The following is a 144,179-nucleotide window of genomic DNA, read 5'->3' as shown; positions in this document are numbered from 1 at the left end:
TAGGAGTTAATAATGTGGAAATTTCTAACTATGTATGCACAGAGTTTTCAAAAATGTGACAAATTTTCATTCACAGAATCATTAAAATAATTTGGACTGGAATGGAACTTAAAGACTATCTAGATACAAACCCCTTGCCATGGGCAGGGACACCTCTCACTAGAATGGACTGCCCAAGGTCCCATCCAATCTGGCCTTGAACACTCCCAGGGATGGGGCAGCCACAATTCACTGGGCAACCTGTTCCAGTGCCTCACCACCCTCATTGTGAAGAAATTTGTCTTTATGGCTAGTCTAAATCTGCCCCTCTCCAATTTATTCCCATAGTCCTGTCACTACATGCCTTTGTAAAAAGTCCTTCCCCATCTTTCTTGTATGCCCCCTTTAAGTACTGGAACATGGCTATAAAGTGTCCCCAGAGCCTTCTCTTCTCTAGGCTAAACAAGTTCAAATCCCTCAGCCTGTCCTTGTATGGGAGGTGCTCCAGCCCTCTAATCAACTTTGTGGCCCTCCTCTGGACTTACTCCAACAGATCCATGCCCTTCCTATGCTGAGGACCTCAGAACTGAATGCAATCTTCCAGGTGAGATCTCACAAGAGCAGAGTAGAGGGGGAGAATCGCCTCCCTCAACCTGCTGGTCACAGTTCTTTTGATGCAGCCCAGGATACGGTTGGCTTTCTGAGTTGCAGGCACACATTGCTCGCCCGTGTTAAGCTTCTCATCCACCAGCACCTTGAAGTCCTTCTCTTCAAGGGTACTTTCAATTCATTCACCATCCAGCCTGTATTTTGCTTGAGATTGCCCTGACCCAGGTGCAGGACCTTGCACTTATCATTGTTGAACATCATGAGGTTTGCACAGGCCCACTTCTCGAGCCTGTCAAGTTTCCTCTTATTCTTCTGCATGGCATCCCTTCCCTCCAGTGTGTGTACCATGCCGCACAGCTTGGTGTCATAAAAAAACTTGCTAAGGATTCCCTCAATCCCGCTGTCCCTCTCTGCAACAAAGGCAGTAAACACCACCAGTCCTGATACCAACCTCTTCGGAATGCCACTCATCACCAGTCTCCACTTGGACACTGAGAAGTGGACCACAGCTCTTTGAATGTGACTATCCATCCAATTTCTTATCCACCAAGCAGTCCATCTGTCAAATACCTGTCTCTCCAATTCAGAGGCAAGAATGTTGTCTGGGGCAGTGTCAAATGTTTTACACAAGTCTAGGTAAAGTACAGCTTTTTAATGTTTTAACTCCACTGAGATAATTTTATTGCTAGCTTATGTGTCCAGGATGGAACAGCTATGAATCTGCAGGCAGCTGAAAATTATTAATAAAGGAAATCACTTTATTACCTTTAGACTTAAGACTGAAGAATATCTATAAATTTTAAGTACACGAATATTGGAGTGTGGTACTGGTGCAACCAAGTAGTCTTTCTACTAGTTATTAATTTCTGCTAGTTATCAGGAGAAATAATTCATTCTGGTTTGAATTTTATTATGAAATTTGGCTGGAAAGTCGTTCACAGAATGAGAAACAATGCAAATTATTTGAGAGAAAGTAGAATAGAATAAGGTCAGAGGATACTATTCTGATGAGATTAAAAATGAAATATCACATGAGTCTCACCCCTGACAAAATAAAATTTCTCATCATGTTTCTTTCTGAATATACATTGGAGTACTGTTACATTTCTGTTGTGAAAAGAAGCTCTGTTGTGAAAACAGTTAGTTTTGCTCTGCCCCAGTAAACGTTACATCACAAAATCTGCTACAGGATATTTTTAGAGAGGGTCATTTCACACACACTCCTTTGAGGATATTGACATAAGTCTCATACTTCATGTCTTGTTTCCATCAGTAATAAAAGCACTCTGTCCATTCCTTTCTGAGAGCCTCTGAAACTTTTTCACAATACCAGGAAACAGAGCCTACTTTCAGATCTGCAAGACTTATTTGGTGTAGTAAATTGGCAGCAAAAAAGTAACATTGTCTCAATACTCAAGAGTAGGTAATACAAAGAGTAGCAATTGTCACTTTCTGGGGTGCCAAGAATGCAAATTGATCCCTGGGATACAGCCAAGTTTCAGCCCCTTGACCTGACGATCTAACGTCCCCGTTACACTTAACAAAGGTATCTGTGTCTGTGGTTTAAAAGCAACAGGCCACAGCTGCATTTTATGAGCTGCCTATTCTGTTTGGTATCATAAACGCAGGAAAAATAATGTCCAGACAGGGACCCTGAGGGGTGATGCAGAGGAACACTGAGAAACTGTACACTTAGGATTAAATCTTGAGAGCATCAAGTGGCTTTCATTGAGGCAGTTCTGGAGATGCTTACAAGGACTTTAGTATCTGGGGATCACCTTCATCCAGCTGGCTTTGGATTCTCTGGGTTAGGCAGCAATTGAGAAGACACCTTCTGCCAATTCAGGAATAAAGGCATAAATACATCCTTTTCTTGGGAAGGATGTGCCAGTGAAGACAGCTTTGACACTAATATGCCACCAGTCATGCACCAGTTTCCCTACTCAAGGAACTATTTCTCTACACAGACTGACCTCATCGCTTCCCTGAATTAGCCCAGTCAGGGATTCCCAAATCACTAGAGACCTCCCTTTTGAACCAATCCTGATTAGATGGTTAGGACAGGTACACACAAAAACCTCTGCTAGCTGGTAGATATCAGGGGTCAGTGTGAGTCACCAGATGCAGGCCAGGTGGGGCAGCAGATGCCCACAAGCCAGCAGAACCATGCCCTCCTCCCTAATCTCCCATGAGGTGCAAACCAATCATGTCCCAGTAAGCCGGATTTGAGGGGGGCTGGTACCGCAGCTGAGGCTCAAGATTGGTCACAGTCCAGCAATCATCAGGTGAAGCTGCAGCCATGAGAGAGTTCTTGAGGCAGGCTGGGAGATTCAGATGGCAAGACAAGGTCTGGGTCAGGAATGCAAAGGCAGGGCACAGGCATAGCTGCAACAAAACATGGGGAAGGACTGCTGATAGGCAGGAGAGAGAAGATGTTTCTGCTGGCATAGCTGCAACAAGAATTGATCATGTTTGAATCCTAGGTCTTGAACTAACTTTCCCAAGCAGATATAGCCCAAGAGAAACACATATTTTTCTTGTCAGAGCACTCTGATAAGTAAGCAGAAGCCAAAAGTTCTTCTGTGCAGCAGGATCCATTACAGAATCCGTGTCTTTGTTCCTCTCTGGTAAATTTTTCCCCAAACTGAGCTCTTAGTTAGAAAGCAAAGTGAGACACTTACAGTGTTCGCTGTAATAGTGAGGAGTAAAGAATTTAACTTCCACCTTGGCAAGGTATATATAGGAGCATTTTCACATACGGAAAAATTGTTTTCCAAGTGAGAAGAGTTTCAAAGACTAACAGCTGATTTTTGCTGATTACTTGTTCCACTAGGCAAACTCCTGATATCCCATTTAAGAACACATTATCTACTGCTGTATTGTGGACTTCTTACCACACAGTGAATTCTCATCAGCTCACAGAAGCAACATGTTCCTCATCAACTCTGTTCATTTTAGTGATTTTTAATAGGCTTTGCTTCTTTGCCCAAACCTCATCCTCAGTGCCTCCTCAGCAAGCTGTATCAAGGTAAAAAAGAGCTTTCCTTTCAAATTAATTCAATTAGCAGAAGCTCCTGAAAACTGGAAGTACCAAAATCAATTTGTACTCTATACAACATTTACAGTATTAGATACAGCGTGTGCTTTGTCAGCAATGCTCAGACATGTTTATCTATGCCTCTGCACACAGAATGTAATCCCTGTGAAAGTACAGATGAGATCCTGTACTGGAACACTACCATACATATTAGTCTCTGGAAAAGAAGAGAATATGAGACTGTAAAAGTCTAAGTGCTTTTTCCCTTGCAGAAAGCCTTTGCTGAATTAGAACTCATTACAACATGCCTTCAGCCTGTGCTGTTTAGATGAAACCCATTTACTGTTCCTATTCTTCTGTATATTCATTTTAATCTTTCCTCTTGCTTAATTTTCAATAATGATCCACTACTATCCACTTATATGTTGTTCTTGTATTGAAAAACAACTATTAAATTTCATAAGATGTGACTCAGACAAACACTCTGTTATACCTTATGTAACAGCCCAAAGACACAGGCTAACTTAAGCGGATACAAAGTTATATGCTTGTTGGGTGGAAAAAGATCAAAAATCACCCACTGTTCTGTTCCACAAGAGAGGTTGTTGTCAACAAATTTGCTTCATTTTCAGTCTTTTATCTCTTAGTGCTCTGCACTGGCCCCATGGAGGAGCAGGACCTCCCTAAGCCACGGATCCTACCTCACTGATGTCACTGAAATCCTGCCTCATAATTCTACTTGGAAGCAATGACCCTTCCATATGCAAGTGGGGATGAAGCTGTTTCATCTAATATTTTATCACTTCTCATGAGTAACCTTTTTCAAAGTATTTATTTGCTAACTTCTCTTAGTCTCAAACCAAGAATTTTCAACTGGCTTTTGTTTATTTGAATGATTTTTTGCATACAGAGGCCTCACTTATGATGAAGATATACATACTACCAGAAGCAAAAAGTATCTCAGTTAGAGGAAGCAAAATAAAGCATCTCTACTTGACTGACTCCAGCTGTTGTCAGTATAGGATAACTCTTCAGCTCTGAAGTGTAAGATTTGGTAGAAAAGTCTATTTGGTTCACATCTTGTAAACATGAAATAAGAAGCTCAATGCCACAAGTCACTATTAGCTGTAGCTCTTGCCTAGATGTGAACAGAGATTAATCATCCTCTGCATATCCAGATCAAACAGCTCAACACACTGAGTTATCAAGCAAAAGCACCTGATTAATATTCAGGATGCTTCAGGTGGGTGAAGAGACTAGTACAATAACAAGAAAGAAGTAAAAATGTAAACACTTTTGCGCTAGCAACTGCCTCACTGGTTCCAGCACTCAGTAGTACCAGGCTATCTAAAATCCAGGCTATCAAGGACTGCTCATTCAAATGTTTTTTGCCTATGGAAGAACTAGATCTGTAAATATGTATGGGTGCATGGGAAAAGGTAATCCGGAGACCATCTTCTACACTTCTCTGTTAGAAGAATCCTTAACACTCCAGTAGATAAATAGAACATTTGCATCCTGCCAATGTCTGTGTCATCTGCGGAAACAATAAGAGTCAGTACAGTTATGTGTTTGAATTTGACACTAGTTTGCTTTGTTATGTAAGAAAAACAACAATAATTTCTTCCATTATAAAATGAGCACCTAAGTTTTTACAATATTTCTGTTTTCCCTGTTTTGAAGTGGTCAATTTTAAAATGTCATGTTACTAACTTTCAAGTAAAAAAATAGTAGTTCAGTCATTAAAAAAATGAAGAAAAATAATTTCAGTAATTTAACGTTGAGTATCCATGTCAAGACAACTACCTGACATGTGAGATGTCACAAACTTTATCTCCCACTGACATGAGAGACTTTCTGCCTGACAGAAACCTCAGGCATAATGCTAAAGAGGAAATATAGATGAGCAGTCAACCCACATCCAAATCTCAAGGGTTGCACTTTCATCATTTAAACAGAAGTTTTGTGCAAATTTTGACCGAAGGAGTACTAATAATCTATTTTAGTCAATTCCTCAATCTCCTCCCTTCTGTTTCATACCTTCTCTGTCTCTGCAACCTTCTGACTACAGGGGCCACTAGCTGAAACTCCTGCCAAACCCATCTCTTGTACCCAAGCTGACATCCCAGCTATTGGTCACTCAGCTGCTTAGAGTTTTTTACCTGTTATCCATACCCAGTCTCTTCTGAATCTATTCAATCTACTATTTATTAAATTGAGCTTTCATTGTAAATTAGGTATGCCAAACACTGTGCTACATGAAGAGAAAGATGGCTAGCAGACTTAGGAAATCTCTGCTGAGACCTCAGGATACTGCATCCAATCCAATATGGAGAAATGGGAAAAGGTCCTGCAGAGAACAACCGTGATGGACAGAGGCTGTAGCAAGATGTTCTGTAGGGACAGAGGGAGGGAGCAGGACCAGTTAAATTTGTTGAAGGAGACCAAGGGGCATGTAAATCTATTTAAAGAGCTGTACCAAGATTGTGAGGCAAAACACATTCTAATACAACACGTACTCTGGATTATTTGATGTAAACCAAGTATTACATTTCAGTCCTCTCCCCTAAATTCTTCAGCCTTTAGCTAGATTTCAGCCCTGACATACAGTCTTAACCTTCATCTCACTGCAGCTGGAGAGAGTTCAGTCATCAGGCAGAAACTGAGTACAGTAGAGGAGAATACAAGAAGTTAAATCAACACTGAAACAGTAAATAGAATTAAAACATCTTTAACACATTCTGTAGGTTACTATACACAGTAAATCACAAACAGAATGTCATTGCACTCTCCTAACAACGGGACTGTATTAAAAGAACATTCTAAAGGGGTAAATTGTTTCCGGCAACTAAGAGTAATTTTCAAGCCCATGACTAAGTGCTCAGAGAAAGGATTTTATTTTGAGAAATTAGCAGTGTTCTGGCCTACCAGCTAAGAGAGCAGTGCTGAAGAAGAGATGCTAACACCTTCTGAAGATATGTGAATATGAGTAAATCTTCTAAATCATATTTTTCAGCAACATTTTTACACAGTATTAAATGTGTCTTCATGATTTTTAGAGTTACTTTAGAAGCAGTGGGATTATCTTGAAGAACCTAGAAGCCTAATTCTTACTGTGTTTTTGAAAAAAAAAATGCCAAATGTACTTCTGCACCTTTAGCTATATAATACTGCAGTCATTTTCAGTTTAAATTTTAACTCAAGTACTAGGTCCCCAGAACATTAAGACACTACTGAAATATAAAATTCCAAGTTGAAAGCCAAATGAAATAATGAAGAAATAGAATCAAATGACAAATACACCTTTTCCTCCTCTTTCATTCGGATGTTGACCACCTGCCCCTACCCAGAGTACTTGCCAATTATATCAGCAATTCATATTGTTTTTTTCTATATGACTTGGAATTGCACTGTTCTGCTATAGCAGTTCTTCCTGTATGGCTTGAATGTGAGCCTTTACCTGGGATACTTTTTATAGAATGAGCTCAATTCTATAGACAACTGGTGGATTATTGCCACTTTATTCTGCTGTTGGGGCTAATCATGAAATGGTTATTGGTCCAGATTTACAGTCTTGCAAAGAGTTTTATATAAGAAGGTGGTTAGCATTGTGTAGGTTATTTCCAGCTGTATTAATTGCCTCCCTGTAGCTGAGTTTTCCCTCTCAAGTGTGCTTCCATGGTAACATACGCACAGCTACTGCAATGGTAAAGTTAATCTCAGAAGTTAAGCTTTCCAGTTGCTAATGTTCTGCATTAAATCTTAGTTGAGATCCTAGTAGAAGATAACAGAAATAATATTTGCTAATCTTCCTGTTACTTCTGCTTTCTGCTCTACTTCCTATTATCTTCCATTTCCAGTAGTACTTTTTGCAAATTTCATCTGTACAACAGAGATTAGTATTAAAAAAACATAGATTATTAATTAATATAAATTTCAAGGTTAATAATATATGGAAAATTAGAATAAACCATACTTTATAGCTAATGCACCACAGAGATTTAATAAATATTCCAGGGGAGGGACAGCATTTGAGTTACAGTAGATGGATAGTATCTTGAAAAAATAAACTCTTGGTATCCTCAGTGCTGTACGCAATCAGATGTGAAAGCATGTTCTGCTACCAGCATTTTTGAAAAATATCAGCCAACATCTTGTTGCTCTCATCAGGGTCTTTCTTTTTTAATAGGATAACTTCCACAAATTCTTTGTTGAATAGGTTTGAGAATAAGTAAGCTTAATGATTTTACTGCTGATAATTGAATATTCTGTGAGGTTCTGTTTTGAGCATCCATCAGTGTTGATTGAAGTAGAATATCCAGAAATCACTGGATAGAATGATACTTACTAAAAGCAATATAGATGTTTTATAACTGTCAGTGAAAAATTGAATTTGTTAGACTATCTGCACATTTTACATATTTAACAGACCTTGTAGATGGAGTCTATGATGGATTGCAACTTTTTTCCAGCTAAGGGACTATACTCTCAGTACTAGTATGAACATTTGTATTATGCAAAATGTAGTTTGGGTTTGCTCAAAAGCTTCCTAATTCTGGAGAATCTCAGGTTAGCATAATGTAGTTCGATCAATTTAGGCATGAAGAATAAAGAGAACGTGCTATTACTGAATATTCATGAAAATCTGATTCTTGAGGAAATTTCCCAACACCTTATAGGACCTCTGCTGTAGAATGAGAATCTCTAGAGAAGCAGTTAGCAGCCGCTTTAACCAAAAAAAAGGCTTTTTCCTTCTTGCCTTACTGTAGATGGATTCCAATATAAGCATCAAACAGGAATTGCAACCAACAGAATCTTTTTTCACTGCAACTCTGTTTTTCATGTTCTAAACAAATGCACAATGAGCCTGTGGTCCTGATGAAAGTAGGATATGACCAGTTTATGTTAAAAACTATAAATGGATGGATTTAAAAGACAATAATTTTTCTCTTACATTGAACTTATAAGTGCATGATATTATATAGACATTGTCACTTCTTAACATGCAAGTATGAGAGAGAAAACCACTTGCCTGTTTTGTTTGCAAGACAACCTCCAAAACATGAACAGCAGCTACTTTCTCTAAGCCTGAAAATATCAGCTTTGGGCTGCACAAATGTTTTCTGTGAACATCAGTGTATCATTAACCTTCAATAAAATCATAACTGTTGGTCACATTTGCAACCAGATGAGACATACGCTTAATGACCACTTCTGTTTGCAGGAAATCTGAGTGTAAACCAGACAGTTGCATGCGTGGCAAACCAAATGAGCAAATGCTAGAAAATTTCCAGCGTATTTTCCCTCCCCAGAGATTCTGAACTTCCCATTGACAGCGACTGGAATCAACTGTGAATCAGGCTATTGCCATTCATACTGCTGTTCATGTCCTTTGTTCTCTGCAAATGCTTGGAGGGACTTAAGGGAGTAAGATGCTCTGCTCCCATGGTTGGGAAAATGGAATTGTAGAGCTCTTTGAGACTCTGTTTACAGTAAAATGTTCATATATTTAGCCTGATCATCCTTCACATGTAGCTATACAAACCACCATTAAAGGTTGAAGCCCATTTATTTAAAGAATCTGTCTCTTGCCATCTCCTTACTTCCATTCACCTTATGTTGCCTTCTTGGATAATCTGAGATTGAGCATTATGATTACAAATGCAACTAATCTGAACCATATTTGACAGCTAAACAGAAAAACCTTTTTTTAGGCTCTTGGTATATTATATTACTGATGGATTTTCACAATCTTAGGTAGAAGTAATTGAATTTCCCAGTACAATTTTGAATTATAATAACCAAATCAAAGAATAACTATCTAAAAATGAACAAAAATGCATCACACACACACACTTTTCATTTTCACAGCTTTGATTAAGCCTTCTCCCTGCCTCTCCATTTATTTGGTCACTTAAAATTGTATGCTTATGTAAAAAAAAGGACGTACCCATTTACTGTAGTTTAATCTGTGTCAAATGTATAAAAGTGCATAGTAAAGGAAAGCAAAATAATCCTTGTGAAATCATTATTAATTCCAGCAAGGAAAGAAATATATTTAATTTCTCCCCTTTTGCTTCTTTCTTTCCTCCTTCTCAACCTTTCCTCCAGCAGCATCACTCCAAAATACATTTCAGGCTCAAGAGAAGACATGGTAGTTTCTAGAACCATTTGATATAATAAGCAAAAATGGAAGGAATAAGAAGAGAAGTGTGCAATTTGATACAGCTCTGCCCAGCAAAGTGCCATAGCAGAAACTTTGAGGCTTATCAGTAATAGCAATTGGAAGTTCTAGAATCAACTCATAGACAATGCCCTTGTAATAGTGCAGTTATCCTAATTATGTCTATGGTTTTAAAAGAAAAAGGAACATATCAACAAATGACAAAAATAACATTAGAGTGCACTTTTGATCAGTTTGCAGTGGTTCATTTTGTTCAGCCAGACTGAAGTATTACAATCACTGATAATGCTACTTATAAAGTCAACTTTCAATATGCAATACTCAAAGGAACAGCTCCAACAGATCTGTCTCTTCAAGTGGCTCTTTTACAATTTTTTTTAGGAGACTTGAAAAAGAAACCATAAGGTTTTACAAAGAAAACTTACCGGAACATCAGAGATATGATCCATCAGTTTTCCACTTGCTTGCTGTGTGAAATGATGCTTTACTATCTAATCACTAGGCTTGAAAAATCAGTCTGTTGAGAGTCTCAAAACTTATAGGAAGAAATAAGAAAGTCAGGCAGGCATCTTTTTCTCATTATGCAACATAAAATTGATAGAATCTCATCTCAGAGAGCTTCTCAATATTACCCTGTAAAGTAATAGTGGTTTAATAGCCAACCTTTGGTTGTTTTCTTATTTGAGTTACTTGATGATGCTAAATACCAGCAGCAAATATAGGCTTTAGTAGAGTACATTCGTACATGGACAGTTCAGCAGTGATACAGTTTGAAAGCACAACAGTTACTTTCCAGCAATTCAGAGACTCTGAAATGCAGACTTAAAGTGTCAAAGGGGCAATTGTATCTGGAACTTTGACTCTGAAACTTTAGGAAGAGCTGTGAAGTTGTAACTTGCATTGGCAGCATTTAATTTAGAAAGTGTAATTACCAACCTTTTTCATCCACTGCAAGGAAACTGTTCATCTTGCATCAGCAATCATCAGCCACAGTACTTCCATACTCCTTTGGCCAGTAGTTAAAAAACAATTATCTTTTGTCTACTTGTATGTGTTTAGTGACCACAATTGTCTTGAAAAGGTAACTCTCATGTACAGGCAATAGTCATGTATTGAAGTTATTGGGAAGGAAACACAACAGGAACCACTTTTCCTATCCAGATTTTAAAATTAGAACCATAAACTTATGTGTCAGATACCTTTTCTAGATCAAGCAGCTCATGTGTTTCCCACACAGGAACTCAGAGCACCAGCCCAGACATGCTGAAGTGTCCCTGCTGCTCCCCCTTTGCTGGCAGAGAAAGAAGTTAGGATGGCTTTTCCCCCCTGATTCTGGATGGTTTCTCTCACATTTAAGGAGAAAGCAACTTCATTCCCATTCTAAGAAAGTGGGGAAATGAAGCAGCTGAGTGCAGCCATCGGTGTTTAAGTGTTTTCCACTGGTACATCAGTGTATCATGGTCCTTGTGAGTATTACTCAGGCAGAAGAGAAAAGATGGTGATGTAGGACAGCTAGCTTGTTGCAGTGTTCTTAGAAAGATTTACCATACTCCGTTCTGCTAAGAGCAGCAGGTACCAAATAAAAGGAGAGCTTCTGTCTCCTTATAATCCTGTCTAGTGGGATGCAGTTCCTCACATCTTCTTCCACAACTCTTACATTGGCCTTTACTATAGGATAGACCTGGGGAGCCATAGGCTTCTGCCTTCCAGGCAAGGTAACAGCATAGTGGGTTCTGGGGCAGGCTGGGTGGGTGGGAAGGCTGGTTGCTGGGACAGGACCAAGAATGGTGCTCTTAGGAAGCTCCCAAGGATGATCTGAGATCCTCATTGTCACCTCTGTGCTGCTGCTGGTCCTCCCTTGGTGAATTCCTGTAGGACTTCTCAGTGCATAACTCAGCTAGGGAAAAGAAATGTGATGGTACTGTGTAATTCATAGCACCATGCCTTATGTCCTGATAGAGCTAGAGCATTAAACAATTGCTCTGAGGAACTGAGACAAAGAAGGAATAGTTTTATATTTAATTGAGAACCTAAAGAAAACAGGCTAGAAAAAGCTGTTTAGCAGTTGTCATGAAGCATTGCGGTTTGTGGCGTGTTAGCTAGACCAGTATTTGCCATCCTGTAAGAGGCACAAGAAAAGGGTGCACATCCAGAACAAAGCCAGATGGAGACAAATTTGCCTGCTACAGACATTCTGCCAGCCCCTGGAATGTGCTCTATGTCTGCAGTGCTGGGGTGGAGCAGGCAGAAAGTAAAATACCAGGATGCTTTAGCTATGCCATCACATTTCACAGTTGGGGGTGTGACAAGCAGTGCAACTGTGATCCTGTGGACATAAAACACAGGATTTGGATTCCTTTCAAAAACATGGCCTGTTAATTGAAGTTGTTGCAATAAACAACCAAACCTCAAAAACCAAAACTCCAAAATATATATAGCTGGATAAAGAAGTTATCGTCAATAGACTCTAGGAGTCTCCTTGACTACCTACAGCTTGCTGTGCTACTTTTCCAGCATATGTCAGGGTGGTTAAAATCCATCAGTATGATGAGAGCTGGAGAGTGTGAAGCTTCCTGTAGCTGGAGGAAGAAGGCTTCATCGGTAGGCTCTGCTTGATCAGGTGGTGTGTAGGATATATCAACCACAAAGTTCCTTTTACTGCCTTGGTCTTTTATTCTATCCCACAAGCTTTCAACTTGTTCATGGCTACTCTTCAATGACAGCTCTTCACATTCTATCCTTTTCTTGAGACAGAGGGCAACACTTTCACCCCTCCTTCCCACTCTGTCCCTTCTGAACAGCCTGTAGCCATTGACAGTCACACTCCAGTCATGGGATTTATCCCACCAAGTTTCAGTGATGGCAACCAGACCATAGCTTTCTAGTAGCATGGTAGCTTCCAGCTCCTCCTGTTTGTTGCCCAAGCTTCATGCGTTTGTATAGAGACACTTCAGCTGGGCTGTTGGCTGCATCACCTTCTTAGTGGAAGACCCTTTATTTCCCTTAAGGTGTTCTGCAGAAGTTTCTTTTCTGGCACCTACTACCTCAGGAGCCACTTGCTCACCTCCACAGGACTTCAACTGTGCCACAGCATCCCCAGCATGCCTCTGGAGAAGCAGGTGGGCAGCCCATACCAGCACCCTACCCCTCCAACCATTGTGTGTCCTCCCATAGCTTGTCATAGTTGGTATTAGTTAGAGTCACCTATGCTGCAGTGCAATGTAGTTGCACAAGTAACAAAGCTGATAACATTCACAGTTGATAAAAGCAGCTTTTGCTCCTAGATCTTCATGTTTACTAACAAGTCTTTACAACACACCCAAGAGGTAACAAACCTTTTGCAGAGACTGAAAGATGAATTGCAGAGACTGAAAGATGAACTGCAGGCTGTGTCACTGGTTCTCTATTTAGATTAATCCCTAACACAATTTTAATGAGGGTCACCTGGCAAATCTGTTCAAGGTAAATACACAGCATTAACTTGGAGAACTAATGCCATTTCTTACCTTTGATCACCTAGATTTTAAAGTTATGTCCATCTTATTGCATTTCACTTCTTTCCCCACAACACAGTTTTATACCTTCCCAAACACAGCTGCCATCTCCAGAACTGCTCTGTGACTATCCAGTTTAATTCTTATTCATCATGAGAAAAGCTTTGTGTTTGTCTGATATGCAAAATCTGCTTCACAGGCTGGAAACATTCCTAAACATATCCCTTATCCGTTCTGTGAGGGGTGAGATACTTCGTATCTCAGCTCAGCAGGTTTAAGCCATAGCTACGCAATTCTTTTGAAACTTGTTAATTCGCTGGCCCAAATTCTGTAGGCGTTTGAAGAAAATTCTCATAGTTTAGCATTTAGAGTGATTTTTGAAGTTTGAGTTGAAAGTACTTTCCTCTCTTCTGTGCTACCTACAAATGAGAACATACAGGAAAGAGTAATAATTGAAACTCTGTTTCTTGAAATTTTGATACGAAGCTTTCCTTGAACAATGTAAGGTCTGTTAAAAAGAGAAAAAAACTAACATTCCTAGGTGTGTTAGGCAGTTATAAGCTGCATTTATTTACATGTACATAATCTTTAACTCTATAAAACAAAAACAGATAATAGGCTGAGATTAAACATTTGTATGAACAGTTGTTAGACCTTGCCAAAAGCTGAGGTTTACATGGGGCATGGACATATATGGAAGCCAGAGTAAGTTTACAGAGTTTTGAAGTGATACAGTAGCCCAAATGTTATACCTGTTAGCTATGACTATGTGATTTAGAGTGCCAAAGGATTATGGTTTGGACACTGTAAGTGATATTAGTTCAAATCAGTTTCAGCAATCAAACAACTATGTTCCCATAGAATACTTTTCTGATCCACACACCTGGAGCCTAAGCAGGTAAACAGCTAGAAGCTGATAATGACAAGGAAGACCATAATTTTCTGATTTATCAGTGTCTATGGGTTTATGATACAAATTACCTGGATTAATATGAGAGATGTACATCCAGTGGAAGAACTCAGAGAAAAGTATGCATGCAGTAGGTGTTGAGACATGCACAGCCAATAGCAGAGTCCTGAAAGTCATTGGATCCCCTCTTACCATGTGACTCAGTGTCTCTATGATTGAGAAATAATATTTAATGAACCATAAAACTTCAATATATTTTAATCTAGTTTGCACTCTACATCATTGCTCATCTTCCTTTGCCAACTCATCTTCTGTGTTATTGCCACCACTTGAGTATTTAACTAAAGTGATATTTAATATTAAACTAGAGGGCTTGTCACTTTCCTTTTTATCATATCCTTCAGCACTCAAAAATATTTTTTCATTAGAATTAACAGTAAGAATTCCTTTAATTCATGTTCAGTTTGCTAGGTCACTAATCTCATGATCTTTGCATTGTTTTCTCAGTATGAATTAGCTTCATGTGTTAATACAAACTTTTTTTTAACTGAAGACATGGTGGTTCACAATTACAGTACATTAACTGTGTAGCATTTGCTGATTTGTTTGGATAATTATACACTCATCTTTTGTCAGTGAAGTAATTTTTTAAGAACTTTTTAAAATCTACCTGTCATACACGTATAAAGGCAAATCTCTAAGCAAAAATGAAACAAGATTACCTAATTTTAATTCTACTAAAACCAAGAAAATAGGTTCTTCCAGCTGTATTCAAATGTATCACTATACAGAGGTAGATGAATTTGAACACATTGCATAAATGTGATTAAGAAATATTGTAGCCTATAGCAGAGATGGGTATTAACAATGAAGATAAATCTTAGCAGAAGCTATTTCTTGTGGTAAACTGAAAGATCTATATCCACAGAATCATAGAATCGCTAGGTTGGAAAAGACATTTGAGATCATCAAGTCCAACTGGCACTTCATCTTTTTTTTTTTTTTTTTTTTAAATACCTCCAGGGATGATGACTCAATCACCTCCCTGGGCAGCCTGTTCCAATGCTTGATAACCATTTCAGTGAAGAAGATTTTCCTAATGTCTAATCTGAACCTCCCCTGGTGCACCTTAAGGCCATTTCCTCTCATTCTGTTGCCTAGCACCTGGGAGCAGAGACCAGCACCCATGTCTCTGCAACCTCCTTTTAGATAGTTGTAGGCTGTGATAAGGTCTCCTCTCAGCCTCCTCTTCTCAAGGCTAAACAACCCCAGTTCCCTCAGTAGCTTCTTTTAAGACTTGTTCTCCAGCCCCTTCACCAGCTTTGTTGTCCTTCTCTGCACACACTCCAGGTCCTCAACATCTTTCTTGTAGTGAGGGGCCCAAAACTGAACACAGTATTCAAGGTGTGGCCTCACCAGTACCAGGTACAAGGGCACAATCTCTTCCCTGGTCCTGCCAGCCACACTGTTTCTGATGTAAGCCAAGATGCTATTGGGCTTCTTGGACACCTGGGCACTGCTGACTCATATTCAGCCAGATGTAAACCAACACTCCCAGGTCCCTCTCTTCCAGGCAGCTTTTCAGCCACTTTTCCCCAAGCCTGTAGCACTGCACAAGATTGTTGTGTCCCAAGTGCAGGACTCTGCACTTGGCCTTGTTAAACCTCATCCCATTGGCATCAGCCCATCAATCCAGCCTGTTCAGGTCCTTCTGTAGAGCCTCCCTACCCTCAAGCAGATTGATGCTTACTCCCAGCTTAGTGTCATCCACAAATTTACTAAGGGTAGGCTCAATCCCCTCATCTATATCATTGGTAAAGATATTGAACAGAACTGGACTCAGCATCGAGTCCTGGGGAAACACCGTTTGTTACCAGCCTCCAATTGGATTTAACTCCATTTATCCTGACTCTTTGGGCTGATACAGGGCTAGGTAGACTAACAATTGATGACATTTAGGTCTATCAGGATAATAATTGTTTAGCTTTAAGTTTTTAGCAATTATTCAGCTCGAGATAAACACAAGTGAAAGAAGGGACTAACATTTAAGGGGTTAAAAGAATAGCAATAATTTAGCAGAAGCAACTGACACTTAAAGAACAGCAGGATAGAAGCTGCTCACACTTAAAGAATACACAGGATGACAGTTGTTTAGCTAAAGCAACATATTTCTATAAGTCTTTATGTAGGAAGGGGGTCTGCTGCTAGATGGTTTCTGATAAGCAAGACAAGTTATCTGGAACTCTGATAAGAGTGGAAACTAACACTAACAAGAATGCCAAGAATCCGGAGAGCATGTGCACAGATTGAAGTTAAGACAATTGATTTCATCCCTGAGACTGACCACCAGAAGACACTGCACAGGCACAAACAGGAAGAGACTCTTCTCGAACTCATTGTAATAAGAAGCGGGGAAAGGTTATGAATATGTATAGGTGGGTTTTTGAATTTTATGAATATGTAACACTTTGCCGTATAAATGTGAGACAAGTTGCCACGGTGGGCATGCACATTTTTGGTGAGACAATTCCCCTTGTATCTGCTCACAAATAAAAGCATATCTACTTTACGACTTTTGAGTTGTAGAATTAGTTTCCACAAGTCGGAGCTGTGCCATCCACCCAGCAGAGGGTGCGTCTGTCCAGGCCAGTGGCAGCCAGCTTCTCAAGTAGAATCCCATGAGAAACAGTGTCAAAGGTTTTACTAAAGTCCAGCTACGCTATATCCACAGCCTTTCCCTTGTCTACTACACAGGTCACCTTGTCATAGAAGGTGATCATGTTAGTTTGGCAAGATCTACCTTTCATAAACCCATGTTGACTGGGCCTGATCACATGGTTGTCTTATGTGTGCTGTGTGATACCACTCAAGGTGACCTGCTCCATGAACTTCCCCAGCACCAAGGTCAGACTGACAGGCCTGTAGTTCCTTGGATCCTCCCTCTGACCCTTCTTGTAAATGGGCACAACATTTACCAACTGAGGTCAAGTGGAACTTCCCCAGTCAGCCAGGACTCCTGGTAGATTATAGAAAGGGGTTTGGTGAGCACTTCCACCAGCTTCCTTAATACCCTTCAGCTTCAATGGGCTTCTATCTTCCTGTTACAAAGGTGTGGCATTTAAACACTACTTAAGAGCTTGTTACATTTCACCAAGGATCTCTGAACCATCAAGAAAGACCTGCATTTGCAGACTAGAGGTGACAAAAATCTCCTGGCTCGTGGAATTTGCAGTAGCACAATGCCTCACTATGAAGCACAGTCAATTGATCCTTAAGTGGCTATTATTTGTGAAGTAGACAGTCTGTTCATTAGTGGAACTGATGAAGAATGAGATGTTAACAGAGAGTATTTTACTGCCAGCTTTCAGAGCTGCAAGGGGAATATGCAGAGAGAAAGTGAGCCTTCAGAGCCTCCATTCCTCATCAATACAGCTACATCCTTAGAAATGCAAAGAAAGCAGAGGAACAGCTTTGATGGCTTGCCAAAGGCTGCCTTTCACAGCAATTCATGCCTCTGATAGCTTAATCATATTGTGGTGCCTTTGTTCAGATATTAGTTTGAGAGAAATCTAGTCAGTAGGCTCTTATTCCCCTATTTAGCCTTGATTTACCAGAAGTTTGTGATTCTTTCTCGTACAGAAAAAATCCCAGTCTTTTCAGAAGTGCAGGACCACAAACACATGCAACACAGCTGTCTTCTAGTGGTGGAAGGTATGTGTCCTTCTTTCACAGCCCTGCACAAAAGTGGACTTAATACTACTTATTTACAGTTGTCAGGATAGATGAGAAGCAACTGTCTTCTTTCTGCCCCTCAGGGGTTTCCTCTTGTAGTGCAGAGATATAACCTCCTCCCTCACAGAAAATCTGCATTCCAATCAGTTTTTGACCCCGAAACTTTAAAGGTATGGTATGGAAAACTATAGTTTAAGAGCAAGACTATTTAACAAAGGTGGTAAACGGATGATTCACTTTTAAAATGTCAAGAATTAGCCTTTAAGACTTTATTTTGAATCTGTTATTGAGAAAAAACCCAGCCACATATGGCTTCATTTCTATTACCTCTGCTTAGAAACTGGTGAATATAAAGGACAGGACAATGAACCTTTCCATATTTAATGGATGATAGAGTGATTTCTCAGCTATATTCTTGTTCTCCAGCCTTGGAAGTGAGTTTCAGCTCAGGCAGAAGTATCGCTAGAACTCAGTGTTTATCCAGGAGATATTACAACAGGATTTTTCTCTGGTCCACGAGGCTCTAGAAATTCCTGGTGGGCTTGGATGTTACAATGACAACAGGAGACAAGCTGCAACATTTGTTTAGGCATTTGACAGATTGCTGCATATATCAGGAATACAGACAGGAAATTATGAACAACAGTTAAGATTCCCTATCTCAGCAGATTTGAGATACTCGAGGAACTGATCTTTCAGGGTTTTCTTTCATACTTTGCTGACCAGAGCTTGCCATGTGAATACAATTAGAAATGTTAGGTAACTGAGCTGTTAAGCTCTCAGTCCAAATAAACCTTACCTTTTCAAGCCTGATGTGCCTCCACTTACAGGCAATAAATTTTAACTCCTTTAAGACATTTTGACAATCACAATAATTTCTTCTGGTTACATCTTCCTCTTAACATGCCATGGGATTTGGAGAATTAATACCACTAACACAGGACCAGTAGCACTCTTATTTTTCATTTATGTTCCAGATTCTCAGAGACCGATGAGGGATACTATTAGGTCCAAGCATTGTACAACATTGAAAAAGAAACTACCATATCTAAATATTACCTCCGACAATCTACATATTTGATATCAGTTGTAATTTCTGCCATGATTTGCAACTGTTCATAGATTTGACGTGTATCTGTTATCTGCTGCAGTTTTCTTTGGTTTTTGTGCCGACCAATATATTTCTGAATATATTTGCAGTTTATTATTTATTTAAGGAAACTAGGTAAGATGAGAATATTTTTATCAGTTCAACCGCATATAACAAGCCTTCCTTCTGTTCTTGGAACAGATAGTTTGAAATATCAAAATTTGGTTAGAACTGAATAGTTTCTTCCATTTTCTCTTAATGACAGTTTCCAGTATATACCCAGAGGTAGCTGTAAAAATACGCTACAAGTGGAATCAAGTTTGTTCGGAATAATTTGTTTTGCTGAAATCGAACACACTTGATGCACTGTAGTAGCATGACTTCCTTTTTGATGTAGATTGTGTACAATGATGAAATATATTTTGCTATTGACGATCCTTAAACACTGGAATAATTGTCATACCATTGAGAAATCACCACATAGCAGAATATTAAATGCAGCTGCTGGGAGCACATATTTTCCTGACGAAATAATAAATAGTTTCTTTCAGTAGGAAGTCAGCTCATCTATTGCCCAAATATATTGACACACAGTAATTACCTCTCCATTAAAAAAAAAAAGTGACTTAACCTGTCTCACTCTCTTCACACTGGAGTACTACACTGTAGAGTCTTCTGAATGAATCAATGTAGGTGAGAATCTCTTGCCTTAGATTTGTGACATTCAACCCAGTAAAGACAATAGAAATCTTTCTATCAAGGACAATGAGTAAAAAACTGGGTTTCATCATGCGTGAGTAGCTCAAACAACTTATTATTTTCTATAACCAGGCTCTTGAATTATGCCACCATCTTCTCACAAAAAAGGTACGAGTAGGTACTCAGCTGCCTTTGAGGATTATTGTTAATTTTGTTTCTGATGGGCATACATCATTCTCCTATAAATCAAGTGACAGTACTGCATTAGAGGATGACCTGCACATTTAAAAGGAATTCACTGGCTACTAAAGCATTACATAGCACGGTAATGTTAAAGAGAATGCATCCCTTACAAGGCAGATCCCCTGTAACTTTAGAGTCTTGTTTAATGAAATTAGATAGCTGATCTGCATTTAAATGTGTGCTGAAAAACCCATACTCCAACACATCAAAATCATATCCATGTTTATCTTTCAAAGAGCTCCCTGTTAAGGGCAGATTAATGCAGTCACGGGAAAGGGTTATGCAGTCTCTTCACTGTACATCCCAGCTTGATTAGAAAATTTATAAAATTATCAGGCCAATGGATGGATACATGGTGTTACTGTGCTGTTGACAGAAACAGCATGAATTATCCTTTCAGTGAATATGTTCCTGTGACTTTCACTGGAAGAGGTGGTGCTGCTGCAGGAGGACAGCGTTTTACAGCCTTCTCTTTTGAGGCTGCGTTTTTAAGATAATAGACAACCCCAGTCACTTCTATGTTATCACTGACTTCCCACAAATCTCACAGATCACCTCTGTGCTGTCCCTTGCACATATTGCTACTAACAGTCTTTCTTTGAACACAAAAGCACATGTTGCGTCAATGCTGCTCTCTCCAGCTTTCATCCTCTGACTCCTCTCCCTCAGTGCCACCAGCTTACGTATCTTGAAACCTTCCTTACTTCCTCCAAAGGCCTCATCTCTGTCCCCAGCCTCTCTCTCAAGGACCTCTGGAAGAGATTTTGTAAACTTGACATACTTGTGCACTTATTACTCAACACCTCACAATACAGTCGCTTCCCTGAATGCCTTTTCCTTTCTCCAGTCCTGGAGTTCCCTTGTATTCCTGATGGAGCAGCCCATACATTCTCAGCAATCACAGTCACTCTGCTAAAGGAGCAACAAGGAAGTGGCATCACTTGCTTGCCCTTAAAGCCGCAAGTTGTTCTCGCAATAGCTTAACATCCTACTTTCTCCATCAGTGCACAGAAGACTACTTTCCTTCCTTGGCTATGATAATTTTGGAACCAATGGCAGACCTTGACCTAGGAGATCTCAGTTATAGGATCAACAGTCCTGCAGCAATCCTGGACTTATTTGGCTTGTCTCAAAAGAAGAGCACTGCCACTCCTCCTTAATGTACACCATGACTAATACTTTTCTTTCCCTTAAAAGAACATGTAGGCATGAATCAAGATATAGAACTCTAAAGATTTAGATGTTTTCTCAGCTGCTGTAAGCACAGAAGTTGAACTAGAACATTAATATCTAGACAAAGTCATGCATTTTAAATGCTCTTTGTGATCTAGTGAATCCCTTGATGATACTGAGAAATTCTGGTCTGTAAATTCTAGTCATGAAACAGAATTTACAATACTATACTTTTAAATTGAGACAAACGAGTTTTGACAACTGGTCATTGCTTTAGTTATACTACTACCGTTTAGGCAGAGTCAAAATTGTGAAATCACTTTCAATCACAGGTACCTGTCCTGGGAAAGAGATCTTTTGACATTTTGCAGGTGTTTTTATTTTATGAGATCAACAGAAGCAAAGACACCTTTTAGAGTTATATCTGAAATACACTGACTTTTTTTTTTCCCTTGCCCCTTTCAGCTTAATACGAATTGCAGCATTCCATAGGTAGGTACTCTATTGCAAAATCCATACTAATGGATTCTGTGGAGCATAAATAACCTTTTTCAAACTGTGGTGTTTGTCTCTGACATGAGGCCTGTCACCCACCATAAACAATAATCTGCTTTTCATGTCTGCTGTATAGCTCTGTCAGGGCTTTCAGCATGGTTTTGTTCAGTCTTTGAGGAATCTTCTGTAACAGGTGATCAATTTTTCCCCCTGATTCACATGTTACCATTTAAAATGTATTGTGGCAAACTTTAAAAACAAGACAATAACAAATAAAACTAGAGGAATAATTAGGCATTTATAATATTAACATCTGGAGGACTATAACAAATATTTTTCCAGCTAAAAAGCTCTGGCTCATTAGATGTGAAGGGAAATTCATTCCAGATCTTCAAATGCATCATGCTACTCAACAGTCAATTAACTTTTGAGGCCTGTCTTGTTCTGAGTATTAATAGAACTCTTTTAATTGAACATTATATCTAAGAACAAACAATCATTCTCATACCTAGTAGATGTTTAAATAAGCCTAATTACATGGTGCCTTTAATGCCACATGTATTACATTCCTAAGTAAAGCACATATACTGTCCGCTTTACTGACTACAAGATTTACGTTCTGTGCAGTAACTGAAACAATGCCACAGTAGTAGGAGCGATGGTTAAACTATAGTCTAGATTACATTTCCTTTCACTTTCATGTAAGCAATTTTACTTTTCACTTTGGCTTCTAAAGGTACATCAATCAAAAGAGGAAGTTTAAAGAGAATGTACCCCCACTGATGGTTGGAAATGGTGACAAGGAGAAGGGTGAGGTACTTAACCTTTTTTCCTCAGTCTTAACTGATAACTGCTCTTCTCACCCCTCTTGGGTCATGGGACAGCAAGATGGTGACCAGGGGTGTAAATCCCCTCCCCACTGTAGAGGAGGATCAGGTTCGTGACCACCGGAGGCACGCGAACATTTACAAGTCTATGGGACCTGATGAGATGCATCCCAGAGTCCTGAGGGAACTGGCTGACGTCATTGCCAAACCACTCTCCATGACATTTGAAAAGTCATGGCAATCAGGAGAAATCCCTGGAAGAAGGGTAACATTGTGCCCATTTTAAAAAATGGTAGAAAAGCTGACCCTGGGAACTACTGACCTGTCAGCCTCACCTCTGTGCCTGGGAAGATCATGGAACAGATCCTCCTAGAAGCTATGACAAAGCACAGGGAGGACATAGAGGTGATAAATGGCAGCCAGCCTGGCTTCACCAAGGCCAAATCCTGTATGACCAACTTAGTAGCTTTCTATGATGGGGTAACTGCAGCAGTGGACACAGGTAAACTGACGGATGTGATCTATCTAGACTTCTGTAAAGCCTTTGACATGGCCCCCCACAACATCCTTCTCTCTAAATTGGAGAGATATATATTTGATGGGTAGACAGTACAGTGGGTAAGAAACTAGCTGGAGGGTCATATTCAAAGAGTAGTGGCCAATGGCTCGATGTCCAGATGGAGATCCATGACAAGTGGTGTCCCTCAGGGGTCCGTACTAGGCCCGGTGCTCTTTAGTATCTTCATCAATGATATCAACAGTGAGATTGAGTGCACCCTCAGGAAGTTTGCAAATGACACCAAGCTGAATGGTGTAGTTCCCACACTGGAAGGACAGGATGTCATCCAGAGGGACCTGGACAGGCTGGAGAAGTGGGTCTGTGAGAACCTCACGAGGTTCAACAAGGCCAAGTGGAAGGTCCTACACCTGGGTCAGGGCGATCTCCAATTTCAGTACAGGATAGGGAATGATGTAATTGAGAGCTGCCCTGCAGAGAAGGACTTGGGGGTGCTGGTTGATGAGAAGCTTGACATGAGCAGAAAATGCTGCTTGCAGCCCAGAAGGCCAACTGTATCCTGGGCTGCATCAAAAGAAATGTGGCCAGAAGGTTGAGGGAGGTGATTCTGCCCCTCCATTCCTCTCTTGTGAGTCCTCATCTGGAGTGTTGTTTCCGGTTCTGGAATCTTCAGTGTGAGAAGGATATGGAGCTGTTGGAATGGGTCCAGAGGAGGTCCTACAAAAACGATCAGAGGGCTGGAGCACCTCACATATGAGGACAGGCTGAGAGAGTTGGGCTTGTTCAGCCTGGAGAAGAGAAGGCTCCAAGGAGATCTTATAGCGACCTTCCAGTACCTGAAAGGGGCATACAGGAAAGCTGGAGAGGAACTATTCATAAAGGCTTGTGGTGTTTGGATGAGGGGGAACAGGTATAACCTGGAGTGGGGCAGATTTAGGTTTGTTATAAAGAGGAATTTCTTCACCATGAGAGTGGTGAGACACTGGAACAGGTTGCCCAGGGAAGCTGTGAATGCCCCATCCCTGGAGGTGTTTGAGACCAGGTTGGATGGGGCCTTGGGTAGCCTGATCTAGTGGGATGTCCCTGCCCATGGCAGGGAGGGTGGAACTAGATGATCTTTAAGGTCGCTTCCAACCCCAACTATTCTATGATTCGCTACTTTTATCCACTGCTTACACTTTTCAATCTTGCATATTGTAGTCGCTATACATATGGCTGCTGTCTTGATTTTTCATGTTCTTAAGAACATCTTAACATGCACAGAGTTTACAATTAAAAAAAAAAAAAAGCACTTTGGGGAAAAGAAGTGCTGCTGCTTGAAGTACAGAATGTTTTTTACTTTGCCAAACCAGATACTTCACTGTAAGAAGCAGCATTAGAGACAGAGCAGAAAAATTTCTAAAAATTACTCAGAAAAAAAAAAATTCCCAGAAGTAGGAGTAGGTAGATGATCATTTTCAAAGAAGCTTTTAAGCAGAAAGCTACCATTCAAGCTCTGATAAACCATTGCAGAGCAGAGAGTAGCTCCTTGTTGATACAGGTTAAAATTATACGAAAGGACGTGACACTGTATCTAAAGGTATGCTAGATGTCTACACAGCTAAGCTCAGGGGCTGAGTTTGTAGACACAGAATTTTCTGCATTCCATCATTCCTCCTTACTTATAAAAGAAGGAATATTGACTTTAATTATCAAGATATACTGAAGAGGAAAACTCCACAGGTTTGAAGGAGGAAGCTATTTGCACTAAGGAAAGAGCAAGCCCAGAAATGTTCAGCTTCCACATATATAATATATTATGTTATCTTCAAGAGTAACAGCTACTACTTAGTTTTTAAACTAAGACAAAGTTTATCACAAGTGTTTTATGGATATGCACAGAGACAGATATATTTTGAAGAAAAACTTCTTAAGCAGATAGTAATGATGAAAGTCCTGTTCACCAAAGACAATCACAGCCAGTTATAAACCTCCCAAGAGATGAGAGGGTGGCAGAGGTGAGCCTCAACATGGATTCAGTTAGATGACTTTCTGCAGGCACAGGGAGACTGAGCCAACTTCAACAGATCTTGTTTTCATTCTCTCTGGTTTCAAATTTTCTCTTCTTAGAGAAGTTTTACTAGTGTGTCACAGACTCCTGGAGAATGACAGTTTCATGAAACAAGAAGCCTCAGATCAGAAATCCCTATCTTTGTCCAAGGTGCAAGCGGCCCTTACAAAGATTCAGGCCAGGGCCACCCTGAGGTTTTAATACTCAAGCTTAGGAGATGCATCTAGTCTTGGAAATAGCCTCCAGCTCCAGTATGTTTAGCCTTTTTTGTCTATGAAGCTAGTCGTACCATACCTAGAGTTAATTTTTATCCATGTGATAGTGAATTCTGATTTAGACAACTTTGCTCCTACTCACTGTTTGTCGTGCCCCAAGCCTCAGAAAGCATATCACATCTTGAGGCAGCATTCACAACCACATATAAAAACAACAGAGGCCATGATACTGTTTTGTCCAGACAAGAACCACACTAATTTATGCCTTAGAGAAATCAAAGTTTTCTGTTGAATTTAAAGCAAATGATTTGACACTTCATATACACCACCAGATTTTACAAAAAGACAGGGAAAAAAAAAGAGCAATAGCCCATTTCTTTTGTCTCTACAGGATTCTCCTGTCTCTGTTTCTGTAGAGTAAAAGCACGTCTTCAACATGTTATTCCCTTAAGCATCTCTTTCTGATCTCTATTTTTATTCTAATGTTTAATTGCTATAGCCTTTTGCTGGATGCTGTTGCTTCAAGTAAGCAATATAGGCCTGTATTTCTCTTTCCTTGTGAATGTCTAATCTTGTGAAAGTATAAGGTTTATACTTTACACCAGCAATTTCATATCTTCTCTGTTTCAGAAAATCAGAATGTAAATATCTTCTTAAAATTCCTTTTGATTGAAACTGAGCAAGAATAAGTGAACATTAAAAGCAACTTCATCTTTATCCTGAAGAGTTATTTGTCTTAAAGAAAAGAATAAAATGGTACAGTACCTGTAGCCTTGAGAAATGCTGGTTTTGTTCATCCTGTCACCACAGGAGAGATTCAGTACAGATGGATTTCACAACAGCAGTGAAAATGAAATGAATGCTAAAGACAATTTGGTTCCTATGGGCAATCTTAAGCTACTACACTCTTCACATTCCTATTTGAATGTAATTTGCTGCTATTATTCTAGCATAATTCAATTGTCTTAAGTTCTTAAGAACCAAGATCACAACCTGTTGAGCATCAAATGACAATATAAAGAGTTGTTTAGCCTGAAATGCTAAAATAGTATCTGAAGCCGTTACCTTCTGAGGTGACAACTGCCTCAACAAGTAGGTGTCATGAGATATGTTTCTTAGCAAAATGTTTTTACATAATGACTGTTCTTTCCCAATTCCTGAGCTATTTCAGTTGAACAAAGTCTGACCCAGCGCTTACATGTATTTAAAAAGAAAAAAAAAAAAGAATGCCACCATTTTTCCTGCTGAGTTTCCTTGTCTATTTTGATGGGTAGAAAGCTCTCAAAGTTTCGTCATTTTATACAAGACAGAACAGGATGAATTAGTGCAAGATAAAATTTCTTTAAGACAATTAGGTACTCCTAGGATCTTTTTAAGATCTCTGGTCTACATTGTGAGAACAAATGCTTTCCAAAAACATCTTTAAGTTTCGCTCAGAATAATGTCCCTTGACTGCATTACACTGCTGTTCACATACAGTGGGAAACTTGAGCAACATGATAAACCAGAAGGAATATGCATTGTCTCCAGGGAAGAGTCTTAATGTTCAAGAAATACAAGAAATTTCAAACTCAATAAAAAAATCTAGATTATAAGACAGTAAGTAAAGATTCGACAGAGCAATATTTCTGTGCAAATCTGTACATGTGTCTGCTTTGAAATAGGTATTCTTCATTCCACTCCCACCATGTTACTGGCATTTCCATCCACACCATAGGAGTACCTCCTGGACAGTTGTCAGTAGAGGAAATTAAGGCATATGACTTACCTGGGATACTACCTGAACACTAAATGCATTGTAAATTCTATTGAAGGCTGACATTAGAAAGAGCCTTTAGCAGGTGACTAAGCAGGAATCAGACTTTTCCCCAGAGAAAGCTTTGGTCTTGCTAAGGAAAAAGACCATGTCATTTTACACAGTGTATTAGGCTTTGTACACTCCTTCCAAGTCCCCAGGAAGATGTATTTGATTGGACCAGAGGAAATAGGTGCTACCTGAAACACAGGAAGTTATCTCTGAACATCCACAAACACTTTTTCTACTGTGAGGGTGACCGAGCACTGGCACAGGTCACCCAGAGATGTGGTAGAATCTCCATCCTTGGAGATATTCAAAAGCCATCTGGACATGGTCCTGGACAATCAGCTCTAGATGGCCCTGCTTGAGGAAGAGGGTCAGACCATGTGACAATAAGAGGTTCCTTCCAACCTCAGCCATGCTCTGATTCTGTTCTTACTATCCCTGTGGTAGGTCCTGTGCCAGGAATACACCTAGAAAGAACCTGGCTTGCGCCCCCAGATGCTTAAACTTTTTGCAGAGGATGTAAGCCTCTATGAAGCCTGCAATTTTACAGACTGAGCATTCCCAAAGTCCAGGGTTCAGGGTGCAGAAGAATAAATACTTATTTTCATGTAAAAGACTATCTCAAATCCTAAAGGCTTATTAAGTAGCAATAGAGAAATTTTGACTCACTGTAAAGCCAGACTTTGCTTCTTTCTTTGCCTTAAACATTTTGTCTGGTGGCTGCCCATTTGTGTGTTTGTTTTGTGGTGCCAGCAGCGAATAGTGGAGGTGGTGCAGTAGCAGACATCCCCAAGGATGGAGCTTGGGATATTGCCTGAAGGCCTCATCTGTGGTGCTGAGTTCAGTGGAGAGAAGGTAAAGGGGTAAGCACCGCTCTCCCTTGACTGGCTGAGCTCAAGGTCCAGAGCTGGCTGCTACAGCAGGAGGTGATGCAGCAGCAGGTGCTGTTCTGCCTCTCCCTCCCCTCCCGCCTTCCTCCACCTGCTGGACCCTCCCGAAAGACACATGGAAAGAACACCCTGATACGTACTGGTGAGGGTCAGACTGGCCTTATAAAAGAACTCACGAGGAACCACGCTGAGGCTTCTCTCTCTGTCGCTCTCACTCCCACGCTCTCTCTTGCCCATCACTTCGATCGGACCAGCCTGGACCACACAGCCTGGAAGAAGCTGCTGCTGTGACCATGTATTCCCAAAAAACTACCACTACCCATCGATGTGGTGATTCTTTTCCTTTTCCCTTCTCTCTCTCTTTCTCTCTGTTTCCCTCCCATTACCTTACGATGCAAGTGTAGGATCAGATCTGAGTGACCTTGGATGCATTCAGGGATCAGATTGTGCTCTGAACAGCTTGGGATTTGGTCCTGTAACTTTGGGAACCCCCATGTCTTGACGGTGTACCTGAGTATTTAGCTCTGTTTATATTTGCTGGAGCCAGAATAAATATTGCTTTTGATTTTCACTCTGAAAGACAGCTTGTTGGCCCCTGGATCACCGCTTAGATAAATGAAACCTTTCTTTCCCAGTCAGGCCTGGACACGAGCGTGTGGATCGTGGGTACGGCTGTATAACAGAAAGGCTGTATAACCACATGCCTGCTTACTAACTGTTCCCAAAGGTAGATTAGAGCTGAATCCATCTAGTTTGTTGATGTCCAGAAGACAAATACCACTATAATTTACCGTGTAGGGTTAAGGCATCAGCAGGTAAAGACTAGGTGGCTTTTGCAACCGAAAGAGTCAACATCAACAATCAAGGAGTTAGGCTAGAAGTAAGTTAGTTCCCCAAGAAATGCTGTGTTAAAGGATCTATAGATCTTCCTTAACTCTTTTGGAGGTCAGCTAAACACCTTGATTCTTCCTGCCCAGTGTTTGGGATGTCCTTGTGCCTGAACCCAAGGCTCCTGCAGTAAGAAGCTTCAGTCAGACTGGGCTTCCAGGCTGTATTATCCTAAAGTACATGCTAAAGTATTTCTGCCTGAGAAGACAGCCATCAAGTATATAACCTCATCAGAAAGCAGGAAATTTAACACGCAAAGGCTTTGAATTATTGAAAAGTTTTCTTACTTTAGGAATACTGGTTGGTCCCTTGTGACAGGTGCACTTGACCTCCCTTAATCAAATTAGCAGCAGTTTGGTTCAGTCACCAAATGAGGCATAGACTTGAGCCATGTTGAAGCCAAGGACTCCTCTAGGAAACTCACAAGTAGCAGAGCAACACACTGAACACTGATAACTTGTGGGTATAAGGAGCTTTGTGCATGTTTCTCCTACTGTATGCAGTTTGACTTTGAGCCAACCACTTTTAGCCCATAAATATGACACCCTAAGGAAATCTTCTTTGAGCTCTCCCTGACTGGCAGTGTAGCTGCATGGCTACACTCCCCTTGTGCTGGAGCTCCTCTTAAGGGTACCCCTCGGCACTGGTGAGACCGCTCCTTGAATACTGTGTTCAGCTCTGGGTCTCTCACCATAAGAAGGATGTTGAGACTCTGGAGCGAGTCCTGAGAAGAGCAACAAAGCTGGTGAGGGGGCTGGAGAACAGGCCTTATGAGGAACGGCTGAGAGAGCTGGGGTTGTTTAGCCTGGAGAAGAGGAGCCTGAGAGGAGACCTCATTGCTCTCTACAACTACCTGAAAGGAGGTTGTAGAGAGGAGGGTGCTGGCCTCTTCTCCCAAGTGACAGGGGACAGGACAAGAGGGAATGGCCTCAAGCTCTGCCAGGGGAGATTTAGACTGGACATTAGGAAAAAATTCTTTACAGAAAGGGTCATTGGGCACTGGAACAGGCTGCCCAGGGAGGTGGTTGATTCACCTTCCCTGGAGGTGTTTAAGGCATGGGTGGACGAGGTGCTAAGGGTCATGGCTTAGTGTTTGATAGGAATGGTTGGACTCGATGATCCGGTGGGTCTCTTCCAACCTGGTTATTCTATGATTCAATGATTCTATGATTCTATGATTCTATGATTCAAAGTAATGATATCTTTTACAATGATGGCAGATCATTGGTGAGCCCCATTTGAATCCTTCCTGGACAACAATTGGACTGCATGCCAGGCAGTTCTCCTCTTTATCAGGTATTGGTTGCTTAGCTTAAATAAGTAACATTTCAAATAGAACAAATCGCTTAGAGTTATATACTGTGTGATATAGTATGCAGTTTGCTTAGCTTAGCATGAGTAGCTAAACTTGCTGAAGCATCGGCATTGGATCACAAACTATGAATTTCCACTTAACTTTTTGAATGTGTTCAATCTATTTAGTCAAAATAGGTCCTCCAAAGTTAACACATAGAGACGTTAGTGAGCATATATAATCCTTTAGCTATAAACACATCTAACCCTCACCCTCTGAATTTCTTAGCGATAAACCATTGACAAAGCCTGGGACTAGGATTGGAACCAGCCATACCTCTCTAGGAAGGAGTTTAGAAAGCAAAGGGATCCAATTATGAACCTCATGATTCAATGAGAGGATCTCCCTTGCCTTTTTATATCTCCAGTCTCCACGTAAATAATTCCAAATTGATTCTAACCAGATTTTCCCTGCATATGTTTCCTCCAAGGATTAAGTAATAGTGTGACCTCGCCATCAAACTCTTCAAATTCACATTTTTATCTAAATACAGGCTTTAGCTAAAAAACTTATTTGTGACAAATTGACATAGTCAACAGGATCTTAAAATACTCATTTGTGACAATCCTAACAGGGAGAAGTAAGAGTGAAGAGTATATGGCATTGACTAAGGACATGAAAAGCAAGCAGAGTGATTTATGACAAAAAAAGCTGAAGTATTATGTAAATAAAACCTAATTTAAATACAGTTAATATTAGGAAGATCTCAATGACAAGGTCTCAATGCACACATTTTGCAATCAATAGCTCAACTTATCAGGAATTCTTTGGTAGATAACAAAGGCTGTTGCTGAGTGCCTTAACTATCAAATACCTGGAAAAGCCTTTGCAGAGCAATCTCATGTTAATTCCACTCTTCATAGAAGAGGCCATAGAATACTCTGGACTGGAAGGGATCTTTAAATTCATCTGATCCAGCCCCCTTCCAATCATCAGGGACATCTTCAATCAGAACAGGTTGCTCAGAGCCCAGTCCAACCTGATCTTGAATGTTTCCAGGGATGGGACATCTACTAGTTCTCTGAGCAATCTGTTACAGTGTTTCACCTCTCTCATTGAAAAAAATTTCTTCTTTATATCTAGTCTAAATCTACCCCTACTTGTAAACATTACCCCTCAAGAGAATGCAACACACTCTGCTAAGAAGTTTTACCTAATCCTTCTTATAAGCCACCATTAAATATTCAAAGGCCTTGATAAAGTCTTCCTGGAGTCTTCTCTTCTCCAGTCTGAACATCTAACTCTCTCAGCCTTTTCTCACAGGAGAGCTGTTCCATTCCTCTGATTACTTTCGTGGCTGTCCTCTCAACCTGCTCCAACAGGTTCATGTCTTTCCTGTGTTGATGGCTCCAGAGTGGGATGCAGTACTTATTGCGACCTACCCTGGATAGTCTTAGGGTAAAACCTGGGGTCATCCCATAAAATGTGTAGGTTTGGTGTCCACTGGGCTAAATGAAGACAAACCAATGCCAAAGGATTGATCTAAAAAGGAATTTATTTGTACAGACAATCTTATGGATAAGATAGGTGTTAGCTTGCTAAATCTGTGGTCAGGGAAAAGAAAGAGAGAAAAGGGAGGAAAGGGAAAGAGAGAAAAGTGCAAGGACATCACCTGGGCTCTGGTGTTATCTTCTCCCAGGATGGTGAGACACTGTCTGACCTTATCTTACAAGTGTTATTTATAGACTGAGGTCCCAAGGGGGAGGGATTCCCAGTGGACTTGCACAGTTCTCCCTCTGGAAGGTTGTGGAACAAAGTTTGGGTGTCTTATGGGGCTTTGAAGTCCAGGTGAGTCTGAGGTATTGTTCTGCCCTTGCTCCCCTAACAGCAGGATTGCAGTATGACTGCTCCTTGCAGCAAGCACAGCTAGGCTGCTTGCAAAGTAAGGTCAGCACCAAAGGACACTGCCTCTTCCCTGAATTCTCAACAGCAGCTAAACAAAGTATTTAAGGCAAATCATTGGAGTAGAAAAAATTAGTCTCCAACACCATTACTGTCCAGGGGACTAACCATTAAAAAAGAGGTCTTGGAAGCAGACTTGGAAGCTTCTGTGACTTGCAGACTACTGTGGTGGTTTTTTAAATGAACTTTTTTTTTTCTCCTACATTAGACAATGTGACATAAAATACAACAAGAACTCCATCTGGAAGCAAAATACAGAAGAAATTAAATACAATAACTCACCAAACCACAACTGTTAAGGTTTAGACAGTCTTTTAGCTTCCTGGTTGGCAATAATTTTCTTTTTTCTTAGCTGTTATTTGTAAATATATATACTTTTTTATACCAGAAAAACATTTTTCTTCTGAAGTAAGGTATTTTTTCTGTTAAAACTTTTAATTCTCCAGACTGAATTGGTTTTATTTCCTTAAACTTACTTTTAAAACTATTTCAATGACTCCACATTGAAGCAAAGACATTAAAAACATAAGCAATTTTGACAACTTGGTATGAAAATTTTTTAAAAACTAGTAAAATTACAGTTAAAGATGCTGAAGCTTTGTTATTTCCAATGAATCAAAAGGGAGGTGGATTTTTCAAAATTACCTAACCAGTATTTATGAACTATAAGTTATAAAATTACACAAAAAAATTAGAAATCAAAACACAAATGGGAGAAATGGAAATTGAGTGAATATCTTTGGCAGGGCAGGAAAGGGCACAAGACTCAAAGGCATGGATAATATAGCACATTTATATTTAGAGATTTATCTTAAAAATATCTTTAAGTGAACAGTCTTTCTTCTGTTTCCAGTCACTTTTTAAAAGGTTATTGTGTCAGGTATTCACTGAGGTTTCCTAAGAAACCTGAAGAATCACAAGGAGCACCAAAAATAAACACACCAGTGGCAAGTCACCCCAAGCAGTGTTTAGTGCTTTAAAAATGTTTCTTCTCTATGGGGCCAGTCCTCCGCATTTTGTTGATTGATCAGTCCTTCTTTCCAGCTGCTGGACCTAACTATGAGGACATTTTGGCAAAGGGCTTAAGCAGCATGTAACTAGCTACCCTCTCTTTAATAATAAGAATATTTTAGTGTTAGTTACTCTGCATTGTGCACAGGGTTGTGACTTACAGTATTATTTTTAATACCCTTGCATTAGAGGTAGCTAGAATGGGATATTTAATACTATGTCATTCAGGGTTTAGAGGTGATTTTGCCTTATGTATTTTTAAGGCTGAATGTTGGACATGGCACCCAGCTCTAGCACACTTATGTTCCCTGCTGTAACACAGAACCCAGGACTAGGAAGGGCAGAAGAAAGAACCTGATAGTCTGAGTCACTAAGAGCAGATTTCCTTTCTCTTCTTGCCTGAATCGAGTGAAAGAAGCTGTGTCATTGATTAATACAAAGGTAAATTAATAAGAAAGGTGTTTTCCATAGTATGCTAGGTGTGAATGACTATTTTCTAGAGTCAGAAAATATCAACTGAATTAAAGGGTTATAAGCAAAGAGGAGAAAACCAAGGGGAAGGAAACTGATTTAAAAAAAGGATGATCAGGTGGGAGTGGAAGGGGCAGAAGTTCTGTTGTTGGGACTACTTGACTCCATGAAGTCTGACAAGTGAAGTAAAAAAATGGAACTGCATCTGTTCTTTCATGCTGGCTAATGAAGTGACTTGTTAGAAAACAACTAACAGCACTCCTAACTTTGGCAAAGGCAGGAATTTTAATCTGTAGTTTTTATTCTGTCAGACCTCCAAGAACAGTATCTCATTCTTAGAGGTTGAAGGACTAAGCAATTTGGTTTTCTTGTTGTTAAGCACCCTATGAAAACTATAGTGCATCACATCATTTTTTTAAAAAAAATTCCATTCTTCTTGCAATTTACAAACAAGGAAGCAAAAAATCCTGTTAGTGAAGTTTTTCTGTCTGACATGATATCATTGCCTCTACTGAAACTTCTGGACTGTCTGGGAAATGGAAGTGACTAATGCATCAGCTTTTGATTTGTACTTCTCAGGAACTTTAATGAGCTAGCTGTGAGCAGTCCCATATTTACTTGAAATAAAATAGCATGGAAACAGAATCCATCCAAAGCTTTGTTTTAATTACAGTTGTCTTTCAGTGTTCAGGGTATGAGGAAGGTCTGAGATTTATCACGAGAGCTGCTTTTGGAAAAGAATTAGCCCTGTGTGCCAGCTGAGGTGGACCTGTCAACTCCCAGTTTAACGACTAGCCTAGAGCCAAGGTAAGGAGGGACTCAGAGGAGCAGTGGGCTGTGTGGAACAAGGGGGCATTTGAGTTCGGGCAATTGGAATTACACAAATGATAGCAGAAATGCAGTGTTAATTGGAATTATGTAGCTGTCAACCTGTATTACCTTTAACTGAAAAAATAAATTAAAGAGAAGAAAGCCCCAAGGCAGGCTTTGATACATTGCAGTCAAGTATTTGAATTAGCTTGGATGTTAGTGTTCAGAGCTGAGCAAAGTCAAGTTGTGGGGAAGGACCACCTTGTGCAGGGCAGAGTGTTCAGGAGGCATTCATACAATGTGGAGTCTTATTAAATTTGTGTTTTCCTAAACATGTCTATGGCAATAACGAGGATGGCTGCAAGAGATGCTGCGTAGCAAACAGAGTACAAAGGACATAAACATTAGAAAAGAACACATTACAGTAAGATTCAGCATATTATTTCAGCATTATATTAATAACACTGCTGTGAGATTTTTCTTGACTGACTAATTCTGTACATTGAATAAATCTAAGATTTAATAATAGGGCAGGTGAGGGACGGACAAGTGTTAGACCTTTTTTTAAGAAGGTCTAGCCCTATGTTGCACATAACTGACCTCTTTCTGTAATGCAGTGAAAGGCAAGCACAAATGTAATATTTTTCTTTATCCGAGGTCCTAGGGTTAAATTATATGTTAATGAATCTGCTGAAGGTAAGCAATCCCATAAGAAATCTCCCTTGCAAACAATGTAGTCCCCTGTGGTATAAGGTGTGCAAAATTTTTATGTCATTTATGGAAACTGCTGACAATATATAACTAGAATCTAGCAAGCAAGAATTGTGTCTCTCCAGTGAGGTGGGTCCTTCCTTGAGAGGGTTAAATATCCCTACTTGAAATTATGCATGCCCAAAGTGAATTGGAATTAAACTGTAAAAAAATCCTAACTACAAAACAGAACCAGACAAAAATCAGAACCAGACAAAAATCAGACCAGAGCCATTTCTTGAATGGTTGGGGATATGGTAAAACAACAGCTTTTCATTGCAGAAGAGAGTTCTCTTATCTGAGAGAAGAGGGAGGTGGGAATCCCTGTAAGGCTGCAGGGAGGTAAGCATCAGCAAAGGGATCTAACACTTTTATGAAATGCACTGGTGACAGAGAAGCCAGGAAGCCAGGAGCCCAGAGACTGAAAGAAACGTAAGGAATTAATCTGTTGTTACGAGGATGTTACAGTACTCCCCTGTGGTCATTGTGGACCTAGCCAGACTGCCTCTCTCCTGAGACAGGTCTGCAGCTGAAGCTGATGAAAATGAGGTAGGAGGCCCATGCCAAGGCAGCAGCTGTAAGTGGGTTTGTGGGTCCCTGTCTTCCAATCTGCACTGGACTGTGGGAACTGCACCTCCACTGCAGGGAGGGAGGCATTCCTCCTGCAAGAGTCCCTGAAAGTTGAATGCAGAAAACTCTCATCCTCCCTCCTGAGTGTGAATGGGACATATAAAGGGTTTATGGCCCTGATGGGACCAGCAGGGGCCATTAGACAGGCCAACAGGGTCCTTTCTAGATGTTGCCCACTGGAGGCATAAGGAGACAGGACCCTTTTCTTGGATCTCTTCCCCCAAGGCTAACCTTTCTGGAGAGTGATTTTCTTCCTCAACAGCAGCAGCAGCAGAAGAAAAATGCTTATGCAGTTGACTGTTTGACACCTACAGTCCAGCTCTTTCCCAGGGTAGGGAGATCAACTCACAGTGCAGGCATCAGGGGAAGGCAAAGGACAGAGCTGCCAGACAGAAAGCCTGCAACAGGGGAAGAAATGGTAACAGAGTGCATGGTAACCTCAGCCATCTGACTCATTTCCTGTCCCATTTTCCCTGAAAAAGCTCATTCCATTTCACAATGACAAGCAGGGAAACTGTAGTGTGGGTAGGGTGGGGAGAGAGTTGCTGCTCAGTAGATCTGGTTTAAGACCCTATTTTGTAAGGCAAATGAATGCATGATAGTTTTACTGTTTGTACCAAAATGCTCAGACTGATAGTCCATCATGGAAAATGAGCCATAATTAGATAGAGCTATCTCTGCATACCTCTGCTGCTGAGGAATATCTGTAAATGCCCTCCAGAGTGGGCATCCTCACTCCTCAGTGGTGCCAAAGGGAACAGAAGGGCTGGCAGGGGTGTCTAGCTACAAGAGACAATGTCAAGCTGCTCTCTTACATCGTACTGCTAGGTTGATACCACCAACTGAGTTTATTTCTATTGGGCTTTCATGTCCCATCCTAACAGCACTGATTAGAGGTGCTATGCATTACAATTTTTTTGTCTTGGACTGCATAATAGTTATTGAAATAAGCTCAGAGCAAATTGAGGCAGACACAGGTAATCAAGGACTTGTATGTGTGGTCAATAAGTAAGCCATATCCAGCAGAACTGAGAAACAAGGATAACTTCTTCTGGTTTTATTTGATTACTTTTTGCCAAAGTAGAAAACAAATTTGCCAATGTCCTTTTAATATAGGAACAAATGTCTTTGTAATTATGCAGGAATGTATTGCATAGTCTGTGTTAGTCACTGACATCAGATGACACCAATTTGACATTCATGAACAAAAACTGCACTGGAAAAGAAGATTTCTTAATTATCTTGGCAAACACATAGACAATTCATGATGTGACTTTAATTTTGCAGAGCCATAGTGAACATGTGTATGTAAGTCAGCAGAGGCAGGGTACAGGAACAACCACCAAACCATCGATGAAATGCTAAGAGTAAATTTATTTTCATTACCTCATCATCTGGGGGATCCCTGAAGCAGCGCCCAGGCAGAGGCACACAAGTGGCAATGCAGGTACTGCTGAGCTTGGTCCATGCAAAAGGATCCCCCAGTTATGAGGTAACAAAACCAAATTTACTCTTCGCATTTTGTCTGTGCTTTTGTGGTTGTTCCTGAACCCTGACTGCACTGACTCAGACGTTTGGCATAGTTGGCAGGATCCAGGGACAGCTACACTGTGGCCAGAAAAGAGGTCAGGGATTGGGGAGGCCACAACAGTGACCCACTATATTCTCAAATGGTCCATCACTGAGTGCTGGACCTCAGTTGCTACGTTGTCTCTGCTAGAAGCATGGGCTGAAATGTATGACTGTGTGGTGATATCCCCAGACAACTGAAATGGATGCATATTGCCATGGAAAGTGGCACTAGAGTCTTCTCGCAAGTTAGTGGGGAGACTGAGGTGGTTATTTGTTACTGGTCTAAGAGTTCCGGATCATGAAGTTGTACATTACAGTGAAATGACAGAGTTGGAAAGGGAAGTTGGGACTTTTTAAGATGCAAAGGCCATTGCACAAGAAGTAATTAGTACTCAAGCAGAGCAATGCCAAGGGCTGCAAAGTACCATAGGGCGGTTGGTAGCAGGCATTGTTAGTAAATAAAAGGACAGATATGGAAAAAGCAAGGTTTTCATTTCCCAAGGTCATGCTATCAGCACAAATCTTCTGTGGAATTCCAGGGAATGGGATAGAAATATCTAGGGTGAATCCTTGGACTCTGAGGTTGAGTTTGAGTCAGATTTAGAAGGCAGGGAGCTGGTGGAAGCATGACTTCATATAAATAAGGATGTCACAGGAACAAGCGGATGATGGAGAGCAGAATGCACATACTTACACCGCAAAAGAGTTAAGTGAATTTTTAGAGATCTAATAGGAAAATAGCTGGGTTGGTGATTCTCTAGAATAGACTGAACTCAGCAGTTCCTGCGTCCTCAGTTTTATGCCTCTGCTCAAGTACTGCTTCAAGGATTCCTCAGTTGATGAGGTAACAAAAAGAAATATACTCTTTGCATTTCACCTGTGGTTTGGTGATTATTCCTGCCTCCTGCCTGTACTGACTCACACAGTGCACAGTTGAGATATACCACCAGTGATTTTAAAAAAGAAACATCCAGACATAACTAAAGACAGACAAATGAGTACGTAAGAAAAAAAAGTGAATTTTACTGAAGACTTCAGTATACTGTAATGGTAGTAATCACAGTCTTAAGTCTTTTCTCCAGCGTAGTAGTGTAGGCCCCATATCTTTGCTGGGAAAATATATACACCATCCTTGAATCAAAACTGTTACTAAAAAATCATATTCATACTATCAGAAGTATTAGGAGGGTTTTTTTCCTTAAAAATCAGGTACCTTTGGATAATTTGACAGTGCATCCTTCCTATGTCCTTATTTTACTTGGAAAGGTCCTATTTCTTTGCAAGTTTCTTTGAGATGCATCAGCTATTAAAATGGTAACATGTAGTACTGTGCTTTCAATATAAAAGAAAATCCTTGACTACCCTGAAGGGAATTATCTCATTGCTTTTTCATGATCAATTTTAGCCAGGGGATGAGCTTGCAAAGGTTCCAGTTTTCTTCCACCTTACCCCCAGCCCGCCAAGCATCTTTCAAATTATGCATTTACTGCTCCACCTAGTGATCATAACAAATATCTCCACTGCTAGGAAAGTTTCCTCTGTTCAGAAAACAATTGTAGCTCACAGGGCTCCAGGAATTGCAGATTCACAAGAAGAGATGGTTAGCTGTTTAGATGCCTGGAGCTGCATAGAACCACAAAGCAAGATGATTTACTCTTCCACTTTCAGATGACAGAAAAAGTATGTGTAGAAAGGATAGTGGTGAGTGTTGAATTTAGTGCTACGCTGTACAAAGTTGAAAAGTCTTTGTTTTATCGCAGTGCAAGTGAGTTTTTAGGATGGAGCGGAATGTCTTCATATGCTGGGGTTTTTTTCCTGTTGTTTGAAAAAAACAGGAAATTTTAAAATTCAGTTTCACTTTAGTGATTCCAGGGGCAGGTGGAATCAGCATCCATAAACACAAGATCTAACATCAAGAAAAACGTTTTTTAAAATGTGTCCTTTTGCACATAAAGATGATAATATGGATAAAGTTGGTGACATTTTTGCTCACGAGATACCACTTGGTTCCCTTACTACTGTTGCACAGGAAGAAATTTGAATTCATGTTGCTTGGTTGGTTTAGTACTAATACCCAGCTACTGTAGTTTAAGCTGATCTGCAGTGTCCTTCTCTTTAGAAAGTCTTCTGCATTCCTTCTAATTTTCTTAATTATGTATAAGATATTTGTGCCAGAAAGAAACAGACAAGCTTCCTAGAGCATTCTTGCTTTTTGTACCCACATAGAGCAAAAGAAAGCACAGGTGTTACCCTTTGCTTCTGAACTTGAACTCTCCATTCAATTCAACTTTAATATTCTGTCAAAGAGAAAGTCAAAGCTCTGTCTTTTCAAGACTTGTTACAAATCTTGTGTGTCTGAGAAATTACTGCTCGTTTCTGGGTGGCTCTGTAGCTTTCCATCCATGGCTAGAACCCTATATAGATTAGGGTCTACCAAGGACCTAAAAAAGATCATGGGCTGCCAAAGACCTGAGAAATACCGGGTTGGCCAAAGGCACTAAGACTGGGGCTTTCTGGCTGTTGAACTTTTTTCAGGTTTCATGGAGGAGTTGGGAGATATTCTTTCATTGCAGAGAACATGAATGTCAGCAATGAATGACTGAAAACCCCCATGCTGCTGGGTGGGGAGGCAGTAGAGAACTGCTGCCAGGCTCACAATCCCAGAAGTTGTGGACCTCTAGTCAGTCAGAATGACCACAGATCACACTCAACTATGGTATAAAACAAGGTCCCACTGGAGAGCCGATTTGAGCCAGTTCTCAGAGCTGTGGGCTGACAGTGAGGGCTCTCCCCTTGGATTAGGAGACCCCCAGGGTAACTTCCCTGGGACTGAGTGCCCTCACCGTCCTTTTGATGAGTGATTATTTCTTCTGGGTACTGTATCCTTAGGAGAGTCATTTCCTTTTGAGAGTGAGGGATTGTGCACATTTTCCGTCATGCTACTAGAGTACTGTTTGCAAAACCTAAGAATTCTTAGGTTAGTTGTGTAGAAATATTCCCATCTGACATACAAACTTGCAGTTTATTTTTGGTTGCCAGGATGCTAAATAAATCCTCATTATTTTCAATGACTATTTTGTGAGTGCCTCTGCAACAGTCACCCAAACCTTCATCTGTGCATAGATCCAGATATAATCAGTGCCTATCTCTAGTTCATTAGGCTGCACCAAATACTACACTTTAAAACACAAAGATCATATTCAAGCAAGGCTAGCTGTTCTGTGTTTCAAAGCAGTAGTGGATAAACGCAGTTTTAAAAGGCTTTCCTTCTTACAACTTGGAAAAAAGAATTTTGTACTGCAAACAGGTTCATCTTAAGTGACTCCTGTGTTAGTATCTCAGAAAAGAGAAAAAAGCATATTTTACTGCAGTGCTGAAAAATGTCAGGTTTATTCCATTTCTTGACATAGAAGAAAACCAGTGCTAATGCATTTAAGAATAAAAATGGAAGTGCAGTGTCCTTTTAAACAGTAATTTAAAATCTAATTTTAAGAAAAACCCCACACCAATCTCAAACTTGCACTTCATTGTAATACATTGCTGCTATTCCAAGCTAATTAATCTATATCCAATTACAACAAATAAAGAATATCACTGAGTGCTCAAAATATCATATATAATTGGTAAGAAAGTCTCAGAGCAAATACTAAGATCTAAGATTATAATTACCAGGGAGACAATCACCTTGACGTGCAGGCACCTTGAGAAGAACTTAATATAAAAACTTCATGGATGTTTTCAGTTCTGTTCATGTAGTATTCCTGGCAACGTCTTGATTTAAGTCAAGTAGATGCAAAAGAGCAATGGTAAAATTTGAAAAAGCAGAAACAGATGAAGGTGCAGAAATCTGTCTTTGTGGGGATGACCAAATTGGGGCTGGGCTATTCCATTCAGTTGGCAAAGACCTTCCACAAAATGCAGAAAAGCAAATGTCAACTTAAAACTCTCATTACTGTAGATGAGGTTTCCCTCTCCTTTATTTCCCTTTTAGATGAATTTCTGCCAGTGAGCACAACTTGTAGTCTTTGCATCCTTAATCTTTGCCACTTCATAGGAGATTTGACCACCAAGGAGTTAATCTTTATGTTTTTGCTGAAGCTGAAATGTTCCCTGACAGAAAAGCAGATTTTCCTGACAAGATAAAAATCTTGATACCTCTAAAATCCAATGTAGCTGATGTTTTCAGCGACCTGAGGGCTAGCCGAGGCAGGGAGGACCTTAGTGCATGGTGGTATCAGCCAGGTTTCCCCCAGCCCTGACATAAGCCCAGGCTTGTTGTGCTTGTCTTCCTGTGACTTTGAATATGCTGAGGCACTAAGGAGAGTCAGCACATGTCCCCGTCATTTCAAGAGGGCTACAGTCTATGGGTCAGTGATTGTGTCAGAGTGGCCGGTCATTGCCCTATTATGCTAAGCCCCAGTCAGGGAGTTTTACACAGAGCAGAGCACGGCAAATTCCATTAATAATTTAATTATTATTGCTTCTTCTGCAGTAAAAGCCGGAGATATCTGAAATTGTTCTGTATGCTGCCCAGAGTTTGCTCTGGCTCTCAGATTTCAGAAGTTGATGGAGTAGTGAATAGCTATATTAGTAACTCTGCTATTATAGATGCTATTTTAAATTAAATCCACTCTTCTCTTATAATTGGCAGCTATTCATTCCTTGCAAAATGAAATGTTCTTGTATTGTTTATTTAAAATGAATTAATTATAAACCTGAGGCCTTCATGGTGATGTTTAAAAGCACTATTCTGATCAAATATCTTGAACAGTATTAGTAAGTTACTTAAGCTTGTTTCTAATAATTTTATTTTTCCAAACACAAGAATATAAAGTACTGTATTATTTCAATGTATTACTTAAGTAAGTAATGTATACTTCCAGTTCATTTAATTGCAACCTTTTACTTTATCCTGAGGAAGTTCTTTACAATGTACCTCATTTTTTCCTTTTCTTTTCTGGATGAAATATGTAACACGTTAAATGCAAAGTTATTCATTGGTATTAGGATAAATAAAAAACTTATCCTAAGTACTGACGTCCTTTTTGCAAGAAATAGAAAATAACATAGCTGGACATAGGCCACTGAAAACATCCGCCATAAGGAAACTGTTATTTTGAGTACACACATTGCATTTGTTCAGACAAAGGTCCTGACTGGTGAAGTGTTTGTATTAATAAGCTCACAGTAAAGTGAGCTGGAATTTCTCACCTATATGTGTTCTTCAAGTGTCAACCTGTGGCAAAACAAGCTACAGGAGTTGGGGAAAAAAAAATAATTGGAAGTACATGCAGGAAAAAGTGGAGTGGGAATTGAAAATATATATTGTAAAGAACAAGTATGATTTTCTACAAGTAGCCAGTAAGTGAAAGCAAGATGAAAATGTTGCATTGTGCCAGGTGAGAAAACCAATGAAGTTAAGTTCCTGTTTTCTGACAGAAGAAGTATTTGGATAGGAATGTCCTATTTTTGTAAAAAACTTAGTCTTGACAAGTAAATTATATGTTGTAAACCCTGCTGGCTGTGTAGTTGTCAGATACCTCATGACAAGCAAACTGAGTCAGGCTCAACAAAAGTCTTCAAAAGTTACTGACACATTATAACAAAAATTGAAATAAAAATCAAACTCAAATTCATTTTTACCTACCCTAGCCTGAATTTGACAGGTGATGAATCACTCAATTTTTCATCAATGCCGTGGACAGACAGGTTCTTGGGAATGCTTTTGTTTGCTTCCCAATGACTTCTTTAAAGATCTGTAAGCTGGCTATTGTGTAATCATATAAGCAAAAATCTGATGTTCTGTTGCAGTCCGCATAAAAGACAAATAGCCACATCGGAAGTGAAGAAAACATTGAATTACATCATATTTGTGAGAACTGGCATAAACAGAGGAGGTATAACCCACTAATACAAGCAACAATGAATGTGAACTGGAGCTTGAGCTAGACTTCAATTTGGCGTAGAGCATCTCTTAGAGGAGCACATGCTGTTTTATAAGTTCAGCCCTTTCCAGATGAATCATAGCAATTATTTTCAGCCAGAAACATAGGCAGAAAGGTGCTCTGCAGCACCTGCTTCTCACCTGTTTGGTCCACTTTGTGGATGATTGCCTTCCTGGATGCCTCCTTCCAGACAGGTCATGAGCTTTAAATTTCCCTTCCCTCTTTCCTCTTCAGGAATAAACGAAGAGTTGATCCTTTATCCCCATATCAGCAGCCTGTCCATTAATTTACCACAGCATCTCCAAAATGAATTATTTGTACACCATTTTCTAATATGAATTTCAGGGTACTCAGAGACTTTGAACTCATACTTTATTAGAGAATAGTAATTTTCATGGGTGTAAGAATTATCTTGTCCTACTGACAGGTGCTTCTGAGAGTGGAAATTAGTGCAGTGCTGATTTCAGAGAGAAATTAATATTCAAGTAGGAAGCTGTTTCTAGAGCAAGGAAAATACTTGATCCCTGAAAAGGCAAGCCTAGCTGTAATTTTTTTTATAACATATCAGCAATGAACATTCATCTGTCTAGTGGCTATGTAGGAAGAAGGACACAAATGGCAGATATTTCAGGTAGAATTCAGCCAAATTCACTTAGCATCCAATCTCAGACAAGAAAGGAATGTAGAAACACTGTTAGCTTTGCCTTGTTGACTCTTTTGTCCTGAAGACAGCAGAAGGGAGGGTTAAAGACTGCACAGTATGCTTAGAAATGCCCCAGAGGTGTACTTTGGTGTTCTGCCTATACTGTAAAACCATCACTGAAGGTACCAGCTATTGCAGAACCCTTCTTGATGTGAGAGCAGGCTCCTCTCTATCAGATCTCCTGAGAAGAAGCCAGCCTGCTCCACTGCCCCTCAACAGGCTGGTGACCAACTAAAAGCTCTTATTTTGGGTAACTTTATGACAAGGTAAACATTAAAGGTCTTTTTTCAATCAGGAAGTAATTTTAATATCTACTAGCTTCATTTTGAAAGCTTTTTTAACTGTCAGGGGACTATTTAGAATGACTCAAGTTTATACATTTTTTAAAAATTCCACAACAGAATAATTCAAAGACACTTGCTTTGCCCTTTCTTGAGCTCCTTCCAGATCTTAACTATAGATTTCCTCTCCTTTTAAGTATTTTTAGTAATGTGTGTGCCTTTTGGCTATGAAAGAAAAGTGAGCTGTGAACTGAAGAGATGACTTTAAAATCTGTGGTGCTGAAGTAAAAGTGGAGTAGCTGATCTTATTGTGCAACACAAGCGTGTAAGCAAAAACAAGTAACGTAACTGCAGCCTCTTTCAGGGATGGCAGGGTGTAGTTCCCGTGATCTCTCTTTCTCCGACTCCCTGATACTCTTCAGCCTACTCACTTCCTCCCAGATCTCTGCCACTAAGCTCAGGACCTCCTCTACCTGGGTGCACTTCCCACAGGTGTACTCACTGCCACCATCCAGTACTGATGTTAAGAGTAGGGCACACTCTGCTGCCTGACACCTGAGTGGCAGCATGTTCCCATCTGAGCTCTGTCTGGGAAGCTGAGTCAGTTGTGGAGAGTTTAGAGAGGAAATGGCCTTGTGCTGGGTAGATACCATTGCTCCCCGATTGAGCCTGCAGAGTTAAAGCACCCTTCCTGCACACCCTTCTGTGCAAACTGCTTCACCGTGCCCCGGCCGCTGCATCACACCTTGGCCACTAGCACTCTCTCTTGGGGCTTCTCTTTTACCTGTGTGTGGGGCTTGGCTGCCATTGCTCCTGGCCCAGGCACTGTAAGCCTCTGTTGCATGACCTGCACACTCCTGGCATGTCTCTCCGCTCCCCTGACGTTTCTCAGGTTCTGGAAATCCGCACCGTGCTAGAGCGCTCTACTGTGGACTGTGCCTGCACTGGAGCTACTCATCTCTGTGACTGAGGCAACTGATGGGGAAATGCACTAAAACTACACTGAACAAAGGAAAAAAGAACCTTCAGAATACATCTGTGTGTCCTAGGAATTAACACTAATACAGAGCTGAAATGCCAGATCTGGCTTCAAGAAATATGGGGCATGGACTGCAGCAAGCTGTCTGGAATATAGAGGGAACCATAAGGACCTCAGCTCACCCCACCACAACTGTGCCATTTCCACGCCAAGGTACCTAGTTCAGGTACCTTGCAAAATCTGGCTGTCACTTGCCTTAAGGAACTGCTGGGCTTCTACAGCCTCTTTGATAAAAGCTGCAATTTCTAACCTGAAGGTTGCTGGAGACTGACAGTGTTATTTTCAGGCCAGCCACATGGGAGAGGCAAGTTTCTGGATGGCCAGGGAAGGGACAACAGCCTGCAAGCCACCCTAATGTCATAGGCCACCTCCACATGGAGAAATAGCTGTATCCTTAGGGTCTGTTTTCAGTGAGAGGGTGGTAAAGAGGTGATTCTAAATGTCAGACTTCATCTGTCAACTTCAGTAGTTTTCAGATATGGCTGTGGAGGGGTGCGCATATTTGGTGGGAGAGGAAAACAGATAGAAGGGTCCACAATGCCAGTGATGCATGCTTTTATCTGTTGAATCCTGTAAGAATTTGAACTGATGTTTTTTTCACAGATCCAGTATTCAGGTTTTGGCCTCTCAGTACAGGAAAGACATTGAGCTGCTAGAGTACATCCAGAGGAGAACAACAAAGCTGGTGAATGGTCTAGAGAACAAGTCTTATGAGTGAGTGGCTGAGGGAACTGGGATTATTTAGCCTGAAGAAGAGGACACTGAGGAGAGACTTTATTGCTCTTTACAACTATCTAAAAGGAGCTTGTAGCGAGGTGGGTGTTGGTCTCTTCTCCCAAGTAACAAGTGATGAGAGCAAACGGCTTCAAGTTGTGACAGGGGAGGTTTAGATTGCATATTAGAAAAAAATTCTTTACTGAAAGAGTGGTCAAGCACTGGAACAGGCTGCCCAGGGAAGTGGTGGAGTCTCCTTCCCTGGAGGTGTTTAAAAAACATGTAGATGTGGCACTTTGTGACATGGTTTAGTAGGCCTGGTGGTATTGGACAGACAGTTTGACTTATGATCTTAGAGGTCGTTTTCAATCTTAATGATTCTATGATTGTTTATGAAGTCCTTTGAATACTCCACAATGCTCACAACATAACAGAATATCTCATTGCAGTGAGCTCTTGAGGACAGTGATAAGGGGTTTCATTAGAACTTAAAACATCAGCTATGCCTTAAAATGACACTTAACTTTCATTACTGTTCCAAAATCTGTCATCACCAATTGCTTGTTCTGCCATGTAACTAAATAAAACTAGCATTTCTTGGTACTGCTGTGGTGCAGGACGTTCTGTTCCCTTGTCTGAGTTTCCTCTGAAAAAGAGGAGTAGCTACTTTTTTAATAAAGCTTTGTATCTCCTATGACAGTTGAGTCCTAACAGCAGTACTACATTGGGTGCAGCCTGAAGATTTCTGTTCACCAACAGCTCAGGCATCCAGGCTTTTGCTGAATTTAAATACATTCTGGTAGATACAGTACTCCAATAAGAACAAAAATTTTAGCTTTAAGATAAGCAGTGATATGTCATAGCAGAATTATCACTTCTTCATAAACATTATATACACCTCGTTTCACTGCTGAAGTAGAGAAATTGCCATTCTAACCACAAGTAAATACAAAAGAAAACATTAAAAAGATCTTATTGCAAAGAACTTCAAAATAGCATCTTGGGCTAGCTGCTATTCCAAGCCTGTGTTGGAAGAGGAAAGAGGCAGTAATCACCTGCTGAAAAGGGGACTGCAGCCTCCTCTAGTCACAGATTGTGTAGTAAGGAAGCCTTGGTTTAATTATGGCACTTCTTTTCCCAGCTTTCAAATTACCTTGGCTGTTTTGCTGCAGCATTTAGTCTCCCTCGTCCTTCAGACCATGGTGAATCAGGCCATCAGACTCACATATAAGGACAATTAAATGAGAAGTGTGCAGAGGCAGCTATCTTAAACAGAGACTAGTGCAAAAATCCATACTACTGGTTGTGGGCAATGGCCAAAGTGGGTATTGCTTCATTTAAAAGCCTTGAAGCTGGCAAAAATCACAACTGTGTAGTCAGGGAGCAGTGAGAGCCACTCTTGGCAGTTGGATGGCACCTGTCTCCATGGGCTCCTCCTCTGGGAAGAGTAAGGGAGAGGGAGGAAGAGGTGGCTGAGCTTTCCACAGAGTGCAGGTAGGCTCCTTGCCACGTGCTGGATGTACCTTCTGACACAGGTAGCCGGGTCCATTAGGCAATGCTCCAGGTCCTGCAGTGAGGTCAGCCCCAGCCATCTCACCTGTGGGGGCCTCCATTGGCCCTAAGCCACACTGGGCCCTAAGGGCTTGCTCTGTCCACCCAGCTTGTGCAGCCAACTTCATGAACTGACAGTGCACGGTTCTGTGGCCAACCTCCACAGTACCCGGGTCAGGGACAGTCACGGGGGCAAGGCTCTACCAGAGTGCAAGGGCTATGCCTGGAGATGGCCAGCTCAGGACCCAAGATGGTCTGAGCTGACTGTCAAGTCTCAGCAATAGTGGCTGCTACCTCCAGGCTGGGAGTTGAAAGCCAAGGGTGGCCCTGGCTGTGAAGAGCAGGGCCAGATGGTGACAGCAGCAAGTCTCAACAGCAGTCCAGTGATCGCTAGGCAAAAGCATGGAAACAAGCCAGGTCAGCAAGGACTATCACTGCCCCAGAGCTCTGACGCTGGGTGAAGGAGGAGACATATTACAGCCTAATGAAAACACCTCTTACCTTCCATAGAGAGCCCTTTACCTGTGCAATGATTAAGAGGTGTACTTGGCTGCTGTTATTAATGATGGGGCAGTGTGATGTGGTCAAATCAAATGGCTGATCCTTCCCCTTTTTCCCAATGCACATCCTACTTGGTGCCTGTGTCAGCTCCAAAGCATGCTATGTAAAGTCCCATCTTCTTTATCTCATTTTGGCAGGGCTGATTATTGTCTTTCTGATTGTAAGCACCTTTTAAAAATTGTGATTACAACGCTGTCTCTTTGTCCAGTAAAAAGTTCAACCTAGTAAACATGTTAGGGAGGCTTTCAGTAATCCTGCTCCTGTCTTACTGGCCAATAAAGCAGATACATGTTTACTTAATAGATCTATTAATGTGTTACAGTCTTTTTCATGTTCCCCTGGAGGGTTCTTCCCCATAAAATATATTTATTCCTAGCCTATGTTACGGTAATATGTGGCAAGCTTAACACCAGAAAAAAAGGACATTTATTCTTTGGCTCAATCTTTACACTATGAAACAGCTGAATACAGACCATAAGATATTTCCTTAAATAAGGGGAGTAACCTTATCAGCTTTGTGTTTGTGAGGGCATTCTCTGAAAAGGTTCCCAGTTTATCATCAGTGTGAAGATGTCAGACCCACGTTTTCTCTGGTGATAATGCTAACTGCATGGTATATCAAACCAAAAATTCCTTTTACTGACATTTTATTTTGAAAAGGTCTGGGGAAGGGAGAAAGAGGAAATATGGAAGCAGGATTTTGTTCTGAAGCACAGATCAAGTGTTGAATTACTGCAATGAAAACGTGGCATAGTGTTGTGCCAGACAGAGGTCAAGCCATCCATCTTCCTTCATTCAGGAGAGCACAGACGATTTAACAGTAAATTTTGCAAGGCATGTGATTTTTCTCTAAGTATCTTTTGTTGGACAAGTAAATTACACTGTGAAAAGCAATGGTACCGCATGCTTGCCAAATCTAACAAAGTAATCAGGGTTGATTTCTCTAAAACTCTTCCCCATCCCTCCCAATTTTTAAGGAAAGTGCCCTAAACAGCTTGGGTAAACAGGAATTTCCTTCATCTACAGGCAGTTTTACCTTCTTAGCTTGTGTTTGGAAGGACACATCTATCAGGCGGTAGTTCTTGAGGGACAGTATTATTTCCACAAGAACTGCTTTGTGGGATAGCAGTCAAGCAGCAGGGCTACAGATCAGGAATCCTGAACAAAGAAACTGATTCTATTCAATGACACAAATAAAGTCTGCATCTATATATCTAAATTTAAATCTAGATAGGATGGTGGGGTAAACCCATCGTGCTCACTGATGAAGAGTTCACTAGAAAACTGACAGGTATCTTTCCTCTTGTAGGCAGAAACAGCGGCTGAACAACCAGCTCAGCAGCTCTAACTTTTCACCTCTGCTCCTTCCCTCCAGCTATCCTGTGGTGGTTGTCTGCCTCACTGCATGGTCCCATATGGCCCAGGTGCTTTCCAATTCCATTCTTACTTCCTTTGGAAACAACTTTAGCGGCAGAAAGTCAGTAGCAGGTCTGCATCCCTAGGATAGGGATGACATGGGAGCGTGGGCACATGGCAGTAGTGAGAAAGGTTGATGTAGGGCAGACCTGAGGGAGGAGAAGTCACCCTGGTCACATCTACAGCTCCAAGGGATTGTGTATTCTGGGCCAGCCCCTTGATATCTGAGCTTCCAGAAAATGTTACGGACAGGTTCAAGGACCACGATGGGACAGGACAGGTAACGGCTCCTCCCTACTGCTCCTCCCTCCTCACACTTCTCCTGAGCAAGTTCCAGTGGGGTACTCCATGGGCTACTGTTTCATCAGGAAATATCCACTTCCTCTGATATGGTCCTTCCCAGGAGCCGCAGAGAAACTACCCACCTCCCTGAGGGAGTCTCTCCAGGGGCTCAGCCGTGCCCTGTGCTGGGGCCGCTGAGGCCGCCAGGACCTGGCCCTGAAGCACCCGCACTCGGCCCAAGCTGATGTGCTGCAGGGGCTTTGTTTTGGGACATGGAAGCAGAGCATCAGTTAGCCAGGCAGAACTGTGCTATCACACTCTATGCTCTTCTTTTTCTGAAGCTAACATAATTCTCCACAGCACAGGAATATTCCAGGGGCCTTTGATCCAATGCTTTTTCTTTTTATACCACTTGATTCAAAGCTTAGCAAAGAGCATCTCTTCCTTTAAAAAACAAAAAACTTTACACAAGCAGTACGTGATCTGACTCCACTGAGTTTCTGTATGCAATGTATGGCTGTTTATGAAAGTATTAAGGATCGTGGATCTCAGGCTAGCCATATCTTTGAGACAGAAGGCATAAGCAAGAAGAAAATGGGTCCATGGTTGTGGAATTTATTGTAACAGAAGAGATATTTTAAATAATTATATATTTACAATCTACAATACAGTCATTCATATCAACAGTACAAGTAGTAAAATGGAGAAGTGCACAAACACTGTTGAGCAAATATTAATGTTAATAAATTAACTATTGCAGAAGAAATTCAAAGCAAATGTTATTCATAATAAAAGACAATGTTCTAGGTGGCATTTTCTCTTTTCCATTTCAGATTAATTCCCAATGAAGTCGTGTAAGTAGCTGTTTTCCTCTTCTGGAAGTGGCAGTTTCCTTCAGAACTAGATTGCTTTCTAAATTAAAAGGTTCTAAAAAAAGCTGTTTTCCAAATAGCAATACTGAAATGAGCAAAAATCTGGTCTGAAGGTTTTGCTGCTGACTTGAGTGATGTTAGATCTGTTTCTGAAGAAATCATCAATTCAACTCCTTACAGGATTCAGCAGCTAAAAGCATGCACATACACACGAAAGTTTTATCCTTAAAAAAATGTAAAAACTAATACACTAAGCCAGTGTTTGTACATTAGGGATATTATGAGTCAGCAATTAAATACTCTGAGGCAAAATAAGACAATATTAATGCAACAGAGTATAAGTATAAATGATATTTTGTGGATTGAGCAAAAACCATGAGCTGCTCTAGAGAAATGAGAAGGGCATGCCTGGTCTCCAGCACAGCAGCTAGCCTTCTATGAAACCTAATGTCTTTCTGTCGTTATTAAGACTTCTTTTTAAGAAAGGTACAGTGCAATTCAGGAACACGTATGTTCAAAAAAAGTTTAATTACCTAAAATAAACCTATTTATTTTAAGAAGTTATAAATATAATTTATTTTTCAGACACTTGAAGAAATCAGGTGAAAAAAACATTTTATGGACAAAACAAACAGTTACTCTTGCACCAATTTTAAGAAGGAAGACAGTAAAATAACAGTCACTGAAATAATCTGAACAGGTAATGGTTCAGGTGCAGCTGATTTGTGGAAAGCAATACAACTCAAAACGAGCTCTTGATCAGCTTGGGTTCTAGTGCCACCTGCTGAAACAACAGTATTCTTCCCCTTGAAACAATAGCTAATATGCAACTTAAATTAATCCACTGCAACAGAGGGCAATATATGCAGAAGTTCACAAAGAAGATGAGGTGCTTGAGTAATCCAAGTGCACATCCAGAGTGCCATACACCGAGCCTAGTAATTTGAGGACCTTCTCTTGAATGGTGTCAACCTGCTCTGAAGGGCAATAGTCATCCAAACTTGATCTGTAACAAGGAATTGAAAAATGCATGAGAGAGTACAGATATCACCACCACTGCATTTTGTATTCTTGCAGTGCTTCATGCCCAGGCTGAAGCTACCTCCAAGTTGCGGCGAGTTCTGCCTCCCAGTATCTCTTCAAAGCCTAGTGCTGTGTTTCTGCTCAGTACTTTCAACAGTAACACTTTACCTGAAGCTGAACAGAAAGTCTGGAGCAGATCAGGAATGTGTGTGAGATTAAGGAAGGTGTAATTTCAGCCCCTCCAGGCTGGTGCAAGCTGGCTTTTCTCTAACTAGCAGAATTTATAGAAGTAGTGTAGATGTATGAACTCCAGTGACAGTTCTCAATCTGAACATGGATAAGACCTCATCACAAGCTTCAAAGAGCCTGTGCTGAAGTTCTTTAAGTCAACATGTTTTCACTGCTTTTGAAATCTGTGCTAGCTACACTACAGTTCAGTAAAACTGGCCATCAGCATAGAAGCTTCCCTTAGCTGTGCAGATACTGTCAGTGCCTTACAATTAACATTTTCAAATGTCAATTTTCAGTGCGCTGTAAGTCTCCTACTTCATGATGGGATTTAAGATGTGTCAACCAGTTCTATATTGACACAATCACTTAGCTTCATAAGCACAGTCTGAGCATTTTAAAGTGAAAGTATCTACATAGCCTTACCGAGCAACTGTCACAAGTGTGGGCTTGGGCATATCTTCTAGTAGAATTTTAGTGGATTGTATGAGGCCTTCGATCTCTTCTTCAGTGCTAACATGGTGGGGGAGCTCCATATAATCACAGGTCAGGCCAGCCTGATGGACCTACATGTAAATTAAACAGAGATTTAATTTCTGTTGATGAATTACTGATACAGATTATCTGTGTACAAAGTCTCTAACATACCATCTCAAGCCCAGTAGGTAACTTACATCTCTTAGAATCATAAAGGTTGGAAAAGACCTCTAAGATCATCCAGTCCCATCAGCCAAATACCACCATGCCTACTAAACCATGTCATGAAGTGCCATGTCTACACATTGAACATTTCCAGGGAAGGAGACTGCACCATTTCCCTGGGCAGCCTCTTCCAATGCTCGACTGCTCTTTTGGTAAAGATTTTTTTTCTAATACTCAATATAAACCTCCTCTGGTGCAACTTGAGGGCATTTCCTCTTATCCTATCACTCTTTGGGAAGAAAGAGCTGGTTTTTTCACCACAACTTGTTCCTCAAACAAAAAGAATAAAATTGTGGAGGTTATATGGATTGTTTCACTATCTCCAGTACATTGCATCTCTCTTATGAATTCAGAATATGCTGCAGCCTTTGAAGATGATAGGTCTGATCTTTTCCAAACAAGAACTTTAAAGTATATCAACAGACCCTGGTGAAACGAAACTTCCTTCACAGGAAGCAGCCCAAGATACCACATTCCTGAAAGATCACATAGATGTTGCCTAAACATAGGCGAGTAGTATTTTAGAAGCTTCAAAGAGAAAAGCTGGCCTGCATACTAAGACAAAAAAAAAAAATAAAACAAAAAAAAACAAAACAGAAAACTGCCAAAATATGACAAAGTCCTGAATCAAGAAGCAAATCTGAAATGAAGCATGATCTTTTGCCTCTCTGTTGAAACTATGCTTTCGAAATTTGACTACTTTCTGCTCTTTTACCTAGTCATACCATTTCGTAGTCTGGGCTTTCCATCCTGGTTTTCAAACTGTGAACTAGTTGAACAAGTGGTTTCATTCTAGAGTAAAAACAAAACCAAAACTTGTTACATAGACAGTTGAAAACACACATATATTTACCTTAAATGGTTAAAAAGAGAAGAAAAAAAGTGAGAGAAAAAAGAATAAAGTAGAAATTGTCACGGTGTAGGATTTTAAACTGAAATTTGCCCCTTTGTGTCATCTTGCACCTGAGAAAAACAGAACTTGCCAGTACTATTGTACTGTCTCTCCAGGTCTTTCTTAGCAAGCCCCTATACTCATACCTGCCTCTGGCAAGACCTCTTTGTACTTCTTTTAGGGCACACCTGGAGGGAAGCTGTAGTAAGTTGATCTCCTATGAACTTGACAGGAAACGCTTGTGATCACTTTTACACAGGTCTGGAAGTAACTGCTGCATTTTATGGGGAAAATGAGCGATATTCCTATCAAGAGAAAGCTTAGATTTTGCTGCTCTTTTTCAGCTGAAAAAAATTTAGTTTAAAAGCATAGCAGATACTGCTGAGGTGTTTTGTGGACCCTGCCACTCTGGTGCAGTCCCTCAATCACTTGCATTTTTCCACAGAATGCAGAACCTTCAGGAGCATCAAAGAAGTCCTTCTCCACATCCTCCATCGTTTGTTGCTTTTTCTAGAACTCTGTTTTACACAGATCACTGAATATTTAGTCACCAAATCCACCTCCCTCCACAGGCAACACAATTTGCATGAAGCTGTACAAGGCTGATCTTGGAAGGGTTACCATGGCACTGAGACAGCAGACTGCCTTTTCTTTTGTTTTGTCTGACTCTTTCTCCTCTAGAACTAAAGGAAAAAAGGCAGTCTTACATAGATCCAGTCCAGCTCCTCTCCTTTTCTGTTAGCAAAGCACTGGGTAATCAGTTCCCAAACTCCTGTTTGCAATTTAAGGCATTTAGAAATCTCCTACCCAGGATACGAAGCCCACTTCTGTAGGGTCTCTTCGTCATCATTGTCACATAAATCTGCAAATGCTGCTTCAAGATCTTCTAGCTGATGAACACGGTTTTCCACACAATCCAGCAAGCCCTCCTTTAAATAAGCACACATTAAAGTATGTGAGGAAGAAAAAAGGTAAAAATGTAATGACTTACCCTATGATTAAAATAACAAAATTACTTATCTACTGGAAGTGGGAAATCAGAAACAACTGATTTATTACTGCAGATTGTCTTTTCAAGAGGATCAGAATGAATGCCTACAGAAGCTGTTACACCTTCAGAATAAATCATCTCTTTGCTGTCTTTACAACAACAAATCAAAAAAGCTGGTAGAATAGACTGGGGAGAACTAAGAAACTGTATATGACTAACTGTTGTGTTTGTTTCTCTAGGACTGAAATTCTCAGATAAGTACAAGCTTTACATTTTTATAATTAAAAGACAATTTAATTCCCTAAGCTTAAAAAAAAATAAATCAAATGCATTTTCAGAAAAACAAAACAAAGTGGTATACTTGATGTTTTGAAGTTGTTTCAACTCTCTGTGCCGACAAAAATATGGAATTAATTTAAAATCTCAGTTATTGCTCTGATCCTGGAAAGTTATATACCCGTTCTTAAGAAGTTCAAAGCACACAAAGAGGCAATCTTCTTGGAGTGATGCTACATACATTAATGCCATTATGCATGCATACATTTCCAGGAAGCAATCCTACATAACCTATAAAATGAGAAGCAACGTTTGGTATATTTGGTATTAAAAATGCTCAGTGCAGTGATGTGTGAAGGAAAATATTAAAAAGCGCATTGAAATAGAAGTGTAATAATTAAAAACATAGCAATTCCCTCTTAGGATTCTGCTGGCTGTATCATAAAACATGCTGCTTCTTTTAGCCTGTGTTGCCAATTTCAAGCTCATTTTTAAGAGCTGAGAGTGCGTGATTCTGTGAGCATCAACAACCAACAGCTTGATGATCCTGTCCTAGGTTATGAATAAGATACTTGTCCAAGCAGCAGAAGTAACTAACCTTAAAGATAGGTCTGATCCTGCTCTACACTACTTTAAAAAAAAAAAACCAAAACCAAACACACTATTATCTTTTTACTATAATAGAAATGTTCACCTAACTGTACTATGGAAGTACAAAACCAGGTTTTACAAGACTAGACATCTAGGATACTTTCTGAAATTCTGATATGCACAAAGTTCACTAGTTTTCTATATTCAAACCCTTTAACTTGACCTTCTCACTGTAAAACCATTCATCAATGTGGTCTTGCCTTATTCAGGTCCTTATCTACCTATTACTGTCTGCTAACCATTTCAGTTGCCTCCTATAAACTTGTTTTAGACTTTTGTAAATAACTTATAGCCTGAAATCATATTGGGAACTTAAATCACAAGTGTTTGGCTTTCTCACATTTAACTACCTTTTAAATAGGTAACTAGTTTTACTGTTGATTGACTAAGAAATATGAAAATAATACTTCCACATACTTTCATTTCTTTATACACATTTTAATTAGGATTCATTAATCTGTGATAATTATATGTGTTGAATCTCTCTGTAATAGTATTCAGATGAGATTACGAAAGCAAAGACAAGATCTTGTTTATGAATTACTTGATGTAATGACCACTAGCATGGCTGCCTCCATGGTCTGGGCTCAGTGCTGAATGACTATTTTGGTAGCTGCAGCATATATTTCCATAATTTAGGACACACAATACATACAACTAAAAGTACACTACAGAAGTATAATACTAGCCTGTCCAGATATAGATTATTAGGTAAAACACCAGGTAAGCATTTAGCATGGCTATGAGTACCACGGAGGAACAACTACAGAAAGGAAGGGGAGAGTTTAGAGGGAAGAAAAAAAATCCACAAAAACTTTCAAAAAAACCAACCCAAAGCTCTGTTTAGCCATAAAAAGAACAAGAGTGCAGATGACTTACTATGTTTTCATTTCTTTCTTGTCAATCGCCATTTGTTAATGGAAATTAATTTTCACACTCATGCGCTATATATTTATGCAGCTTGCACCTTTAACCAAAACTTCTAATAGGAAAGAACTCCTAAGATGCTGCTGATTAGCATTCAGCATGCTGCACAGCTTAACTGGAGACTACTTCATTAAGCATCTTTCATAGGTTCGTTCCTTGTTGTAAATCATTTTTAGTGGGTCAATCAAAAGAATCATTCCCTCATATGTTGCACAAGGAAATATCATACCTCTGTTGCATTTTTATGAGGCTTCTTGAAATTGTACAACTCTTGCAAAAGCTCATATTCTGTCTTCGAAAAAGAAAAAGAGGCCAAAAATTAGGTTCTTCAAATAAAAAACAAAATTCTCAAAGCTCTTCTTCAAAAAAAAAGAATTTGAACCCCAAGATCATTCCACTACTCTAGCACTGCAGACAACTCTCTTTAAATGCAGGTGAGGAAGAGGCTTGAGAAAACAGTACTTCAAGGTCTCAGCCAAACATTTCGCAATTGCTTAACTTTAAATCTGGCTTCAAGAACACAGCTTTAAAAGCTAAGTATTTACAGTCTGAAATGAAACACTAAGTAAAACTAAGAACATTTAGGCAGATAAAATCAACAAGAGAGTATGATTGTAAACAAAAACCAGACAGGTAAAGGCTTCAGGCTGGCAGGCCAAGTTCACAAGTAAACTATTACAGGGACTTGTCATCCCTTCTCCTTGAGAATATTCAGGCTTTATTAACCAAGGATAAACTGATCTCATTATTTATTTAACAGTACTCAAAGGGTCAGTAATCAGGATTTTTTCAGGAATAATGAGAAAAAGAAAGGGTAAATCAGTAAATTATTACAGAAACACAAATCATTTTTAGGGTAATGTTTTTGTTGGGAAGACAATACCCTTCTATATTGGTTAAGCGTATTTTCTTTTTAGCCTTTCCTTGTATTCTTACATTTTCAGCATTCACTTGTAAAAAAATTTTTAGATTGACATATTGTGATTTACAATAGAGGGAACTTAGTTAAGAAATATTAACTGCAAATGAAACCATTACATCAAAAAAGGTACACTGAATGCTGTGGAAGTCCACTTCTGAAAATCGCTCCTAGAAACGAGAACCTATTATAGTACAAAACAAACAAAAAAAAAGCACAAGAAACAAAACAAATCCCTTCCACCACAATACCACTAGCCCCTCCAAAAAAACAACCAACAAAAAACCTCAACAAACTACTCTATTACTTTATTCAGAATGTATTTTATATGAGAGATATTGGATTTTATTCCTATATGGCAAGACCTTTCCCTTTGCTGTACAATTCTCTTTGTGATACAGAACAACTGGCATTGCAGACTGTCTGAAGATACTGTGATCATAAACACTGAATGTCAAAAGCTAACACATACTAGGGACACTATATTCACTTCTTTACAGTGAACAAGGACGTAGCAGTCTAGCTGAAACTCAAAATGCCAGATATTATCCAACCTGGGCTGAAGTTAAAACAGTGTTAAAGAGAGATTAAAATGCTAGAAGTAGTCAGGATATTGCAGAATTTGTAAACCTAAATGCCACATCCAGTTTTCAGGGCACATTAGTTAGTTCCTAAAAATCCTGTTGATGCCAAGAAAAGCTGCTAACTCCTTTGCATCTTTGAGGACCTACATATTTATAACTCCATACAGGTGAACTACCTTTGATGTGCAGGTAAATTATAAATGGAACAGAAAGAAGAGTCAGAGACAAGAGTTGCTTGCTCATCCTTATACTCAGCAGTCCAGACAAAGGAAATCAGTAACAGGCTCTCATCACGACAAGTTACCGCTCTTCGGGGGTAAAAAAAAGATACAATCTGTCATCTTTCCCTGATGAATCTTGCTTCAGGTATTTGGAAGCATACGGTCCCTTTGAATGTCTCTCCTTAAAATATTACCATTATTTATTAATCATGAACAACTGATCTGCTAACTTAGCTTAGATGAATGTTTCTCCATAGACATAAATGCCAGGACTGGTACTCCTGAGAATCGTAAGAGGCTACTCCATTGTCATGCTTACCTGTGTATACATTTCTTTGAATGGATTTTTAACTGAAAAAAAGTCTAAGTCAATGTCTAAAATATATGCATCCCCTTTCTGCAGTACTTGGCAGACATCTTTAACAATTTCCCTTATTGGGCATTCATTGTTTCTGAGAGAGCTTGAAGCTGAGCACTCTGACAATATTTCTGCCTTTTTTGGGGCACTTGCATTTTGTAGTTCTTTTTTTTTCAGACATGAGGTGCTATGATCAAGGTCACCAGAAGCACCTGATGAAGAAGCAGAGGCGGTGCTTGCTGTGTCATCTGTATTTAGCTTCAGTCTCTTAGCAGCTGTTACTTTGCCATTTTCTTCTTGGCTGTTTGATGCTTCAGTAGGATTGATGAGAATGACGTGTAAATTTAAAGGCTTCTGGTTTTCTAGCTGATCAGCAGGGACATAAAGACCATCACTTAAAAAGTAATTATCTGTACCTGTAACCCTACAATTGACAATAACTCACAGTTAATACACATCTTAGCAAAAAACTTAGGAAAAAGCACGTACACTTAAGAAATTCCAAGAAGAATAAACAGATGATTGATGGGTAACAAAAAGCAATAAAACCATGTACACAAAATTACTTATTTTAATCTGCAGATTTTTAAATTGAAGTTTTTTATGCTTCTTTCTTGCTAAATCAATACATTAAAATTCGCTCCATATTTTTTTATGATAGCCCTACAAGGTTTTTAATGGACAAGAAAAAGATTCCACATTATGTGCTACTAAGATCAATTTTCCATTGAATTGCATTTTCAAGACAACATTCAGAATTTAACAAGATATTATCTATGGATATGCTGTCTTGGATTCCCTATTTTTTAAGGAAAATTCCGTTAGTTGTGTTTGAGAATTGCCCTGAAACCCAAAGATACTGATTTAGTACAAAGAAAACATAATGAATTAATAGGTAGCATTTAACTCTTCTTCACCACTGATACAGAATCCCTGTTACAAGTGGCAGAGAACAGGTAGCTGGAGGATAAATAACTACGTATCAGTGGAATCCACTTAATTAAAAAAGAAACAAACTAAAAACAACACAAAAAACCTCTGGTTATGGTGAAAATTTAAATATTATTTAAATTATACACATTATTTACAAGCTGTATGTCAGCATACTAAATCTTAAGCATCATAAATTCAGATTAAAAAAGAAACAAGCCTAAGGAGAAGTGTGAGCTTCTGCTCACTTGTGTTAAAGCTTCATTTGATTACAGGGTATCACCAACCACAAAGATAAACAATTCATGAGCAGCAGAAATCTGAAGCTCAGTTCCCTTGTGTCTTGGGGCCGGACTATCCTACGCTTGCTAAGGTGAGAGCCCAGATCACAACTTCATCTTGTTGATGGGACATTTACAGGGCTGCTTCTCAGAAATTCTCCAGAGTTCAACATAAGTTCATGCTACAGCCTCCTCCTTAGTGGGACGCTAACTAAGGTTATCTATTGCCTACCCAGCCATCTGTTTGCAACAAAACTTTTAGGAAGTTAATATTTCTAAGGACAGTCTCTTCATGATATTTGTAAGCCTAGAACTTGAAGTAAAGATACCAGATTGTCTTCATGAGGCAGCTTGAAACGTTGTTTTCAAGGTTACTAAGGCAACCATGGGATCTGTGGGAGAGCTATTTAGCCATCACGAAGTATGTGTGCCAGTCCTCATGGTTAAATGTAACTGAAAGCACTAGCTTGTGTCTTACTATTTACGTTTACTTTACATCTCAGATTCAGAACTGTAGAGCTTCTGTGCTTTTGGGTAGTAAAACAAAGCATTTCTCTGCTGTCTTCTGTTAAACTTGCTTCAAAAGATTTATTCTGGTATGCTGGCAAGAGACATGATTTGTAAATGTCCATTCAAGCTGTACAACAAAATGCAGTGAGTATAGTGAATGCAAATGTGTCATTGACTGTATCCCACAGGATTATGATGAGCTGTCACTGGAACTTGAATCACAGACTGATTAAAATTAGAAGAGACATCTGTAAGTCTCTTGTCGACCATCTGATTGAAGCAGAACCAACTTCAAAGGTAGATGAGGCTGCAAAAGGCCTCATCCCATTGAGTTTTGACTTTATCAAAGAATGCAGTATTCTGTCTGCCTGTGTACCTGTTTCAGTGATTAAATTAAAAAAGTACATTAAATTAAAAAAGAAAAAGAAGCAAAAGAAGCCACATGAAATAAAACAGAATCATCAAAGGAAAGGAAGAGATTTCTCCTTTTTTTCAACACCAGTGAGGTCACATTTGATATACTCTGCCCAGGTTTGGGCCTCCAGGACAAGAGAGATGACAAGAAATTGAAGAAAGGCTGCTAAGGTGATTAGAGGGCTGGGGCACATGACAAGGAAGCTGAGCAAACTGGGTTTGTTTAGTTCTGATAAGGTAGGGCTGAGAAGGACCTAACTGCTGCCCTCTCTTATTCAAATCCTCTGTTAAAAATTGCTGCTTTCTGAGACTTTGACTTTAAAGAACAAAACTAATTTAAAGCTTGGGTAGCTGAAAGGAAATGTGAACAGCTAGAATTACCTACAAAAAAAAATTTAAGGCACAATTTTAACTGTACCAACTCACATGGATAGCCAGTCACATTAGGTCCTAAGGAATTCACAAATACAAATTAAATTTTCAACTTACCCAAGAATACAAAAAAAAGACACCTACGAAAAGCTACAGAGATAGAATTTATATTACTTGCATGTGACAGCAGACAATTTACCTGATCGTAGTTGTTGATATGTCTTTCCCAATTAAAAAATCGTGTTTTCCTTCTGAGATCTGCTGAGCCCAGGGTGGGTGAAGCCATACTACTTGAGAAATATGGCCAGCATAAACAGCAGGCATGATCCAGTTCTCAATACTTAATTCGCTGTAATGAATGAAGAAAGACTGGAGATAATACTGTTACTTTCTCTGTAAGTAAAACATGGTCAAAACCACAACAAACAACTTCCAAACCCCGCCAAGCAAATAATCTGAAATTAGTACTCTGATATTATTTAAGGTTCCCATCATCAAAGAAACAAAAGAAGCTAAGTCTTCATTTGTAAGACAGACTAAAAATGTCTACAGTAGAATTTTCAAAGGATTGTAGAGAGCAAACAGCTTCACTCTTAGCATGGCACTGTGGTTGTAAATTACTTGGATCTGTTGTGCTTTTCTTCTTGATATATCATGCAGACAAAAGTACAAGGAGCATCATCAACACTATTCTAAATATCTTCAAACTAACCTCAAGGGAATATTTTACTGTAAGCTGCTCTAAGTAGATTTTAAATATAATCTCAGTAACTAAAGTGAGTCAATCAGCACCTACAGAATAGTAACTTCCGTGAATATCGTCACCCCAATTTTCTAGGTGTGTGATACATCACGCAAATCTTGTTATTCATTGAAGAAAGAAAACAAAATATTGACTACAGGTAGTATGATACAACTACTTACATACCAATTACATCATCTTGTCATTGCTGTAAATCACTATAACACTGAAGCAAGTGATACTTATTTTAAAATAGGAGAAGAAAGACAATAGCAAAGATCACTCTGTGGCTTGTAACCTGCTTAAGAAGATGAGGGATAGTATTGGTCTTAATAGAAAAATCTTGTTCAACTTCACATATTCACAATATCAACATGGGAGATGTTATTTCAGTCTCAAAGGCAATTTTACTCAATGAAGAGAGAAAGGCTGTTTTAAAAGCACAGCTCTTCAGACATAGAGCATCCACTCAGAGTGCTGTCCTGTTACTATTTGGCCAAATAACATGATATACTACTGAACAATTAAACAAAGTAAATTTATAAGTCTTAAGTGGCTTTATATACAACTTAAATATTTTATCATATTCAAAAAACACAGACATAACTTTTTCGTCAAAAAGTAAAGTTTTCAGCAAAAGTGAAAAGACAGAAAAAGCAACTTGAGGCTGACTTACATCTCTTTCATTCATACATCCTACACAGCCATACCAATATTCATTTTAAATCAAAGGCAGCAGGATGTAGACTTAAAGTATTCTGATACAGTCCTCAGGACTTACCTAAAAAGAGTTTCTTTGTCAAATACAGTGTCTGCAGGCATATTCACAGGAATAAGGAGGTCCGGATGAGAGTCAAGATGAACAAAGGTGATGTTACTGGCAGGAAGGTGCTTTGAACCAATAGCACGATAGATGAAAGGCAGCACCTAAACCAACACAGATAAAAATATTTCCACGCAAACAGTGAGCTGAAAAATGCAATGGCTTTAACAGCAAAAATACTAGTACTGCTGTTATTCCTTTAGAATTTGAGTTAGAAGGAGGAGGAGATGGAAAATAATACAAAAGAGAAACAACTCCAGTGGCAAGACAGCTCATGAGCTTTAATCATTATAAGCCCAAGAGTTCCACACAGGAGAAGCTGCTGAAGAATCAGAGCTCTAGTCTCTCTTTCCTTTTTTATAGGAAGTCCTGTTTGTACAAGCTCTTCTCACTATTTAAACTCAATTCCTAGTTTTATTCATTTACAACTGAACCCCAGGAACACCTTTCCTATTCTGCAGAACATTGCCTCTGCATTGCCTTCCCTGTGCTATAAAGCTTCCTCATCATACATGCTGTGGAGATAAAAGCATCTCATTATTCGTGTTTTACAAGTTAACCGACAGAGACTGAAAACCAACCCCACCATCACATAAACTGTAGCTGATCTTTTAATCTATCCCCCTTGAAACAGGTGCTTAATTCCTAATCCCTACATGGTTTAGTGACTGTAATAACAAAATTATGTTTCTCAACTGATCAATCTTATTCCTTGATGAAGGTCTTCACTCAAAAGTGGGAAAAATGGGACATAAGGCAATTCATCAATCTATAGCACAGTGAACCACTGAAGTGCAATAATGTAGGGTAGTAAAATCAGAAAACTGATGACTGATTCACGATACCTCTCATACTGAACTGTAAGTGGAGCCCCTCCCACAGTTCTGGGGCAGTAACTGCCTTAGCTGCCAGAACAAATCTAGCAAGGACTGTGAATCACAGCCCTACTACCCAGGGAATGTGAAGACTGTAAAAGGACTGGGCAACAAAAATTACACATGATCTCTACATTACAACAGAAATTGAGCTAATTTGTTTCCATAAATTGAATAAGATGACAAATCTTGCATACTGCATGGGTATAACTATAAAACATGACTTACAGCTGAAATTTGGCCTGTATTCTATCTGTCTAGTAATGAATTCCTCAGTTGACTCACTACACATGCAGTTGTATATATACTACTAAAATAGTACATAAAACAAAATTAAAAACAACATGATCCATGACTTTTACTTCTTTGGAAAAAGGAAATGATCTGGCATAACTAATAACCTACAAACTTTGCACTGAAGTTAAAGTTTCATCTCAGGTAAGTGCTACTACAAATTATAAGACTAGGTGAGTATGAAGACACAAGCAACTAGGATATCTAACCTTCCAAATTCTCCTGCTTTGGATTAAGAACAAAATTCTCTTTACACCGGCTGTTACTATTAATCAAAGTATGACGCATCTAGTGACACTTTGCCCTAGAGGAACATCAGTGACAGCAAAGGACTGTATGAAGTTTCTGTGAAGTTCTTACACTTTAGTATGAAAGGCCAAAGACTTTATGAAGGACAGACCAATGTATATACACACAAATACTGAAAACACAGCATACATATTTAGTATGAATAGACTTTGTTAAGTGAAAACAGAACTATAGAGAGAAAAACAAAGATGAACCATTAATACTCATTATCTCAGTACTCCTACCACAATGACACTCTTAGTCCTTGGATACCACAGCAAAACAGCTCTGACAGCATCATATATTTCAGTGATTCTTAGCAAAAATGACCTGTGTTCAGAACACTAAATAAACTTTATTACGCAAAAATTTCCTATTTGCAAGACACTGCTAGTGCTAATATTTTTTTTTTTAATTTTTATTTCCATTAGGTCTTCATGCCCCTAGTAATACTCACTAAAATCTCCAGGATTCTGCACCACTGGGTAAAGATTCTGCTTACTTACGGCTAACATCTTAGCTTAGGCTACCATACACAAACCATATGGGAAAAAGTTCAAAAGCAATTCCTTCTCCACCCCCTCGTTTAACTACTTAACTAAAAAAGGCTAACATTTCTCTTGAAGTGGCTGCCATTCTACTTCTTAGGATGTGATTTTATTATATTTACCAATTTGCTGTCAACATTATCATATTCTATGTAGAGTTGAGTTTTTAAGTATTGCATCGATGCCTAGCTAACTTAAGAACACTGTAATACAGGTACTTTAATTATAGCAACTACAAGTCAAAGAAAGGAAAAAATAAGGAAGAATTGGCTGAAAAGATGCCAAAATCCAGTCATGGTATTAATTAACATCAATCATTGAATCAGGAAGGAAATTCACATCACTTGAGCACTGAACTTCATTTATATTTCATTAATGAGAAAGAATACAAGTTACAGGTCTGTGCATAGCTGCAGAGATGGGGACTACTCCCAAGGAAGTACACAAAGTGGGGAGACCCAGGTCACATTATGGGCAGGCGAATCTTCCCAGGAGGCCACTGGTAAGAGCATAGAGGATGCACAGAGAGGGCAGGAGGTGCTCCAGGTGCCAGAGCAGCAATTCCTCTGCAGTCCATGGTGAAGCCCATGGTGAGATAGGCTGTCCCCCTGCAGCCCATGGAGGAGCAAGTGGATACCAGAAGGTGGCTGTGTCCCTGTGGGAAACCCTTGCTGGAGCAGGCTCCTTCCTGAACCTGTGGACCTATGGAGAGAGGAGCCCACACTGGAGAAGGTTTGCTGGCAGGATTTGAGATCCTATGGGAAACCCACACTTGAGTATGCTGTTCCTGAAGGACTGCAGCCCATGCAAGGGACCCACACTGGAGTAGTTCATGAGCAACTGTAGCCTATGGGAAGGACTCATGTTGGAAAAATTTATGGAGAACTGTCTCCTGTGGAAGGGACCCCATGCTGAAACAGAAGAGGGTGAAGAGCCCTCCCCCTGAGGAGGAAGGAGCAACAGAGACAATGTGCAATGAAGTGACTGCAACTCCCATTCCCTGTCGCCCTACACCATGCCAGGAGAGGAGGTAGAGAAAATCGGCAATAAAGTTAAGCTTGGGAAGAAGGGAGGCATGGGGGCAGGTGTGACAATGTTTTACGATTTGTGTTTGTTTCTCATTATCATACTCTGTTTTGGTTAGTAACAATTTAAACTAAACTTCATAGAATCATAGAATGGTTTCGGTTAGAAGGCACCTTAAAGACCATCCACTTCCAACTCCCCTGCTATAGGCAGGGACACCTTCCATTGGATCAGGCTGCTCAAGGCCCCATCCAACCCGGCCTTGAACACCTACAGGGAGGGGACATCTTTGACTTCTCTTGGCAACCTGTTCCAGTGCCCCACCACTCTCATGATGAAGAAATTCCTCCTTACCTCTGCTCTAACTCTGCCCCTCTCCAGTTTATACCCATTGCCTTTAATCCTATCACTACAAGCCTATGTAAACAGTCCCTCCCCAGCTTTCTTGTAGGCCCCCTTCAGGTACTGGAAGGTCACTATAAGATCTCCTCAGAGCCTTCTGTTCTCCAGGCTGAAAAATCCCAACTCTCTCAGCCTGTCCTCATAGCAGAGGTGCTCCAGTCCTCTGATCATCTTTGTAACCCTCCTCTGGCCCTGTTCCAACAGTTCCATATCCTTCTTATGTTGAGGATTCCAGAACTGGAAACAGTACTCCAGATGAGGTCTCACAAGAGAGGAATGGAGGGGCAGAATCACCTTCCTCAACCTGCTGGACACGTTTCTTTTGATGCAGCCCAGGATACAGTTGGCCTTCTGGGCTGGGAGTGCATGTTGCCAGCACTCCCAAGTCCTTCTCCGCAGGGCAGCTCTCAATCATGTCATCTGCCATCGTGTACTGTAATCGGTGATTGCCCTGACCCAGGTGCAGGACCTTGCACTTGGTCTTGTTGAACCTCATGCGGTTCTCACAGGGCCCACTTCTCCAGCTTGTCCAGGTTCCTCTGGATGACATCCCATCTTTCCAGTGTGCCATCTGCAGACTTGCTGAGGGTGCACTCAATCTTGCTGTTGATATCATTGATGAAGATATTAAACACCACCAGTCCCAGTACAGACCCCTGAGGGACACCACTTGTCACGGATCTCCATCTGGACTTTGAGTCATTGACCTGAACACGACCATTCAGCCAGTTTCTTATCCACCACACCGTCCACCCATCAAATCCATATCTCTCCAATTTAGAGAGAAGGATGTCATGGGGGATCGTGTCAAAGGCTTTACAGAAGTCTAGATAGATCACATCCGTTGGTTTACCCACATCCACTGCTGTGGTTACCCCATCATAGGAAGTCACAAAGTTGGTCATACAAGATTTGGCCTTGGTGAAGCCGCGCTGCCTGCCATTAATCATCCCCCTGTTCTCCCTGTGCCTTAGCATAGCTTCTAGGAGGATCTATTCCACGACCTTCCCAAGCAATTCTATTTCCTCTCCAGCTGAGGAGAAGCTGGGGAGGGGCTTGGTGCCCCGCCAGGCTCAACCCACCATCACCGCCCGCCCCCGCCACTCACGTCCTGGTGCTCCTCCACCACCCACACGGGCATTGCCGGGTATGCGCGCAGGGCGCCCCCGCAGCAGCGCCGCTCCCCGTCTCCTGCGCCGCTCATGGCCCCGGCTCCCACCGCGCGCGGCCTCCTTCCTTCCGGGTGGGCGGCACTTCCGCTCGCAGCGCCCTCCCACCAGCTTCCTGTTCCGGAGCCGGGGCGCCAGGTGGGCTCGGCGGGCTGGGTACCTGCCGGGGGCGGGGGCTTCGCTGGGGCCGCTGCGTTCGCAGGGCCGCCGTTTCCCCATGCGGTGTCGGGGGGCTCTGCCTGGGCTGCGGCTCCTCGATGGTGGTGGTGGTGCCGGCGGCGGCGGGGACCGGGAGTCCCTGCTGGCAGCGCCTCCTTCCGCAGCGCCCGCCCCGGCCGGGGTTCTCTGCCTTCTGTGTTCGTTGGGATGCGGTGTTAGGATGAGGCCAGGGCTCGGTGCTGTGTTGCACTCAGCTCTGTGTTTGCAGGCAGAAAAAAAAAGAGGTTTTTTCGGTGTTTTATAAGAAATCTGTACCAATTTGGGGTGTGACGCCTCCCACCGATAAATTTCCTCTTTTAGGCAGCAGAAAGAGGAGAATGCGGCCTTTCTAGTGTGTTCGTGCTTATTTAAACCTAAATTGAATGTCACCAAAGTTTGCAGTGGAGGGTGCTTTATAATTACTTTGTCATATTATTAGTCGTTTGTTTTTCAATATTTTGCATTGTTTTGAAATCTGAAAAAATTTCAGAATTAAAAAAAAGCTAAACGTAAGGAGGATATGGAGCTGTTGGGGCGGGTCCAGAGGAGGGCTATAAAGTTGATCAGGGGGCTAGAGCACCTCTGTTATGAGGACAGGCTGAAAGAGTTGGGGTTGTTCAACCCAGAGAAGAGAAGGCTCTGAGGAGACCCAGCCTGATCTAGTGGGACATGTCTCTGCCCATGGCAGAGGGATTGGAACTAGATGATCTTTAAGGTCACTTCCAACCCTAACTATTCTGTGATCCTATGAAAAAAATCAGTGTTTCAATATTTCTCAGTATTTTTTTTTTCAGCTCTGATTCTGTGCATTCTGAAGCAGTGAAATTTCAGTGTTAGAACCAGAGTGGCTCCCTGGTGTTAGGGAAGTCTTGCAGCCGTATTCAAGACAGCATCAATAAAGGCATTTTATTTGAATGCTATGACGTGTGGAAAAGAAACGTGTTTTACGGCAAGGCACCATGATACTGTGGCCTTTGCTTTAATTTGTTTAAGGTAATAAGCGTTTAGCTCAACCTGTTTAAATAAAATGTGTGTGTAACTGTCAACAAAGTTAAAACACAGTTTTCTCATGCAAGCCTGAGCTGTGTGAGTTCATGACTGGGAGACTAAAGCAAAATTGATTCAACAGGTAATGAATTAGAATTAATAATGGCAAAAGGTTGCAATATTACCAAACAAAATAATGGAAAAGGACTTGTTTCCTCCCCCTTCTTGTTTCTTTTTGAGAGCCTTTATGAGGCTGGACGGTACTGAGTTGGGACAGGCTAACTGGAAGGAAGGAATGACTTTACCATAGTGGCCAGTGCCTTCTAGAAATGCCCTAGAAAAAGGACTTCTTTCTTACTTTGGCCTTGGTTGTTTTGCAGAGCGAATGAATGCCACCACTAGCAACTCCAGTGGCTTCCACTAAGTCCCATGTGTTTAAGAGAATTGGTGTCCTCTCGGTTTCTCCTCCTTGATGTCTGTCGTTCCCCCCACCCTTTTTTTTTTTTAACTTTCTCTGGTTCACCAGAAGTTGTCTGCTCTCTCTCAGCATGCTAAATCTTTTGCAGCACTGTTACCAGAATGCAGCTGAAAGCAGCGCTCTCTGAACAATCCAGGTTGTCCTTGTTGCATGATAGCAGGTGGGAGAATATTCTATTTGGGGACTACAGCATTGGCCAAGCCTCAGTAAAAGGGAAGCTTTGTTTTCTTTATCTGCCAATCTTTCCAGTTGTGTCTGTGTGTGTCCCCATTCTTTCTCTCTTCCCCCTTACAGAAAGCACAATTTGACTGCTGCCACTGCTTAACTAATATTTTTTTTTCTCTCCCTCCATTCCAGCTAAGACACCATGAATGTTTTTTTAATTTTAATTGTGGGGTTTGAGTGTTTGTTCTTCCAGTTCTTGAAGCTTAACATTATAATTAAAGAATGAATTTTAACTTTAATCAAGCGCAGTTGGTTTTCATTTATAATGAACACTAATACTATGCATTAAATACATAAATAGTTTTGAGCAAGACTTACGGTTGCTTGAAGCAGTGGCAATTGCTGGAAAGCTAACAGGGCCAAGCAGCAGCTGAGGGATTTTTTGGGAACCGTTGATTTCAGTGAATTGGAGTAGCAGCACAATCTGTGTGATTTTTTTCTGTAACCTGCAAGATTCTCATTCCACAGAAATATACCTGCCTAACTTAAAATACTTTGAAATGCCTGTTGAATTCAGTCATTTATTAAATTGGGATATCAATTGTGAACGTAAATTGCTACTCTCATTTAAAATTTACATAATTTGTTGGACCAAGTAACTTAGATCCACTTGGGCCAAGTGCTGGTAGAGTGTGAAGTTTAGAATCATGTTCTAGAAAGAACTTGTTGTGGGATGTTAGCTAACAATTACAGTTGTTAAATGAGTAATTTCTTTGGTGTGGGGTATCTGAAGGCTTTACAGCAAAGCCTTTGTTGAGTACCACCAGAGATGTTTGTATCCTTGGCTGGTCATTGTATCAATCACCTGTTGAGATTAACTTTGTTTTAAATCAGGTGGCATGATCCAGTTTGGGTTCTGGATTAAAGACAGTAGAGTGCTTTCATTGATTAGAAGCTTAAAGGAATCAAAGGGACATAAACGACCTGTACTAGAGGTCTGAGAAGCACAAAGCTCCTGGTGAAAGTCGGCGGACGTCATTCACTGCTTCTGTTAAAGGAAACTGCAGAAACTAATTTTAGCACTTTGGGATTAGTTCCTACAAATTCATTAAGGACATCCTACAAAAATTGTGTGACATTGGACTTTTATTTTCCTCGTTAAAGGTGAGCCATGTCTTTCCATTCTGGGCGAGGATGTCCCCGTGGTCAGGGGGGACCAGGAGCAAGAACTTCAACACAGACCTACCGCCCTCAGAACCTACGGCAGCTTCACCCACAACAGCCCTCCATACAATACCAGTATGACCAGCAAACTGTCCCTCCAACAACCTATTCAAACCCACCAACCACTGGTTACATACCTCCCAGGCCGGACTTTGTACCCTACCCTCCTCCAGTGCCCCCTTCTACGCAAAATCCTATCAGCCAGTGTCCCATGAGGCCACCATTTCCAAACCACCAGATGAGGCAGACCTTCCCAGTGCCTCCATGCTTCCCTCCCACTCCTCCGCCAGTGCCAAATCCTAGCAGTGCTCCTGTGCCAGGAACTCCTGCTGGGCAAAGCACCTTTCCTTACATGATGCCTCCTCCCACAGTGCCGCATCCTCCCCCACCACCCGTCATACCACAGCAAGTCAGCTACCAGCCTGTGTACTCCACAGGGTATTCCCAGCAGTCGTTCCCACCACCTAACTTCAACAGCTACCAGCACAACTCTGGCTCCTTTCAGAGCGGTGCTACCAATGCCAGTGGTGGCAGCGCGCATTTTCAGCACACGGGTCAGTACCAAGGTGAGAAGTCACAAAGCGATCGACGGTCTCCAGACAGGAGCAAGCACTATGATGAGCACCGGCATCGTGAACATGGTCACATCCATGGTGACAGGCATCGGTCAACTAACCATGGGGATCGTCGGGACCGAGGCCGGAGTCCAGATAGAAGGCGACAGGAAAGCAGTCGGCACCGGGCAGATTATGACCGAGGAAGAATATCGCCTCATCACAGGAGTTATGAGCGTAACAGGTAATGATGCATTTTCTGCTTTCCAAGGAAGAGCTGTTGTCATTGTTCCATAGAATTTGTCTGGATCAATGTACTTCCCTCACTCGTAGACTTGGAAGGTAGCCAGTACTCAGGTCTGATGCAAAGACCTACTGTTTTGACAGCTTTCAGATACAGCGCTTCTTGTCTGACTTTTGTAAGCTGGCAGACTTTTTGCCCTTGTCTGTGGACACAGTGGGAAGCAAAGAAGCTTTCATTTGAAAACTGAGTGGGTTGCTGAGTAGTGCTCTGCTCTCATGGGTGTTTGTCGTAGTAACATGTAGCATGAAAACAGAGTTGGCACAACTTTGTGCAAAAGACTATGTTTAAAGTTGAACCTTACAAACAGTCCCAGCACTTCAAATTTCAAGATGTAGTTTCCAGAATTGGGATTCCAGGTGTTACTTGAATTTGGTCTTTCTTTGAGAAAGCCCTGTATTTGTAAAGAACCATCAGTCATAGGGGGTTGTAGTCTGATAGGTGCATGTATCTAATCCTTGCAGTTTTAATGAAAAGCACGTTGTGCATCCTGCTCTGCCCTCATCCTCATGGGAGACTCCCACAGATGTGTGCAGGCTTCATGGGACTTCCTAGTGTGTGCTTACCTATCTATCTGTTCAAGATACAGGCCTCAGCAAGCCATCCTGTGATCTCAAGAGAGGACTGAGGTGAAAATTAGCCTATGTGAGTTGTAAGAAATAGGCAAGTTGTAGGCTATATTGGCATCTTATAATTCAGATGGATGAGTGTGGACTGCTTCTTTTCAGATGTAGCATGAAGCTTCTGCCCTCTGCTTCACAGACACAAACAGCTTGCAGATTATGAGCTGAGCTGATGCAGTTTGCTGCATGGTCTTTCAGAGCAAATCGTCATCAGTTAAAATATTTCAGATGTGTTAGGTTTGCTCTCTTGGTGGCTCTTTTTGTATCTAATGATTTAAGTCAGAATATTCAAAGAGAGGTACTGGAAAGCTAAGTATCTAAATGTTTATCTGGACATCTGGATCACATGCTCTAATTTTAGAAATTCTGAATTTTCTCATGTCACATGTGAAACATGAATTTACACATAGTGCCTGTGGAAATTAAGCCACTTTGATTTAGATGTGCAGAGATTTAATTGCAGAACCTTAGACAGCTGTATTAAAAACCAACAACAACAGCAACAAACAAACAAAGCAAAAACCCAAAACTAATCCAAACCTCACATTCACTGAGTTTACTTTGATATTCCTAAAACTGAATGCAGCTGGCATTTGTAAGTTGCTCAAATATTTGCCATGTAATTTCCCAATTTGTTGTTTAGCTTTTAAAGTTCAGTTTTAAGTTTTGAAAATGCACGTTTTCAGCAGCTTCTTTCTCAAACATTTGTAGATTACTGCTTGAAGCCAACAGCTTCCAGGTCTGCTTGATGATATATCTGCTTATTTTAATGAGAACTGTTGGGCAGCCTTGGTGTGTTTTTTGCACAGCATTCATCTCTCAGATAAATCAGATGTCATAGGATATGCTCTCTGTGAAGACTGAAATCCATGCTTGAACAAGGCACGGGCAGAGAAGGATGAATGTTGTGGGGAAAAGACATAGGTAATTTATATTAACTTTGTGCTTTGTATGTTAGCATTCTATTTCACGTTATGTATATGGAAATATAATAAACATAAACAGGATGCTGTTGGCCTTAGCCACCTGGCACACTGCTGGCTCATATTCAGCTGACTTATCCATCAACACTCTTGGGTCTTTTTCTGCCAGGCAGTTTTCCAGCCAGGCTTCCTCACACCTTCAGTTAATTTAAAGCTCTTTTGCCCCAGAAAACCGTCTAGGTGGTCAATTTGCTTATGTGTATGTGCAAGTTGACTCTTGTAGATGAGATTAATAGTTTCAGCATGGTGCAGATTTTCTGTGTCTCTCAATTTTTTCCGTGTGCTTGAGGTGGCTGTCAGGGAGAGAGGGCTTGTCTGAAACACTTCAATAACTGCTGTGGAATGTATGAAATGCCAGATTTCTCATTTAACTTATGTTTTGACCTCTCCAAGGGAGCGGGAGAGGCATAGACACCGTGACAACAGAAGATCACCATCGCCAGATAGAGCCTACAAAAAAGATTACAAGAGAGCAGGAAGGTAAGGAAGTTTGTGTTTGGTTTCTTCTGTATTTGGGGCTCTGTGCATCCATGCATGTGATTTTTTGTGTATATATATGGGCAGATGTGCTTGATTTGAAACTCAGAAAATATGAGTGTCATAAGTTTGTAACTATCTGCTTGTCTATGCAAATGTTAGTTATCTCAAGACCTTATTGAGTTAGGAACACTGTTAATCTCTGGAGAGGAGGGCTTCACCACTGTGTCCTAAAGACTTCATCTCATATCTACTTCAAGTCTGTAAAGTGTCAAGTTTATTTACAGTCATTCTGTGTTTAGATCATCTTTTAGGAGCTTTTTTAACATTGATGCTCCTTTTCTTCTGAATCCTAGATAGTGGAAGTTGGTGCAACATGACCGGTTTTATAGGCAGAGGAAGGAAAAAAAAAAAGTTGTTTTCCTACGTTCAGCTTTTGAGAGTATTACTCTTGCAACACGTAGGGAATATCACAGTTTGTGTTGTTCAAAGGAATGACAGTGTTACAGTACACAAGCAGTGTAGTTTCTGTATATTTCTTCTCATCAAACTCTTAATTCTTTTCTCATGCAGATAGTTTGTGGACTGTGTGTTAAAACTTCTTTATATTGTACCTTCTAGTTGTAAGTAATGTGGCTTTCAGTTTTTAGTGACGAGTTTCTAGCTTTGGAACAAAATTAAAAGAAAGTCACCTAGAATGCATGTATGAACTTTAATCTAAAATAGCATATGTTTTTTAATTCTAAATATGGAATAAGATTTAAAATACAAAAGCACTTTCAATTTTAAGTACATTTTTACAGTAAGTCAGAACTGCAAAATATTCTTTATGGAGCAAGTTCAAAGCAGGAGGAAGCAGTTGGATTTTGCAGAAATTCATATGATAGACTAATGTATTGATCTGAAGCAAACTGTGTTTTTCATTGTGAAGCTATCACTGTTAAAATAGTAAAGATAACTGATTTTGTTTGCTTTCTTCCACTAAGCCGGTCTCCCAGCAGAGAGAGAAAGAGACCTCGATGGGAGGAGGACAGGGAAAGGTGGTCTGAGAACCAGAGCTCTAACAAAGAGAAAAATTATACTGCTATCAAAGACAAAGAATCAGAGGAGAACGCATCTGAAAAAAATGAAGAGGAAGATGAGGAATTACTTAAGCCAGTCTGGGTTCGATGTACCCATTCTGAAAGCTATTATTCCAATGACCCTATGGATCAAGTGGTATGTTTGTGAGAAAACTCTGAAATTACTGTACATATTCCTTTATTAATTATTTGTTTACTTGATTAATATGAAGCCTTCAGAAGGATCATGTTTGTGTCATTTAATCATTCTCTCTTCCCAACCATTTCAGTCTTTTAACCCTCTTAAGGGCTTTATATGTTGGCATTCTTCTCCGTTTTCATCAGTTTCTTCCATCTGTTTGCATTCAGATTAATGGTACCCGGAAGAAGGGTGCACTTTTGTCTCCAGGAGGGGAGGGTGGGACTTTTTCCCATATACCTGTGTTTGAGCAAAGATCCCTCAAGCAATATGTATTTCTGCAGCATTGGAGAAGTTTTGTACAGAAGAAGGAAGTCAGGGTTCTTTGTACTTGACCATAACATTTGCTTGTGGAGTCGTGATGGAGAGGGGAGAAGTTTCTGGATTTTTGGGGGGGATTTGTGTTTCTGGTTGGTTGTAGGTTTTTTTTGAGAATGACACAGAGATTGAATTGATCATGATTCAAAACAGGCAAGAAAATAAGCTGGGGTTTGTGTTTCTTGTGTGTGATTAAATTTTTTTAATTGCAAAATACTTTCACAGATTTTCCATTTCTTCTAAACCTGTTAAAAATCAGTGCTGAGCTCTGCTAAATAGGCTTAGCCATGGTTCTGCTTAATTAGGCTGAAGGTCTGATGATAATACACCAGCAAATGAAGTCATTTCTCTGCTAATTCACCTGGTGGAAAAACATAATTGTATGGTAAAGCCTTAACAAGTATTTTCATGTTTCATTGAACTACACAAATCTTTCTGTTCCCCTCTTGCTTTTCGTCGTGAAATGCTGGAGTGTGTTGTGTTCGTATGCTATTTCAACACTGTTTTTCGTTGTTGTTCTGTTTTTTAATTAACAGGGAGACTCTACTGTGGTAGGAACAAGCAAGCTCCGAGATCTTTATGAAAAGTTTGATGAGGAGTTGGGAAAGCGACAGGCAAAGGCCAAAGCGGCCAGGCCTCCATGGGAGCCACCAAAGACCAAGCTTGATGAAGATCTAGGTAGGCTGAAGTAATTAAAAAGCTCTGAAATGGAATAATCTGCAGTTAATCTAGTTTTGGCAGGTTTATTGTATTCAACAATATTGCTAGGTTAATTGCTGGTTTTTAGATTTGTATTATGTGTCCATGGGAGTTTTACCTTTGTTTTTGACTGAAGTCAAGCTAGACTCTTAACCTGAAAAGCCTAAGGGCAAGTGGAGAGTATCCAACACTGCCTTATGCTGAAGTCTCTTCCATGGCATGAAAGCATCCTTAGCATGATCATCTAGGCCAAAGCATCGTGCATAAGAAGCTTTCAGGAGCTCCTAGTCTTATATTTCTGAGAAGGAAGCACGATTAATGGTTATCAGCTTACATGGCTGCTTGATATCGCACCAGGTTTGATTGTGCAACTTTGCTTGCTACGGTCTTATGCAGAAGCATCAGTTTTTAAAATACAGTTTGTCTGCCTTTTTATGCACCACCTATATGTGTATCAGTTAGTGGGGAAATACTAGTTGAATGATAACAATTCGTGTACTTAGAAAGTGAGTGCAGTTAGTGAAAGTTATTTTTCTTACGTTTTGAGACAACTGTTAGCTGTTCTTTCTATGCTTCTAGAATTTCAGTGTTTCATAGTTTGTTTTTCAGCCAGTTGCATTAGTTCAAGAAATTCTTAGGTGTATCACATTAATTTAGATAATTTGTTGGGCTTGCTTTTTAAACTGATGCTTCGTGTTTGCTTGTTAAGCTGCTTCAGATCTCATATTTGAGCTTCTTAACTCTTTAAAAATCACATGTAAAAAATTCTAAAGTTGAAATACAGGTACATAATAACACAGTCAGTTACATGCTGGCAATATAAAAGGATACAATAAAGATGAATGAAAAAGTAAACATGGATTAAATAAAATGGGAATTCCGTTTTGTAAAGGAAGCACCTTTTTATGGTTTTTTTGGAACAGTGGATTTGCCCTTATTTAAATTCACTAAATAATCACTGACAAAGGTAACTGTAAGGTTTTTCAGGAGGTATATTTTCATGTGGATAAAGGAGGAACAAAACTGCTGTATTTAATATACATGTGTATAAAGCTTCACTTCCTCAAATCTCAGCAGAGAGATTTCCCTTGCTGCTCCAGGCTAAAATACAATAGGGCAAAGAGCAACTGCTCTGTGTTTCTTTTTCCACTCTTTCTGGAGGACCTGAGGGCTCTGCATCTTCATTGGTCCCCTGAGCTGACTTGGTGTCTGTACCAGCTTCTCCTGCAGATATACTTGTATAGTGTCTAATAGCTTGTCTTATTTTATACTTAAGTAAATGCTGTCTCTATTCTGCCTGGTGTGAGCAGTAATAGTGAGACAGCAGTGTATCTCAAGAGCACTTTTGGATCATGAAAGCCTGATTTCAATACGTGAAATCTAAAAGATCTGCATTGGCCTTTCAGAACTCCAGCTTACTCTCACAGGTCCTGCACTCATTTTGCACCTAAAATTAGACTTACACAACTAACTAATGTTTATCAGTGAACTTCTAAAACTCAAGTGTGTGAATATATGCATGTACGTTCAGGTAAAACTATATTGCAACTGAGCGTATGTGACCTATGTAAATCATGAAAGACGTATTTTAATAACATTTTATGCTGAATTATGGACTGTATAAAAAAACCTCTTGATTTGAAGAAAAAAAAGGAAGCATATTGTACGAGTAATATTTTCTCATTTTCTCTCTCTTTTTCTTTCAACAAAGGACAGTCTTGTATTCAATAAATATACGTACTTTAAACCATAGTTTCACAGTATTTCAAAGCATTTGCACTGTAGTGATATGTTTTCTTTTAAGTCAAAACTTAGAAATGGGAGAAATGTTGCAGCCCTGCTTCCAAGAATAAGAAACCTTACCTATATCATGCTTTATATCTTGGCCATGAAGGCACTTATTTAATTTGGAGCTGAGGAGATCTGTGGAAATGAGTGATACTACATATATAAGATTCAAAGTCACTCGTTAAGTGCTGCACAAAGTTAGAGATGTGTGAGATTGGGCTCTGGTTTCTTTGTGGTGGGTTTTTTTTTTAATTAAGTCCAGACACTTATTAGCATTACTTTGATGGCACCACAAAGGAGACATTTTAACAAGTCCAGAACCATATTCTATTTTTTTTATTTAGCATTATTCTCCCTGATAAATTAGAATTTTTTTTCAGTTAATATGAAGAAAAATGTCTTAAAAAATAAAGTTATAAGGAAAACCGACAGCACAGGGCTTCCAAAAAAACTTATGGCTGGATCCATTCACCTAGTAGTTCCAGGTTTTCTTCTTGTCTGTGGTTTATAATACATTCTAATGAATTTATTAGAAATAATTGATTTTGAAAAATTAGTCAAACAGTACATGTTCTAGAATGAAATCATTAAGGTTGGGAAACACCTCTAAGGTCATCCAGTCCAAATGTTAGCCCAACACCATCATGCCTGCTAAACTACATGTGAAGTACCACATCTATGTGGTTTTTGAAATATTTTTTTTAACACTCTGTGATAATTCTATCCATATCTGCAGTTTTGAAACTCTTAAATAGACAGTATTTGCTACAGATGGGTGTAGTTTTGGGTGAAATGGGACTAGGTGCAAGCACTTTGCTCATAGCAAGCAGGATTAATTTTCAAACAAAATGTTCTGTTTAGCTCATAATAGTGACCTTGTGTATTCTTTCTCTTTTGTTTTCTTTTTCATTTTTCATTTTTTAACTTTATGGTCATACTTGTGTAGGTTATAGTTCTATACTCATTAATGTCAAGTAGCTGAAATTGCTGTTCTACAACTAATCCATGGTGCCTCTGGACAGCCAAACAGAAATCTGATGTGTGCAAACAGATGCACTTGTTGTATGCATTTAATATCCATAGCATTTGCTGTAATTTTTAATTAAAACTGCAGTTGCTATCCCTCTTATCATTAGTGTGAATGTCATGCACAACTTTAATAATTTTTAGTATGATGCAGTTGTGTTAGAGAATGCATTGCTTCTGGGGGAGAGTGCACGGAGTGTTTTTCAGCTGACTTTTTGCTCTGTGAATCAGAGACCTCCAGTGAGTCAGAGTGTGACTCTGAAGATGACAGCAGCTGCTCTAGCAGTTCAGATTCCGAAGTTTTTGACGTCATTGCGGAAATAAAGCGTAAAAAAGCACACCCAGATCGTCTCCATGAAGAACTGTGGTACAATGATCCAGGACAGGTATGGTGAGAGGAGAAACTACTTCATATCTGAAAGTAATTTTTCCATGTAGACCTACAATTCTGCATTGTTGTCAAACATGTTGACTGACATGTATTTCAGTATGCACTTTTACTCCCTTTTCCTCTCTCATCTTCTTCAAAACACTTCACTTCTGATTTCAAGAGTGTGGTTCCAGCTTATGAATCCTGGGGATTGTTGAGCTGCAATTATGTTTGATAGTGCTAATAAAGCCTGAATTGCTAACACTGTACTAATGCTGTCCTCTTAGACTTGAGGTAAAGGTGCACAGATGACTTCTGGGATGGAGAAAAGGCAGCACGCTTACCTTGTTTACAAATTTTTCACCTAAAAGCTCTCAGCTCATTATGATAAATAATGTTTTAAATATGCAGTTAATGCCCCTAACTTCTTGTCTAATGGTTCTTTTGTAATTGCATGGAGATTATAGTCCTCATTAAATGCAATTGCTGAGCTCATGAAGTGTTGCTCTGAATGTATACATTGCACAGAAGACTAATTTTTGTTTGCACAAATTTGCCATCCTCATCTTTCTCACTTAACTATTTTACAGTCTGTTCTAACTCATTGTCAAATGGCATCTCAGTAAATTTATTTTTTTGGCACTTTGTATGATGCATGACTTTAGCATGCAGCAAATCATAATGCCAAGAGATACTGCAATGCTTATTGCCACTATAGTAATTCAAAAGTCTGTTGAAAATTCTATTACAGACTCGTATATATGCTTCTAGTTAGAAAAAAAATAATAAGGCTTTGAGCATGGCTTGCTGGTTTTATTTATATGCAAAACAAATCTAGCAAACTGTTTAGATATTTAACAGGAAAAAAATGTGTAGCTCTTGGGCACACTACAATGTAATGTTCTAGGCCAGTATATTGGCTAAATAAAAAGAAGTGGAATAACAGTAGGATTAATAGTTTCAGGAATGTGTGGTTTATGAGTTTTCTGCTGAAAAGCTTTCTTTCCCAGAAACTTTCTTAAAACTGAAACTCTTCACCTTTCTTGAGGGGGCTGAAATCAGATCATGGTGAGCTTGTCAGTGCTGTACTACTTCTGAGTAGATTTTATTAGAAAACGTTTGGTGTTTTCCTAGGTATTTATCTTCGTATACCAAAATGCTTTCTAACTACACATTACATAAAACAGGGATTATTACAATGCACAATGGCATGTGCAAGTACACCATCTGACACCTAGTTGGATTATTAGGATGGATTTTGCCAGCCTTTCAGTCTGAGAGGGTTGTTACCTTGGATAATCTTCAGCAGTGCTGGCCATTGCAAGAAAATAAGTTATCAAAGCCAGTACCACCACAAGAAGTGTTATCAGTTTGTTTGTGTTGTCCTATTGGTCAGAGGAAGTTAGAAGCCATTGCCTTAGTTTATGAAAAATTATGATCATCCAGTATCATTTTAGCCTCACTTGATTGCTTTTTGGCCCTTTTTTTTCCATGAGCTGTGTGATTAGGGAGAAGATAGATATGTAGCTAACTTGCTTCTCAAGTCCTAGGTTTTACAGTTATTTCATGTATCTGTCAATCTTGGTCTGCACATTTAATGTAACAGAGGCAGTGTAAGCGCTGAACAGTTCTAAGAGTTAAGGTTTTAAAAAAACCCTGATTTTAATAGACTCTTATTTTTGAGGGAGTGATGAGCAATTTATTATTGACTCCATTTTTTAACTCTTTTCTGTTTTGCGAGTGTCTAAGCCAGTGAAGAAGTATGCTTTTACCTAGAAGCATGATTCCGTTTCATTGAGCCTGTACTTTCCTCAGGGGTCTGGGATTGTGGAAAGAAATGTGTGAACAAAAAGCTGTGATGTTACTCTTGTTTAGATTGCGTGACTAAATTCCCAAAGGAGTAGAGAAGTGCCCTACTTCTTAGGTTCCTTTGCATGTATGCGCTGTGCCAGTCTGAAGAAATTAAAACTGAAGTGAGTGTTCAGGGATTTAATATCAAAACTAAAAAGTTGTGTCCATCTCCCAACTATGTGAAGACTTCATTAACAGCAGTTTGTTGATTCTTGATTCCTGAGGTACTTTCACATTATATGGTATTGTATAACTCCACTGTGGATGCTCTTTATGTTTTCAGACTGCTTATAATGGCATGGAAGGTTCTGCTGGTTCTTGTATTGAATTGCATGATTGTTGTTTCTTTCCTAAGTCTAAAAAATTTAGTTCTTGGATTCAGACTTTGAAAACTCCATTAATTCTTGGTGTTGGGAACTTAATTTGTTTCTTTGGTTTTGTTCTGGTTTTTTATTATTTGTTTGGTTTTTGTTGGATTTCTGCAACATGCATGATGTTAAGAGCAGAAGGCTTTAGGGTATGGCAGTAATTTATAGCCTGCATTGAATTGTGTCGTGAAAGTGAAGAGAAAGGCACTAGCTTTATACCATGTACAATGGCCCTTTTTGGTATAGTTACTTGATGTACCTATACAGAATACTGAAGTGGATATTTTTCCCCTCTTCCTTATTTTTTGTGATCTGTTCACAGGATGGATTTGAAGTGTTCCCATTCTTTCAAGTACCAAGTAAACTCTTTGAATGATCTGCTTTGCATACTTCATGTGATAGCCTTGCCACATGGCAGAGGGGTTAGTCAGGGCCACAGTTTCAGTCAGTGAACTGAGTGGAACTGTTTGAACATGGAGATTTCAGCGTGTAAACATTTGCGTGTGTATGTTTAGAAACTGAATTTCATTTCAGGCAGAAAGTGTGCTGTTTGTATGCATAAGAAATAGAAAAAAATGTATGTGATAGTGGTACAATTCTGCTGAGAGCATTTTATCATCTTGAGCTTCTAAACAGTGATGAAGTTCTAATGCTATTGTGCAGTGTTCTTACATTAGTCTACACTGTTTTCAGTTTTATTGGCTTAAGAACATCCACTTAATCTAAGCATGACAGGCTTTTAGAAGCATCAGCACTCCAGGCATTAAAACCAACATAACTTTTCTAAAACCATTTTTCAATAAAAACAGAACCCTATTTGTTTTAGATGAATGATGGACCTTTATGCAAGTGCAGTGCTAAAGCCCGACGAACAGGAATAAGACATGGCATTTATCCAGGTGAAGAGGTAAGTAACACTAAGAACTGCAATTATGAATATAAACTTGCTGCTGTAAACTCATACTTGGATTGATTTGAGGTTTTTTCCCCTGATTTAATGGCTGAGTAAAAACTCACATGTGACTTTAAATCACTTAGCTGTGTAACCTTTTATTTATGATACAATACTGGTAATGAAATCTACCTGAAAACTGTAGAAAACTTTTGCCTGTATTTGTTTAGTTCAGGCAGGTGGGTTAACCATTAGGAGGGATTATAGTTGCTGGAACATGATTACACTAAGGAAAAAAGAGCATGTGGTCAAAGATCTACCATCTTCAAGTGGATGAATATATTACTTGGGCCCTCTTTGTGAAAGGATTGCCTTAAAAGGAAAAGTAATTTTCTTGCTATCAGGAGCCAGAAGCTTGTCAAGAGACATTCTTGCCTTAGCACTAGAGCATGTCTGTGCTGCAAATTGTGAAGTTCTTTATGCATAGGTGATTAGGCAAGGTGACTCCATCAGCTTCCTGAAACATACTTTAGAATGGTAGTGTCTTTCTTTTCAAGCATGTTATTGTGTTTGGTTATTTTCCTTAGAAATATTAGTTTGTACAGAGCATGCTTCCTGATCAATATTGTTTCTGGAAATAGAAACAGTTCTTGGACCACCTCAAGCTTTTCATTCTAAAAAAACTTTCTTGTGGTGAAAGAATTTGGGAGCATTAATACATAGGTTTTATAATTGCTCCATTTCAGAAAAATGGCTTTGGTATGAGACTTAGTATAAATCACTCCAGTTCAGGATCGCTTTCTCCCTACATTGTCTCTAGTGCTTTCCTTGCAGAGAAGGAGGGAGAAGATTTTAGCAGGAGAAAACTGGTATATAAAATGTGCTGCATGGAGGCAGCTTCTCTGTGAAGCAAGGCCAGCTGGGAATTTAAAATGTTAGAAAATCTCCTAGGATATGCTAGCTTTTACACTGTCCTATAGATAAACCTGCATAGCTCTAAACTAGCTGGTTTGTAACTGTCCTGTTGCCAGAGTAAGAAGCTTAATTTGGGACTGAACAGCCAGAGTAATTACCTTCCCTACTGTATAGGTTTTGCAAAGCTCACAGAGCTGCATAATGGGATAGCTGTCTTGCCATCACAGTCAAGCCAACCTTTCTAATGCTGTTTAGAGCACTACTCTGCTCACTGCAGTGATTTTTTTTTTTATTTATTTATTGTTTTTACATGCAGACAGGTGTATTCTGAGCAGGCTTGGTGGCATCTTCTGAAATGCAGCAAGCTGGTTGTAGGACAGAGAAGAAACTGATTTTGTCTGACTGCTGTGGATTTTTAGGTCTATAAACTAAATTGCTTCAGAATATGCTGGAAGAAAACATGAATCCTAGGTGTTTAGTGTTGCATCAGAGCACATGGAGGGCTGGCTGCCTTCGGAACTCGCCAGCAGACATTACAACCTGGCAGACAGAGCAGGGTTACCAAAGCTGCCTCTGTGGTGATAGACTAATCGCTTCTGTTCAGGCCCCAGATTTGCCCTAAGCAGGTGAGCTGGCACCTGTCTATCTTGATAACATACTTTGAGATCCTCGCATGTGAGGTCCAGGTTCCCTTTTGTAAGCTTTTAAAATCAGTTTCCTGAAACAAATTTATATAAAAGAGGAAACCGGTTTGGCACATAATCAGCTAATTGCTGTGTGTAAGAAAGATGGAAAACAAAAACATTGCACAGTATTTTGTTTTTTTTTCCTTTTGAATAACTTGAAAAATATTTCTGAAAGTGAAAATGTAGATAAGGCTACACTTTCTCTCTTCAAAGAATGCTTAATTATGACTACCTGCTTTCATTTAATTTTAGCTAGTTCATGTTTTATGGCTATTAGAAATACTTTATTCTCTCTTTTAATCTAAATTTGCCTTGACTCTACATAAAATTCTACTTATTTCTTTCTTTAAGCCCATTAAACCATGTCGCCCCATGACCAACAATGCTGGAAGACTATACCACTATCGAATTACTGTGTCACCTCCCACAAACTTCTTAGTAAGTACTTCATAAATAATTATAACCAGGACTCTTATTTTGGTGTCAGTGATGGCAGTAAAACTGCTTCTTACTTACTCCATCATGGTTTTTTTTGTTTTTTTTCTTTTTTTAGACAGACAGACCTACTGTTATTGAGTATGATGACCATGAATATATCTTTGAAGGGTTCTCAATGTTTTCACATGCCCCACTAACAAATGTAAGTATGTTCATTACTCCATACATGGGATTTATTTGGAAGGTAAGCCCATTCTACCTGAAAGTTGAACAAAAGCAATGGTGTATGTATTTTACAAATATCTTGACAGCACTAGGAACAGGGGAAAGACATTTGTGCTAATGAGAATCGATTTTTTCCTTGACTAATTGTGGTAAGCATTATCTTCAAAGTGTGACTGAGACTGTGATGTGCATCCAAATAATATTTTTACGTGTTTCACAGTTTCAGAGTGAGATTAACCATGGAAAAAACCTGCTAACACTGTTAATCGTATTTAAATTAGATGAGGAGGTTTGTTAAGTTGGAAAACATTTAAAAAACAGAAATAACAAGAAAAAAAGTTTTGCCCTTTAAGTGACAATGAACTTTTTTCAGAGGCCCATTCTAAAGGAATTTATCTATTCTAAAAACTTATCTAGGCATATCAACTACTTTTTAACATCTGTTCACCTTCTTCAGGTGCTAGGCAAGTTATGATTTTCATTAAATGTTGTAGAAGTTTAAAGGTGATTAATTGTATGTTTTGAAAGCAAATATAAGAAAAGACCACGGTTGGTACATGACTGCTTTGCTTTTCCTATATAAGCTGAGTTAGCCATATCTGAATTAGCAAATATTTTATATCCGTACACTTTAATGGATATATTTGCTTACATAATATGTATGACAAAACTTTCGGTCAGCAGAGAAAGGGACTCTTGTTGATAACAGAGTTGAATGCAGCCTGTGGCACGGCAGTGTGAAGCACTCATGACCAGTGGTATTAACTCGGCCTCGGGGTTCAAGGCAAATTTGTCCTAAGGCTTTATATTTTCGCTTTGCAAGTGAACATAAACATTTCGTTTTACTCCCATTAAAAGGGTAATTGACCACATTATTTTTAGAAATTTTGTGGAAATCTTTTCTATACAGAGAACAAGGAAAACTCTTCTTATCTGATAAGCGTAGTTAGTGAGGACATTGTGCATACTCTTATTGCAAAGTGCCTGTGTGTTCTCTTATTCAAAATAGAGAAAGTGATCAGCAGTAAACGATTAATTTTTTAGAGTTGAATACAGAGCAACACTGTATTGTCAGTTGCCAGCAGGTATGGAGTCCTTTGGAAGGAATCTCTTGCTATCTTGAAGTGATATTTGACAACATAAAAATTGCTGTTTGAGAGACATTATGGAACATTTTTGATAAAAAGGAGGTGGCAAAGGGTAGCAAAAATATAGACTCAAACACCATCTTCTTTAAATTAATCAAATTTATGTAGTTTGAAGTCACAGCTTTGTGCACTGTGAGAGGTCTTATTACTGTTATTACTACTGCTCAGTAATAATTAAGCAGGTCAGATATTAGGGAAAATGGTTAGTGCAGTTATAAGAGAAATTACAATTTTCATAATATAACTAGCAAAACAATTTTATAGTACCGATTGTGTGTTCCTTTGCTATGTATTTGCTTCTGTATATGGAACATGAGAGATTTGGGTTGTGGTCATTTCTCTAAAGCATTCATTTTCTGTTTGATGCAAAGGAAAATACCCCAGGCTACCAAGTGTCTGAATCAGAATAGCCTCTCCTGGTTGAGCTTGCATGTTAGAAAGTAAGCAAATGCTCCCTGTATTTTTTTTGTTTTCTAAAAAGCCCTGCCAATTTAAATGCAACAAGCTTTCCTCCTCTCAGATTCTAAATGGGACATTTAGCTTCCAAGTTTTTGGTTCTTTTTTATTTTTGTATTCACATTTAATATTGTACCAAATGGTAGGAAATGCAGTTTTTTGTTTGGTTGTTTGGTGTATCTCTGTAGTTCTTCATAAAGATATCAACAGATTTTTGTAGACAAAATAGTCAAATGTTTGACAGCGGGCTGCAAGAAGATGCAAGCAGAATATTGCACCTCTGCAAAGTCCATTGATTTCAGTGTAACTCCAGCTCCATTCAGGTAGATATCAATGCATTTATCAATGCGGAATAGCCTTGGGTTGTCTCAGTTTCACAGACCATTGAATTGTTATAAGATTCTGTTTTGCTTGCAAGGCCAGTGAGTAGTAGAACTTGCTAAGAGCTGTAGATGTGTAGGATAAGACTAGGCATTTCCATAGTCTTTCAGAAATTTAGCTTTTTTGCTTTAAAAAATGCTGTTAAAAATGCCAGACACACACCTTCAGTGGTCCATGGACTTTGCAAACAAAGGAACCTTTTTTCAAAGCTGAAAAAGGAATGACATATTTGTCTAACTAGTAAATTGAGTGAACTTCTGAGAATATTTATTGGATGCAATTAGTATAAATATATAAATGTGTCCTGAAGTTCTTACACTCTGTTACTGTGACTTAGAGCTGTATTTTAAGATAGTATAGGTAACAGAATTGACAGTTGTCTAAAAGCACCGTCAATCTGACATGCGTCACCAACAATAAGTTCACTTCCAAATATACAAATGAGAGAAGGTAAGGATTCACTAAGCTTTGCTTTTTCTTCTAAACAAAATTTCATCTCCAGTAGATGGCATTATTTAATCTTCCTTTACCATCCCTCTTGTTGGTACTGTGTAACTAGAGAGATAGAGGTTAAAACTGTTACTTCTTTTGCACATGCTTGTGTTCCTGTTTTTGCATGATCCCCCAGAACAGCTGTTTTAGTAAAATGCCCTTTTCAGCAGACAGTAATATCTTTGCATGTAAAATAGTATTAACTGTATGTTTGATCCTGTATAGTTTCTAATGCTGAATTTCTATTTTCCTGTCCAGATTCCTCTATGTAAAGTAATCAGATTTAACATTGACTATACAATTCATTTCATTGAGGAGATGATGCCTGAGGTAAGAAGGATAATTAGTCAGAAAGTCAGAGTGTGGGTTATGAGTTATTGATATGCTTAATGGATTATACTCTTCAGAATCTCATCTCATGAAGTCTCTTAAGAGACAGGCTCTGTTTTGAATGAGTGGCTGAAAAGGAAGTTGCACTAACGGGTACTAGCATAAATCCATCTACCTCGGCTATCATATATTAAAATCAAATAATAGGAAGTGCTTATATCCATAGCTTCTTTTCATTTTAAGTTATATACAATATATGTCAGGAACTCTTATCTGTAAGCTGAGTTAGGCATTATCCTTCTTCCACAGATGACAAAAATAAGGGATATGGAGGTACTGGTTTGCCAGGACTACATAACTCAATGGCAGAGCTGAAACTTAATCATGAGTTTGAAGCTCTGAAGATTGCTTATCAGTACTTAATATAAGCTGTTGCCAAGACAAATTTCCAGTGGATACAAATAAAGCACATTCAGTTCATAATCTTTTTTTTGTTATTACAAATTAATCCCTGGTGAAGCCAGTTTGTGAAGTAAATTGCTGCAGTGGAACAGCATGTGTAGGTACAGAGACACCCCTGCATATTAACTACAAAGATAGGATCAGTGTTTAATTTAGTCACATATATTTACATTTTTCTTTCTAGTTATCTCCCTTTTTGTTGCTCAGTGGCATCTAAATATATGCAAGTGCCCTGAAATTCCTCAGCGAGATTAATGTGATCAAAGCATTTCATTTCTTGTTACTGAATCTGCTGTGTTGTCTCCAAATCTTGTTCTAAAACAACAAATGGCCACCAAGCAAAATAGGGAATTTGATATTTAATTTATTTTTCGACTCCTGGTCAATTGGCTGCAGCAGTATTTGCAGACCGTCATTACTAATGCATTCTTGCAAAAGATTTGGAATTTATGGCTGGTATCATACACATACAGTTTATATTAACCTACCCTGATTTTGTTTGTTAAGGAAAGCATTTTAAGTTCCTACATTTCTGAATGAAAGCTCTTTGCTTTATTGGAGCTGCTTCCCTACTTCTTATGAAGAATCACATTCTTTTTTTTTTTTTTCTTTTTTCCTCTCCTTTCCTGTTGGCCCTGGAGGTCAAAATCCTCAATTTGCATTGTACTGATAAGTTGCAGTGAAATTGACCATGATATCGCAGGTGGTGATTTATAAATTTTTAATATGAACATGTAGGAAAAAGTGAATTATAAAAAGATCCTTTTCACAAATGTCATCTGCTTAGCTTACTCAGGTGAAAGGGTTTTAGTGCATGACAAATTAGCAGTTTTATAATGTCTGCCTGTAGTGTTAATTTGGACATTGACTGGAGAGTCTTCATTACAATGCTTTCTTGACAATGCTTTCTGAAGAGATCACTGTTAATGTATATGATTACAGATATATCAATATTGTTTCCAAAGCCCAGTGTCTAGCAATTGGAAAACATGAAGATAGTGTTTTCTTCATTGTTTTATATAAATGTACGAGTGGCATTATTAGTATTATAGTATTGTGTAATTATAATTCTATTGTTGGGTTTTTTTCCGCAGAACTTTTGTGTGAGAGGTCTTGAGCTGTTCTCTTCGTATCTATTCAAAGATATTTTGGAACTCTATGACTGGCAACTTAAAGGTAATTTTATTTAGGGGAAAAAAGCCCATACAAAACCCCAATTAATTGCAGCTTTTGTAAATAGAACTCTGTTTTGTTATGTTCTTTGGTTTAAAAAGAAAGAGTGGGGCAAGGCCTCAAAAGAGTCAAATGTTGGTTTATGCAAAAGGGACTAACTTTGGCTTTGTTCAAGAAGATGGAATATATTAGAGTTCATTAGTATGGGCTGTATCAATTAAAATGCAAAAACTTGGCCTTGTGTTGTCACAGATAAACTTGATTTCTTCCATAATCTAAAACTGTTGGTTTTAATCAAATGGTAAGTATTATTCAATGTTTAATATTACACAGCATCGCATACATGGTATTTTGAAAGCCAAAGTGTCAAATAAACTATTCTGTCTGCTTTTACAAACTAGCAAACAAATTACTCATACAGTATTTCTCTACAGTCAGTTTACAAAGCAGTGTCATAGAGACAACTGTAGAGGGATAACATATCATTATAGCTGAATGGTTTGACTAGACAAGATAAAAATATATGTTTTTATGAAGACTGTGACAAAGGAGAATTTCAGAGATGATCCTTCCCTTGGTCTAAGAAAAGAGCAATTATATCAAAGGAATTTAATTTCAGAATCTGTAGGTGTGTTTTGATGTCTTGACTTTGTCTGTGGACGTGCAGTTTGTGCTTATTGTCATTAAAGAGAGGAGCATACAGGATACCTACAGTTTGCGTAGCCATCTCTAGCTGGATACTGAATGTGTTCCAACATCAATGTTGTCTTTCATATCACTGGTTCTTTCTTTTCTAACATCAGGTACTTACTAGTTTTGTTTTTATTTTCATGCAGAGCTTTGGTTGGTGAAATAAGAAATGAAAAAAATCAAAAAATAGCATTATGGAAATTTCCTTGTTATCTTTGTTATTGTGACTAGATAACATCCCACTAATTGAGAGGGACTAAAAACCTAGTGCTTGTGTCTGTAAGGCTTAAGGGAATTGATTATATAAAGCAATTTTTTCCTGTACCACTGTTTTAAATAGAACTACTTTGTGGTGTTAGATTCTTTTTATTTTAAAATTATTGTAGCTTTCTTTGTAATTGTCCATGTGAAAACTATTTCACTAGAAATTGTTACTCTGTTCCTCTCTCCTGTGTATTGTTTTACTTTTCCAGCTGAAACTTAGAATCTGTCAAATGTAATCACCATTCACTGATTTAATCTGTGGCAATGTTATCTTCTGGTTTTGTTTGTTTTGCAAATAAGTTGTTCATAATTTTCTGGGTTTTTTTTTCATATTTAAGGTCCTTCACTTGAAAATGATGCTATTTCCTGCCCCAGGTTTCACTTCATGCCTCGATTTGTGAGATTTCTTCCAGGTAATATTTGTTTTATGCTACTGTAAGGAAATTGTCTTAAAAATTCAAACCAAACCAAAAAAAAAAAAACAAACAAAAAACAATCCAAACCACTAATTAAAAAAACAAACCCCAAACCTCACACCCTCCTCTCTAAAAAGCCCACAAATTATTGCAACTTATTGCAAGTCAAATGATTCGGTCAGCATAGAGTTCTGGTGCTTGCAGCTGAAGTCCTTAGTGTTCACTGGCAGAGTGGATGATTTACTCAGTACTGGCATCCACATGGGCAAGTGAGGTCTTGCTTCTAGCATTTGTGTTTGTTCTGGTGATTTTAAGCAGTGCCGGGTCATTTTTGTCATGTTCTGTGATGCAGTTGTGGCATTTGAGTGCTATTACCTAACCTCCCCTCTGCTCTTCAGGATACTGTGTGATTATATTAAAATTCTTGATGTCCAGTTTTGAGAGTCAGCATGACTGGCACCCCATAGCACCTGTTGTTCTGATTGTTTCTTTCTTTATCTTAATGCAAGCTTAGACCTTGCAGCAAACAGTAAAAGACAGAAAAACACTATTCCAGTACAGTTTATCCCTAGCCTGCCAGCTAAAGACAAGCTTCAGCATGGAGCATTGCATTCATTTTTAGCAAACAGCTAACACAGGTATTTAACACTTCCTAAGATACCAGGATAGACTTTCAGTTGATAGAAATGTCACAGCTCCATTGAAAATGTATCCTACTGAGATCCTGACAGCGATTGCTCCAAAGAAGTTGTGTGGACAGGAGGACATGTTTTGGCTGCTGGACTGAGGGTGCAGATGAGACAGTGTTCATCAAAAGGGCTATGGCCTTGATGTGCTTTCTATTGTAGGCTTTGAAACTTAGTTGGGGTATTAATTATAGCTGTAGCTAAGAGAGGTTTGTCTCATTACTGTGGAGAGTACTGATGGCTAGATGATTATATTTCTATTGTCATTCCTTCCTGGATTCACAACAATGTTCAATCAGAATCGGAGCTCTGAGGCTTGCTAGTAAACATTGATTTGGTTCTGCTGAAGCAATTTACAAAATAAGCCATCAAGCCACATGTGGCTGATTGGCTCGACCTCATCACAAAATGAGAATAAGTTTGACCTGCTTGGTTTATGTAGCTTGAGGGTGTTTTCCTGTTAGGTTGGGGTTTTTATATTCTGATTTGTTTTATTTTAGCTTAGAAGTCAGCTTTTTCTGCACTGTTTGATTGTTTACTAATAGGGAGAGATAAGTCTCTATATAACGTGTATTCCTGTGTGCATCCTCTTTAAGGTTCCCAGCCTTTTAACTCTTTATAAAAGATGTCTTTTTCCTGATATTTCTGTCTATATGGGTGCCTTCTAGCATCTTTTTGACAGATATTATTTTAATCAAGTTTTTGTATCGAGTTGTTTTGTATTGATTATTTTTTGAGATACCCTTAGAGATTTTTAATTTCATCAGACTGGGAATCTATCCCCTTCAGGTATGTTTGCCAAGCATTATTTATGTATGTCTAATCAAAGAAAATATGTCGATGTAAAAGATCTCCACGTATCCGTCAACCATCTCTTTAGAGCTGGAAATGAAATCGATGATTTCCCATCCCTTCTACTTTTCTTTCTTTCTTATTTTTCTAACAAGGTCTAAAAATACGAGATTTGGGATGTCAGGTTTTCTGTGTGGATTACTTAGAGACAGGCCTTGGGGTAGCTCTAAGCTTTGAGCTAATCATTCTGTGTTTACTGAGTGCCAGATATGCATAGCATGCATACTTTCATACTTTCTGTATTATATTCATCATCATTCATCTTTTTATGAAGATAAATATACTAAGAGAGTAAAAAGACTAGAAAAATACATTTGAGGTCTCAAGTACTGCATGTTCTGACCCAGGAAAGGTCAGGTCTCTTAACTACTGTCTAGCGCAACTGTCCATAGCAACCTGTACCCTTCTGGTACGTGGTCTACAGCGAGTAAGGCTACACTTCCTTTTCAGTGGTTATTGGACACGGGCTACCTTTTGCATAACAGTAAAATCTAGATTTTTTCAAACACAAAAGTCTTGTAAACTGAGTGCTTCTTTAGTCTGAAGGAAAACTGCGTATTTAAAAATCTGTCCCTGAAGCTATTTAGAAGTATTTCTATTTCCAATAAAATTTGGGGTCTATTTTCCCCATTTAAGATTCCCTCTTGGAGTTTGAATGAGATTAATTGTTTGAAGAGGGCCAAGTGTTATCATTCCCTTTCATCTTTTCTGTACTGTAGTGCTGTAATCCCAGCTGAAGTAAGAGAAGCACTTGCTCCCTCGCATGTCTTATAGAGGACATCCTTTTATGCAACAGTTCTGTGAGGCTTTTGCTGTGTGCCTGGAATCACTTTCCTTGTGCTGTGGCATCATCCCCTGTATTGCTCCAAGGTTTTACTTCTGGTTTTTCTCCATTCCTTTTTTGGTTTTTTGGTGTGTAGTGATAGAGACAGTATACTCGGTGGTAGGACCAGATTGCTTCTGCTCCCTGGGGAAGGGAAATTAACATTTGTCCTCAGTGAAGATGAAACCTGAAGATGCCTCCACGCCTTCTGATTAATACTCTGTTGAAAAGAAGGAGTTGGAGAGCTGTGGGTCAAAATTAAAGCGCTGTAGTAACATGTCTATCTTTTTACTTGTATGAGTGAACATACTCATCTTGAATAGTCAGTTTCTTCTGAGTGATGGTCTGTCAGGACTGTCACTCCTCTTTTCTATTTGCATCTTCACATCTGTAACTGGCTACTGGGAGTCAGATGTTTATTGCTCTGTCTTGCTTCATTACAAGCAGCCTTAACTGTGCATATTTCATGGGGTCTCCAAAGTATTTAGCGGTTTTTGTGTGCCTTTGATTCATTTAGTGACAGAAGACAGCATGAGACTCTTTAGTCTTCATTACTGCAGGTACAGCGTGTAAGCACTACAAATGAGTTTTAAAAATGTAAGGATAACTTACTACATTCATCCAGAAGTATCCTGTAAAATTGAGAGTGTTCTTCAAAAAACTGCATAAATTCCTAAAGGCTTTTTAACTTTAACTTCTAAACTTTTTAACTTTAACTTTTTTAACTTTAACTTTTTACTTTTTAACTATAATTTTAGAAAGAATCATAAAAGTGTAAAAAGTAAGACATAACTGGACAATGTAACTGATTGTTCTGCCTACTCATTTTAAAGGGTTTTTTTTAGACAAGTTAGAAACAGTATGATGAAACTGTTCGTCTTGCTGTTATTGTCTCATTACTCATTAATGTTATTGCTTCCAGTTTAGTAAAGTGTTTATGCAGGTGCAGTATTCATCAATAAAATGTTTGCCTTCATATTTGTTAGATCGCTTAAGCATTTTGCATTTTATGTTGCTCGTGCAAAAATTCTGTTTTACATATTTTCACTTTTGCTTATGCTTTAGGAGTGAGTATCTGAAATGTGTTTTATTTATTTATATTTTTAAGATGGAGGAAAAGAAGTACTCTCGATGCATCAGATTCTTCTCTATTTGTTACGATGCAATAAAGCTCTGGTGCCTGAAGAGGAGATTGCCAACATGCTTCAGTGGGAAGAACTGGAATGGCAGAAATATGCTGAAGAATGCAAAGGGATGATAGTTACCAGTCCTGGCATGGTAGAGCAAATAATTCTGGTTTATGAACAACCTAATGACACATACATGTCTTCTTTCAGAGAGTCTGCTACAGGGTGAATTGGAAAGGGAAAAAATGACCAATGACACTTGCAGATTGCTGTATGAATAGTTCATTGGCTTATTCCAGCCCTGGGCAGAATTGCATCCTCTGCTACTCTAGTGAAGGGCAGATTTCCAGGCGAACATTGTTCCAATGTGCGAGTTAAAAGGAATGGCTATATTTTATGCATGTGAAACTGTAGTTTGCTTTTCTGCATTCTCATATTCTTAGTCAGCCTTTACATGTGTGGTCTCATTCTCTTTTCCCTGACACAGCACCAGAGAATTAGTAACTATTTCCATTTTCTTTCACCTTCCTCTTCTGACCCCATAGCTCTATTTAAAGTACTTTACCAAGATTCTGTCTAGAATATGGAAAGGGTTTTTTCTGCCTATGTGGGTTTTTCCACATTGTTTTTGTGTTGCTCTTACACTGAGGAATTATGTGCACATTAATGAATGCATCCATTAATTTTCATTGCCAAGCTTGAAACCCCTATGGCCTTATTATTTTTGGAACAATTAGTATTTCAGAGCATATGTTCTCTGAACACAGCTCATTTCAGCTCCGGTGTTTATGTGAATTTAGCCCATTTTTTTGGCTTTCGCACTTAAGAAATGTGGGTCAAAAGAATAGATGATGTTCACTAGAAGCTGCAGCATCTAGTTCTGTTTCTGTGGTTTGGTCAATATTGCAAAGTGGTATCTCAGCAGTAAAGGCATTTTTTGGATCTAATATTTTAGACTGCTGTGGAGCTTCCTTGGTTGCAATACCTTTCTTAATCTGTCTTCATTTTACTCCTTTGCTTATAGCTCAGCTTTGTAGATTCACCAGAAAAAGTGCGTCTTGGTATGCCTGAGGGGAGATTTAGTTTGCTAACTGAAAAACCTGTCCTCAAACTGCAGCCAAGATGATTTCCTAAATGTATTTTACAGGTTCATATTTTTAAGTATGGCAGCATTACATTTAGTAAACTATTTTATAAGCTAATAATAACTTGGGAGGAATAATTTATTTTTCCCTTGGTTTCATTCTGATTGTTTTCATTCTGGCTAAAACTTTCTAAAGCAAAAGGAAAATAAGATCATTTTTGGGAACATGAATTACAGAATGAATGCTAGCTCTCACTATGGAAAATTCTACCTGACCTGGTGGAATCTAAGTGCTAAACCAGCATCTCATAAAAGAAATTGTTAGACAGCTTTAACTGCTTAACAACGTTGCATGTATTTTCTGTGATGCAAGGTAGATAGTAGTGCACAGGTTGTCAGCATCTGAATGGTAATGTGCTGACATATCTTCAGTGGTTTTGCTGGAGATGTGCTGATTTTCAGTTAGCTGAAAACTTGTGTTTTTGTTTAGCATGAATTAATGTATGTATGCTCCTTCCTTGTGTCACTGGACTGTAAATGTCTTTGCGCAACGCAGTGCAGTTTGTGAGTGGTAGTGTTAATTTTGAGATTTTGTGTGATATTTACTGACAAGCGTTGCTTTCTACAAGACAACGTTTTTAGAGATATATGTGGACATAAAAGTATGTAAGCATAAAAGAAACCTGCAGCCCTTTGAAACGTTGTCATGTTATAATGCCATCATTAGAACATGTTTTTTCTCTCGAGAAGATTGCAATGACTTTCTTCTTAGTTTGTGGATTTTTTTCCTGTTCATTGTGGCATATTCTATTGAGTATGAAAGTAAGCGAGAAATAGAGTACGAAAGTATTTTCTATGCATTTTGCCATGTTAGAAGATGAAACAGTTCTGTTATGGAGACAATGTGAGACTATTTTAGAAAATGACAGCTCTTCAATTCAATTTTATCCACTTGACACAACAAAGTAAAACCACTAAATTTTATTTTGCTGCTTTCCTCTACAACATCACTTCAGAGATAATTCCTCTTCTGAGCAGATCTAGGTTTTATATAGATATTTATTCTTTTAAAAGTGAAGTATATGTATTCATGATGGAGAAAAGAAAAAATTTTGATAAATCTCATTTACTTGAACAACTAACAATAGTACAGCAAAATTTAATATATTCATGGTATTTCATCAGTTTAGTGAAACTTTGTGTTGGAATAGATTTAAAGGTTCACGAATTTTAATCCCTTTAATGCTTCAGTTTTTCTAAAATATTGCTTTTCTCACTAATACAAGTATGTCTGTATTCTAACATACTTTTGTACTACTTCTGCATGAAATCTCATCATGTCTTCTAATGTAAGCAAAGCTGTGGTTGATGAGGTTTGGAGTAGAAAACAAAGATAACAGGCCTGTACTCTGTTAGAATTTTTGGTTTCAATGAGATGTTAAAAGCAAGGTTGCAATTATTAAATGGTCTCTCACAGCACATCTAAAAGAACATGGTGATGAAGACTTGAAAGAATAACATCTAATTTGTTTGCATCCTGTCTGCTGGTGTGCAATTTATTCTCTATGTTCCTTTATGGTGCCGTTTGTTCATTTAACTTTCAGAAATGGCAGCAGAGAGGAAGCGAGCGTTCACTGTGCTGAAGAAAAAAGGCAAAGCCTAGCTACTCCTCTCTTATAACTGTTAGTGAAGGAACAATTGTGATGAAGTTCTTTTGTCCTTGTTGTGGTTAGGCCTATGTGAACAACTGTGTAACTAAGTGACAAATCTCAAAGGCAGTGGCATCTAAATAGAGAGAAAGAGTCTGGTTTTGAGTGATCCCAAGGTCACACGTTTCACACAGACCTTGCTATAAGCACACTGAAAGCTCTTCTCCCGTTCACACTTTTGAGAATCAGATTACTTCTATTTCATTGTCTAAAATGAGAAACATTTAAATAAGAAAATATTCTCTGTAATTTTAAACTATATTGATTATAATTTGCATATTCAATGTTGGCTTTTGTTTCATTTTCTGTTAATCATATTTTGCTGTCTTCATTCTCAGAGGAGTTGTGTAGGCAGGTTGCTTTTTTTGAGGGGGACGGGAATGGGAGAAAGTCCTCATTTGTAATGTCAGAAAAGGGGACAACCATTGAACGACTTTTGTGAAGATAAAAACTTTTCTAATTGGCTTTCTGCAAACCCTGCAAAAAGAGATAAAATTAAATTTTAGAAATTCAAGCTCTGGTTTAGAGAACAACATTTTGCCTGCCACAAATCCTCCCCACGTTTTTCATTAGATTTTTTGTCCTAATCCCTTTTTACTGGAAGTGCTGTGGAGAGAACCTTTTAATTTTTCTTCTCCATTTTTTTTTTAAACCTTCACATCATGAACTGACTTAAGTTTTTTTTTTTTTAATTTTTTTTTTTTGGCTGGGGAGATGTAACTTTATGAACAGTCAAGTGCAAAGGGAAGCTGATAAGCAATTTTCCCTTGGAAAATGTTTCTCCAGCTGAATATCAAAGTTGTAAGTAAGTTTTTGTTTTTCTAGAATAGATTGGAAGTATGGCCACCTGATGAGGCTTTGCTTAGCCTCGCAGAAAATTATTCCTGTGAACAGTCCTACCAAGTTGGTTTGAAGGGTGAAAGCTTTGTTCTTGACACAGGATTTTTTTGTTTTGTGAATAGTGGGAGCTGTTTCTGTAACTCTGAAACTCATCTTTGAGAAACACACAATGCTGAATTAGAAGTTTTGAGATGCAGGTAACTAGAAGTAATGTCCTTTTTCTGAAACCTAAGACAAGCAGAAAAAATTGGCTTCATCCAGCAGTTTGCAGAGTGAGAGTAAGCAGGCACATAACAAAGCAGCTTGCCAGGTAATGGAGAAAATGTTTACTTGGAGACAAACTGTGCACCTTTAGCTGAGTGTTTAAATATGTTAGATAAGTGATCAAGAGCTCTGTAAGCAGCATGTCTTCTATAGTGATGTGCAATTACTCATTTTCTGCATTTTCAAAGGTGAAGCAAATGTCGCCTCCTCCTGCACTGTCCTTTTTAAGTATAAAAAGAACTTCTGTTTTGAAGTGTAAAAAGGACGAAAGTTTCCTCATTATACAAGACTCTACTCATCATTGTACACATCAGGCTAGGCAACTTTTCTAAGAGCAGCATGACATTTTTTTGGTGCTGTGTAGTTGGTATGATGGAATGGGTCTAATAATGGCTTCACTTGCATTGGGAAATTAGAGTGGTAAACTGATTTCAGCAAACTATTCACGCATGTGGGAGCTTGGAAGTCAGAATACTAGTCCTGATTTCATTTCCAGTGTGTTGTTTGACCAAAGAATATTGTTTTAAGTTCTCAGAAATAGTCAAAGCGTACATTACTTTCATTTTGCAAGTAAGGAAAAAAGAATTTCTTTTTTTGTTGGGAGAAATAAGTCAATTAACTTTTTTTCAGTCATTGTCATTGCCAAATATGTATTGTAATATTAGTTATTAATTTTGTGTGCATTTTAATAAGCCTGAAATATTGCTTCTTCGAGGTTCCTGGCTAGTGAAGGCTAGAGGCAATAGATTTTCCATGGAGCTGTTGTCAATTAAGTATATTTTGTTTTCTCTCCTAGAAACCCAGCTCAGTTCGTATTGATCAACTGGATCGTGAACAGTTCAATCCTGATGTGATTACTTTCCCCATTATTGTCCACTTCGGGATCCGACCTGCTCAACTCAGTTATGCTGGAGATCCTCAGTAAGATGCTTTTCCTTCCATGTTTCATTCAGAAGCCCATTACTGTTGTCATTAGTGTCTTAAAAATGATTTGTTTATCTGCTTAATAGAGTCCACTGTAAAGCTTAGTGTTTATGGCGTTGGACACTCTTGTAAAACATGGAATGTAAGTTATAACTTTTTTTTTCTGGCATAAGTGAGGATCTGGTGAAGTAAATGTGCATGTATGTACAGTATGAAATTCTTCCACCTGGGTCAGACCAAAGGTTCTTCAAGCGCCACATTACTTCTCTGAGAGGCCAGTTGCAGTTTTTTAGAGAAAGAATAGTGTAATAGGAAAGCAGAGAGGGAGAAACGCTTGCCCAGGCTTCCAAAGATCTATAGCATATGAACTTCTGAGTTAAAGTATGTATTTAGGTCATTTTCAAAAATCTAAAATCACTTTTTGGATCTTTTTATGCTACTGTCAGGGAGAAGATTCCAGGTAATCACTTCTGCAGTACTATAGTACATCATATGAAAAAAGACAGGTTTTTGCAGAGCTGCTACTTGATCATTTAATTAAATGCTCTTAAGGACTTACATCTAATAATCGAGAATATAGGCATTTTCTGTTTGCTTTCTTCATGACATTTATGTTTCTTGCACCCTACCATATCCTACTTAGTTGTCTCTTTCTGTGTCTTCAAGGATCAAATCTACATACTGTTTCATAGCGTGGAAGCTATTGCATCCATGCTACTTTTCTCTTACTTTTACATCCTTATAGAGATTGGGAGGAATGCAGTGAAAGAGTGGAGAGGGAAGTTCAAGCACAGCAAGAAATACTGTTTCTTGTGAGTCATGTACTGATGTAGAAGTGATTACTGGATTTTGTTCACAATTATTTTCTTAAATTATGACAATTTCAGCGAACTCTTCCAATGATTTGGAGATCTTTTTTCTGAATGATGACAGGCAGTATAGAGCCCATCTCTTGTGTGTGTATAGTTAAAGTTGTCCTTTTCCTCATGCATTTTCCTCCAGTGTCTTTTAAGGACATTGAATTTTGAGGCCAAATCACTCACATGTATGTTTATGGCAGACATATTCTACAACTGCTTGCTGAGAATTTTAGCTTTAACATGTTGGGAGGTGGTAAGAGGGAGTGCTTATCCAGATAAAAGAGTTTACCTTTGGCTTTGAACATGACATTTAATCCTCTTTGTCTTTTAGTTTTCTGATCCATAAAAATAAAATAATTAGACCAAATAATGTAAGAACCACCCCTATTTTGATGCTGGATTTCTTAATGTTTGTAAAGTTTTAGTACATTGCACTGAAAACTGTATAAAGATACAAAAATTATTCTTCCCACACTTTTTAATTTTAATTTTCTTTAAAATTTTCTTGGCTTCTTTTGTTTTTGTTTGCCCAGAGCTGCTTACAGAATTTAGGCGTGCTTCCTCTTTCACAAAAACGGCTTTCTTACTTTGATAAAGAGCTGTGTGGTGCTATTGTAAATCTCAGACTTAACTCTGATGTATATACGAAATAGGTGATACCCAGAAAAGTTTTTCCTCTAGTGTGTCTTTTTCTTTTTATGATGTTCCAATACAGACTTTTGTTATTGTAATCTGCTTATTAATTCTCAAGCTTAATTGCAATAACAGAGCTAATTCCACCCATATTAATATTAGTAGTAAAACATATATTGTGCATTGTAGTTTTAGATTCTTATTTTTGAGGTGGAACCTCCTTGTGTCATTTGTTTGTTTTCTGGTTGGTTGGTTGATTTGTTCATTTGCTCATTTTTCTTCTTTGGATGGGGATTTGTCAGAAATAGATGTGCTATTCTGCAAGCTGCAGAAATGTGGAGAATAGAGCATAAGAAAAATGTATGGATTGACCATTTCAGTTCTGCTTATAAACTCAAAAAATTGTCAGCATCTTTTGAGGCAGAGAGTATACATTCAAGAATGCTGCAGAGAAATAGCTATGGAAAAGATGTCAATAAGGAAATATCTGTTTGTATACCTGGAAATCTGGGATGCTGGGAAGATTATGAAATAGTAAAAGAGCTGCTGTTTCATTTACTGCTTTGCCACTAATGTGGTAACTTCCTACTCTTCTGAGATTGATCATCCTTTATAATGTAAATATAAACCAAACTAAATTACTTGGGTAAACTTATGTCTGTCCTCTATTCCCTGCTTCCTATTAGAAGCCTAGTAGACAGCATTGTTTCTTAAGGACACAATGTCACGATTTTCTTGGTAGCTCCTACCATAGTAACTTTTGAACCTGTTGGTCTGTTGCAGCTGAATATAACGGTTGGCTGTTGTGTACAAGTGGAGTAAGTTCTTAGAAGTTTTGTGAAAATCCATGCTACATTGCAGAGGGACATCCACTGAGGAAAATGTACAGTTATTGATATTCACATGTGATTAGGCACACCCAAAATATGACAGGGCTAGATGGTTGGAATAAAACAGAGACCTTAAATATATGCTAACCACAGAGAAAGCTTGACTTACTGTTCCTAATCAGCACTGACCCACAGGGGATGAAACTTCCATTTCACTGTTCACAGGATTCCTTTCTGTCGCATATGACTTTTAAAGCTTTTCCTCGTGTGCTTCACTGAAATTTTTCAGCCAGTATAAGGACAGACTCTTCTTGGGAAAGGTTACTGCTGTATTTTGGTGAGTGATAGGTAAACCCTGTGGAGAAGAGGGAGTCTTCAGCTGCCTGAAGTGAGATGTCATGCTGTGGTAATGTTTATGTACAACTGGGATAGAGTTAATTTTCATCCCAGCAGCTGCTGTTTTTCACGGTTAGTATGAGAAGAGTGTTGATAATACACTCATGTTTCTAGAGTTGGTACTAGGAAATCAAGGATTTTTCAGTTTCTCATGTTTTGCTGGTGTACAAGTACAGAGCCAGGACAGCTAACTCAAACCGGCCAACAGAATATTCCATATCATAACATCATGCTCAGTATAAAAATGGGAATTTGGCTGAGGGGTGGCAGGAAATACGGATTTCGCATTCGGTGCTCCACTTGCTGTCATCTCTGTGCTTGCTGCTGTCGCTGCGCTCGCTGAAATTGATGCTCGGGATGGGCTAGCAGTTGTGGTTTTATATGTTCTTTCTATTATTATTTTCATCACCATCAATCATCATAATTTCCCTTTTCTAATTCTATTAAAACTGTTTTTATCTCAACCCACAACTTTTCCTTTCCTCTTCCATTCTCTTCCCCATCCCACCAGGTGGGGAGGGTTGAGAGAGTGGCCGTGTACTGTTTAGCTACTAGCTAAGGCCTAAACTGTGAAAGCAAGTCTTTTCAGCATGCCCAGAGCTTTGCTGTTTGCAAATGCCTCCTCTCTGCTCCTGTGCCCACCCTGCTGGAACAACTGCAGAGACACTGTCACCTCTCTTGGAAAATGCTTTCAAATTCTTTTCTGTAGCATAAAAGATGCTTGTAGACAATCTGTATGTATATGGGTGCTTTATTAGTAGTTAGTGTTCATAAGGACACACAGGGAGAAACTCTTGATTTTTTGACCACAATATTTGTTTTCTGGTTTTGTGTTTCAGATACCAAAAGCTGTGGAAGAGTTATGTGAAGCTGCGTCACCTGCTGGCTAATAGTCCCAAAGTCAAACAGGCTGATAAACAGAAATTGTCACAAAGAGAGGTATGCTGGGCCTTTCTATAGCTGATAATTGAGCACGGTAGTTCAGGTTGGAATAAAGCCATATGACAACCAAGTTTATAGAAACAGTGAAATTCGTTCACTAAAGATTTTCTTTTCAGGCTGTTAACAATGATTTTATTTTTATCTTTGCTTGTTAGGGAATGGCGCTTTTTTTCCCAGCTGTCAAACTCCTGCAAGTTTTTTACCCAATTATAGAAATGATCGTTATAGAATCATAACTTCTTTGTAGCCTTTGCCATTAATGGTTTCAAGAATTAGCATAGAGAAGGACTTTTTATTTCAGAGTGCACTTTTAACATTTTAACATTTCTGAGATAAAAACTGCCATACTTGTGCACGATTTTAAACTGTAATTTATTAGGCAGTTTCAGTGACATTCCTTAAGATCTTTGAGTCAAAATAATGTGGTTGATGTTATGTTCAGTAATCTTTAATGGCAAACAAGGTTTTTTGTTGAAGTTTTGTCTTCTCTCTCTTTTTCCGCCCCAAGTGATGAGCAATAAATGTTTCCTAAGTGCAGATGCTTAACCAATTGGGAATTATAATCAGAAAAATAAAGCCACACAAATACAGACTAAAGCAACCTGTGCTCAGGAAAGACCATTGTTTTTTGGATATATTTTTGTCAGGGGCCAATAGATGACTTATTTGTACAACTGTAGTGGGTTGGATGTAGGGAGGTGATTGTGTTTCACTTCAAAAGATAAAATCCTCCTTTAGTATTTATCGCTTACTTTGTGGTGTGCTGATTTTCTGTTTCCAGACTGTATTATCTAGGATAATGGGCTTATCAGGTAGTTGTCTGCCATCTGAGAGGCTTACAGGCCTGAAGCAGAAGCTTTATATGAGGATAATCTATGCGTTTTGCCAATTAATGTGTCAGTAACCTAGAATGAGGTGTAGGGCTACACTGGACTGGTACACGGGCTTTTAAAGGTTATGATTCATATATTATGACTAACAGTGGGGTGCCCCTGAGCCAGTCAAGCTGCAAGTACAGCTGGGTTTAGCTTATGCTGTAGTACCTGTTTCAGAAAACACCAAATGACGCAGCTTCAAAATGCAAATTTTAGACAATGCAAAAGGGATACAGTGCTGTAAGCTTCTCTGTTCCCTTTGCCATCCGTCATTCGCTACTATGAGATCATATGCTGTTACTACTTGTGACAAGGTCGCGCCTGGGGGCTTTATTCCTCTAACCTAACTTTAAGCGTTTACAGCAGGTGCATAAATTGGGACCTGAAGGCTCACTTTGAAGTCAATGGAGAGAGAAATGCATTTTTGAAGCCATTTATCCCATTCATTGAATATAAAAGCAGACACGACTAGGTAGCCTCCTATCCTAGATGACACCTCAGTATTGAGATGTCTGAGGTTTGATGAATCTGCATCTGGGTAGATGCATCTGGATAGATGCAGATTCTTGGAACCACTCCGTGAGTCTCTGCCGAACAGAACACAGAGCCCATTCCTGCCCACAGATGCTTGCTAGCTTCAGACTGGAAGCTGGGAAGAGATGGCTTTGAGCAAGTGCCCTGTGATAAAAAGAGGGAGAGGGTAGAGGGATTGTAGGTTTAAAAAGTTTCTTGCACTGAAGAAGGAAGATCACTGAGAGAGTCTTTACTGTTAGTGCATGCTGTGTGGGGAGCTTGTGTAACCCAGAGGCTTTGTAGTATTAGAACCAGGAGATCCTGATCCAGGAATGATTTCTTTCAGCTGGTATTCTTTCATTCCATTTTTACAGAAAATATTTGCTTTTAATGATTCTGGCAGAACCTTTTAATGATTCTATCATTTTCATATTTTCTAGAGACAAACCGACTGTTTACACAACACCAAACATCCAATGGTCAAGACAAACCAGATTGTTTTTTAAAAAACACTTAATTAAAATAATATTGGTAGTTGTCATCATAATTGGCTCCAAGACTAGTCAATGCTGACCTCTCTCCCCGACCGGGTGTACTGACAGTGTTGAACAGGAACTAGTCTGTTTTAGTAAATGCTTCAAACCAGAAGTACTCCTGGTGACAGACCTGAATTAAGAGCTTGTTTTTGTTTCATTATTAGGATCTTAACTTGCTTGCTTATGAATCATCTTGGATGTGTGAGTTGGACTGGTTTATTCTGTCATTTGCTGTAAAAACTGTAGTCACCTTTCTTCTCATTCTACCAAAGTCCTCTGTTTACACTGTATTGCAGTGCATCCACCACATTCTGCAGCTGGTAGTTACAGGATTTTGACTAGTCTTAGAAACTGCTCACCAAAACCAAACCTTTATCCGGGTATTGTGAATGCAATCAGTGTGTGTCTTGGTACTGCTTTGTTGTAGGAAGTTCTTCACAGGAGTTGTGCTCTCTCTCCCTGTCTAGGAGGCGCTGCAGAAAATTCGTCAGAAGAACACAATGCGACGTGAAGTGACCGTTGAGTTGAGTAGCCAGGGATTCTGGAAAACAGGGATACGCTCTGATGTCTGCCAGGTGACCAAACCTCAGAGATGTCTAATATGTTTTCTTTCTTGATAGCTGCCATGTGCCTCTCGCGAAGTTTACTGTCATTCTAGGCTGAAGCACCAAATGGAAATGAATAAGTTTGCCTCAGTAAGATCTGTTGATTTTGGGAATTATTCAAGTGTCCTGTCCACCCCATACACACACAAAAAAGTTATTTTAAAATTTTAGTTTTCTTGCCACTGGTTAATTGGCACAAGGGAGAGGTGGTAGGAATAGCCAGCTTGAGGCTGGAAGTTAGCAAAATGTTGAGGCTAATGTGATTCTGCAAAGGCTTCTTCATCCATCAGCTGGGCTGATTTTAGACATTTTAATATATTTTTATATTTAGATTTAAAAAAAATAACAATTTTACACTGCAGCATGAAGAAATATCTTTTTACTTGAAAAAAAGAAAAAAAAACCCACCACGATTAACTTTGGAGTTAAAACAGGTGACCCTCAGTAGGGAGATATCTTTCAATCTTCCAGATACTGTTTTGTACGCATGACATCTCCCAGCCACAGATCTCTGCCAGATCCTGTTGTAAAGCAGTTGACAGCCACCAACTTTGTGCTATGATAAGAATAATTGCATTTTTTATATAATATTGTATTAGTAAAATTCAAGTAGTTAAAACAGCCAAATAAATATACTAAAGATATACTAGCATCAATTTTTTTAGCTGTTGCTTTGAAGATGTTATTTAAGAATTAAATGCTTACAATTTAGTATTAACTTAACAGTGTGAAGTATAAACTGTAGTGGTTGCTAGGCAAATGTATAGGTAGAAATCCCATTGTTATCTGAGAAGTCTGGTAAGGCCAGAGGCTTGATTCTAACTGGAGAGAAATGCTAATAAGTAAAATTGCTTTTCTTCTTTCTGAAACATTTCTTGTGATTTTACTATTGCTTCTGAAGTCAAAGAAAGAGAATAGGAGGACAGTATCTTCTCACATATCTGAGGAAAATTACATCCTTTTTCAAATATTTTGTTGCATCTGTTTTTACAGGTTAAGTAAACAGTGTAAGTTTCTAATTTAGGAGCTGTGAAACACTTCAGTGTTATTTGTGATTCTGTGATTCATCTCTTGGTGTCTTCGTGGATATTCCTGTTTTGTTTTGTTTTTGAAGGACAGCAAAACACCAAAGAATGATGAAAGTAAATCTGTTTCATGTTTTTGTGTTTCTGCAGCTGTAACATCTAAATCAGCTGATTCTGGTATGAAGGTTCTTTGATTTGAATTCTTTGAGAGGCCAAGAGTAGGCAAAATGTATGTCTGTAAAATGAAAGATTGCTGCTGTTGCTATGTGCTTTTTCCCAAATTAAAGACGACTAAAACTAAATACTCATAAATCAATTCTGTGGGCAGACCTAAAGTGCAGTGATTTAAAATTATTGCTTTTAAAAGCATTGTAGTTTGCAAGATTGAAAGTCTTTTAAGTCACTCTAATGGCTTAGAGTTGCTCTAAGTTCCATGTAGTAATAATGGCACTGGTCTTTGCAGTCTCAGAAATGTACCACTTGCAGAGGGAGGAAAAAGGGTGAGTGAAATCTTCCAGAAGTGTGAAATGGCTGTGTCTGCCAGGCTCATTTGAAGTTATCCAGTAGGTGAACTGTACTACCTGGTGACTAAGCTGGACAGCACTTACTATGTAGTCTGACAGGATGGGGCCGTGCTGAAAAGATACCATCCCCTCCACTTCACTCCCCCATTACTACCTGCATTGTTGCTGGTGTGTCCTCAACAGCTGTTCAGGTTGAGGAGAGAAATGATGCATTTCAAAATACTTGAGTTCATATGGTAGTTCTGAGTAGCTTTGGGTCAGGACAGTCTGCCAGCATGGAGTATGGTGGCACTGGCTGGAAGCAGCTAAGAGAGCCTGTGCTTTGCCATGCAAGCTGAAGGCAAGATAAGAACATGCAGCACTGTCAAAATCACGTATATTTAAAAACAGGAAAAAAAAGTAACTTGTATGTTTATAACCAGATGTAAGTACTAAGGTTACTTCTGGGTTACTCAAATTACTCCTGTGGCATGTGGTTTCAGAAGCATTTTTTTTTTAATCACTAGACATTCTTTAGGCTAATACAACTTTGAAAATATGTATTTTATTTTCCTATAAAGAGGTAAATACATAAAACATCAGAAACATCAAATAGCTATAATCCAACATGACACACTTTAATTGAATCAATCAAGTATTTAGTACCATGAAAGCTGCACTTTGTCAATATAATTGCAAGAGTCAAATTAAAGGCCTTCTTTGTGCTTCCAGGGAGATATCAATTCCTCATTTACTGTACCACAGCTGATAAAAATCTGAAACTTGGTATTTCAGTCCTTGAATTTATGGCTACATGTATTAGTGTAAAGAGTATTAAAACTTGCTTGAGGAACTCTTTGAGTAGTGCATTGGAACACAGAGGCAGGGGAGCAGGTGGCTGCTGGTGTCTTCCCCCAAGTACAAGTGATAGGACAAGAGGAAATGACCTCAAGCTGCACCAGAGGAGGTTTAGACTTGATATTAGGAAAAATTTCTTCACCACAAAAGGGTTGTCAAGCATTGGAAGAGGTTGCCCCGGGAAGTAGTGGAGTCACCACCCATGAAGGTATTTAAAAGATGTGTAGATGTAGCGCTTATAGACATAGTTTAATGGTGACTTGGCAGTATCAGGTTTACGATTTGACTTGAATGATCTTAAAGGTCTTTTCCAAACTAAATAATTCTAATTCTGATTCTATGATTACCTTCCACCCATTGCTTAGTTCTCATGATCTGCAGTCTTTTACTGAAACTTAGAAAATACTGCTAATAGTTATTCGTAACTCAATCCTGTAACATTCACCAGTTTGTATTTTCTGCTGTTCTTTCTTCAATGACATGCAGAAATCCATAACATTGTTTATTCTGTAAATTATACAGGATCTGCATTTTATAATTGTTTCTTGCATCTTTCTACACTATACACTCATCTTCTCTAATAATATGTATTTCTCCTTCTGAAATTAATAGTGATAGCCCTCAGATTTTGACTCCCTTAAAATGCAGTATTCTTTTGAATACATGCATGTCATGTCACTAATAGGAATGATTAGAAGAACTGAAATTTGATCTCAGTGTAACAAAAATGGTCACATGCATAAAATTCTTTAAATACTGATACTTCTCCTGCAGCTCTTACTTTTCATTCTTAAGCAAGATTTTTAATTTTGATATCATACTTGCTGTACTACTGTACTGTTAAACTGTACTACTTGTTTATTTCAACCCCAATCTATCCAAAGACAATATTCTTGTAAATTCCTACTTTAAAACACTGAAAGAGGGAGACTTTCATTGTCACAAAATAGTTTTGTGGGGTTTTTTTTAATGAAATCTTGCCCCACAGAAAAACGTTATCTGTTTCCAAGACGAACAAACAGCAAACTTTCTGATATTATTTTAGCACATTCTGTCAGGAAATGCCAGACTACAGCATTTCAAAAAGCCTTTAATCCTTCCTTAGAACGAAATGAAGCAAGGCAGTAATAACTGTGCTTGAAAATCGAGTAGCTACTGTTGTTTGGTAAAAACTGGTTCAAGTAATATAGAATGCTTCTTACCTTATTTTGTGAGGTAGAAGGGAAATGATCTTTCTTCATCTTTGGTACAAGACTAAAACTGCACGGTCTTTAATGAGAAGGTACAAACGTATAGTAATGTATTCAGTCACAGCTTGTTGAATTTTGATGTTACTGGTGACCAGACATTTTTGTACCTCATTCAAAATACTTAAGTAGAAGACTGGTTTTATTTATTTATTTAGTCCCAGTGGGGCTGTGTCCCCACTATAATTATGGAGATGGATGAATCTGATTTAATTAAGAGCTCTGATGATGAACTTTGGGAAACCATGATGGTTTTTTTCTCACTTAAACCAAACCAGTAAAAATCAGTGTTGTGACAAATTTAGAATGTTTTATTTATAGCTCAGTCAACTGAGTACTTTGTGCAGTGAAGTTGAATGCGTTTCTTTATTGCAATTGTTTTCTAGCATGCAATGATGCTTCCTGTCCTCACCCACCATGTCCGTTACCATCAGTGTCTGATGCATTTGGACAAATTGATAGGCTACACTTTTCAAGATAGGTGTTTGCTGCAGGTAAGATACGAAAAAAAAGTAAACTACTTATTTGTCTTCCTGATATTATTGAGTTTATCCATAATCCTGCCTGCTGTGCAAATTTGAGAAATGTACTGCATTGCCACAGCTTGAAAGTACTTGATTATTTACACTGCAGATCTTCAAAAGTTTCTGTTTCCCCAAGAGACTTCTAAACAGAAACATATGTTGTGCATGCAGGCATACACCTACCTTTCCTCCAGTGGTAGGTCTGGATTTGCTTGTAGTGCGTAAATAGACAGAACTATGCTTACTGAAAAGACTGTCGGATACAATACTCATTATTTCTATATAAATTCTTTTTTATGGATATTTATGAAGATATTTATGCAGTGTTATTTGGCAGATGAGCATACATGTCTTGCTTCTTTCTTTCTGTTGTTCCAAACAATGATAACTTAAGCATTGCCTTTTAATTTTGCATTTATGGCTAGTGAAAAGGAATTTGCAAACATCTGTTCGGCTCTTTATTTCTACAAGTATACAATGATGTTTTTGCATTTGCAAATAAGAGCAGGAACCAGAGAGGAGAATTTCATATTTTTTAGATGCTTCTATGTTACATGACCAGTCATTTATGTAAGTGTACATTTGGAATTGATCAGCTCCAGAATGCGGAGTCCTGGCATGGTGGCCCCTTAATTTTTTTTCTGAAGCTACTGAAGGGAAATGGAGACTTCTTTTCAGGATTTACCCCTGAAATAAGCATCCTCTCTCTCTCTCTGCTGACTGGAGCTGAGAAAGGTTAATTTTTTTCTAAGTTCAAAACATGCAGTTTCTGTATGTTTAGGGAGGTTTACTCCCAAACTACTTTAAGCAGAGTTTTGCAGAGAAATTTTTTCTCAAAGCATCTCTGTTTTCTAGAAACTGTTTTCCAGGCCTTGTTGTATTGAAAGCTACATTAAATATTGAGCATCTTGTAGGATTTGGTTGTTCACAGGCTAACTTATTTTTAATATGAAAGATCAAAGTGCAGTGATGAAGTCCTCAAAATTTTGAGGCCAAATACACAAACCGAGAAGCAAATTGCTGTCAAAAAATGGAGAAAAGCATAAAATCAAGTGTGTCAGCATTAGTCAGATTAACGTTTAGTTATAATGAAAGTACTTTCTAACACTTGATCACTTGATCACTGTGCAAATTTATTTAAAACCTACAAACTTGTTCTATAGAAGAAAGAGCTTTTTTAAAATGTATATAACATCAGGCACTTATTTAAGCACAGGCACAGTTTTATCATGTCTACTTTTTAAAGTACAGACTAAGCCAGAAAGATTAAACTATGTAGCTATTCAGAGAAGTTGCAGTGTGCCATCCAGTTCAGATAGAGCAGAAGTTGAGAATGCAATTATGACAAATATAATTGAGGAATTAGAAAGGACTAGGAGAAAGTTCTTCTTGTTGATTAAATATAATTTTAACCGTGCCAGAGATAATATACTTGTTAGTTGTTTTTTTGAAGTAGGAAAGTTTCATAGATAGTTAAATGATCTAAATCAAATATGTGAATGGTTGAGAAGCTCTTTCAGTTGTTCATATTTTTAACGTGAATATTTATACGGCAGTGTTAGAGTGAATGAAAGTTTAAATAAGCAAATATATCAAAATGAAGTCAGCCAACCTGGTAAGCAAAATTCTTAGGGCAAATTGTCAGTTCACGCTTTTTATATTCTAAACTCATTTTTTCTTTAAAGGAAAAAAAACTGCTGAAAGTTAATTAGTTAAACTGATGATTTGGCATAAATATTGCGTATTTCTGACATCTGAAACAGTACGTCCTACCTTTAAATTGCTGGAACTAGGCTGCTAATTGACGATGTCACATTGTTATTTTTTAGTTTGAAGAAAGACTACAATTATTAGCTACCAGTCTAAGGGTTCTTTTCTTACATTTGCAAAAAAAATCTAAGCCTTTTTTTTTTTTTTTTCCTGTATATGCTATATTATAGCTTGCCATGACTCATCCAAGCCATCACTTAAACTTTGGAATGAATCCAGATCATGCCAGAAATTCCTTGTCCAACTGTGGGATTCGACAGCCAAAGTATGGAGATAGAAAAGTTCATCATATGCACATGAGAAAAAAAGGTATGCTGTTACACTGTTAACATTTTTTTCACACTTCATTTAGTAAGAAAAGCTTTTATCCGTTATTATTTTGTTGGCCACTGTTCTCCTGAGACATCCATTCAATGGTTATAAAGGCACAACTGAGATCTTTCTACAAGACTGGATTTTGCAAATTAGTCAACAAGTAAAGAGCTGGGACAAAGCAAAGATAATAAATGGGGGGATATATTTTCTTTGGGTTTTGGCAAGTATTTTTGTAATTTGCAGCTCAACATAGTGGGCAATCTGGAGGATATTTTGTAGAAATGTCTTATTAATGTGAAAATATGTGGTCTGTCTGCTGCAGGATATTCTTTACGCCTTAGAAGTATATTTAGATGTAATGAAGTAAATTATTTATTGTTTATGCAATGTTTGGATGTCTTTTTCATGCAAAGGTGATATTTTTATCTGGCGCTCTCAATGCAAAAATACAGTAGTATTGTAATGGAACTGTGGTCAGTTAGGCAGAGAGCATTTGTAGAAATTATGCTTGCTGTAAGTAAGCCCTGCGAATAACAGAATGATCTTGTATACAGCAATTACAAAGTAACATTTTGAGTAATTATTTTTTAAACCTATTCAAATTGAATTACCAGTTGTTTCTTTAATAGTGTATTGTTTTTATTTTTAGGGATAAACACCCTGATAAATATTATGTCCCGTTTGGGACAGGATGATCCAGCTCCTTCCAGGTAATGAAGATAACTTTTCGCAGGTAGTAAAGCTATTGCAGAGGAAGATGTTTAATAGAAACAACCAACTCACTGTCAGCAACAGCTCTGGCAAATAGTTGAAATGAAAAGCCATTTTGAATTGACTTTTATATTATGAAGATGTTCTTAACCTCCATTAGCAGGGACATAGTAAATGTTTGGTCATGCCTGCAGAAGACTCTTGAGGAAGGTTTTAATAGATAATTTTATCATTTTTGTTTACCCTTGAAGTGAGGAGGACTAAAAGGCTCCCTTTTTGCTTTCTTCAGAATAAAAAATAAGAATTGTTGGTGTCATTATCATTGTTGTAAATGTCTGTCAAGTTTTCTCACAGAAGTACCTTCTTGGTATGACATTCTTTTTAACATGAGTGTGGTACTGAACCTGATCTTAATGAATTTACTGATTCAATTTAAAGACATATGCAAAAAGCATAAATGTTGTAATGTAGTAATCCTTAAATGACCACTAACAATTCTGTGCAAATAAATAATCTTTAAGATGTGGTTTACCGTCACAGGCACCATATTTAGCCAAAATGAATAAAGAAAGCTTGTAGGGCTAATGCAAGAAACAGTTGCATGTAAAATCTCCTAAATGTGTGAACTAGAAGGCAGAGTGTGTTTTTATTAACTAGTGCCATAACTGGGTTTTTAAAGAGCTGTAATTTGGGAGGAAGCTCGGGAATGGGAGAAGTGGAATTCTGAACAAATTGTTGTGGTGTTTCCCAGATGCTGTTTCAGCTAGGCTATGTCCTTTTCTTTGAGAGTCAGCCTCGAGCTGTCAGATACTGTCAGATAAGGCTATACTGCATTAATCCTCACAAAATCACACAAATTTAAAATCCCACTTCTGAAAGATATGTACTTTCTGCTTAGTTTTACTTAAATTTTACTGTTTTATGCAGCAGATGTACTTGGATTCTTTCAGTCTGTAATTTAAGGCTTATATTTCAGAAATTAGGTTAAAAATATAATTGTTGGGGGAGTGCAATAAAAGCTGACAAACACTTGAGAAGGATTTTCTGGATTAAAAAAAAAAAAACCCTCTTGTGTCAATGGCCTTGATTCTATTGCAGTCGTGTGAACTCAAAATGATGCTCCTTTTTGCTTTGATGTATAGAGCAGAAATTTGTATGTATTCAAGGACAAAGTCACTCACGTATGTCCTGTTAGTCCTTTGTTATATAAGCAGGCAGAGAGCTTGGAGGAAGCAAAATTTTATGCAAAACAAAGAAAAATCAGGAGAAATTATAGAAAGAAGAAAAGGAAAACACAGGAAATATAAGATTCTACTAGTTTAATGGCAACTTCGAATGCATCTTCTTGTACAGCAGTTTTTTCTTTTAAGCTCAAAGGAAGTTACAGAAAAGAGGGCATTTAAAAGTGCTATGAAAAATTAAAGTACTTACTCCTTTGTAGCTCTGCCATACCAATGAATCTGTTGCAGAGTCATCACACCCTGCGGGTGTTGTTGTTAATTACCTGCACTTCCCTAGTAGCATACACAAGACTGAAGACAGGCTGTTTGTTCCAATCACCTGGTGCTCTCTGACGGACAAGGAAACCCGACCTCAATGCTAATAAATGATACTGTTTGCTTTCTCCATTTGTTAAGTTCCAACAGCAGATCAGAATGGTGCAATGAAAAATTCAGAAGTGGTGGTGCAGTCCTGAGTTTCAAGATCCATGTAGCTTTTACTCTGTTTTGGAAAGGATTGTAACACAGGGAGTGTGGGGGAGGCTGCAAGAATGTCTGTCGTTGTTGATGAGCAATCAACTCTGATTAGTTCTATTTTAATTGAATTGTGGAAATTACCAGCATGTGATACTTAGCTCATAGTAAACCTTAAAATGCCTTTTCCAGGATTAACCACAACGAGCGTTTAGAATTTCTGGGAGATGCTGTGGTGGAATTCTTAACAAGGTAAATGGGGAATTCTTCAACAGTCCTCACCTTTGTACGTTATTATCATAGTGTTGAGCTTATTAAGATTTTGCAGTGTTTCCTCTATGACTGTGTATGTTTGTAGCCCTGCCTAGTATTTAGAGTGGCACATCTGCACACAGCTCTTTTGAAAATTCCTTCAGTGCTGATGAATCAACAAGGAAAATTACAAAATGAAAAGCATGGAGTGCAACTTTAAGTTGATTTGGTCAGACATTATTCAGCTCCAGACAAGTTGAACTTTGTACCCCTTTTTTTAAAGTAAAAACATTTTTCTTTCATTCCATTTTGTTTCCATGGGTGCTCTTTCTCTTGTTGCAAGTGGAAAGCATTTATTGGTAATATTGAATGTGCTGCAGTTCTTTTATTTCCAGTTATTAGGGCTGTAGTTTGCATAATGTCTGTATGTAAATAAAGTAGTTGAGCACAAATGTGATTTGTTTGGTAGTAATAACAAGAAAACGTGATTCATCAAAAATTGCTCCAGTTTTTGTCTGGTTTAAGTATTCTGAAATCAGTGAACAATACAGGGATATTATCAGTTACCTCCACTGGCATCTCTTACCTGGGTACTAGAGGCAGGCAGTTTGCACAAACCAAAGATTAGAATCCATTTTCAGCTACTTTGTTCTACTATTTTAAATAGGGGACTAGTCTTGTTTACTGTAAAGCTTCTCTTTAAGCAGTTCTGTTATATGAATAACAAAATTGCCCTTATATCTTGTCTACTAGCTTTTACCAGACATTAAGCTACGTAGTATTAAAAGCTGTTGTCTGTAAAGGTCTCCACTGCCCTTCAAAGCAATGGCCTTTTCTCTCATACAACAGTGCAGGCTGATAAGGTGGAAGACTTGTTGATTAAAATGTCTTGCATTTTTCATTGTCATTGTTCATCAACCATAAGTTGGTTTTCTGAGCTAACTTTTTTCACAGGTAAAACTTGAGCTAGATTTCTGTTCAGTGGAGCGTATAAGCACGTATTTAAGTCTGAATTTTTTTCTAGCTCTCTTGACTTTAGGTCTCCACTTTTGTGAATTATGATGCTTAATTAGATTGCCTCTAAGTTTTAAAGCAGTTTTGGTCCTTAAATAATCTTGCATCCATCTGCATTTTTCTCCCTGTGTGCCAGGTTAATAAAATACTTTAATAATTAGTGCCATCCACTGCCTTATTTGTGGAATGTTGAAAACCCTCTCTGTATTAACTTCTTTCTGATGAGTTGGGTAGTAATATATATATTTGACTACCGATACTAACCTATTATATTCCATATCATATATGGAAGATATTCAGAATCATTTATCTGTTACTCTGCTCTTGGTTGGATCAATGAATTACTTGTTTTGTTTTGTTTCTGGTTTTGCAATACCATACTTGCATGATGACAAATATCATTAAAGTCAGTTGAAAGCCAGTGACTTTTACTAATTATTTTTTTTCTGTGGTATTAATGGCTTCACACATTAAATAAATACAGGTTGCTGAGTTGTGTCCTTTGGCTTCATTAGCATCTGTTAAAGTAGTACTGTAAGAAACTTGTGAAACATATATCCTGAATGGTGGTCCAGCGTGAATCACCAGTATCATCTTAAAACTCTGTATACCTATGGCATGGAGTTTCTCAAGGCTGATGATTCCCTGGTGCTTTATTCCTCAGCATCCTCTAGGTGTCAAACTTGCTGAACCCACTGCTGCTGATAAGGTAGAAACCTTGGTGTGAGGGAAGTGCATTTCATTGCAGGGATTTGGAGATTATCTGCTGCCTAGTAGAGAAACAGCAGTCTTCCTTCCCTGCTATTCAGTTGAATATTATGGAGCATTGTTTTAATGTTTGTTTCTTTACCTTACTTCAAGCTGAGTTGCCACATTGAGAAGGGAAGGGCGCTGTTCCCTAGAGGCACACAAGGTTCATCTTTAACCAAATGCTGACAGCTTTGATTTGGTTTTTGTTTTGCCAGTGTGCACTTGTACTACCTGTTTCCCACCCTGGAGGAAGGAGGATTAGCTACATACCGCACTGCCATTGTACAGAACCAACACCTGGCCATGCTGGCTAAGGTAAAGTTTTATACATCTCTGTATTTGACACGTGTAGGTAGGATACTATTAGTGAATGGATTGCTTGTTGAGAGATCTGTCTGGTTTGAACATCAGTGCATTTACTGTGTTTTGTGTACAAGCTTTGGCATACAGGAACTCTCTTCACTATTGAAAGCAGATTTTAAAAATTAAAACTTGATGTTTTCTCCAAAGCATGTTTTAGGAGGAGTAATTTTTGCAGGCAGAAAGATAAGTTTTTAAGGTGTTTATGCTGAAGATGTGACTGTATTTGCCTTTAAATTGCACAGGTAATTAAGCTAATAGTAGAAATTTAGTGCAGAAAAAGAAACAAGCTGGTTGCTTATAACAGGACTTCCTTCTGGAATATGTAGAGAGAACACAGCAGCAAGTGTAGAGGAAGTGCTGAAAAAATCGCTTTGTCTGATCACCTAACCTACGCAGTCATTTTTAGATTTTCTGTGAGCTATGAAAGAGATATACGTTAGAAAGGCTTTTGGTGAGAACTTGTATTAACTCATGGGAAAAACTGAGATGTTTCTGAATTTTATTTCATTTAATTCTGTGAATGACAGAGCTTTTTTACATTTCTACATGATACTGGGAGACAGAAGTATGCTACAGAAAGTTGATTAAGTCTCTGTTCGTAGATAATTTGGTATTTCCTTAGTGACATTTGATTTGGTTAGCATGTTTTTTTAAAAAACAGTCTGAGCATTAGTGATGTAGTGTATTAAGCTCTGTATGCACACACATGCTTACACATGTCCAGTGTGTATTGCTGATAGATTTCAAGTACCATTTTAGTCTACTGTGTTCATATTCACGCATTAATTTAAATAAGCTTATCCAATCTGAAGATTTTGGGAAAAACTGCATGATTTCTAACACATCATCTTTTGGTTTAGGTCTCAGAAGAGACAAAGGATAGGGAGTCAACACAATCATTTTCCTCCAAAGCTTTCTCTAGGCTTTCTCTAGTGATCTAGATAAGCATAAATTGATTGAAACGTTTCAAATCAGGGGTTTGTTTACACATATGGTATTGAACTGCCTGACATTTGAATTCATGTTATTACTTTAAAACCTGTGTCAGGAAAGCTCGTTTATTCTTAAAGCTCTGTTCGCGGCCTTTATTGTTGTGCATGGACAACTGTTGAAAATTTTTATTGCAAAATTTTTTAAACTGTATTTATTTTTATTAGATAGAACTGTAAATATTACATATCTATTCATTCCTGATTTCCCAACTTAACCTTTTTTCTTGTTGTGTATCCTGTATGACCTTCCTGGTTTCATTCACTTTAATTATCCCCTGCAGTGTCATGTTGCATTCAGTTTACTTTCTCAGTATAATTCTCAGCTCCTCAGCTTCTCTTATGCATGTGGAATGAAGGCTGTTTTAATTGAGGATCAAATGATAAATTTCTGTAGCGTCTAACGACATTGTAGCAGGAATTTTAAAAATAATCTGAAATGTGTTATGATCAAAACTGAGAGGCAAAACGCATGCAAAATATGCTGAATGCCACCTCTGAAAATGGAGAGAAGCTAGTGGAGGGAGAGGACACACACCAACACTGAAACAACACCAGCTAACATGAACAAATTACAATAACTGTTAAGAAGTTTAAATTTGATATAAACCAACTAATGTTCCACTTCTATGCTGACTTTAACAAATGCTCCCTGGACTTTATAGTGGAATGTTGTAAGTGGCAGTTCCTTGGGTTTTGGAGCAGTGAATAGACTCTCATTTGTTAGAAATGGAAGACTCCTTTTTTCCAATTGAAATGTGTTTAGGCCACACACCCCGAGCAACTTACTCTCCACTTTTACAAATGCTGTTGGAGGATGAAGAAGAGAACCTGGTAACTCTTGCTCTCATTTCTATAGCAGAATTGTCATATATTATATAAGATATCTGACTCACTACCTGAGGTCCTGAGTGGCAAGCAGAACTCTGATTTACACAATAGATGAGCGTTAATGGTACACATTTGAAAGGAAAAAGAGAGGTAGGTGGCACTGCAGATTAAGGTATCAGTCTTCTCCTTGCAGTGCCCAGAGGCTTTTACTACTGCCACCAGTCGACAGTTAAAGGAAAAAGCCAGATATGCACCAGATTGTGTCTACCAGAGTTCCTTTTCCTCACTGTTGAACTTTTATTTTGTTGAAAGCAAAATCTTTTTCCTCAGTGTTAACTCCTCTCTCTTTGAATGTGCACTTTGGCACTTGTGAAGACAAATCACATGAGGGCAAACTACTAGCAAGAAACAGCACATTGCACCATCCAGCCTGTATTAGGCTGTTTTTCCTTTCATGCCCTCAGTCTTTCTCCTGAATTCATTCCTAAATCTCACTAGTAAAATGTTTTTTTGGTCTGGCTCCCTTTAACAATTTGGTTTGATGATTCCTAGCTTTCCCATGCTATCATGCTTTAGTTGCCTGCCTCTGATAAACAAATATTAAATCTTCTCATTTTACCCTATGTCTGAACTGAAACTATGGAGAAAAGCTTTAGATTTCTCTCAAACACCCTTGCTTCAAAATAATAGTGTAATTGAACTCCAGCGAGTATAACTTGTACTCTTGTACTTCTAAAGCCTCTTTCTATGTATTCTGCAGAAGCTGGAACTAGATCGATTCATGCTTTATGCTCATGGTCCAGACCTTTGCAGGGAATCGGATCTCCGCCATGCCATGGCTAACTGCTTTGAAGCCCTAATCGGTAAAGCATATGTATTTGTGTGTGCAGGCAGTTATGTTTTAGTATTGCTACATGCCATGTTGACTGTGATGGAGAAGATGTGGGTTGATGTTGGGTAGTGTTAGTAATAGCAGGCAATAGTAAAGCTTATTAAATCTTCTTTGTCTCTTCTCATCTCCTACATGTGCGCTGCATGTATAACATGATAAACGTGCGGTATCACAGTGAAAATCTCATTTTCTATATCCTGCCTCCCATGCACTGAAGATGCACCCATTTCATACCATTGTGGTGCAGAACTTCTATCCGTCACTGCCAAACTCCACCTCGCGCGCCACCACAGCCTAGCACCTGCAGTTGTTTGGGAAAAGTATCTAAATCACTATGGCCTGACAGGAAAAGAACAGACTCACTGGGGCCAAATTGCATTTCATCTTATCAAGAAATCAAGAGTTTTCTTTTTAACTCTATTTTGCTTTCCATGAGTGCTTTGATCTTTAAATTAAAAAAAAAAAAAAAGAAATGGAAAAACAACACTAGATATGTATCTGTGGCTTTCTTCATATCCTTCAGCTTGTCTAGGATGTAATGGTGAGGACTATTTGTCAAGCACTGAGATTTACTAAGAGAGCAAGCTTGCTGCTTAACCACCAAAGCTGTTCACAAAGTTAATTAAGCAATAAGATTTTTCAGGGCCGTAGCTAAAATATGTGAGCTTGGTAAGGGACTGTAGGTGGGGTTTGAAGCTCCTACTTGAGAACCTTTGTAAAAGTCTGGTGCTTCTTTCCTGTGATGCAAGTAATAACCAAAGGTATAAGCAGGCTGCCTAGGACCTGTTTGAAATTCTGTGCTTTCATAATATGCCTCTGGCAAGATAGTCTTATAAACCCCCAAACTGTTCTCCAAAGTATTCAAAGAAAGTAGTTGACCTCGTGATGAATTAAAAGGAAAGAGAGGAGGGGAAGATACGGCAAGGTGAACCATGTTCTCCCTGTAGGTGGGAACACCGACTCCCTTTCTCTGTGTTCTTCATGTAGCTGTGCATTCCCTTTGCTTTTATACAGCTGTGCTTACAAGAGCTAGTTCAAGGTTTTCAGAAGCCCTGCTGTAAAGAGTATCAAAGGACAAGATGTTGATACTGAATTTCTAAGGTGCCTGTGCAGATACTGAGTGTATATGGTACACACAAAGTATAATGTACTAACACAAATTTTGCAGAGCTTATTACTAATAGGGATGTGAAGGGCTAGTGAGGGCAGCTTAGAAAAAAAAATGAAGAAACTCAGAACTATAATCTCCAGAAACTGAGGGATGCTGATGTTCAGTTTCCAGTTTGGACAGTGTATTATTGTGATACTGCAGAGACACTGAGGTTTTGAATAGTCCTGACACGTCATTTATATTGCAGAACACAGTGTTGTTGAAAGTATGGAGGAAATAAGATTATTTGCTACCTATTGAAATGTGTTTATTGGCTTTCACTATATGCGTATTAGTTATCTGATTACTGGAAACTAGTTTTAGAAATAAATTGATTCTAACCTGTTTGGTTGTTTTAAAATTTGCTCTTTGGATGTATCACTTTCTATTAGTGATTTTACTCTTTTAGGGTTTTCTGTGCACTTTATGACCATTGATTTATATTACTGTTTAACATGCTTTAAATTTTTCAAAAACTTAGATATTGCTACAGAAAGCATGCTTTTAAAAATAAATGTATTGGAGATGAAGAAGGCAAAAATCTTTGACTTTCTTGTGCTTAGTAATATTCTAAGTACTAATGATTTTGTCTTACTGGTCCTCTCATGCAGGAGCTGTTTATCTAGAGGGGAGCCTAGAAGAAGCAAAACAATTATTTGGACGTTTACTCTTCAATGACAAGGTATTTATCTATTGTTGTGATTTGATTTCTGTTTTAAATATAACTGAACACATGCTTTTCTGTCCATTGTTTTACTTGAGAATCACAAATGAACAGGAATATTACCTGTTGTACTTAGTTCCTGAATGTAGGATAGCATGTTTGGGACAGCAAGCTGCACTGGTTCAGGCAAAAAGATTGCGTTGTTTCCTCAGGTGTGCTATTTGTTGATTGGCTTAGGGAAGGGTGAGTAACATGGGAAACCTGCAGATTTCCATTCAAAGTGCTGCTCTAACAATAGAGATGGGTGCTGTGGATGCAGGCAGCATGCTCTGGGGAAATGATGAACATGTAGAGTCACTATACTTATTTCATCAATTAAATCCTCCCACCTCTAAAAGTTTTAAATGTATCTTTGAAAAAAATACAGGGTATTTCATCCAACATTTACTCAATTGCTTAATTAAAATCTGATCTATTCTTCATACTGTATCTTAGATCACTGTTAGCTGGAATTTATCCCATATAATGGCTGAGGAAAGGAACCAATACATGCTGCTGGGATAGTACATGTGGCTATGGTGAGGGGAAGAATTATACAGTCTTCTACTTCTTGAAAGTCTCTGAGTTTGTGAAATGACAAAGCGTATTAGAAATAAAAGCACAAAAGCCTACTGTAAAAAAAAATCGTATATAAATTCAGTTGTACCTCAGTGTTTATTTGCCACTGAGTGCCTGTAGTGAAGGAATCCTATATGGAATAGAAGAATATCAGTGGGTTTTTTTTTCCTTTTTAGTCCTTGCCTTTGGTGAAGTCAAACTTACTACTGAGGAGCACTTGCAAATAAAGTTAGTCCTCAGGCTTAAACAAATCTTTTTCTTCCTTTAACCACTTTTTATTTGGTTCAAGGATTTTTCCACCTCTTTGACACAAGCTAATTGGGAGAACTACAGGCAGTTTGAACAGCAAATACACGATTTTAAAAATTAGTTTGCCAGCACTATTGAATTTGCAATAAGCAGCGTCAGCATCTGAAATAGTTCAGTATTTCAAGTAATGACATTTTATTTAGTACTGTGGAATTTGTTAAATGACTCCCTTGAGCATTAAAGGCATCTCTCAATGTTTGCAGGACCTGCGGGATGTATGGCTTAATTATCCACTACACCCACTCCAAGTAAGTGTGTACCTTTCTATAATAAATTTCGTAGCTGTTTTATTTTCAGGGATGCTTTTCCAGATGTTTCTATTGTAATGACATCGTGGAAATTGTGCTAAAAAGTAGCCAAAGGAGTGTCTATAATTGCCTTTGTGTTTAGTTTTGAGGGTTTTTTTGGTATAAATAGTGAGTTGCTGCCTCTCTGAGGATTAATCATTCACCTTCCCTTGGCTCATGTTTGATATATAACTGTGCTTTGATATTATAAACCTAGTGAGAAGTAACATTTTGGTGGCTTCTTATTCATCTTCTTGAAGCTGGAGGAAAAAGGGTACAAAAACAATCTATTTGTTAGCCTGAAATTAAGACTGAAACCTTAATAGTAGGAAGGCACATTAGTCGAATGGAATTAACGTGATTCTGAATTCTGTTTGTGTATGCATGTACACAATGATAGCACAGTTGTTTCATTGATTTTGGTAGCCTTAGTACTAAGTAAACACTGAAATTATGAAGATGTATGAGGGCTAATTTATCTTCCATGTATTGGAGGATACAAGTTCACAAATTGTTAGTTCGCAAGGATGAAAGTTGGGAGAATGATTTTTTCTAGACCTTGGTTCCTGACTGAGTTCAGGGGGAGACCTAAAAAAAGTCACAGGGCCTCTGCACTGTAGTTCCTTGTCTTCACAGCAAAAGTGGTAGCATTTTCCAAGTGTGCTGGGGTGCTGCAAGAATAACTATTCAAACTGTTATCCACTCAGTTAGTGAGGTGTTCAGCATCATATGAATATCTAAGAGGTTTAATTTGTCCAGCCAGATCTCTGATGTTTTGTGCAGTCTGTTCGACTCATTTGAAACTTTTTATAAGCACAGCCATCCAGCAGAAGGGCATTTTCAGGTCTCCATCTGAAATGTCTCATATATTTGTGTGGAATTTGCAATGGGCACATAGACAAAATCTTCAGCAACAAATCAGGGCATATGAAGCCTTTTTTAAGACCAACTGTCTGTGAATGTAAATAGAAAAGAGTCTTAATGGGAAGATAAAATTTTGAGATTCAGCAGCAGCTATCCTGTGTGGTGGCACAAGCTCCCAATAAAATTATTCTTACTCTAGAATCCTTTATTTTCTCTTATTTTATTTTAACCTCTTTATCTCTGCTTTCACGGAGAAGACTTGGACTCTGCTTAGAGTTTGGAGACAGTTGGTTTATGCAGCTTATAATTTCTTGCTACTACCTTAACTTGTGTGACAAAAATTTATTTTCTTCTGTGTCCCATAAGCCATCCTCATTCTCTGCTTACCAGTGGGAAAAGCACAGGCTGCTCAGGTTGGCCTTTATGCACAGCTGGCATGTAAAATTACATTTTAAAAATTATTAAAAGTTACCATAACAGTATGGCAAATGAGATGCCAATTAAAAATAAGTAAAAGCTCTGGGTAAATTTTACAGAACTGAAGGACTGTAACCCTGTAATTTGGCAGTAGTCAGGTCAGTAAAAGTAGTGATGAAAAAAACAGTGGTCACTTGGATAAATGTGGTCTCTTTAGAGTTAATGTGTAAAGACAATTCCTGCCTCACAAATGAATAGGAAATTTCAGAGGACAAAAAAGCATGTGACAATGCAGTTGATAGTGTCTGCTGAGTATCCTAAGAGGCTGTTGGAAAGACAGTCACGAAATGCATTTTAAAATGTATTTAAAAAAAAAAAAAGAGGAGGAAAAAATCTAACCCCACTGAATACCGTCGATCTTCACAAGATTTGAAGGAATGGGAGAAACATAAGAAATGGAGGACAGGAGTGAAATGACCACATCTTAGAAGGGGTGAAGATCGCTGGCAGATTTCTCTAGGGATCTTTAGTAAAGTACAGGCTTTTCACATTGACAGCCTAGGGAAGAGAATGAGCAGTGAGATGGCATTTTGTTGAGAATTCCAAATTATTCAGCGTAGCAGGGACAACAGCAGAGTGAAGAATTGCCGTCTGAGTGCAAGAATGCAAGACCTACTAACTATGGAATAAAAAAGCAGATGAAATCCTGTGTAGGTAAATACAAAGGACTGCACATGAGAAACCAAAATCCAGTTTCAGCTCCACATGCAGCTGAACTCCATACTGACCGTTATCACACAAGTGTGGTATTTAAGTGCCAGGATACGTAGTTCTATGTCAGCTGTAAGCTCAGTGGTGTTTATTAAAAAGTCAATTTGAACGTAATGAATAGAAAAGGGACAGCCAACAAACCAAAAACGATCTTAATGGCACTTAAAAAAATGGTAGCTATTCTTACTTGTCCTTTATGCGTCCCTATCCTGGATGATTCCTCCTCTGAGGCATTGCTATACAAGAAAGATGTCCAGAGTGACTGGAGGAAATGCCTAAGCCATTTCCCATCTTCAGAAAGCCATGTAACAGTGTACATCAAGGACATCAAACAAGAAGGTGATAAGAAAAGGTAACAATAATTTTAGTTTTCTTGTGTTATTGTGCCCTTTTTGAATGTTCACATACTAAATATTCTTGATTTTTGATACTGAGAGAAAGTGAGAGAAATAGATTTGGGTTTTTTCTCATCTTGACATGATGTCAGCCCTGTTCTAATAATTTTTACATCCGTTGCTCAGTTGCAAGCAATGAGATAATATTAGGAAGCTCAGACATGTACAGTTATCCATGTTTTGTGAAAACAAGTAGCCCATGCTATCCACATGTAGAGTCAAGACCAAATAACCAATGTGTTGCAAGTGCCTCAGCTGTTAAAAAAGCATGCAACAGAGCTCACATCTTTGAGTGGTAATTACCCAGGACAAAAACCCAGAGGAAACTGGGTTTTCTCTATTCAGCTGTCCACAGAATGATTTGTTCACTATTTTCTTTGCCCTTGGTTTACAGAAGGCTTGCTTTTTTTCGGAAGAGTTCTAAAAACATTGCCAGCTTGTCATTATTTGCACTTCATTTTATTTACAGCTGCAGGAGTCCAATACTGACAGGCAACTCATTGAGACCTCTCCAGTACTTCAGAAGCTTACAGAATTTGAGGAGGCAATTGGAGTCATCTTCACTCATGTTCGGCTTCTAGCACGTGCATTCACTTTGAGGACAGTAGGCTTTAACCATCTGACTCTGTGAGTACAAGTTGAGTACAAGTGAGCAAGAGTTGTCATATAGCTCTGTTGGTCTTTCTGTTAGTATCCCAGATTGCTTTATTTGTAAACAAACTCTAGATGTTATACTTGTTCTCCAGAAGAGAATACAGCAGCTATGTTTGCAAACCTACCTGGTTCAGTAACTCGTCTCTTACAGTAGTCAGTAGTGGACACCTTAAGAAACACTACAGAAGATGTTAGAGAGCAACCATGGCGTTAGTTCTTAGCTTCCTGCATCTTTGATATTTGCATATCACTCCTGAGACAGTAGCAAAATATACTTGGAGGTACATTTGGGCAGAGGAAGAAGTAATACCATGCTTTTTGGTCAAAGTGCAGCCCTTGTGTTCTGTGATGTACAGAGCTACCAGGCCCTGTTTTAAAGCAAGCACTAGAGCCACACCAGTGGTTACCTATTCAAGGTATCGCACAGGGTTTGAGCTCTAATCCTTTTGTTTCTTGTGAACAGACAGACCTTTTTCTCTCTTGGAGTTGTTTATTCTTTAGTTTACTTTCTTCTTAGAAGTTGCAGGTAGAGACCCTATTGCTTTACCCATTTGGATATTAACTACTCTGCTCCTTCAGATAGGCGCAAATCTGTGATCGAATGATTGTTTATATATGTAGCTACCCTGATTTGCCTGCTCCCTGAAAGTTGGTGGTTTAAGAGTAAAGAATAGTAAAGAGTATTTTCAGCTCACCTGGTTAACACTGCAAAATTGCTTTAAATGCATTTGGAAATGAGTTGAGGCCCACTTCCAGATCACTCTTTATTTTAATTTGTGTATGCATGCTGATTTTGTTTTTTCCTCTGTGAGTGCTTATTGATTTTTTTCTGCATTGATGTCTCATTTTTCAGAGGCCACAATCAGAGGATGGAATTCCTGGGTGACTCCATAATGCAGTTGGTAGCCACAGAGTATTTATTCATACATTTCCCTGATCATCATGAAGGGCACTTAACGGTGAGACTGCCATCAGTCATGCTTTCTGGAAGAGCAAGAGTGGGATGGTGACTGAAATTACGGGAGTAGCTTGTGAATTATTCTAGATTTGATTAACAGAAGAAGCCTCAGCAACCACTGCTCTTAATAAGGCTTTGTTAATTTTAAGTCATGAGCGCTGTAATGAATAGAAAATGGTGATTTATGAGCCCAGTGCAATAACGTTTATTCTGTCTGTGAAATGGATCAATAATTTTGAGGACCTTACTGAGGAAATTTGGAGATAAAGCTAGTTCTTGTTTAAAGATAGGTGTCTTAAACTGTTTATTTAAATAGGCGCATCACGTGACTTGGAGTATTGTGTCAAGTTCTGGGATCCTTAACATAAGAAGGATACAGAGCTGTTGGAATGGGTGTACAGGAGAGATACAAAGATGAGGACTGGAGCACCTCCCATATGAGGACAGGCTGAGAGTTGCACTTCTTCAGCCTGGAGAAGAGAAGACTCTGAGGAGAACTTGTAGCCGCCTTCCAGTACCTGAAAGGGGGCATACAAGAAAGCTGGGGAGGGACTCTACAAAGGCATGTAGTGATAGCATGGAGGGAAGGTCTATAAATCAGAGAGGGGAAGATTTAGAGTAGTCGTTGGGAGAAAATTCTTCACAATGAGGGCAGTGAGGAACTGGCACAGGTTGCCCAGGGAAGTTGTGGATGCCCCATCCCTGGAACTGTGGGAGGTGTCCCTGCCCATGGCAGGGGGCTTGGAACTAGATGATCTTTAAGGTCGCTTCCAACTCAAACCATTCTATGATTCTGTGATTTTATTTATGACTTCTAGTCTATAGAATCTGTAACCAGGCAGGGTTATGTTGCATGACAAGAAGCATTTACAGTCTGTTTTATCCTGGTTATCCCATTGTCTTCAATCTGGACCTTCAGTGGTAGCTTTTGAATTTAATTTTAATTTGTTGTTGCAGTCATCTGTTGTTGATTACTGTAGCCTTTCAGCCTCTCTTATCTGGGTTCTGAACAACTCCATCTGGGAATCTTGCGGCAATTTACAATACTTTAAACATAGGGTGGTAGGATATGTAGGTATTTTTTCTCTGATTGATTCATTTAGTACTGTAACTAGACAGCTGTGGCTTTATTTACGAGGAAGACATTTTCTTACACTTAGTAAATATTTTTGTATTTTTCAAGTCTTGACTAGAATAAAAAGTGATACATGTATCAGGAATGCTAGTCCAGTCTCCTAGCTGAAATTGGGAAGTAGCAATGTGTGTTTCTTAGCTACTTGAAGCAGTTTTCTCAAATCAAAAAAGGGATGGTGATGCTAAGTCTCTAGCAGGCAGTGTGTTTTCAAGAATATGCTTCTTGGGTTTTTCAGGCTAAAGCTGTTTGCAAGAAAAAAAGTACATGCTCTGACTAAAAGTTTTATTCTTCACCAGTTCTTAAGTTTCGTTTCCATCTGTGTGAATTCTCCTGCATCATGCAGGAGACTGAGTAGATAAAGCCTGAACTTTTGAAGTAAACGTTAAAAGGGGAAGAACCTTGTCATTTTAATTCTTCAGAGAAATAAAAACATAAGGCAGAAATCCAACACTGCTGGGGCTTTTTTGCTTTGTAGGTGACTTTTAAGAATGTGGGCATCTGTGTTGTTACAGTAAGATAAATCTTTCAAGAGCTATTTGGCAGGAAGAATACAAAATGTAGCTATTAATGGGTGTAAATACTTGGAACAATGATCAGAACACCTCCTTGTTCCTTAATTTAATGACTAGTAAGTTGACAAGTAGAATGAGTTGCAGAATCCAGGTTTATAGGGGAAACTACAAAATTTGAGTGGAATGGATGCTGAAAACACATTAGGATTTTGAAAAGTAGGTAATGCCTAGAATAAGATTTCAACTCTGGGGATGTGTGTGCAGTGAAAAAGAAAACTGTCTTAGACTGTTTTTATATTTGAGGACAAATGAAATGAGACATGTGAGAAAGGGGACTGATGATGTAGGATCTGAAGAGAAACAGCATGCACTGTTTCCTGTTACCATTCTCCTATTACCTGGGAACACGCTTGCTTTTGGAGTAATAACAGAATGGTGTCTGTGGTATTGAGAGCAGTTTTGGTCAAGGATGGGAAGATTTCACTTGATTGGCAGTTCAGTTGCTTCTCAGTGTGTAGTTATTATTTGTGGAGAGACATCTGTAAATTAACTATACTTAAGTAAAAGAAGCATAGTCTTGCATACGTATTTTGAGATAGCTGAGTGATCTGCCAAAAAGAGGGTGAAATTTCGTTGGCTGTTAGAAGACTGGGCTTCTCCAGTACTGGCATATTCTACAGTCATAGGTAGTAGTATGAAAAAAAGTTCTTTGTAATTATAGTTAAGCTCCAGTTGAGCATCCATGAATGCAATGATGCAGGTTGTGTGTTGTCAGAGTGGAGATTATTCTAAAAAAGTTACTGGGAAAGCACAGGTACCATGTCTTTCCTGTAGTATTAAGGGAAATTGAGTTTCTTGCTAGATTACACTTGTAGAGGAGGCAAATTCTAATATGGAGCAAGTTGATAGCCACAGTGCTAGAAGGATAACTTTGTTTTCCCATCTCTAATTCACTGTAGCATATATGTTGCTGTTTGTTTTATGGTAGCACTAGTCATGGTTACAGATTTCATCAATATAAATATTCTGCAAACACAGCAAAAGAGATCCTTTTCCCATTACTAGAAACAGATTTTTGTCACATGATACTGCACTTCTGTCTCATAGGTGGTGTATCATACTTAGGATTTTGTTGGGGAATGTATTGTTTATTTATCTCAAGGACATGAAAAGGAAGATTTTTGTAAAGGAACAAGTAGAAAATGAGTTTAAGCAGAGGTTAGGGAGGCAGCTAATAATCCTATCTGCAGTCTGCCTAGTTTATGAAGATCAAGTTGTGAGTATCTGCTTCATACATCATTGCCAAACAAATTATGAACATACTGTTCTTTATTTATCTGTTGTCAGAGATAAAGTAGCAAGTGCAACAAATAAATCTTGATTTTCATAAGCTCAGTTGACATGCTGGAGCCAGGTAGCATATAGCTTGGATCTAATAAGCTGAGGAAATGTGACATGGAAGGCAAAGAGATAAAAAAATGTGTATACAGCTTCTGAAGTCTAGGTTACATATAAACAGTGGAAAAGAGAGACATTCCTTTGCTCCCACCCCGCCTCCCATAAAATTCTTAACTTCTTAAATTAATACTGTTTCATTTAAAGCAGAAAAGCAAACAACCAGGAGAAAAAGCTCACCTTAACAAGGGATTCAGAAAACTATATGAAACCCTAAAATTCCAAAATACTCCTTTAAGCTGTCTAGGATTGTATCTTTGGCAGGGCTTTATGTTTATTTAAGCAATCTGCCTAGACCCTGGGTTAAGCACTTCAAGGAACTGTGCTGGAGAACCAGGTGTCCTGGTCATGGTTGAACATTGAAAATGTTCCAGCTGGATCTTTATCAGAGATACATTGGCTCAGCTATACTGCCTTCAGTAAAGCAAACAGTACATACAGGCTATGCTTTTTCTTCTCTGGCCAAATGCATGGAGCAGCTTCCTCATCTGCTTGTTCTGAAGCACTGGACTCTTTTGCTTTAAAATACACTTGTTTAATTACTACCTCTTTATTTCTTATTTGGTAGACATTAAGGACTGCCTCTATAAACTCTGGAATATTGTATGTTTATACTTTATGAGGGAAAATGTATATAACTGTGTATTACTTAAACTAGAATAACATACGTAGCTGAAAAAGTACAGGACTGATGAAAGGATGGTATATGATTGCAAAGAAGCTCACAAATAAGTATTTTAAATGCAAAAAAGAAGTAATGTGTTGACGGAATAAATAAAATTTGGTAAGAAGAATAGAGACTAAAGGAAAAATCAGCAGTAGAAATAACGAGTGTATGTGTGTTAATATAAATCATTTGAGTTGCCCTGAAACAGAATGTTAGTAAACTGGGAGAAGTGAGAGGCTACAGGGATAAAAGTAATATTTTTCCCCAGATCTCCCTGCCTTTTATAGCTTGGTATTGCCAGGTATTACCATTGAGTGGGACTTCTTTCTGTTGCAGCTGTTGAGAAGTTCTTTGGTGAACAACAGGACACAGGCCAAGGTGGCAGAAGAGCTGGGTATGCAAGAATTTGCCATCACTAATGACAAGACAAAAAGACCTGTAGCTCTTCGAACTAAGACTTTGGCTGATCTCTTGGAATGTGAGTGAATTTGGTTATAACAGCTTTTGGTTCTAACTTCTTTTTCCCTGAGACTTCTTTGAGAAAGCTATTAAAAATCCCCCAATTCACTACTAAAAATGCATGTTCGGGTTTTCAAATTAATTATACCCACATCTTTGAAGGCCACATTTTTGAATGCTAGCCTAGATTCTTGGAGTTTGTATGAAAGTATGAAGGAGGCATAATTGCAGATGCCAAGTTGTGGCTTAAAAATAATAGACTTTTATGGTTGGAAGTGACCTCAGAGACCATCTGGTCCAACTGTTTTAGGTGATACATAGTTTAAATGAGATGGCCCAGCACCCTGTCAAGCTGAGCCATAAAAGTGTCCAGTGCAGAAGAATCTATCACTTCCCTGGGGAGATTATTGTAGTGTTTAACTGTTCTCATGGTGAAGAATTTTCTTCTGGAATCCAGTAGGAATCTCCCCAGAAGCAATTTATACCCATTACCCCTTGTCTTTTCCATGTTACTCCTTGTAAAATGGGAGTCTTCATCCTCTTGGTAGGTGCCTTTTATGTATTGGTACATGGCAATAAGGTCTCCCCTAAGCCTTCTCCTCTCAAGGCTGAACAAACCCAGTTCTCGCTACCTTATTTCATATGGTAGATAAATTGACGGGTCATGATGACCAGGGCAAAAGCATGTCTAGAAAGTAAAAACTTGTAATCTGAGTTAGGCTATTTAACAGCAGTTTCAATGTTTCGTTAATATGTTCTTGTTACTGTTGGAAGATAAAGTAGTTCCAGCAGCAGGTGAATATTGTTGTGATTCATTTGACTGCATTTTAGGAGGTTTCAAACTGGTCATTCCACAATGAATGGAAAATAAACTCTTTTTAGACCGTTTGTGAGAGTTTGTTATGCCTTGTTTCCAAAGAAAGTGGAAACAGTAATAAATATTCTTCAGAGAAAGTTAGTCTGCATCTTGTGTATTTTGATGTATTTTGTGAGCCATACAGACCCCTTAGCATTTGCCAAATCCTCCAAGCAAATGGAAATTACACACAAACAGGAGTGATTTATATCTAAAACTTTTTAATGGTACCCAGTAGTGATTTATTTATGAGTATACGTGGTCTCCTGGTCAAAATGTGAGATTAGGAGCCGAGTGTTGGTTTTAGCTCTTTAAATGGCTGAGTGGATTTAGGTAAGTCACTTAATCTCTTGGTCAACTGTATTTTTTCCTGTGTATGCAGGATAATAATACCCTCATCAGATCACTGCTCTGAAACGTAATTGAATATGGCTTTAGTACTCAGAGATACTTGTTTCTAAAAGTGCAAGCCATTAACATTCTCCTTGTATGAGTGACAATACGTTGTCTTTTTTTCCTCAGCCTTTATTGCTGCCCTGTACATTGATAAAGATTTGGAATATGTTCACACTTTCATGAATGTATGCTTTTTTCCACGGCTAAAGGTAAGACCAGTCAAGTTCCTACTTTCCTACCACTATGCTTTAACACATTATTGTGTTTTAGACACTTACTGCAATCTCTCAGTTATAAAAGCCTATTTGTGAACTTCTTACAGGAGTTTATTTTAAATCAAGATTGGAATGATCCTAAATCTCAGCTTCAACAGTGCTGCTTGACTCTCAGAACAGAGGGAAAAGAGCCAGACATTCCTCTTTACAAGTAAGAACTGGTATCTTATATAAGTATATAAGCTAATTATCAGTCTGTCTTGCATATGGAGGAAGACGTTGTCAATCACCCTACATGTTTCCCATAGTTTGGTTTTATTGTATTTATCCAAGCCCTCCAGTCTCTGTTTCAAGATGGAAAATGTTGAACCAATGTTTTCCAACTTGTAGGTGTTTTTAGCCATTACAAGGAAGAATTAATAAGCATTTTCCCTTGTTCAGTTTCAAGGGAATTATTTTTTTTTTTAATGTTTGAATGGAGTATTTCATTGACATCATTCTATATTTTTTCCTCTTTTAATATAAAGCTTGGCAGTATTTTAAATGAAATGAAGGAAAAATAGCTGTTTGGGTATGAAGTCAAGATATCTCCATTCAATTTTCAGTAATTCTCTACACTCTACATTTTTATGTAAACATAATAAATGCCTTGTGTTACCCATCCTGATTGTAGGCTCTGTTTTTAAGCCACAATCAGGCACTGAAGGGAAACACAAGTTTTGGGCATTTTCACTGCAAAATTCAGCCCATATATGTCTTCCTCTTCAATGGTAGAAGAGCTCAGGGCAGTTAAGCTCTTAACCTGTACACCTCAGTTACATCCCATCCAGCTTCAGATATCTATCTCCCTTCTCTCCTTCATTTGCAAGGTAGCATAACAGCTGCTTTAAAGAGACAATAATAGACTTAAGATTGTATGTTGCATCCAATTCCATTCAATTAATGAAGGGTTGAATGCAATATTAGCCCCCAAATGAAGAGATAAAGACTGTGAACGTTCAAGGCTTGCGTTGGATTATTTTATCACAAAATTATGAAGAACAGACATCTTTAATGTTTTTGTCATGTTTACTGAAGTAAAGACTGCAGTGAAATGTAGCAGTTCAGTTATAGTGACAAACTGCACTTCAGAAATATGACCACTTTAACACTGCAGCTGATGCTCTGCAAATTTGATGGCTTAGTGTCTCTGTATGAGGTCTCATAGCTTTGTGTTGAGTGAGGGAGATGAATACAAAAGAAACAATTCCTGATTCTTATAAAACCCATTGACTATCAAGTACCAAATGTTTGTTTTGTTTTGCTGTGATGATGAATTGATTTTTATAGTACAGCTTAGAGCTAGTAATATGCTGTTATCTTCCTATTATCTTGTTAAATTCCTTTTCTTAGGGTTATCTATTTCATGGCAGCCAGTACTATTGCTTTCAAATTTAGGGTGGGTTTCATTTGCTCTTGTCACAGCACGTGTAGACAGAGTACTATAGATAGATCCTTAAAAAAATTGATGTGAAATTGGCATTCCTTCTGAAATGAAACAAGGTAGTGGACAGAACTTGAGCTGACAGTGGGGAGAGATTTGGGACAGCAAGTAAAAAGAGCAGAAGCAGCAATTCATTGCATGCCTAAAGAATTATCTTTTTTTCCCCTTTAGATGGTTATTGATGCATGTCCTAGTCTTTAACTCAAATGGAAAGTTTGTTTTGTGACAAACTGTAACTTTTCAAAGCCGATTGAAAATTTCTTTGTGGTATGATAATTCAGTATGTAGGAAGCCACCGTGTCCAATATAAAGTCTTTTTTAAAACTTTGCTAACTGCACAACTTTCTGAGACTTTTATTACACACCGTAATCATATTGGTGTGAGTATTTGGAATCGCACAGTAACACACAGTTTATATGACTTTATTACAAGTGTTTTACCAGTGTTTAAGCACCCTGTGATTTTGTTTGCATTTTTGCTTGTAAGTTTCAATTTTCATTTGGTGCTTCTGAATGAACCTGGAGGTATAAATATAACCAATGTAAACAAAGGTGCATTCTATCTGAATTTCTCCTTTTCAATGTGCACCTCACCTATAATCTTTTGGGTAATGTGATTTATGCAGTCATCTTTCAACCTCTGCCCCATGCTTTGTACTAGTTCCACTATATGTATTGACTGGACTGAAAGCTTTGTGATGTACATTCCACAAACAGATTCTGGTCTTTAATACTTCCTGCCTGAATAAATCATATCTTTCTTATTTCAGGACTTTGCAGACAGTGGGACCATCTCATGCCAGGACATACACAGTAGCTGTTTACTTCAAAGGGGAAAGAATAGGATGTGGTAAAGGTCCAAGGTACAGTGAAAAATTAATCCATGGTGTTGAAATTTGAGTGTGGCAGTGTCCAAAACTATTTGACATGGAGACAGGCAAGCGTGTGGTTGGCCTGAGTAAAGGAAAACTATAGAGCCTTCTTCAGGCTATTCTGAGTTTCTGCCCCAGGAGTGCCTGAAGGGTTCAAGATCTCTATAGTTTTCAGTCTTAATCTTTTTTGGTGAACTTGACTACAAGGTGGCTAGCAATGCTAATCAATTGATGGCTCTCAGACTAGAAACTGCAGAACAACTTCCAGGAAATCGGGGGTTTTATCCCTGGCTTTGCTACTGCGTTACTGTCCAGGATTACTTCTAGGTGTTTTAGAATAATTTCTGAAGTTGTAGACTTCAACCATGAACCCCAAAGACCTCATCTTATTTTCTGCTACCAGATCTGTTGTTGGTTATAAAAATGTCATTAGTTTTATGGTGTTCATACCTCTGTGATTTTTGTTCCTTTTTTCTCTCAAGTGAAAGCAAATGCTTCAGTGAAGGATGGACTAGAATATTCTCTTGGTGTTATTGATCTAAGTTTAAAAATATTCCACTGGAGCTGTAGTGCTATTGCTCACATATTTATGGAACATCTGATGTATCATACACTCTGGGAATTACTAGGTACTGGTTATACAAAGAGTTTTATTACAAAAGAGTAAGTGTGCCACTTGTCAGAAACTTTAGTTTGTTCTGTGCAACTTAGATCTCATGTAACCTGTTTTTGTTTGGTTTAACAGTATTCAGCAAGCGGAAATGGGAGCTGCAATGGACGCCCTTGAAAAATGTAAGATATCTGGGCAACAAAGAAAACTTATAGTTTACCTCCTTGGTCTTTAGTGAGATGCAATGCAGATTGTGAGGGGGATAAGATTTTAACAGAATGTATACGCTGAATGCTGTCAACTTCTATAAGCAGCAAATTTTTGTTTTATTACTTTGAAGACAATTTTGTAACAAGTGAATTTAATATGGTACCAATAGATATTTTTTTGTAGGGAGTTGATCAGCTACAGAGGTTGTAACTTAAAGGGAACCCTGTGCAGTGAAGTGTCATTAAGAGTTTCCATTCTTAAACATACAGTAGCATAAGACTGCTTAGTTTCTGATGGTGCAGTTGTCTCATCATTTAATTTACGGGAGGAGGAAAATTACTTTTCAGTTACCAGTTTAGAAAATAAATTTAATCTCAGATTGCACAGTAGATCAAGTTAAAAATCTAACAGGCCAGTGTAAGTTTAAAAAATCCTCAGTTAATATTTATCTGTTAAGGATGGCATATATCAGCTGAGAATCCAGTGATCTATTTATGCATCTCTCAAAATTATGCACAGGATAGCCAGCATAGGAGCAGTCCTTCATTGCAGTGGACTCTCAGATATGAAAGGAATGAGCGTATACAGACTTCTTATATGAAAGATCTTCGGTCAGTTGAGTTAAAATGCCTGATGTGGTGGATGTAGGGTAAGCAAATAGATTACAAGCATTTTGTGCATCAGTAGCTCTATTCAGAAGAGCATGGAGAGGTACACTTTTTGCATTTGATTCAAAGTAAAGACATGCAGTTCCTTAAGTGCCAAAGGTTTTTAATCTGTTATCTCTGCATCTGGAAATCCCAGGGTTTAAAATTTCAGAAGACAATGAATCCCTATAATTTTGCTTTTTTTTAATATCCATCTGCTAGGCATAAACTTCTCTCCACCAGTAAATTAATGATAAGTAGAAGAATGTAACTTCCATTCTCCACTGAATATCTGCAAAACATTACTGAAACTTTTGTTGAGTGCTTTTTCTTGTGACAGTATCACCACTCAGAGCTGTGAGCTTCATCTCCTATCAGTCCTGGGACTTGACAGCTCTTTTCTGACATATGTATTTGTTTGAATACCATAGTCCTCCAAAAGGTCTCCACTCTAAAGGCCCCTAAAACAGAGCCATCTTTCAAGTTAGGTCATGTATCTCAGTGCCTTCCCAGTCAAGTTTTGACTGTCTGTAGGAATGGATGCTGCACAACCCTGATGGACACCTGTTCTATTATGTCTGTGTTTGCAGAGTAGAATTGTTTGGGTTTGGGGTTTAGTTTTTTGGAGATGAAGGTATTCATGTGTCTTTTTTTGTTGTTTTTTATTTTTCCTGCATAAGTAGCTAATTTCAAATAAAAGTAAATTTTATTTACCTGTTTATATATATAATAGATATGAGTTTATTACATAAATTTCCTTCTCAACATCTTAAATGGTTATGAACAAACAGGTTGCTACCAAGCTGAGTTCTTCAGAGTTTTTAAAGAATCATATTACAGCCATAGTTCTGAAAATCCAGTTTTAATTTTATGGTGTACATGAGCAACAAAATATCCCTGAACTCCATTAAACAAAGCTCTAGTGTTTTTAAAAACAGCAGCAACTTAAAAACAATTTTCTTTTGTTTAGATTGCCTTCTGGTTTAAATGAATATACTCTTCTATGCTCAAGTGGTAAATAACTGATGAATAAACCTTTTATTCCTGTACTGTATAATAAAAGGCACAAATTTCACTAGTCAATAAGACAAAGCAGTAGAAAGTCATTCTGCTCTACCACAAACTCCTGTAGATTGCATGGCTTCTGTACTATGTTCTCTAGCTGAGCAGATCTGTGTGGCCTGGCACAGCGAAAGAGGAGAAAAATGCTTGGTGCCAAGCGACTCCTCCCCGAGGAGGCTCAGCTGAATTCTCTCGATACCCAACTAGAGAGAGAGCGGAGTTTTGCTGAGACATCTCCCAAATTTGTTTATGGTTTTAAAGGTCAGCGTAGGAACCTTTTGCATTCATCTGAGACACAGATAGGTACCCAGTGATGATTGCAGAGCTGTATGTGATCCCAGCAGGATTTACCACCAACTGCAGACTGCCACATACTCTACCACTTCTTCATTTTCTGACTGGCTGGAGGTTGCAGGTGTCTGCAGCACAGAGACAAAGATGAATGTCAGCACCCTGCTCATGCAGAAAACATTATGTTCTGTCACCTGTGCACTAAATTGAGAGCAATTCTGATCAATTATATTAGCTGGTTTTACAGCCTCCGTTCTAACTAATGTAGCTGATGGACAACTCTCTAAAATCAGAAGCATCTATCCCCCTAGCTATGGCTCCATGATCTCACCTTGTCTGGTCTGTTTTAGCCAGTCTTCACTCATCCATGCTCTCAGACTGTGCTAAGGCTCTATTCCAGTACATAGCCAAGCATTAACTTTTTCAGGAACACATTTTACTATGTTCCATTTTGCTATACTATTACTTTCCCATTAGGAACCCTGCCATAATTTTAGGCATCCTAGTGGGTTCTGTGTGGTCTAAAATACTAATACTAATGGAAATATCTGTATGTGGAACAAGTGGTTCATACTTTTTGGAGTGAAAACAAGACAAAAAGATCTTGACAGCATTGACAGTAGCCTCACATTCGTTTTTCAGTATCGACCACTTGTTGCCATGGGAACAGAATATAAAATCCAGGTAATACCTGGCCATGTTGCTATACCAGAATTTTATATTTTATTTTTGTGAGTGTATGAGATTTGACAGTGCTTTGCAGCAAGGGAAACAGATGTGGAAATCATAAAGAAACCAAAGTCTTATGACACATAGCCCTTGTATACTCTGGGTTATTAGAAATAAAAGAGTAAAAATGGTAATGACATTTGTTTCCAACCTACCCCTAATCTCATCAAAGTTTAAGAAAAAATAAATAAATAAATGAGGCTTTCTGTGTTACCAGTATGTTTATTAATGCAAAATATTTCTCCTTGTGTCAGATAACTTTCCCCAGATGGCCCATCAGAAACGGTTCATTGAACGGAAGTACAGACAAGAGTTGAAAGAAATGAGGTGGGAAAGAGAGCATCAAGAGAGAGAAACAGATGAGACTGAAGAAGCAAAGAAATAAAAGGAGGGTGCAGAAGCAGTGGCATATTTACTTACTTAATAACTCTGACAGTGGCCTATGGAGACCTAACCTACTTTCTTGCAGATGATGAATGAAGAGTGCCTGTTGATATCAAATAGAAAATCATAATATCTTCTTAAAAAAGTATGTGTGTATATATAGTATTTCTTTAGTTTGGTTTTAAGTGCAAAGTTTGTTTGGCTTTTTATTAAGATTTGGTTTTAAATCCTTTTCATAAAAGTTGTGGGATTATTTTTACTGTCTTGTATGAAGTAATAAAATATTAATTTCAAAAGCTTGTAGGAGGAAAAGCTGTTCAACAATTGTCTCCTATGTCCAAATGCTGTTTTGTCAGTGACCGGCAAAGTTATTGCATGAATTTCACAGTGCAGGAGGAAGGTGTTATGAAAAATTAATTTAGCAGAGCACTTAAGCATGTACCTAACAAGTTTTTCAGCTAAATATACTTCTTGACTTTGCAAAGCCAGAGCCATAAATTTCAGGGCCTTTTACAGAAACTGGTACAATATTTTAAGCAAAGGAGATAGTCAGTTTTGGTTTAAACAGTAATTTTAACATCTGGAACGTGACATAGATGTGTGTGGAATGTTGGGGGAGGGTGTCTTTAAATCAGTAGTATAAAATTCTAAGAAGAAGAAAAAAGAGGTAATTACAAAGCAAGAACATGACAACTTTTTTTGTAGAGAATGTGCTACTGAGTTTACATTTATAAGTTTAGTTTCATTCTCAACTGCTTACTCAATCAAACTAGTGTCTGCTTTAATGGATTTATTTTTCCAGAAGATGGCAGTTTGGCCATAATAGTCAAATGGTGTGTCAGAAGCTCCATACAGGCGCTGTTCCAGATAGGTTCATTGAAAACTATTTGTGTCTAAAGGAGGGCAGGATTCGTCCCCAAGGGGTAGTTCAAAGGTCGCATACAATTTTAAGTCACCCAGTTTGCTTGATTTTGGGTGTCTGTGTCTTGTAATAGACATGTTTCTTCTCTAAAAGCTCTGAACAGTACCAAAAGTGGAACATTCACTGTGTCTGTTGGTGTATTTTCCCACTAACAGCTTCATCATAGATCTTGATGTGTTGCTTGTACTTTTAATTTCAAGCCGTTCATTTTCCCTATGGTGAGTTCTGAGTCAAAACAGTTTCTTACTACATGCTTTGTAACAATTTCTCTTATCTGTCTTTTCTGATAAGTGAAACAGTTATAGTGCTTGTTTTCCTTAAATGCACATTTTCTTCCTGCTTTGGATCCCTTTTTGTTGAGTTGTTTATCCATCTTTTCTGATGTAGATAACATAGATATATCTGATAAGATACCAGGCAGCCTCATAAGCTGGGATGTGTGAGTCTGGCCCAAAGAATTCAGGCAGACTCCTGAAAGAAAACTTCTGCCCAACGGCCATGCTACACTGAACTTCTAATTCAGGAGTTGTCTGAACTACCTTTGCATAGGTGTGCTACAGGCATCCATGGAAGCACTTTATTGCAGGTGCCAAAGTAGACACAGTGTAGCTGAAAAGTTCAGACTACCCAAACGTCTTCCCAAAGTTTCTTCTGAGCTATTCAGTATGTGTATTTTCATAAGCACGTTTTTATACACATGCAATGTGAGATGCACTTAAATGAGGGGGGTTTTATAAACTTGACCCCACAGCACTACCTCACTTCTTCCAGCTCCTATGATTGCCTTTTCTTAATGGATTGATGCTTTCAATCCATTTCAGAAGATGAGAGAACAAAAACACCAAACACATTCTGTAATTTAGAGAATGATAATAAACCATTAAAACATAAAGGAGGGGATAAAAACAAGGAGATAAAGGCAAGGAGCTTCTTTCTGCTGGATGTTGTTGTTCTTTGACTTTTGAGAAGCGATTGTAACTCCTTATAGCTTCAATCTGTAAATAAAAAGCTGAAATGCCTCTGAGCAGCAGTTAGCTTGAAAAGCAAGCAGCAACAACTCCCTTGCCCTCAAGTCTTCTGTATTTCAAATTCTTTTGTAGAATTGCCCGTCTGTTTCTAGCAGTAAGTTGAAATGGTGCATTGGTAGAGGGTTACGAGTAATTGTGTACACTGTTATTTTCTTTTTTCATCTTAACTGTGACCAGATTAATGTCTTTAACAAATAGAATGTGACTTCATTTCCAGGTGTATGGTTGCTTTGCAGATTTCTCTTACCATATTTGACATCCCCAGCAAACCCCAGTGGAATTATTAGCTTATAGGTTAATGTTACTTCTTTTCTTCCTATACATCATTTCACTTTTCAGCCATAAGAATATGGTGAACTTATTTGTAAACATTTCCATAAAAATAGATCTCATTTATCAGGTACGTATCAGGTACGCTGTTTTGGGGAGGAACACACAACTGTTCTCTTTTCTTCTTTCATGCACAAATTTCTTAAAAACAAACAATTTAAAACAGTTTCTACATTCCATTACTACACTTAATGATTTTTAGGTCCTCCTCAGTGAAATGTAGATGGTAACCATTTCTTTCATGAATAGGCTATTTTCCCTTTTTCCGCTGTATATGTACAGCCTAGGAAGATTGCCTGAGGAAATTTTGTTTTCCTTGTCTTGAAGGCAGAAAACAAAGTAAAAGGTGGAAGAATTCACATTTCCTTTGTCTATGTCAAAACTATGGTGTCTTTCTCGGTATGCACTGTCTAAAACCAGTGGCCGTGAATGTTTCTGATAACTTAAGGTGATACATAGAATGTGTAGTGTGAGCACAGCCATTTATAACTCACACTAAGGAGAGAAAGTTAATTTTTTTAAGTTGCCTTAAATTTGGGAAAAATTATCAAAAGAAGTGTGACCAGCAGGCTGAGAGTGATGATTCTGCCCCTCTACTCCACTCTCATGAGACCCCACCTGGAATGCTGCATGCTGGTCTCTAGTCCTCAGGACAGGAAGGACATGGAGTTGTTGGAGTCAGTCCAGAGGAGGGCCACGAAGATGAACAAAGGGCTGGAGCACCTCCCATACAAGGACAGCCTGAGAGAGTTGGAGTTGTTCAGCAGATCTCACAGCAGCCTTCCAGTACTTAAAGGGGGCCAACAGGAACGAGGGGGAGGGATTCTTTTGTCAGAGGGTGCAGTGACAGGATGATGGATAATGGTTTCAAATTGAAAAAGGATAGATTTATATTAGATATTCAGAAGAAATTTTTTACTGTGAGGGTGGTGAGGCACTGGAACAGGTTTTCCAGCTAAGTCACTGATGCCCCATTCCTGGAGATGCTCAAGGCTGGGTTGGATGAGGTTTTGAGAAACTTGACCTTGTGGAAGGTGTCCCTGCCCATGGCAGGGGGATTGGGACTGGATGATCTTGAAGGTCCTTTCCGACCCAAACCATTCAATGATTACTGATCTCATAGTGACCAATGGAACAGCTTTAGCCTAGAACTCAGCAACTTTGGCTGCTTTTTGGAAACGTAAAGGTCTCTCTGGCGTATTGATAAATTAAAGTAATTTTTTTTATTTTTCTAGAGGTAGATCTGTTCTGATCTAGAGGTTCTCGTTCAAGATCTGTTGACTTGATTTTGGTACAAGTAGATAAACAAAAAACAAGATTAAGATCTCTGTGGACACATCAGATCCTGTGAAAGCACATACATTTTTTTTCAGTTTGCATATGTACAGAGCATTGAATAGAACTAGAGCTCATTTGATTAGTAATTTTAATTGAATTTACATAAAATCCATCATTTTTCTTTGCAGAGCCTGAGTTTGGTTTGTAAGATTTCAGTTTCTGTAAGATTATTTAATAGCGATACTAAGAGAACCTTGGTCTCCAAGACTGTTGTAAACATTGTTGCTAATAAAATTTTCCAGAAAAGCCTCCAGCCATAGTTGTTACTTGCTAAAACAATTTGGAAAGATCAAAAGGCAAATACTGATCATCTGTCTCCCTACTTCAAAGACTCTGATTATACAGGCTACATATTTAAATAAAGTAAGTGGTTCACTTGTAAAAAGTTCCTCTTTGGTGGAAGTTTGTAAAACCCTTTAGGAGTTTAGGGAGTTGGTCATCTACATTGTACCATTGTGCATCGTCTTTGATGGGGATAATATTGTGATGGAAATTTCTGTGACCTGGTATATATCCCATCCAGCTTGTCCCCTCTCCCCTTGTTCCAGAGATTATATGTTTGTCCTTGAGCATTTGAAATGGTTTTGTCTAAATGGAGAATGATAACCGGAAAGCATTTCCTGTTTTGTTTAGTGAAGTGTAGTGAAAACTTGTAGTTGAAGAGTGCCCTGCTGTCTTCTGTTGCCGACAAGTCTAAATCTTTACCTCTTGTAATAACTACATCTTACTGTGAAATAGGGTCAGGAAAGAAATGTGACACATCCCCTCATTGGTTGCTGGTAATTAATTATTCTTGGCCAGTTAGCCATGGTGTCTGGGTACAGACATCCTTGATTCTGCTGTCTGTTCTTTCATTCATAGCTAAGCAGATATGGTGAATAACATGGACAGCAGCTGCAAAATAAACTGGTGGCTGCATAATGAGCTTGTGTTTATTTATTACACTAACAAAAAAAACCCCAAACCCAAAACATAACAGTTTTGTAGGTGGAGCAGGGAACTAGATCTCTCATCTGTCATGGACATATCCCAATACCATTTATTCTTATTGCAGAATTGCTCATTAAACCGCCTGCCACTGAAAAAGAATTTACCTCCATGTATTTTGAAGACAGAATTTATCCTTGTATGAAGATGCTGATTAAAATTGAATGAAAATCTAGAGGTATACTGGTCGCTTCAAATTATAGGCTAGGTGAAGAGTTTTATTTTAGTAAAAATGGCCTTTTAAAAATATTTTGTGACTTTTTCTTCCCTCGTGTTCTTATGCATTTGGTGTTCCTATGTTGAGTTGCAGATGATGTTTGTCTTAACAAATTGTTCATGTTTATGGACATACTAGGTCTACCTAGCAATGAAATTCTAAGTAAGACCATTCATCTCATCCTTAGCTTTTTTCTGGATTCCTGTTTTAAAGCAGTACATTTTCTGTAGAAGAAATAAGGGTCAATGACTTCCCATTGGTCTTGTTTTGTTTTCCTTATTTTCTTCCATTCATTGTAGCCCGCTCAATACTGTTGCAGTGAGGTGCTTAGCTAAAGCAATTCTCTGAAGATTGCAGAAGAGAAGACCATCCCAGGCTTTTGTGTCTCAGCTTTCTGCTTGTAGGCACCTTGGCCTGGAAGGTAATGAGCTGAGGGAAAGGAGCATTGTGGACTGCAGTGCATTGGCTGGTAACAGTGTGCTGGAAGATCTGCCAGGGAGTAATGAAAACAGTGCAGTCAGAGAAACTGACCTCACAGCTGCAGACGAGTGCATTTGCCAGAACAGGTAGGCTGAGTCTGGGAAGAAAAAGTAAAAGAAATTTCTCCCCGATTTTAAAAAATCTAAAGACAAGGACTGCTCAAAGTCAAAGTAAAGAGCAACTATCTTCTGTGACTCTCTTGGATTTTTTGTTTCCAGGCTTGTTTTTTCAGGTACCTTGAAATGTCACGGATTTGTTGTGGGGTCTTAAGATGAAATAGGTTGTATGCCCCAGCCTCTCAGATTTCCCCATCCCCCAGGGAGCAGGTTTATCTCAAGATGCCCTTTTCTTCACCTGCTTGCTACAGATAACAAAGGAAGCACCAAATTAAACTCAAAACCTTACTATATAGGTATATTTCCCTTTGTCTAAATCCTCACTTCATTCCTCAACAGGATTCCAAAATCTTTCATGCATAAGGGTATAGATAGTGTGCCTGTGACATAAAATACAATACAATACATGCAATAGCATCATACATGAATGCCTAAAGCATGTCATTCTGATGCTCTTCACAGCACTTGTGTGGAGGGAATAAATGGCTGTTTATTGTATTGCTGAGACATGAAAACAAGGACAAAATTGTCACTTGGGTCCTGCCCTCAGGAAGTCTGTTGTAGGGCAATGATGGCTCATCCAGTGGATGCCCCAGCCTGTGGATTAAGTATCTTCTTTTCTTTGAAAGCCTGTGACATTTCTCTTCCTGTGCCTGAGAGTTTTTTTGAGGGAGAAGAAGGGAACTTGGCCATGTAGGCTGGACACTGTCACCTTTACCCTTTTTCTTGTGGACTCTTGGGAAAAAATTATTAAGACAGTTTCTAAAATTAGAGACTCTACTACAAAAAGCCAGAGCCCAAACAGTATGGTTTTTGTCCACATTTTTAGAAAAAATAAATAAATAAATAAGAATTTCCTCTTAGAGCAGACATTTCAAAAGTAATCCATTAGCAAAGGACAGACTCTTAAGCTGACAAATCATGCACTTCTACTGGTGACAGAAGCCACTCATATATCCAGAAATGATGCAGCAGTGATGGCTGAGTGTTTGTCACTGGAGGAAGCTTGCTACTTTCTTTAAAGATGAAGATGGTGGTCATGGAACCCGTGGGACCTCACTGATGTAAGCTGAGCCAACATTTCTAAAAGAAAACCAAACAAACATTACGTCCCTGCAGATTTCCTCCTGTCATTACTTCAGCCATTTACCATGTCAGAAAAGTTCTGACACGGTGACCAGTGTTTACTGCCAACTAGAATTACAATTCAAACATCGCAGCTCTTTTTCCAGAGGGATACTTAAACTGGCAAACAAAAAGCAACCGTCTTCAAATCCAGAAGCACTTGAAAATGCTAATGTTTTTCAATATCCAGTTATAAAGTCCTTTTTTCTTAAAAGAGAAATCCACCAATAAAATTCTCTAAGATAAGAGTTTTTAATGACTTCGTTTGACAAGTCATCCAAAATTGCTGCTCTTATCTTCTGTTCTTGTGATGATAAACATCCTCAAATAGATGTGAAACTTTTTGCTTTGTCATCAATAAGAAAAAAAATAAATAAATAATCATGTCATCCAAAGGAAAAAGCAACAAGGAAAAAAAGCTGGCTTAATGTTTGGTATATAAAATTGGTTATTCAATAGTGTTATCTCCTTCCTTCTTCCAAAAACTAAGCCAAATATTTCAAATAAGTTCTCCACCTGTCAGAATGTGTCAGATTTTACAATCG

At 38.7% G+C, this 144,179-nt stretch overlaps 2 protein-coding genes across 2 annotated transcripts; one reads left to right on the top strand and one right to left on the bottom strand.

Moving 5' to 3' along the window:
- Nucleotides 1-50,409: 50,409 nt before the first annotated feature.
- On the bottom strand, nucleotides 50,410-67,203 carry C3H5orf22 (chromosome 3 C5orf22 homolog). Its single transcript, XM_069853524.1, has 9 exons — nucleotides 67,086-67,203; nucleotides 62,503-62,648; nucleotides 61,179-61,328; nucleotides 58,434-58,896; nucleotides 56,620-56,682; nucleotides 54,353-54,474; nucleotides 53,379-53,445; nucleotides 52,378-52,517; nucleotides 50,410-51,706 (listed from the first exon to the last, which is right to left on the bottom strand). Exons 1-9 carry the CDS (start codon nucleotides 67,179-67,181, stop codon nucleotides 51,574-51,576), a joined length of 1,380 nt encoding a protein of 459 aa, XP_069709625.1. The 5' UTR covers nucleotides 67,182-67,203; the 3' UTR covers nucleotides 50,410-51,573.
- A 41-nt stretch (nucleotides 67,204-67,244) lies between these two features.
- DROSHA (drosha ribonuclease III) lies at nucleotides 67,245-142,002 on the top strand. Its single transcript, XM_069853523.1, has 32 exons — nucleotides 67,245-67,284; nucleotides 70,139-70,996; nucleotides 73,053-73,139; nucleotides 74,123-74,354; nucleotides 75,251-75,392; nucleotides 78,459-78,613; nucleotides 81,643-81,723; nucleotides 83,661-83,747; nucleotides 83,863-83,949; nucleotides 86,708-86,779; nucleotides 88,336-88,417; nucleotides 89,707-89,781; nucleotides 93,254-93,423; nucleotides 97,966-98,090; nucleotides 101,652-101,751; nucleotides 104,146-104,253; nucleotides 108,303-108,410; nucleotides 110,381-110,519; nucleotides 111,175-111,235; nucleotides 113,123-113,182; nucleotides 115,162-115,261; nucleotides 117,890-117,992; nucleotides 119,783-119,853; nucleotides 120,966-121,010; nucleotides 123,966-124,123; nucleotides 125,004-125,109; nucleotides 129,214-129,355; nucleotides 130,715-130,797; nucleotides 130,911-131,014; nucleotides 133,057-133,149; nucleotides 133,904-133,950; nucleotides 136,962-142,002. The coding sequence occupies exons 2-32, from the start codon at nucleotides 70,146-70,148 to the stop codon at nucleotides 137,090-137,092; spliced, it is 4,005 nt and encodes a 1,334-aa protein (XP_069709624.1). The 5' UTR covers nucleotides 67,245-67,284; nucleotides 70,139-70,145; the 3' UTR covers nucleotides 137,093-142,002.
- Nucleotides 142,003-144,179: the final 2,177 nt, after the last annotated feature.

The sequence above is a fragment of the Phaenicophaeus curvirostris genome, chromosome 3, assembly GCF_032191515.1.
Source record: "Phaenicophaeus curvirostris isolate KB17595 chromosome 3, BPBGC_Pcur_1.0, whole genome shotgun sequence".
NCBI classification, from domain to species: Eukaryota; Metazoa; Chordata; class Aves; order Cuculiformes; family Cuculidae; genus Phaenicophaeus; species Phaenicophaeus curvirostris.
Note: the sequence above shows the minus strand (reverse complement) of the source record. Positions and strands in the feature narration are given on the sequence as shown.

Bases quoted from the DNA above. Each gene is read 5' to 3' on its own strand.
- C3H5orf22 (XM_069853524.1), bottom strand. From the start codon at position 67,181: ATGAGCGGCGCAGGAGACGGGGAGCGGCGCTGCTGCGGGGGCGCCCTG. The intron at 58,897-61,178 runs GTAAATTGTCTG...TGTCAATTGTAG, and splicing joins ATATCAACAACTACGATCAG to GGTTACAGGTACAGATAATT. The intron at 56,683-58,433 runs GTAAGCATGACA...TCTTTTTCGAAG, and splicing joins TCAAAGAAATGTATACACAG to ACAGAATATGAGCTTTTGCA.
- DROSHA (XM_069853523.1), top strand. From the start codon at position 70,146: ATGTCTTTCCATTCTGGGCGAGGATGTCCCCGTGGTCAGGGGGGACCA. The intron at 86,780-88,335 runs GTAAGAAGGATA...TTTTTTCCGCAG, and splicing joins TTGAGGAGATGATGCCTGAG to AACTTTTGTGTGAGAGGTCT. The intron at 117,993-119,782 runs GTAAAGCATATG...CCTCTCATGCAG, and splicing joins CTGCTTTGAAGCCCTAATCG to GAGCTGTTTATCTAGAGGGG.